Source organism: Leptodactylus fuscus, unplaced genomic scaffold (genome assembly GCF_031893055.1).
Source record: "Leptodactylus fuscus isolate aLepFus1 unplaced genomic scaffold, aLepFus1.hap2 HAP2_SCAFFOLD_291, whole genome shotgun sequence".
NCBI classification, from domain to species: Eukaryota; Metazoa; Chordata; class Amphibia; order Anura; family Leptodactylidae; genus Leptodactylus; species Leptodactylus fuscus.
Genome location: NW_027440314.1, coordinates 1 through 143,258, shown reverse-complemented (window position 1 = coordinate 143,258; position 143,258 = coordinate 1). Strand labels below are relative to the sequence as shown.

Below are 143,258 nucleotides of genomic sequence, written 5' to 3'. Positions count from 1 at the left end.
TGGCAGTGGAGGTCTGGTAACAGATGGTGTAACAAGTGGTAAGGGGCCCCCTGGAGATGGCTGGGGCCCTGCAGCATTGTGATAGTGTTCGGGGAAAGCTTGGTTCCCTGACCGCTATACGTATTATTAATGGAAAGTGCGTCAGCGTTATGTCGGTCCTTTTCCAAAACTGCCATTATTATACATTGGGGTAATCTCAGACCTCAGAGTATAATAATCAGAGGCCCAGGGAAGGTGAATAAATCCTTATACTCACCTCCCCTGGGACTCTGATGGCTTCCAGCAACTTCTTCGGGGCTCTTTTAGCCTGTGACTAAGGTCCCGCGCCCCCATCACTACTGAGGACTGTACTGTGATCCCTCTGTTCTATATCTTACACTAAACACTCAGGGGCCGGAAGAGTCAAGTCCTGGGTCAGGATCTGGGTCCGAGTCCTTATTGTGGAGGAGCTGGGACTCCTAGACTGGAAGAGGAGGAAGAATCTCCCCTGTGGTCGGCACAGCCAGGGGTGGAGGCTGACCTTTATTTCATCTAAGGGTGCATTCACACTACGGAACACCAGCGTGTATCACAGCCGGCATGCGAGCGCTCCCCATAGAAATGAATGGGCTGCTCCTTTCACCACGAGCGCTCCCCATAGAAATGAATGGGCTGCTCCTTTCACCACGAGCGCTCCCCATAGAAATGAATGGGAAGTGTCCGGCAGCCCTGCTGTAACGCCGGCGTATACGACTGTGATACACGCTGGCGTTCCGTAGTGTGAATGCACCCTAAGATGAGTTTTCCAGATAATTCCATTCTTCTTCTCGGGACATTTTGCCCAAAGTCTTGACTGTTCTGGAATTGGATTGTATTATAAATAATATAACTGGTTACATAATACACCACTGACAACTGGTGAGACGTCTAATAGGTGACGTGATGGAACTGTCTGATCTGGGGGGGATGTGACCTGTCGGGGTGGGGGCTCTTCCCAGTACAGAGTCTTCCCATAGCCTGTCATTCACTCTCCCTTCTCGTCATATATACACTTTTCTCTTCCAGGTGTCGGCGTTCCTGCACGTCGTCCTCTTCTCCACTCTGATATCATCCCGTTTATTAATCTGCCTGTGAAGAAGGTGACCCTCAGCCCATTCATTGGCAGCGGAGACGTCCCAAGCAGGCCACATCGCACCGGCTCCCTCAGACAAGACCTGCACCATTATTATATTGTACAGCAGTCCTACATGGAGAGAGATTAGTGGGGCTGAGTCCGCATGGGCCCTGGGCACCCGCCACCTATGTGCAGGACACCTACAGACCACCATTAATGGGCCAGATACACAAATAAAGGAGAAATTGGAAATAATTTGGGAAAAAATTTCCCTCAAGGGATGTATTGTATTTGCGCTATTCCATTAGCACCCGAGTGTGCACCGCCTAGTATACTGTACTTGTGCTATATACAGCTTCCGTGGCCTGCCCCTACCAGTGTATACTATGTAGAGTATACAGCGGACGTGGCCTGCCCCCCCCCCAGTGTATACTGTGTAGAGTATACAGCAGACGTGGCCTGTCCCTACCAGTGTATACTATGCAGAGTATACAGCAGACGTGACCTGCCCCTACCAATATATACTGTGCAGAGTATACAGCGGAAGTGGCCTGCACCTACCAGTATATAGTGTGTAGAGTATATAGTGGACGTGGCCTGTCCCTACCAGTATATAGTGTGTAGAGTATACAGCAAACGTGGCCTGTCCCCCCCCAGTGTATACTGTGTAGAGTATACAGCGGACGTGACCTGCCCCCCCCCCAGTGTATACTGTGTAGAGTATACAGCAGATGTGGCCTGTCCCTACCAGTATATAGTGTGCAGAGTATACAGCGGAAGTGGCCTGCACCTACCAGTATATAGTGTGTAGAGTATATAGTGGACGTGGCCTGTCCCTACCAGTATATAGTGTGCAGAGTATACAGCGGAAGTGGCCTGCACCTACCAGTATATAGTGTGTAGAGTATATAGTGGACGTGGCCTGTCCCCCCCCAGTGTATACTGTGTAGAGTATACAGCAGACGTGGCCTGTCCCTACCAGTATATTAGTGTGTAGAGTATACAGCAGACATGGCCTGTCCCTACCAGTGTATACTATGCAGAGTATACAGCGGAAGTGGCCTGCACCTACCAGTATATACAGTAGTGTGTAGAGTATATAGTGGACGTGGCCTGTCCCTACCAGTATATAGTGTGTAGAGTATATAGTGGACGTGGCCTGTCCCTACCAGTATATACAGTAGTGTGTAGAGTATATAGTGGACGTGGCCTGTCCCTACCAGTATATAGTGTGTAGAGTATACAGCTAGACATGGCCTGTCCCTACCAGTATATAGTGTGTAGAGTATATAGTGGACGTGGCCTGTCCCTACCAGTATATAGTGTGTAGAGTATACAGCAGACATGGCCTGTCCCTACCAGTATATAGTGTGTAGAGTATACAGCAGACATGGCCTGTCCCTACCGAGTATATAGTGTGTAGAGTATATAGCGGACGTGGCCTGTCCCTACCAGTATATAGTGTGTAGAGTATATAGTGGACGTGGCCTGTCCCTACCAGTATATACAGTAGTGTGTAGAGTATATAGTGGACGTGGCCTGTCCCTACCAGTATATAGTGTGTAGAGTATATAGTGGACGTGGCCTGTCCCTACCAGTATATAGTGTGTAGAGTATATAGTGGACGTGGCCTGTCCCTACCAGTATATAGTGTGTAGAGTATATAGTGACATGGCCTGTCCTACCAGTGTATACTATGCAGAGTATACAGCGGATGTGACCTGCCCCTACCAGTATATACTGTGCAGAGTATACAGCAGAAGTGGCCTGCCCCTACCAGTATATACAGTAGTGTGTAGAGTATATAGTGGACGTGGCCTGTCCCTACCAGTATATAGTGTGTAGAGTATATAGTGGACGTGGCCTGTCCCTACCAGTATATACAGTAGTGTGTAGAGTATATAGTGGACGTGGCCTGTCCCTACCAGTATATAGTGTGTAGAGTATACAGCAGACATGGCCTGTCCCTACCAGTATATAGTGTGTAGAGTATATAGTGGACGTGGCCTGTCCCTACCAGTATATAGTGTGTAGAGTATATAGTGGACGTGGCCTGTCCCTACCAGTATATAGTGTGTAGAGTATATAGTGGACATGGCCTGTCCCTACCAGTGTATACTATGCAGAGTATACAGCGGATGTGACCTGCCCCTACCAGTATATACTGTGCAGAGTATACAGCAGAAGTGGCCTGCCCCTACCAGTATATACAGTAGTGTGTAGAGTATATAGTGGACGTGGCCTGTCCCTACCAGTATATAGTGTGTAAGAGTATACAGCGGATGTGGCCTGCACCTACCAGTATATACAGTAGTGTGTAGAGTATATAGTGGACGTGGCCTGTCCCTACCAGTGTATACAGCGGATGTGGCCTGCACCTACCAGTGTAACACTCAGGAGGGCCAGGACTGATGGCACGGGTAGTATGTCCGATGTGGCCGGCTTGTACTGAGGCTCCTGATCCCAAATGTGCACAAAGCCTCTTTTTGATGTCCCCGACTACAGATGGAGTAATTCTGCACATCCAAGTCAGGTGATGGAGCTTGGAGCAAAAATACTTTGGGTAGTTTAACTAGTAATTACTTGAGTAGTCTAACTTGTATATACTTGTAAAGATGGCCTGTATCCAGGGGGTGAGTCCTCAACAAACTGGGAACACGTATGAAGAAGAGGAAATAGGGGTATTGACAGCGGGAGACCCTCAAATTCTGTCAGACTAGCTATGGGCTCCTTAAATATAGATTTGTCCCAAAGACTTACTTGCAGAGAGATACATGCGGAGTTCCCAGATGTCTGGATAACAGGTCAGTATATTTCTGATGGCGCTCCAATGTTTGAGAGATGGTGGGTTGTTGTAAAGAAGCGCCTGATGGTGCCTTTGATGGTGCAGGAGAAGGAGGTAAGACAGGAACAGGGGAGGATGAGGAAGAAGTCAACAAAGTGGCGGAGGCAGATGAAGTGGTGTCCTGGCTCGTCCTCTGGAGTGCATCGCCAGCACAGTCAGCAGTGGCAGAGGCAGTGGCAGTGCATGAACGGCGGGCGACGTTTGTCCTGCCGTTGCTGCCTGCCACTGATTCCAGTGCTTGGATTCCAAATGACGGCGCATTGAAGTGGTGGACAGGTTGCTCTTCTCAGGGCCCCTACTCAATTTCAAGAGGCAAATTGTGTAGACGACACTATATCTGTCTTCGGCGCATTCCTTGAAAAAACTCCACACCTTCGAGAAACGTGCCCTCGAGGTGGGGAGTTTTTCGGGGCTGGGTACGAACTGGAACATCTTGGGAGATTCCGGGTGTGGCCTGGCTTCGGCGAAGCTGCTGACCTCTGCCTCTAGCTACCCTTTTTGGTGCTGCACCTGCCTCAACATCCACACTACTTTCCCAGCTTGACATCTGCCTTGTCCAGGTGGGGTCAGTGTCCTCATCATCCACCACCTCCTCTTCCAATTCCTGTCTCGCCTCCTCCTCCCGCACAATGCGCATGTCAACTGGCTGCTCTGACAGCAACTGCGTCACATCATCGTCGATGAGGGTGGGTTGCTGGTCATCCACCACAAATCGAACGGAGATGGAGGAGACTCTAGTGTTTGAGCATCTGGACACAGATGCTCCTCTGTTAGCTCCCTGGAATTGTGAAATGGAGGGGCAAGTTGAGGGACAATGAAAGGAGCGGAGAACAGCTCTGGGGAGCAGGGACAGTTGGGGTTATTGTTCTGGGAAGATTGGGAGGAAGGAGGACAAGACTGTTGGGTATAGGAGGAGAGGAGGCAGAGTCTGACTGGCTGCTGGACAATGTGCTGTAAGCGTTCTCTGACAGCCATTGCAAGACCTGTTCCTGGTTCTCGGGCCTACTAAGGTTTGTACCCTGCAGTTTAGTTAATGTGGCAAGCAACCCTGGCACTGTGGAGTGGCGCAATGCTTGCTGCCCCACAGGAGTAGGCACGGGACGCCCTGTGGCTCTAACTTGCTCCCCAGAACCATTCCCCCGACCTCGCCCACGGCCTCGTCCACGTCCCTTTCCGGGAGCCTTGCGCATTTTAATATGCTCTCCTTGCTTAAACACACTCAGAACCTGGGTGTATATGCCAATACCAATAAATTGAGGGTGTATGTAGGTCCCAATTTATTTGGTGGGATTAACACTCAGAACCTAGGTGTTTATGCCAATATCAACAAATTAAGGGGTGGATGCAGGCCCCAATGTATTTGGGGAATTAACACTCACAAAAATGGCACTATATGCCAATAGCAAGAATTGAGGGTGTATGTAACCCCAATATATTCTTTGAATTCCCAGTCAGACCCTGGCACTATATGGCAGTAGCAAGAAATGAGGGTGTATGTAGCCCCAATTCTATTGTTAGGGGAATTACAGTGTATTCAAGTTAGTTTCAGGGGTGGAGGTGGGGGTGCACACTGTTGGAACGTGGATCGGGGGTATATATCGGGTATATGGGAATACACTTTAAGTGTATTCCATTCAGGATCCTCAACACTGTGGAAATCTGGGTTGCGCAGATTGAGCCTGTGATAGACACTGACAAGCTTCTCCCTGGAATTTAGCTCTTACAAGAGCTGTTGGTTGTCTTCTCCTTCCTATCCTAGCCTGTCCCTGCCTACCCAGAATCTAATTCCTAACTCTATGGCCGCAAACCTCCGTCTGTGACCAAGTGTAAGCTCAGAATGACGCGAACCTCGGCGTCGCTGTTCTTTTAAATTAGAGGTCACATGTTTTCGGCAGCCAATGGGTTTTGCCTACTTTTCTCAACGTCACCGGTGTCGTAGTTCCTGTCCCACCTCCCCTGCGCTGTTATTGGAGCAAAAAAGGCGCCAGGGAAGGTGGGAGGGGAATCGAGTAATGGCGCACTTTACCACGCGGTGTTCGATTCGAACATGCCGAACAGCCTAATATCCGATCGAACATGAGTTCCATAGATCACTGTTGGCTCATCTCTAAACATCTTGGCTAGAAATCCTCTGTTACTACCTGTAGTAATCTCTAGAGCAATATCTCCTTGTTGTGGAATAGGGAGGGGGGGCAAGTAAATACCTAAGACCACCACTAGGGCCAGGGCAATGTTACACACATATATACCCACTGCCTTATACATGGGGGCCGCATTCTGGGTTTCTGCACCTATTTTTAATGAACTACCAATAAAGGTTAAGTTTTCATATTTTCTAATGTGGGGGGGGGGGGCTTTTCGTTATTTACAGTATATAATAGGTAACCCTTGATCCAAAGTGCGCTTTTTTATATTTCCTACCCACTGGCTGAGAGATACTTGTATATAAAGACATGTGCAGATAAGAATCAGCGAATACACAGGTCACATATAGATCGTGCGGGGAAACCATTCTATAAGGTCACCGTCTGTACAATCAAAGAATCTCAAATCAATTCCCCCCTAGATGGAAAGACACTGCGAAGGGTGGAAAACAGGGCGTAATAGGACCGACAATCCCCAGCGATGTCTGCGCACGGCGTCTGATAGACGTCATACAAACAAACCCGGCAACCTGTTTTCCATAGACACGTGACAAATCACATGACAAGAAGAATCACATGACTAAAAAAGGAATCACATGATTAAAAGGCAAAACATCCAACGTCCAGCCAGGAATAAACCACACGACTAACATAGCGCGATGTATAAAAGCAGCGCACACCCCCGGGTGTCACAGTCGTGTCAATGCCTGACAACCATGGTACTGAATGGTGTTAGCACTACCGCAAAACACACAACAGGAACTGAGGAGAGGAAGAGTGAGGAAATGGGGGACGGGGGCAAAACAAGCCTGGAACCCAAAACTCACTAATACCAAACAGTGGCAGCCAGGAATACAGGGGGTGAGTATGTCTGGTTTATTCCTGGGTGTACGGACGGACGGACAAGAAGAAACCACACAACTAACATAGCGCCGATGTATACACCCCGGGGTGACAACGGGCTGCAACATGAAAAGAGGGAAAGAGTCTTATTACATCATGTGCAATGGATATGATGAAAGCAAACTCAGGTTGCCCAAATTAAAAAAATCACATGGTGTCATATGACTAGAAAATTGCATAATCAAAAAAGTGTTAAAAAAAAACAACCCCCCCCCCCCCCCCCCCCCCCCCAGAAAATATGAAAACAAAAAAACAAAAAAGTGATTGAATTAATAAAAATATGTGAGACCTGTCCTGTATTTTCAGCCGTCCGGATAGCGGGCAGATAATTCCAGAAAGCCTCTCGCTTGAGTAGTTTCCTCCCCCACACGGGTCGGGCGACCCCTTCGATACCACAGAATTGCAGTGTGGTGCTGTTCCCCTGATGACATGATGTGACGTGTTCGGACACACCAGAGACGTTGCTTAGTGTGGTCTTATTGCCATCAGCTGTATGTTGTGAGTCTTCATGGAGCGTACGGTAATATACATTACATGAGCTGCGCCGTACCACAGACCACTGACTTGGATTTACAACTGAGAAAAATCCTGATTTTATATTTTTTATGGGTAAGTATATTTTCTAACTTAGAGGTTTTATTAGTGTAACGGCAAACCTGACGCCTTAAGGCCCCGCACTTAGAAAGACCTTGAGTGTCCAGCCAAGTATTTCCTCCGAACCTTCTCGTTTCTGTACACGGATGGGGCGACAGAATGTTTCTTAGAGATTTGTCTTCTATACGCGAGACAAACCTACAACCCCCTCTCATGGTCTGAGCCACAATGTAATGGGATAAGACTGGGAAATATTTCCGTATTATTTGGGTGATTTCCTTGTAGTTATTACTAAAATGATTTGTGGTATCTGAACCTTCTAGAAGAATCCTGTAAGGGGGGATCTAGATCTCTTCCAACAATCTTCTCAGTTCTGCTTAGGAAATCCTCTGGCCTCAACCTATTGTAAATATCACGTTTCTGGGCGACAGTCAGCTCCACCTCAACAGGCGCTTTTCATCCTGATCTTCTCCCCCACCGGGATGGATTTGTTTGTGTGCTCAGGATGGTGACTGGTAGGGTGTAAAATCGTGTTTCCAGAATGCTACCTTGTGATTTATCACATCTCCAGTGAGGGACACGGCCAGAAAATTAACAGTGGAAGATTCAATAACATAAGGAAATTTAAGGGTCAAATCATTGACATTCAAATAAATGCCGGGACGGCCTCCACCTCGCCTGACCAAACTAAGAGTAGTCGATGTAGCGGTCGTACCAGCACAGACAATCAGCAAATGGACTGGCATATGTGTATAGGTATACTCCTTCACACCAGGACATGTAAATGTTGGCTAGCGACGGTGAGAAACGAGACCCCATAGGGGCCCCGCATGTTTGAAGATAAAAATATTGTTGAACATGAAAAAATTGTGTTTTAATAAATAATCTGTCACTGTAATAATGAAGTCGCAAAGTTCTTCAGAATAATTAGCTCTAGATCGGGAATGTAAGAGTAAAGGCTCCTCGGGGGCGTGGTCTAGCCACAATCGTGTGTAGTCGCCTATTTCAATAGCTCCTGGAGCCCTAGTAGTTTTCATCCTCTTAGAAGTGGTCTAGATCACCTTTGGACCCATTACCTGCTATGGTCCACCGCCTGGGATGCAAGGACATCTCCTCGAAAATGGAGCCGCAGATCGCCTGTTTTCTGATGTCTTCTGCCTCTTCCCCGTCTCCTGCCAGTAAGGCCAAGATGGCACCGGCGCGCGACGACACTGTGATGAGACCTGCCTCTCCCGCATCCAGCAGCATCTCCGCTCTCCTGTCCAGCCCCTGCACGGGCCTCAGCACTTCATCTGCCTCCACTGTTCTTGCCTGAGGGAGGACTGGCATCTCAGCCACAGGTACCGGTCCCCCTCCCTGCCGATAGCCAAGATGGCCGCTCCAGCTCTCCTCCCTCCCTGTGCTACAGCTACCAGCTGTGCCTCTCACTCTCTCTGCCCCTCCACTGCACCTTCCTCAGAAAGCTGCTGCTGGTCCCCTGTTGCCAGCTTTTGGGACCCTCTTCTCCTCACCTGCTTTGCTGTGTCCTCCAGGTGCTGTAGATGCCTCCTTCCCCCGGCCCCTGCTGCAGGACTCTACCCACAACATAGGGGCTCCATCTGCCACACCTGGCATGTCCCCTCAAGCCACCTGGCTCTCCTCTGCCCTCTCTTGGGTCGCCCATCCACACCGCTTGGCCAGATGCTCCTAGACAGATGACTGTCCTTGCCAGCCTTGATCAGGACTTTACCTGGGCAACATTGGATGTGGCTGCCTTGTACACCAATATTCCACATGAAAGGGGCTTATTGGCAATCCGTCGAGCTTTGGCCACTGACTCCACTTTACCATCACACCAACAGGATTTTATTTCAGAAGCAATAAGATTTATATTGCAGCATAACACTTTTGAGTTTGAGGGACGGCTGTTCATACAGGAACGTGGTACAGCCATGGGTGCCAAGTTTGCACCGAGTTACGCTAACATCTATATGGGTGAGTTTGAGAAGGAGTTTATTTATGGTTCAGAAGTTGGGTCATCAAGAGTGGTTTATTACAAACGCTACATTGATGACCTTCTCTTCATTTGGAACGGCACTAGTGAAGAGTTTGATTTATTCACCTCCGATTTAAATAAGAATGACTGGGGACTCAATTTCTCCGGAAAAAGTAGCCCCTTGGAGATCGAATACCTAGACCTTGTATTGATGAGTAAAGATCGTGAGGTCATGACACGGACCTATTTTAAGGAGGTTGACTGCAACGGTTTCCTTGATTATAAGAGCTGCCACCTGAGGAAGTGGAAGCAAAATGTCCCATACGGCCAGTTTAAACGCATTAGGCGTAATTGTACGCAAGCTTCTACGTACCGTGAGCAGAGCCAAACGCTCTCTGAAAGGTTTTGGGAAAAGGGTTACCCGAGGGCTGTTATAGCAGCAGCCCAGAAGAGAGCAGCTACTCTGACACAACAAGACTGCCTTGTTTCGCGTCCCAAAGAATCACAAGGGGACTTTAGTTGCAACTTCCTAACTACTTATAATGGTGCCCATATGAATATCAGATCTATAATAAAGAAATATTGGCCCATTCTCCTCAATGACCCACATTTGCAGGGTTCCATTCCACCAACTCCAAGGTTCACCTTTCGGAGAGCGAGGACTCTAAAGAGCCTAATAGCCCCTAGCAGACTTAGGAATCATAAGAAACCATCTTCCGTCCCTTTGGTTGGCCAATGTGGTAGTTATCGCTGCAATAAGAAACGGTGTAAATGTTGCCAAACCATTGGTAATGGTATCAGGGAGGTCACAAGTAGGGTTACGAATGAAACCTTTTCCATCATGTCTCATTTGACCTGTGCCTCCTCGTACATTGTTTACCTCCTGGAATGCCCTTGCGGGCTCCAATATATTGGCCGTACCATCATGCCCTTAAGGAACAGAGTAAATAAACATAGGTCCAATGTGATTAATGGATACTTAAAACACAGCGTCTCTAGGCATGCGGCCAGATACCATAGTAGTAACTTCTCCGGTTTCACGATCATTCCTATTGATTGTATTCCTTCATATCACAATGATAGGTTTGAAGCCCTTTAAAAAAAAGGGAAATCTTTTGGATCTATAAGTTCGATTGTCTAGTACCGAAAGGGTTAAATGGGGTCCTGGAGGATATCACTCATTAACTCACCCCAAACTTATAGTTTGTTAGTCCCCTAGGGGCCCTTTTATTAAAGTCCAGTTTTTTTGGTTGACTTTTTGGTTCCGCCTTACTTCTTTAATTTTCACTGGGAACTTAAATGTGTGATATATATCAGCCCAACATATTGCATATTCTTTATAGTGTCCCGTTTGTACGGTCTTTATGTATTTATTTTATTGCTGTTCATTATTAGACTGCCCTTAATCATGTATTTGGACAGGTTTAATATTCTTAGGAGGTATATATATATATATTTTCTTGTTTTTATTCTTTCATTATCACTAGAGATGAGCGAACACTAAAATGTTCAAGGTTCGAAATTCGATTCGAACAGCCGCTCACTGTTCGTGTGTTCGAATGGGTTTCAAACCCCATTATAGTCTATGGGGAACATAAACTCGTTAAGGGGGAAACCCAAATCCGTGTCTGGAGGGTCACCAAGTCCACTATGACACCCCAGGAAATGATACCAACACCCTGGAATGACACTGGGACAGCAGGGGAAGCATGTCTGGGGGCATAAAAGTCACTTTATTTCATGGAAATCCCTGTCAGTTTGCGATTTTCGCAAGCTAACGTTTCCCCATAGAAATGCATTGGCCAGTGCTGATTGGCCAGAGTACGGAACTCGACCAATCAGCGCTGGCTCTGCTGGAGGAGGCGGAGTCTAAGATCGCTCCACACCAGTCTCCATTCAGGTCCGACCTTAGACTCCGCCTCCTCCGGCAGAGCCAGCGCTGATTGGCCGAAGGCTGGCCAATGCATTCCTATGCGAATGCAGAGACTTAGCAGTGCTGAGTCAGTTCTGCTCAACTACACATCTGATGCACACTCGGCACTGCTACATCAGATGTAGCAATCTGATGTAGCAGAGCCGAGGGTGCACTAGAACCCCTGTGCAAACTCAGTTCACGCTAATAGAATGCATTGGCCAGCGCTGATTGGCCAATGCATTCTATTAGCCCGATGAAGTAGAGCTGAATGTGTGTGCTAAGCACACACATTCAGCACTGCTTCATCACGCCAATACAATGCATTAGCCAGTGCTGATTGGCCAGAGTACGGAACTCGACCAATCAGCGCTGGCTCTGCTGGAGGAGGCGGAGTCTAAGATCGCTCCACACCAGTCTCCATTCAGGTCCGACCTTAGACTCCGCCTCCTCCAGCAGAGCCAGCGCTGATTGGCCGAATTCCGTACTCTGGCCAATCAGCACTGGCTAATGCATTGTATTGGCGTGATGAAGCAGTGCTGAATGTGTGTGCTTAGCACACACATTCAGCTCTACTTCATCGGGCTAATAGAATGCATTGGCCAATCAGCGCTGGCCAATGCATTCTATTAGCTTGATGAAGCAGAGTGTGCACAAGGGTTCAAGCGCACCCTCGGCTCTGATGTAGCAGAGCCGAGGCTGCACAAGGGTTCAAGTGCACCCTCGGCTCTGATGTAGCAGAGCTGAGGGTGCACTTGAACCCTTGTGCACCCTCGGCTCTGCTACATCAGAGCCGAGGGTGCGCTTGAACCCTTGTGCACCCTCGGCTCTGCTACATCCTCCTCCAGCAGAGCCAGCGCTGATTGGTCGAGTTCCGTACTCTGGCCAATCAGCGCTGGCCAATGCATCCCTATGGGAAAAAGTTTATCTCACAAAAATCACAATTACACACCCGATAGAGCCCCAAAAAGTTATTTTTAATAACATTCCCCCCTAAATAAAGGTTCTCCCTAGCTATCCCTGCCTGTACAGCTATCCCTGTCTCATAGTCACAAAGTTCACATTCTCATATGACCCGGATTTGAAATCCACTATTCGTCTAAAATGGAGGTCACCTGATTTCGGCAGCCAATGACTTTTTCCTACTTTTCTCAACGTCACCGGTGTTGTAGTTCCTGTCCCACCTACCCTGCGCTGTTATTGGTGCAAAAAAGGCGCCAGGGAAGGTGGGAGGGGAATCAAATTTTGGCGCACTTTACCACGCGGTGTTCGATTCGATTCGAACATGGCGAACACCCTGATATCCGATCGAACATGAGTTCCATAGAACACTGTTCGCTCATCTCTAGAATTTATCACGTTTTAGTATAATAGTCACTTATGAACATAGGATCATATTTCCTTTTATCCACTCTTTTAAATAGTAATGACTTATTTATCCTCTAATCTGTTTGTTTTGGAGTCCACAAATTTACCCATCCATTTTTGGATTTGAACCTGGGAGCTGTTTGTATTTGATTGTTTACGGGACTCACATGCCGGCACTTTGCCTGTCTCGCTACATAGTATACTTAGTCCTCGGCTGCCTACTAGACGTACACTTATTGGCCCTGTAATAGACATTGGCCGAGTGCCCAGACTCGCGACGCACGCGCATGCGCGTGGCTTAGTTCCGGACGCCGACTCATTCAGCGTGCTTGCAGGCTTTTGCCGCGTGACGCTGTATCCTGCGCATATAGATATAAATAAAGTGAGAGTCGTGCCTACCTTTAAGCAGGAACCTTCAACTGAAAAGGTAATTATTTATTGAAAACTTCATGACTCCTTGGTGCTTCTATATTAGATTTGGTATATTTATACTGGTACCTTTATTTTATGCCGGCTGAAGCATGTTTGGGTTTATAAGCCTACCTATGCATATAAATTGGGGCTGTTAAAACTATGGCTATGTGTACATGTGTATTTATTTTATTTTTTAAGTTGGTATTGCTTTGCTTTGACCTATCAATTTTATATATGTGTGATGTTTTTTTGTGGACACAAAGATCAATCTTGACAGGGTCCACTGTGTGCTGGGTCCTTTTTGTGCCACTGATATAGAATCACGGGATGTTCTCTGCCAAGTGCATTTCTTTACAGAGAAGGACATTCTACAGGCTGCTTGGCGACATGGTTCTGTCTCTTTCATGGACAACCCCGTGCAACTGTTACCAGATGTCTCCTGTCGCACTCTGGCCAAATGGAGACTCTTGAAACCAGTCTTGCAAGCTGTTCTGGACTCTGGAGCTACTTACTGCTGGGGCCACCCTTTTCACCTTCAGATATGTCGCAACAGTGCTCTGTTTACTCTGCATTCCCCAGATTAAGCGACCTCCCTGGAGCTTTTTTTGGATTCTCCTGATTTGACCTTGCTGGACTGGCTGGACTACCCTCTTCCCTCTGCTCCAGCGGTAGGGTGCCCATCCTCCTCCCCGCTGGCCCGCCAACCACTACTCGCCGGGAAGTCGCCCTCGCCATCTTCCCGAGGGAGATATCCTTTTCTTTTGAGGTTTCCTGGCTGGGACTTTGATACACTGTTGGACTCTATTGTGCCTTATTTTTGTGTTCTCTTTCTTTGATACATTTTATCTTTCTTTTCTCGGTTTGTGAAAGTTCTTTTGCCCCGATGACGGCTGCACTGGGCTACTGCTCCTGGCGGTCCTGCCAGTGAATTCCTGCCTGAGCCCCGTGCGGTGGGACATGCCTCGGCTGGTTGATCTTTCCTCTTCTAGGACCTGCTGTCCGGTGCGCAGTCCACTGTTGGCTCTCCTGGGCTGGACTTACACCTTTGGCCCTAGACCTCTTTCCCACTCTCTGCCCTTGGGCACTCAGTTCTACTGCTAGGGGAATGAGTGGCACTCCATTGCAGTTCCACCTTGACCCCGTTGGCTAGTTTTGCGGCTCTTTGGGAGCGTACTGCGGTGTGCACCCAAGACCTGCTTTAATGGGTTTTCCCACTGTTATTTGTGACCCGTTCTCGGACTAGCTGTGACTGGGATTGTTTGTTTGTTATTGTGTAGCTGCCTCCTCTTGTTTGGGTTTGTCTTTTCTCATTTTCCAGTTCTCTCTCCCCTCTTTTTTTTTTCTATCTCTCCCCTCTCTTCCAAGAGACCAACTCCTGGCCATGGACTCCCCTGCTTTGGCCTCCATTACTGCTGATGGTCTCAATACTACGGAGAAGCGATTTTCTCTGCTCCGTCTGCTTTGGGGTAGGAGAATCCTAGTGGCCTTTGTTCAGGAGACACTTTTTCAAGAAGGGGTGGCCCCTATTTTCCCTAGGTAAATTGTTGCGTCCCATAGCTGCTAATCCTAGTCCAAGTCTATGGGGGTTAGTTTCCTCATTAGTTACTTTATCCTTTGGAAGTTTCAGGCGGATTCCATAGACGGTGCTTCAGTTATCTAATTTCCTCTCTTCTCTGCCTAGGTTCTCGGAATTTAATAGCTTACTCACGAGGTTTGACGAAGCTTGCCCTGGATCTGGCCTCTCCTGCAGATCTTTAATTTCTATTGGTTTCCTCTCCTCCGGATCATTGCCCCTCCCTCTTGGCTAAGTGTCCTTCACTGACTCGCAAAGGTGCTGGCTTCTCGGGTTCACTCATAAAAGTTTGATTTCCAGTTAGTACCAATCTACAAATCTTGATGCGGTGGTATCATGTACCGGCGAAATTGCACAAGGTTTTCCCGTCCTCCTCTTCTCTTTGTTGGTGCTGTGGTCCGCAAAAGAATAGCCTCTTGCATATTTTCTGGAAGCGCAATGGGCTTTGTGGCTTTTGGGGGATGTTCATAGCATAGAGGATATCTGGGTCACGGGAGACAAATCTATTCACCAAAAGCCTACTAAGCAAAGAGCGGACAAATCTACTCGCCAAAGAGCGGACAAATCTACTCGCCAAAGAGCGGACAAATCTACTCGCCAAAGAGCGGACAAATCTACTCGCCAAAGAGCGGACAAATCTACTCGCCAAAGAGCGGACAAATCTACTCGCCAAAGAGCGGACAAATCTACTCGCCAAAGAGCGGACAAATCTACTCACCAAAGAGCGGACAAATCTATTTACCAAAGAGCGGACGAATCTACTCACCAAAGAGCGGACAAATCTACTCACCAAAGAGCGGACAAATCTACTCACCAAAGAGCGGACAAATCTACTCACCAAAGTGCGGACAAATCTACTCACCAAAGAGCGGACAAATCTACTCACCAAAGTGCGGACAAATCTATTTACCAAAGAGCGGACAAATCTACTCACCAAAGAGCGGACAAATCTACTCACCAAAGAGCGGACAAATCTACTCACCAAAGAGCGGACAAATCTATTTACCAAAGAGCGGACAAATCTACTCACCAAAGAGCGGACAAATCTACTCACCAAAGAGCGGACAAATCTACTCACCAAAGAGCGGACAAATCTATTTACCAAAGAGCGGACGAATCTACTCGCCAAAGAGCGGACAAATCTACTCGCCAAAGAGCGGACAAATCTACTCGCCAAAGAGCGGACAAATCTACTCGCCAAAGAGCGGACAAATCTACTCACCAAAGAGCGGACAAATCTATTTACCAAAGAGCGGACGAATCTACTCACCAAAGAGCGGACGAATCTACTCACCAAAGAGCGGACAAATCTATTTACCAAAGAGCGGACGAATCTACTCACCAAAGAGCGGACAAATCTATTCCTGTCTGCCAATGTTTCAGATATTAAATCTTTGTGATGGTACAAAGTTCATTCCTTTGCAGAGTAGAGAAAGCAGATCTTCTGATAAAGGACGAGAGGACAATTTAGTAGGCTATATCTAGTGCCGAGATCTTCAGTGACATCCTCCTCATATGTGGTGACTAGTGATGAGCGAATAGTATTTGAAACGGCGAAACACCAAGGGGTTAAGCGCTGTGAAGATTTGCAGGCCGCTGACACACATTCTTATGGGAGCGAGATATTCGTATCTACTATTTGCTTAACACTGGTGGTGACTACTATTGGAAACCTCTCATCCTGCGGGGAACATATCAAGGGCTTTTTGTGGTGCTTGTGCCCCGCTCTGTGTCGGCGTTTTTTGAAGTCTCTCTTGTAGATGAACTAGACGAATTTCTACTTGTAGTAAACGCACTTTCATCCTCAGACATCGCAGACTCTGAGGAAGTAAAGGAAATTGGGCGTGGAGTGGATGTTCTATGGAAAGTTTTATTTTTCTGTAGAATAGATATTGGGTTTGTTTTTTTACACTTTTTGATTATGTGATTTTTTTTAGTCAAGTGACACACCATGTCATTCTTCTAATCGGGCGACCTGAGTTTGCTTGCGTCATATCCACTGCACATTATGTAATAAGTAGAGATGAGCGAACAGCGTTTGATCGAATATCAGGCCTGTCAATATATACGATTAGAATCGAATACCAGGCGGCAAATGCAGTAAAAAATCGTATCCCCCCCACCTTCCCTGGAGCTTTTTTTTGCATCAATAACTGTGCAGGGGAGGTGGGACAGGAACTACGACAACGGAGGCATTGGAAAAAAATTGGAAAACGCCATTGGCTGCCGCAATCAGGTGACCTCCCATTTATAAGAATAGTGGCCGCCATCTTCAGCCTGACCTCACGCCAATGGTTTATCTTACGGCATCAATTCAATTCTATTCCGTGGGAATGAGTCCTTGGTGACATCACTTCTAATCAGAATTGCCATAGCAACTGAATCTTATGTATACATTAAGAATGGCGCGCTGTCCTGGTCAGACAAAGAACTTCTGGATGAGATGATGTACAGTGGAGGAAAACGCTCTGACTGCTACGGAATGGACGCCAAAGTATCAAAGTGGATACCATACTCGTAAGGAAGGAGACATTTATTGAGGAAAACTGTACAATGGAGGAATCCAGATTTTGTACGGGGGAGGGGGGGGGGGGCATTTTCTACAGACGATGCCGCTGGGCCTGGAGATCCTGAATAATTGGTGACAAATAATGAAGATACAATTCCAGTGACAGTGTCTGAGAGGAAACATAATGCGCTGACACGACGTTCCCCGATGTAATGAAGATGGTGGAAACTGTGAGAGCAGCTCCTGCTTGTTGGTAAGTCCACAGGTCCCCTCTGTTGGTGGTCTGTCTGGTCTCATGGTGGTTGGGAGGGCATAATAAAGACATCCTGCAACGGGCGCTATCTGACCAAAGGCCAGCCCTGCCACCCACAACGTCCGAGAAGTGACAGCCGCGGTTTTCTTACTCCTGATTGAGCAGGAATCTGCGCTGATAGGTTTATAGTGGAAAATGTTCTCAACAAGGACGAGCTAAAGGATGACATTGATACTTGTACCATAGAGGCCTACGGGGTAGCAGGAGGTGAGAAGGAACGGAGGCAAGACCATTTATAGGTTATTCAGCCACACAGCTCACAGTAAAGATACTGTATAAAGTATGTGAACCCCTTGTCCACTGTACTTATGTATGAATAGTGGGGTACAATATAACTGCAGCCTACGCATGGCACCCCCATGTAGCTCTCAGGTTCATGTGCTCACATACTCTGCCACGGAGTCCCAAACTATGAAGCCCCCAACAAACATCGCTGTTGGTATTTGGCTCTGTTCACATCACAATTACCAGATGTATTTGGAAGTTTCAGCGACATAAACCTCTGACATCTAATCGCTGATGTATTTCTCAGACTCTTCGGAGATGACTGAGAAGCAGAATGTCGTGTGCACAAGAGAGCGGATACGGGCAGGCTGTCTTCTACCATTTCTATGGAGCCTTAGTAATGTCCAATCACTAATATCAGAGATTATTATCCCAGCAATCCTCAGTGATATCCGCTCTTAACCCTTGATAGGATGCCGCTCAAGAAGCGAAGCTTATAGAAACAAGAAATATTAATATGTTACAAAATATCTACAAGTCATTACTTTATGGCCTGATCTATCAAGTCGGCTTCACAAGAAGCAAGGCTCTTGTCTTCTCCGCTAGGTTCATGGAATATCCACAAGACTTTCCCTCCATGGATTCCCAGACACACTTTGGGGTTTGTCAGAAACCAGCAGATGCCGCATAAAAAATAATCCCTATTATTGGATGAATAATATCTGTGAAGACCTTCAGGCAATTATGGAGAGAAGAATATGTCTTCTCTGTGTAAATTCTCTGATGAATTTCAAGATGATACTGCTCCCCCGTGTGGCCGCTCCCCTGTGTGACTTCTCTGATGATCCTGGAGTTTGGCATGAGTAATAAAGCCTTCTCCACATTCTGAACATGAATATGGCTTCTCTCCTGTGTGGCTTTTCTCATGTGTAACAAGTTTGGATTTTTCTGTAAAACTTTTCCCACATTGTAAACATGAATATGGTTTCTCTCCAGTGTGAGTTCTCTCGTGTGTAACTAGTTTGGATTTTTCTGTAAAGCATTTCCCACATTCTGTACACGAATATGGCTTCTCTCCAGTGTGAATTCTCTCATGTATAACCAGACTTGATTTTAGCCTAAAGCATTTTCCACATTCAGAACATGGGAACAACTTCTCTCCTGTGTGAATGCTCTCATGTGTCTCAAGATATGATTTTAATGTAAAACATTTCCCACATTCTGAGCATGAATATGGCTTCTCCCCCGTGTGACTTCGCTCATGTTTAACAAGACTTGACTTATTTTTAAAACCTTTCCCACACTCTAAACATGAATACGGCTTCTCTCCCGTATGCATTCTTTCATGTTTTACGAGACTTGATTTATTTGTAAAACATTTCCCACATTCTGAACATGAATAAGGCTTCTCTCCTGTGTGAATTCTCTCATGTGTAACAAGACTTGAATTATTTGTAAAGCACTTCCCACATAGTGCACACGAATACGGCTTCTCTCCAGTGTGAATTCTCTCGTGTGTGACAAGACTTGTTTTATTTGTAAAGCACTTCCCACACTCTGAACATGAAAAGGGCTTCTCTCCTGTGTGAATTCTCTTGTGTGTAACAAGATTAGATTTCAGCAAAAAACATTTCCCACATTCTGAACATGAATAAGACTTCTCTCCTGTGTGAATTCTCTTGTGTGTAACCAGATTTGATTTTGAAGTAAAACATTTCCCACATTCTGAACATGAGAAAGGCTTCTCCCCTGTGTGAGTCTTCTCATGCAGAACAAGATCTAATTTATCGGTAGAGCATTTCTCACTTTCTGGCTCCTCTCCTGAGTGAATTCTCTTGTGTGCCACAAGATTTGCGATCAGCATAAAGCATTGTCCACATTCTGTACATGTATATGGTCTCTCTCTTGTGTGAATTCTTTCATGTGTAACCAGACTTGACTTTGACATAAAACATTTTCCACATTCTGAACATGAAAATTGCTTATTTTCTGTGTGAATTTTCTCATGTTTAACAAGACTTGCCTTCCTCGTAAAACATTTCTCACATTCAGAACATTTGAATGGCTTCTCTCCGGTGTGAATTCTCTCGTGTTTAACAAGTTTGGATCTTTCTGGAAAGCACTTTCCACATACTGAACATGAAAATGGCTTCACCCCTGTGTGGATTCTCTTATGTATAAAAAGATTTGATTTATGAGTAAAGCATTTCCCACACTCAGAGCATGTGAATGGCTTCTCTCCGGTGTGAATTCTTCCATGGCTAACAAGTTGGGATTTATTTGTGAAGCATTTCCCACACTCTGAACATGAATGCGGCCTCTCTCTGGTGTAAATGATTTTCTGTGTATACAGGTCTGAGACTTCCATATACTGTTTTCCAAATTCCCCATACTGAAGCAGTGGTTGCTCAGAGGGTTCCTCATGATTGGGGGGATTATATGATGGATCTGTACTGTCACCTCCTACATGTACATTACTGAAGTCTTCTCCTGACCAGCTCGCCATGATATCTTCTTCTTCTTCTTCTTCTTCTTCTTTACAATTTATCGATGTCATGAAGTTTTCTTCTGTTAGGAATAAAAAAGGATTTCATAAATCTTTTTCTTAAAACCACAAATAAAATAAAACATATAAGAATTGTATTAGTCGGGAATCGCACCTGCAGGTCTTGATGCAGTTTCAGCAAAGTATTTTGTGCTTTTCCCTTTTTATTCCAAATCCACTTCTGGCTTTGCCTTAAAAATTCCACAAAACATTTATAAACTGCTCCTTGAAGAGTTGGGGAGTCAGAGGCTGCCGTACAGGCATTTACCCCAAGGGCTGGATACAGGGAGACAATTTACCAATTAGTCTATTTTTGGGTATGTGGATGGAGACCGGAGTACGTAGAGGTAATCCCACTAAGACAGGCAGGACATACAAACATCATGCAAATGGTGCCCTTGGTCAAATTGGAACTCAGGACCCAGTGGTGCAAGACAACAGTACTAACCACTAAGCCACCAAAAGCTGCCTGTGGGAGTCCAGTCTTATACAGTAAAGCATGTGATGTAGGGGGAGGGGCTGCTCCTTCAATCTTAACCCCTTCAGGACCAGCCTAAAAGTGCCTTAAGGACCAGGCCTCATTTTTCAAAGCTGCCTTGTGTCACATTATATGGCAATAACTTCGAGATGCTAGAACTTACACAAGTGATTTTGAGATTTTTTTTCCTGACACATTGTACTTCATGTTAGTGGAAAACACTAAGTAATATTTTTGTGTTTATTTATTAAAAAAAAAAGGCAATTTGATGAAAATTTGGAAAAAAAAATAAAAATCGGTATTTTCAAAATGTGAAATGCTCTGGCTCATATTAACCAAAACCACGGATAACTATGATCTCCTGGATCTCGGCTTTATATCGGATCATCTTTAAGTCGTTCTTTATTTTATTTAAGACGTTACAAGGCTTACAAGTGCGATTTTCTAGACTTACAAGAAAATTCTCCAAAATCATTTTTAGGGGCCCCTTCAGTTCTGACAGAGACTATAAAGGCCTATATATTAGAAACCCCCATAAATTGTCCCATTTTCGCTCCTGTAGTGTCTCAGCCTCTCTGTACCTGTGTCTGCCTGTTACGTCCCTCGCACTGTGTCCCTGTCTCTCTGTACCTGTGTCTTCCTGTTACGTCCCTCGCACTGTGTCCCTGTCTCTCTGTACCTGTGTCTTCCTGTTACGTCCCTCGCACTGTGTCCCTGTCTCTCTGTACCTGTGTCTTCCTGTTACATCCCTCGCACTGTGTTCCTGTGGTTGTCTCTGCCTCTCTGTACCTGTGTCTGCCTGTTACGTCCCTCGCACTGTGTTTCTGTGGCTGTCTCTGCCCCTCTGTACCTGTGTCTGACTGTTACGTCCCTCGCACTGTGTTCCTGTAGTGTCTCTGCCTCTCTGTACCTGTGTCTGCCTGTTACGTCCCTCGCACTGTGTTTCTGTGGCTGTCTCTGCCCCTCTGTACCTGTGTCTGCCTGTTACGTCCCTCGCACTGTGTTCCTGTGGTTGTCTCTGCCTCTCTGTACCTGTGTCTGCCTGTTACGTCCCTCACACTGTCCCTGTAGTGTCCCTGTCTCTCTGTACCTGTGTCTGCCTGTTACGTCCCTCGCACTGTGTTCCTGTGGTTGTCTCTGCCTCTCTGTACCTGTGTCTGCCTGTTACGTCCCTCGCACTGTGTTTCTGTGGTTGTCTCTGCCCCTCTGTACCTGTGTATGCCTGTTACGTCCCTCGCACTGTGTTCCTGTGGTTGTCTCTGCCTCTCTGTACCTGTGTCTGCTTGTTATGTCCCTCGCACTGTGTTCCTGTGGTTATCTCTGCCTCTCTGTACCTGTGTCTGCCTGTTACGTCCCTCGCACTGTGTTCCTGTGGTTGTTTCTGCCTCTCTGTACCTGTGTCTTCCTGTTACGTCCCTCGCACTGTGTTCCTGTGGTTGTCTCTGCCTCTCTGTACCTGTGTCTTCCTGTTACGTCCCTCGCACTGTGTTCCTGTGGTTGTCTCTGCCTCTCTGTACCTGTGTCTGCCTGTTACGTCCCTCGCACTGTGTTCCTGTGGTTGTCTCTGCCTCTCTGTACCTGTGTCTGCCTGTTACGTCCCTCGCACTGTGTTCCTGTAGTGTCTCTGCCTCTCTGTACCTGTGTCTGCCTGTTACGTCCCTCGCACTGTGTTCCTGTGGTTGTCTCTGCCTCTCTGTACCTGTGTCTGCCTGTTACGTCCCTCGCACTGTGTTTCTGTGGTTGTCTCTGCCCCTCTGTACCTGTGTATGCCTGTTACGTCCCTCGCACTGTGTTCCTGTGGTTGTCTCTGCCTCTCTGTACCTGTGTCTGCTTGTTATGTCCCTCGCACTGTGTTCCTGTGGTTATCTCTGCCTCTCTGTACCTGTGTCTGCCTGTTACGTCCCTCGCACTGTGTTCCTGTGGTTGTCTCTGCCTCTCTGTACCTGTGTCTGCCTGTTACGTCCCTCGCACTGTGTTCCTGTGGTTGTTTCTGCCTCTCTGTACCTGTGTCTTCCTGTTACGTCCCTCGCACTGTGTTCCTGTGGTTGTCTCTGCCTCTCTGTACCTGTGTCTGCCTGTTACGTCCCTCGCACTGTGTTCCTGTGGTTGTCTCTGCCTCTCTGTACCTGTGTCTGCCTGTTACGTCCCTCGCACTGTGTTCCTGTGGTTGTCTCAGCCTCTCTGTACCTGTGTATGCCTGTTACGTCCTTCGCACTGTGTTCCTGTGGTTGTCTCTGCCTCTCTGTACCTATGTCTGCCTGTTACGTCCCTCGCACTGTTTCTGTGGTTGTCTCTGCCTCTCTGTACCTGTGTCTGCCTGTTACTTCCCTCGCACTGTGTTCCTGTGGTTGTCTCTGCCTCTCTGTACCTATGTCTGCCTGTTACGTCCCTCGCACTGTGTTCCTGTGGTTGTCTCAGCCTCTCTGTACCTGTGTCTGCCTGTTACGTCCCTCACACTGTCCCTGTAGTGTCCCTGTCTCTCTGTACCTGTGTCTGCCTGTTACGTCCCTCGCACTGTGTTCCTGTGGTTGTCTCTGCCTCTCTGTACCTGTGTCTGCCTGTTACGTCCCTCGCACTGTGTTTCTGTGGTTGTCTCTGCCCCTCTGTACCTGTGTCTGCCTGTTACGTCCCTCGCACTGTGTTCCTGTGGTTGTCTCTGCCCCTCTGTACCTGTGTCTGCCTGTTACGTCCCTCGCACTGTGTTCCTGTGGTTGTCTCTGCCTCTCTGTACCTGTGTCTGCCTGTTACGTCCCTCGCACTGTGTTCCTGTGGTTGTCTCTGCCTCTCTGTACCTGTGTCTTCCTGTTACGTCCCTCGCACTGTGTTCCTGTGATTGTCTCTGCCCCTCTGTACCTGTGTCTGCCTGTTACTTCCCTCGCACTGTGTTCCTGTAGTGTCTCTGCCTCTCTGTACCTGTGTCTGCCTGTTACGTCCCTCGCACTGTGTTCCTGTGGTTGTCTCTGCCTCTCTGTACCTGTGTCTGCCTGTTACTTCCCTCGCACTGTGTTCCTGTAGTGTCTCTGCCTCTCTGTACCTGTGTCTGCCTGTTACGTCCCTCGCACTGTGTTCCTGTGGCTGTCTCTGCCTCTCTGTACCTGTGTCTGCCTGTTACGTCCCTCGCACTGTGTTCCTGTGGCTGTCTCTGCCTCTCTGTACCTGTGTCTGCCTGTTACGTCCCTCGCACTGTGTTCCTGTGGTTGTCTCTGCCTCTCTGTACCTGTGTCTGCCTGTTACGTCCCTCGCACTGTGTTCCTGTGGTTGTCTCTGCCTCTCTGTACCTGTGTCTGCCTGTTACGTCCCTCGCACTGTGTTTCTGTGGTTGTCTCTGCCCCTCTGTACCTGTGTATGCCTGTTACGTCCCTCGCACTGTGTTCCTGTGGTTGTTTCTGCCTCTCTGTACCTGTGTCTTCCTGTTACGTCCCTCGCACTGTGTTCCTGTGGTTGTCTCTGCCTCTCTGTACCTGTGTCTGCCTGTTACGTCCCTCGCACTGTGTTCCTGTGGTTGTCTCTGCCTCTCTGTACCTGTGTCTGCCTGTTACGTCCCTCGCACTGTGTTCCTGTGGTTGTCTCAGCCTCTCTGTACCTGTGTATGCCTGTTACGTCCTTCGCACTGTGTTCCTGTGGTTGTCTCTGCCTCTCTGTACCTATGTCTGCCTGTTACGTCCCTCGCACTGTTTCTGTGGTTGTCTCTGCCTCTCTGTACCTGTGTCTGCCTGTTACTTCCCTCGCACTGTGTTCCTGTGGTTGTCTCTGCCTCTCTGTACCTATGTCTGCCTGTTACGTCCCTCGCACTGTGTTCCTGTGGTTGTCTCAGCCTCTCTGTACCTGTGTCTGCCTGTTACGTCCCTCACACTGTCCCTGTAGTGTCCCTGTCTCTCTGTACCTGTGTCTGCCTGTTACGTCCCTCGCACTGTGTTCCTGTGGTTGTCTCTGCCTCTCTGTACCTGTGTCTGCCTGTTACGTCCCTCGCACTGTGTTCCTGTGGTTGTCTCTGCCTCTCTGTACCTGTGTCTGCCTGTTACGTCCCTCGCACTGTGTTTCTGTGGTTGTCTCTGCCCCTCTGTACCTGTGTCTGCCTGTTACGTCCCTCGCACTGTGTTCCTGTGGTTGTCTCTGCCCCTCTGTACCTGTGTCTGCCTGTTACGTCCCTCGCACTGTGTTCCTGTGGTTGTCTCTGCCTCTCTGTACCTGTGTCTGCCTGTTACGTCCCTCGCACTGTGTTCCTGTGGTTGTCTCTGCCTCTCTGTACCTGTGTCTTCCTGTTATAGTCACTAGTCTACAGTCCTATACTGCCCCTATGGTAGTCACTAGGCTACAGTCTTATACTGCCCCTATGGTAGTCACTAGGTTACAGTCCTATACTGCCCCTATGGTAGTCACTAGGTTACAGTCCTATACTGCCCCTATGGTAGTCACTAGTCTACAGTCCTATACTGCCCCTATGGTAGTCACTAGTCTACAGTCCTATACTGCCCCTATGGTAGTCACTAGTCTACAGTCCTATACTGCCCCTATGGTAGTCACTAGTCTACAGTCCTATACTGCCCCTATGGTAGTCACTAGGCTACAGTCCTATATTGCCCCTATGGTAGTCACTAGGCTACAGTCTTATACTGCCCCTATGGTAGTCACTAGGCTACAGTCCTATACTGCCCCTATGGTAGTCACTAGGCTACAGTCTTATACTGCCCCTATGGTAGTCACTAGTCTACAGTCCTATACTGCCCCTATGGTAGTCACTAGGCTACAGTCTTATACTGCCCCTATGGTAGTCACTAGTCTACAGTCCTATACTGCCCCTATGGTAGTCACTAGGCTACAGTCTTATACTGCCCCTATGGTAGTCACTAGTCTACAGTCCTATACTGCCCCTATGGTAGTCACTAGTCTACAGTCCTATACTGCCCCTATGGTAGTCACTAGTCTACAGTCCTATACTGCCCCTATGGTAGTCACTAGTCTACAGTCCTATACTGCCCCTATGGTAGTTACTAGTCTACAGTCCTATACTGCCCCTATGGTAGTTACTAGTCTACAGTCCTATACTGCCCCTATGGTAGTCACTAGTCTACAGTCCTATACTGCCCCTATGGTAGTCACTAGTCTACAGTCCTATACTGCCCCTATGGTAGTCACTAGTCTACAGTCCTATACTGCCCCTATGGTAGTCACTAGGCTACAGTCTTATACTGCCCCTATGGTAGTCACTAGGTTACAGTCCTATACTGCCCCTATGGTAGTCACTAGGTTACAGTCCTATACTGCCCCTATGGTAGTCACTAGTCTACAGTCCTATACTGCCCCTATGGTAGTCACTAGTCTACAGTCCTATACTGCCCCTATGGTAGTCACTAGTCTACAGTCCTATACTGCCCCTATGGTAGTCACTAGTCTACAGTCCTATACTGCCCCTATGGTAGTCACTAGTCTACAGTCCTATACTGCCCCTATGGTAGTCACTAGGCTACAGTCCTATATTGCCCCTATGGTAGTCACTAGGCTACAGTCCTATACTGCCCCTATGGTAGTCACTAGTCTACAGTCCTATACTGCCCCTATGGTAGTCACTAGGTTACAGTCCTATACTGCCCCTATGGTAGTCACTAGTCTACAGTCCTATACTGCCCCTATGGTAGTCACTAGTCTACAGTCCTATACTGCCCCTATGGTAGTCACTAGTCTACAGTCCTATACTGCCCCTATGGTAGTCACTAGTCTACAGTCCTATACTGCCCCTATGGTAGTCACTAGTCTACAGTCCTATACTGCCCCTATGGTAGTCACTAGTCTACAGTCCTATACTGCCCCTATGGTAGTCACTAGTCTACAGTCCTATACTGCCCGTATGGTAGTCACTAGTCTACAGTCCTATACTGCCCCTATGGTAGTCACTAGGTTACAGTCCTATACTGCCCCTATGGTAGTCACTAGGTTACAGTCCTATACTGCCCCTATGGTAGTCACTAGGTTACAGTCCTATACTGCCCCTATGGTAGTCACTAGTCTACAGTCCTATACTGCCCCTATGGTAGTCACTAGTCTACAGTCCTATACTGCCCCTATGGTAGTTACTAGTCTACAGTCCTATACTGCCCGTATGGTAGTCACTAGTCTACAGTCCTATACTGCCCCTATGGTAGTCACTAGTCTACAGTCCTATACTGCCCCTATGGTAGTTACTAGTCTACAGTCCTATACTGCCCCTATGGTAGTCACTAGTCTACAGTCCTATACTGCCCCTATGGTAGTCACTAGTCTACAGTCCTATACTGCCCGTATGGTAGTCACTAGTCTACAGTCCTATACTGCCCCTATGGTAGTCACTAGTCTACAGTCCTATACTGCCCCTATGGTAGTCACTAGGCTACAGTCCTATATTGCCCCTATGGTAGTCACTAGGCTACAGTCCTATACTGCCCCTATGGTAGTCACTAGTCTACAGTCCTATACTGCCCCTATGGTAGTCACTAGTCTACAGTCCTATACTGGCCCTATGGTAGTCACTAGTCTACAGTCCTATACTGCCCCTATGGTAGTCACTAGTCTACAGTCCTATACTGTCCCTATGGTAGTCACTAGTCTACAGTCCTATACTGTGCTCCAGCTGAGTTTAGTGATCATCTCTGGATTTCTCTCACTCACACGTGTAAAGGTGGATTCTGTGTTTTGCAGACGGCGAGCTTTACTGAGACTGGGAGAGACTGGAATGCGAGGAAGACAAAGAGACCGAGCAGGTGAGATCTCTGGAGTGTAAGATGCATCATATGGGCTGTAGAGTGAGTGCAGCTTGGATACACCCATTTTGCACAATTACACATCACATCGTCTTCTGTGTGACTGTAGCAAGTGTGGATGCTCCAGCTGTGACCGTGGCGAGTGTGGACGCTCCAGCTGTGACCGTGGCGAGTGTGGACGCTCCAGCTGTGGCTGTGGCGAGTGTGGACGCTCCAGCTGTGGCGAGTGTGGACGCTCCAGCTGTGACCATGGTGAGTGTGGACGCTCCAGCTGTGACCGTGGTGAGTGTGGACGCTCCAGCTGTGGCTTTTGCGAGTGTGGACGCTCCAGCTGTGGCGAGTGTGGACGCTCCAGCTGTGGCCGTAGGGAGTGTGGACACTCCAGCTGTGACCGTGGCGAGTGTGGACGCTCCAGCTGTGGCTTTTGCGAGTGTGGATGCTCCAGCTGTGGCCGTAGGGAGTGTGGATGCTCCAGCTGTGGCCATAGGGAGTGTGGATGCTCCAGCTGTGGCCGTAGCGAGTGTGGACACTCCAGTTGTGGCCGTAGCGAGTGTGGACGCTCCAGCTGTGACCGTGGCGAGTGTGGATGCTCCAGCTGTGGCTTTTGCGAGTGTGGATGCTCCAGCTGTGGCTGTGGCGAGTGTGGACGCTCCAGCAGTGGCCGTAGGGAGTGTGGACTCTCCAGCTGTGACCGTGGCGAGTGAGGACGCTCCAGCTGTGGCGAGTGAGGACGCTCCAGCTGTGGCGAGTGTGGACGCTCCAGCTGTGGCGAGTGTGGACGCTCCAGCTGTGGCGAGTGTGGACGCTCCAGCTGTGGCGAGTGTGGACGCTCCAGCTGTGGCGAGTGTGGACGCTCCAGCTGTGGCGAGTGTGGACGCTCCAGCTGTGGCGAGTGTGGACGCTCCAGCTGTGGCGAGTGTGGACGCTCCAGCTGTGGCGAGTGTGGACGCTCCAGCTGTGGCGAGTGTGGACGCTCCAGCTGTGGCGAGTGTGGACGCTCCAGCTGTGGCGAGTGTGGACGCTCCAGCTGTAGCGAGTGTGGACGCTCCAGCTGTGGCCGTGGCGAGTGTGGACGCTCCAGCTGTAGAGATATTTATTAAGAAGAATGGGCCCAAATTTGTAGCAATAAACTATTTTGCCTTACACCAGATGTACCAAGTGTTTTAGAGACTTTTTAGCCACTTTTGTGTCTGTGCAGAAAGGGGAGTGGCCTGGCGTAAAATGGCCATAGCTTGAGGGGCATGTTATGGACCAGCACAAGCGGCCCCAGGTTTGTTTCCACCAGTTTGTCCTCTTGCTGTGATTCAGGCATTGAGAGAATTTACTCCTAGAATAGAATTACGCTGATGTAGAACGCGCTGCGGAATATGTTGGTGTCATATAAATAATATCAGTATCAGTTACCAGAAGACCAATGTGGAGGCAAACCGGATGGGAGGCTCAAAGCCATCATCATCTGAGGAGGCTTCGGACTGTTATTGGCCAGGGATGATGGAGAATAAGTCTCTTCTAGATGTGGAGGAGTCTTTGGTTACAGTGATCCTCAGACACCTAGGTGCTTATGGAGGTGGCCATGAACCTTCTCAATTTCTAGTACTAGCCATCAGGCATGGCTCAAGGATCAAGTTTTGGGTTGTTCGGGTAGAACTTCTAGAGAGATTGGACAGACAGGACCAAACCAGATCTTCAGGTATCCCATGGACTCTCTTTCCTGAATCTTACAGACGTTGGCCTTGTCCTAAGTTGGTCGTTCTGACTACCGATGTTACCATCTATGCATGCTATAACTACGACCAGGAGAAAATGCTCAAGATCTCTGGATTCTCAAGGAGATGGCTCTGTCCCCAACACCAGGATGACACAGACAATGTCCAAAGCATTCTACCATTTTCATCAGCTACTGTTGACCTGAGGTGCAAAAGTCTAGTCTGAGAGTGGACTATGCAAATTAGATGAGCAAGGCCCCTGACCAAGTATTTGACTAGGGCCAAGCTGTACATAGAAGAGATCTCGGTGGTTCACATAGAACTCAGTGTGTGGGCAATAGGTCTCTTGTCAACTATGACCAATCGATCCCTTTATGCTGTCGGTGTTCACCCATCTTGTAGAACTTTGTGGCCTACCTACTTGGATTGGTTGGAGATGAGAACCAACAGCGTTGTCATTAGAGAAGCTTACTGTCTATCTATATACCGTCTATCTTGTAGCAGGTCATAGGACTAGAGAAGGCAAATGGCAGAAGAACCAGTCTTCAGTTTATACAAGATGCAATTGAGAAATAACTAAGCCCTGATCCAGCGTCGTGGTGCCCACACTTTTGGCCTTCCTGCTGAGGTCCACTCAAGGAAACCTTTGAGAAGGTGGAAACTAGTGACAATTCAGAAACTTTCACCCGCTAGAACCCATTCATTCTGAAATGAGATTTCCCTCTTATCTAAGAAGGTTCCATGAGCGAGTCTTTGAAGCTATAGCTGGTCTTCTGGAAAGCCAACACATGACTCGTGAGATACAATGCTTGGCCACCAAAGAATCTTATTTGTTCTTCCATAGAGAGAAGATGGGTCAGAAGACTCTGCTTTATATTTAGGCCCAAATGTTCTCCATTATTAAAGGGTAATAAAGTTTCTCTGCAGGGTCTTGCTTGGCAGTCTGTTCTCTAGCGGTAGGTCTTCATACATGGTGGCACAATGATGGCTGCAGCACATGTTACACATCAGAGGCTATGGATGTGTACAATATGGAGCCATCGCCCCCCCATTCCCCATCCATTACTACTGTTACTGGTTACTTCACATGTCTAGAACAGCAATGACACAGATGGCTGCTCTGAAGTAGATCGAAGTAAATCAGATGTAGCTGTGAGATCTGCCCCTCCGCCCTCCACTCACTGTGAGCACGTCTTGATTTTGAAGTTAACTAAAGGACTGACCTTCCATCATGATACTGAGTGAAGAGCAAGTTCACTAGAAGGAGTAGCAGAAATTGTAAAGAGATTTTCAGGCAGAAAACTGTGACATTTGTATTTAAAGTGCATTGCATTATGGTCCATCATCTATTACATTGAGACTCGGGCGCCTGCAAACACTGGACGTGGGACGGAGTCTCAAGATCTATCCATCTGATGTTTCTAGAAGACAACACATTTTGAAGGCTCTTGAGACCCAAAGAAAGGGAGGGGGAGACTTCAAGCCCAGCATACCTTGTGTAAGCCGATGGCCGGTCAGGTAATGGAGGGGGTGTAAGCCGATGGCTGGTCAGGTAATCGAGGGGGTGTAAGCGGATGGCCGGTCAGGTAATCGAGGGGGTGTAAGCGGATGGCCGGTCAGGTAATGGAGGGGGTGTAAGCGGATGGCCGGTCAGGTAATGGAGGGGGTGTAAGCCGATGGCCGCTCAGGTAATGGAGGGGGTGTAAGCCGATGGCCGCTCAGGTAATGGAGGGGGTGTAAGCCGATGGCCGCTCAGGTAATGGAGGGGGTGTAAGCCGATGGCCGCTCAGGTACTGGAGGGGGTGTAAGCCGATGGCCGCTCAGGTAATGGAGGGGGTGTAAGCCGATGGCCGGTCAGGTAATGGAGGGGGTGTAAGGGGATGGCCGGTCAGGTAATGGAGGGGGTGTAAGCGGATGGCCGGTCAGGTAATGGAGGGGGTGTAAGCGGATGGCCGGTCAGGTAATGGAGGGGGTGTAAGCCGATGGCCGGTCAGGTGATGGAGGGGGTGTGAGCCGATGGCCGCTCAGGTGATGGAGGGGGTGTAAGCGGATGGCCGGTCAGGTAATGGAGGGGGTGTAAGCGGATGGCCGGTCAGGTAATGGAGGGGTGTAAGCGGATGGCCGGTCAGGTAATGGAGGGGGTGTAAGCCGATGGCCGCTCAGGTAATGGAGGGGGTGTAAGCCGATGGCCGCTCAGGTAATGGAGGGGGTGTAAGCGGGTGGCCGGTCAGGTAACGGAGGGGGTGTAAGCCGATGGCCGGTCAGGTAACGGAGGGGGTGTAAGCGGGTGGCCGGTCAGGTAGTGGAGAGGGTGTAAGCCGATGGCCGGTCAGGTAATGGAGGGGGTGTAAGCCGATGGTTGGTCAGGTAATGGAGGGGGTGTAAGCCGATGGCCGGTCAGGTAATGGAGGGGGTGTACATCTCGCCCAGACTACTCAGGTGGGTGAGATGAGAAAACTCCAGGAATGTTTGTTCTCAGCAGATAACTTTCGTCTGCTGAGCATTTTGGTAAATGCTCAGTACTTCGCTGGATTTTTAGGAATGGCAGGTAGGTTGGTAGTGGGACCTGTCATTCCACCCCCCCTCCAGTCCACACTTTGGGGATGTTCCGGCAGTGACTCAGCTGCAGAGAGTCTCCTCGTCAGGGAGGCTTAAGAAGCTCCAGCAGCAGCACTTTGGCAGAGTTTGGATGGAGAGCTGACAGAGAGGTCATATATGTGGAGCTGTGTCCTGAATGATTCTCTGGCTTTTGGATTTCTGTTCTTCTAGGTGAGGTCGCCTATTCTATGATTAGTTAGTGCCCGGCAGGGAGGGATTTCTGTAGTGTTTCTTTCTGTTGCTGCACTGCCTTTGTGAGGGAAGATAAACTCTACCTTTGTTTTTGGACTAAAGAAACTGGACTTGTGTGTCTCACCCCCCCCCCCCATCTAGCAACCCCAGACCCCAACTATATACATATATACCCCATCTCCAGGAGATAACACCACCATATATACATATATACCCCACCTAGCAACCCCAGACCCTGGCACTTGGTACCTAAGAAACAGTCCTGGCACCTCCTATAAGAGAAGGCAAGCAGAGATTAAAGCTCACGTAACTACAGTTGCTTAAGGCGGGCCTCTGGACGGACACCCAGCATGTGCATTGGTCACTGCAGATTGGGAGCGTTGGGCTGGAGAATAACATTGAACATCCACAGACCATGTCTTTTAAGAAATCTGATTCTGTTCTCCCCCCTTTAGAGATCCGCCTCCATCCACCGTTCTTCAGGAATCTGGATCCTGCCTTTCAAGGATTCGCCTCCATCCCCCTATCTCTTATATTTCCCTATATATATATATATATATATATACAGTATATATATATCTTATACCCCTGTAGCCAGACTGTAAATATAGGGTGAGGGACTGCGGCTTTTCATTTTACCTGTCCAAAAGGATGTGATAGGGGAATAAATCCCTGTATGTACAGTGAAAGAGATAAGTATGTGACCCCTCGCTGATTCTGTAAGTTTCCCACATGACATGAATAGTCTATAACATTAAAGGGGTATTCCCACGTCGCATACTCGCCAGTCTTCACTGCTGTAAAATCTTCTTTCTTTCTGGTTTCTTGTGTCATTTGGTGGGCGGGGTTTCACATGCAACCTGCTGTTTAGCTCCACCCCTAAATTAGTGTGTAGCTCCGCCCACCGCATAGCGTGATCCTATGGGGCAGCTGAAGGGCCTGTGATGTCATCAAAGGTCCTCAAACCACTATAAGCACAATATTGTACTATGAAGTACAGGCAGGAGCAACTCCATTCTGTGTTACATACAGAGACTCTGCCACAATGAACACAATTAGCTAGCCTGATAACGGGGAGAACAGAAGACGAGTTCAGAAATGAAAGCAGCTCCTCTAATCTATCTGAGAGCAGGGAGCTAGGTCACGTGGTGCAGACACAGGAATAGCTAGATACACAGGCTAGCTCCCGTGCACTTAGCCCCTCCTCCCTCCCCCCTGAGAGCAGGCAGCTACATCTCTTGACTTTTGAGCAGATAAGTCAAGGGCGGTGTCAACAATGAATTGAATAAAGTAAGATAGTGGAGAAACAAAGCAGTTTTGTATTTAGGAAAAGTCTTACATCCACATTAACAAGCAGTATAGATAGGATCCTTGTGATGGGACAACCCCTTTAAGGGTCGGTTCATTGGAACAGTGAGAGAGAATATCACAAATACAATCCAGAAATCCCCTTGTATAAATGTTAGAAATGTATTTGCATTCTGCAGAGATAAATAAGTATGTGCCCCCTCTGGCACACAAGACGTAATACTTGGTGGTAAATCCCTTGTTGGCTGCAGCAGTCAGAGGTTTGGAGGTGATGATGAGGTTTGTGCACGTCAGACATTTCAGGAGTATTGTGGTCGGCTCCTCTCTGCAGATCATCTCTATATCAGTAAGATTCTGGGGCTGTCGCTCGGCCACTCGGGGCTTCAGCTCCTCCATATGGTATTGAGGTCTGGACATCGGCTGGGCCCCTCCATATGTTCTATATGGTATTGAGGTCTGGACATCGGCTGGGCCCCTCCATATGTTCTCTATGGGGCTATGGTCTGGACTCCGGCTGGGCCCCTCCATATGTTCTCTATGGGATTGAGGTCTGGACACTGGCTGGGCCCCTCCATATCTTCTTAATGGGATTGAGGTCTGGACACTGGCTGGGCCCCTCCATATGTTCTCTATGGGATTGAGGACTGGACACTGGCTGGGCCCCTCCATATGTTCTCTATGGGGCTATGGTCTGGACACTGGCTGGGCCCCTCCATATGTTCTCTATGGGATTGAGGTCTGGACACTGGCTGGGCCCCTCCATATGTTCTTTATGGGATTGAGGTCTGGACACTGACTGGGCCCCTCCATATGTTCTCTATGGGGCTATGGTCTGGACACTGGCTGGGCCCCTCCATATGTTCTCTATGGGATTGAGGTCTGGACACTGGCTGGGCCCCTCCATATGTTCTTTATGGGATTGAGGTCTGGACACTGACTGGGCCCCTCCATATGTTCTCTATGGGGCTATGGTCTGGACACTGGCTGGGCCCCTCCATGACCTTATTGGGCTTCTCTTTGGGCCCCTCCATATGTTCTCTAGGGGATTGAGGTCTGGACACTGGCTGGGCCCCTCCATATGTTCTCTATGGGATTGAGGTCTGGACACTGGCTGGGCCCCTCCATATGTTCTCTATGGGATTGAGGTCTGGACACTGGCTGGGCTCCTCCATATGTTCTCTATGGGGCTATGGTCTGGACACTGGCTGGGCCCCTCCATATGTTCTCTAGGGGATTGAGGTCTGGACACTGGCTGGGCCCCTCCATATGTTCTCTATGGGATTGAGGACTGGACACTGGCTGGGCCCCTCCATATGTTCTCTATGGGGCTATGGTCTGGACACTGGCTGGGCCCCTCCATATGTTCTATATGGGATTGAGGTCTGGACACTGGCTGGGCCCCTCCATATGTTCTTAATGGGATTGAGGTCTGGACACTGGCTGGGCCCCTCCATATGTTCTTTATGGGATTGAGGTCTGGACTCCGGCTGGGCCCCTCCATATGTTCTCTATGGGATTGAGGTCTGGACACTGGCTGGGCCCCTCCATATGTTCTTAATGGGATTGAGGTCTGGACACTGGCTGGGCCCCTCCATATGTTCTCTATGGGATTAAGGTCTGGACACTGGCTGGGCCCCTCCATATGTTCTTAATGGGATTGAGGTCTGGACACTGGCTGGGCCCCTCCATATGTTCTCTATGGGATTGAGGTCTGGACACTGACTGGGCCCCTCCATATGTTCTCTATGGGGCTATGGTCTGGACACTGGCTGGGCCCCTCCATATGTTCTCTATGGGGCTATGGTCTGGACACTGGCTGGGCCCCTCCATATGTTCTCTAGGGGGCTATGGTCTGGACACTGGCTGGGCCCCTCCATATGTTCTCTATGGGATTGAGGTCTGGACACTGGCTGGGCCCCTCCATATGTTCTCTAGGGGGCTATGGTCTGGACACTGGCTGGGCCCCTCCATATGTTCTCTAGGGGGCTATGGTCTGGACACTGGCTGGGCCCCTCCATATGTTCTCTAGGGGGCTATGGTCTGGACACTGGCTGGGCCCCTCCATATGTTCTCTAGGGGGCTATGGTCTGGACACTGGCTGGGCCCCTCCATATGTTCTCTAGGGGGCTATGGTCTGGACACTGGCTGGGCCCCTCCATATGTTCTCTATGGGGCTATGGTCTGGACACTGGCTGGGCTCCTCCATATGTTCTCTATGGGGCTATGGTCTGGACACTGGCTGGGCCCCTCCATATGTTCTCTAGGGGGTTATGGTCTGGACACTGGCTGGGCCCCTCCATATGTTCTCTATGGAATTATGGTCTGGACACTGGCTGGGCCCCTTTATATGTTCTCTATGGGATTGAGGTCTGGACACTGGCTGGGCCCCTCCATATGTTCTCTATGGGGCTATGGTCTGGACACTGGCTGGGCCCCTCCATATGTTCTCTATGGGGCTATGGTCTGGACACTGGCTGGGCCCCTCCATATGTTCTCTATGGGGCTATGGTCTGGACACTGGCTGGGCCCCTCCATATGTTCTCTATGGGATTGAGGTCTGGACACTGGCTGGGCCCCTCCATATGTTCTCTATGGGATTATGGTCTGGACACTGGCTGGGCTCCTCCATATGTTCTCTATGGGGCTATGGTCTGGACACTGGCTGGGCCCCGCCATATGTTCTCTAGGGGGCTATGGTCTGGACACTGGCTGGGCCCCTCCATATGTTCTCTATGGGATTGAGGTCTGGACACTGGCTGGGCCCCTCCATATGTTCTCTATGGGGCTATGGTCTGGACACTGGCTGGGCCCCTCCATATGTTCTCTATGGGGCTATGGTCTGGACACTGGCTGGGCCCCTCCATATGTTCTCTATGGGGCTATGGTCTGGGCACTGGCTGGGCCCCTCCATATGTTCTCTAGGGGGCTATGGTCTGGACACTGGCTGGGCCCCTCCATATGTTCTCTAGGGGGCTATGGTCTGGGCACTGGCTGGGCCCCTCCATATGTTCTCTAGGGGGCTATGGTCTGGACACTGGCTGGGCCCCTCCATATGTTCCCTATGGGATTGAGGTCTGGACACTGGCTGGGCCCCTCCATATGTTCTCTATGGGGCTATGGTCTGGGCACTGGCTGGGCCCCTCCATATGTTCTCTAGGGGGCTATGGTCTGGACATCGGCTGGGCCCCTCCATATGTTCTCTATGGGATTGAGGTCTGGACACTGGCTGGGCCTCTCCATATGTTCTCTATGGAATTATGGTCTGGACACTGGCTGGGCCCCTCCATATGTTCTCTATGGGATTGAGGTCTGGACACTGGCTGGGCCCCTCCATATGTTCTCTATGGGGCTATGGTCTGGACACTGGCTGGGCCCCTCCATATGTTCTCTATGGGGCTATGGTCTGGACACCGGCTGGGCCCCTCCATATGTTCTCTATGGGGCTATGGTCTGGGCACCGGCTGGGCCCCTCCATATGTTCTCTATGGGGCTATGGTCTGGGCACCGGCTGGGCCCCTCCATATGTTCTCTAGGGGGCTATGGTCTGGACACTGGCTGGGCCCCTCCATATGTTCTCTAGGGGGCTATGGTCTGGACACTGGCTGGGCCCCTCCATATGTTCTCTAGGGGGCTATGGTCTGGACACTGGCTGGGCCCCTCCATATGTTCTCTATGGGGCTATGGTCTGGACACCGGCTGGGCCCCTCCATATGTTCTCTATGGGGCTATGGTCTGGGCACTGGCTGGGCCCCTCCATATGTTCTCTATGGGGCTATGGTCTGGACACTGGCTGGGCCCCTCCATATGTTCTCTATGGGGCTATGGTCTGGGCACTGGCTGGGCCCCTCCATATGTTCTCTAGGGGGCTATGGTCTGGACATCGGCTGGGCCCCTCCATATGTTCTCTATGGGATTGAGGTCTGGACACTGGCTGGGCCTCTCCATATGTTCTCTATGGAATTATGGTCTGGACACCGGCTGGGCCCCTCCATATGTTCTCTATGGGATTGAGGTCTGGACACTGGCTGGGCCTCTCCATATGTTCTCTATGGAATTATGGTCTGGACACCGGCTGGGCCCCTCCATATGTTCTCTATGGGATTGAGGTCTGGACACTGGCTGGGCCCCTCCATATGTTCTCTATGGGGCTATGGTCTGGACACTGGCTGGGCCCCTCCATATGTTCTCTATGGGGCTATGGTCTGGGCACCGGCTGGGCCCCTCCATATGTTCTCTATGGGGCTATGGTCTGGGCACCGGCTGGGCCCCTCCATATGTTCTCTAGGGGGCTATGGTCTGGACACTGGCTGGGCCCCTCCATATGTTCTCTATGGGGCTATGGTCTGGACACCGGCTGGGCCCCTCCATATGTTCTCTATGGGGCTATGGTCTGGACACCGGCTGGGCCCCTCCATATGTTCTCTATGGGGCTATGGTCTGGGCACCGGCTGGGCCCCTCCATATGTTCTCTATGGGGCTATGGTCTGGGCACTGGCTGGGCCCCTCCATATGTTCTCTATGGGGCTATGGTCTGGGCACCGGCTGGGCCCCTCCATATGTTCTCTAGGGGATTGAGGTCTGGACACTGGCTGGGCCCCTCCATATGTTCTCTATGGGGCTATGGTCTGGACACTGGCTGGGCCCCTCCATATGTTCTCTATAGGGCTATGGTCTGGACACTGGCTGGGCCCCTCCATATGTTCTCTATGGGGCTATGGTCTGGACACTGGCTGGGCCCCTCCATATGTTCTCTATGGGGCTATGGTCTGGACACCGGCTGGGCCCCTCCATATGTTCTCTATGGGGCTATGGTCTGGACACTGGCTGGGCCCCTCCATGTGTTCTCTATGGGATTGAGGACTGGACACTGGCTGGGCCCCTCCATATGTTCTCTATGGGGCTATGGTCTGGACACTGGCTGGGCCCCTCCATATGTTCTCTATGGGGCTATGGTCTGGGCACTGGCTGGGCCCCTCCATATGTTCTCTATGGGGCTATGGTCTGGACACTGGCTGGGCCCCTCCATATGTTCTCTATGGGGCTATGGTCTGGACACTGGCTGGGCCCCTCCATATGTTCTCTAGGGGGCTATGGTCTGGACATCGGCTGGGCCCCTCCATATGTTCTCTATGGGATTGAGGTCTGGACACTGGCTGGGCCCCTCCATGTGTTCTCTATGGGATTGAGGACTGGACACTGGCTGGGCCCCTCCATATGTTCTCTATAGGGCTATGGTCTGGACACTGGCTGGGCCCCTCCATATGTTCTCTATGGGGCTATGGTCTGGACACTGGCTGGGCCCCTCCATATGTTCTCTATGGAATTATGGACTGGACACTGGCTGGGCCCCTCCATATGTTCTCTATGGGGCTATGGTCTGGACACTGGCTGGGCCCCTCCATATGTTCTCTATGGGATTGAGGTCTGGACACTGGCTGGGCCCCTCCATATGTTCTCTATGGGGCTATGGTCTGGACACTGGCTGGGCCCCTCCATATGTTCTCTATGGGGCTATGGTCTGGACACTGGCTGGACCCCTCCATGTGTTCTCTATGGGATTGAGGACTGGACACTGGCTGGGCCCCTCCATATGTTCTCTATGGGGCTATGGTCTGGACACTGGCTGGGCCCCTCCATATGTTCTCTATAGGGCTATGGTCTGGACACTGGCTGGGCCCCTCCATATGTTCTCTATGGGGCTATGGTCTGGACACTGGCTGGGCCCCTCCATGTGTTCTCTATGGGATTGAGGACTGGACACTGGCTGGGCCCCTCCATATGTTCTCTATGGGGCTATGGTCTGGACACTGGCTGGGCCCCTCCATATGTTCTCTATGGGATTGAGGTCTGGACACTGGCTGGGCCCCTCCATATGTTCTCTATGGGGCTATGGTCTGGACACTGGCTGGGCCCCTCCATGTGTTCTCTATGGGATTGAGGACTGGACACTGGCTGGGCCCCTCCATATGTTCTCTATGGGGCTATGGTCTGGACACTGGCTGGGCCCCTCCATATGTTCTCTATGGGATTGAGGTCTGGACACTGGCTGGGCCCCTCCATATGTTCTCTATGGGGCTATGGTCTGGACACTGGCTGGGCCCCTCCATATGTTCTCTATGGGGCTATGGTCTGGGCACTGGCTGGGCCCCTCCATATGTTCTCTATGGGGCTATGGTCTGGGCACCGGCTGGGCCCCTCCATATGTTCTCTATAGGGCTATGGTCTGGACACTGGCTGGGCCCCTCCATATGTTCTCTATGGGGCTATGGTCTGGACACTGGCTGGGCCCCTCCATATGTTCTCTATGGAATTATGGTCTGGACACTGGCTGGGCCCCTCCATATGTTCTCTATGGGATTGAGGTCTGGACACTGGCTGGGCCCCTCCATATGTTCTCTATGGGGCTATGGTCTGGACACTGGCTGGGCCCCTCCATATGTTCTCTAGGGGGCTATGGTCTGGACACTGGCTGGGCCCCTCCATATGTTCTCTATGGGGCTATGGTCTGGACACCGGCTGGGCCCCTCCATATGTTCTCTATGGGGCTATGGTCTGGACACTGGTTGGGCCCCTCCATATGTTCTCTATGGGGCTATGGTCTGGACACCGGCTGGGCCCCTCCATATGTTCTCTATGGGGCTATGGTCTGGACACTGGCTGGGCCCCTCCATATGTTCTCTATGGGGCTATGGTCTGGACACTGGCTGGGCCCCTCCATATGTTCTCTATGGGGCTATGGTCTGGACACTGGCTGGGCCCCTCCATATGTTCTCTATGGGGCTATGGTCTGGACACCGGCTGGGCCCCTCCATATGTTCTCTATGGGGCTATGGTCTGGACACTGGTTGGGCCCCTCCATATGTTCTCTATGGGGCTATGGTCTGGACACTGGCTGGGCCCCTCCATGACCTTATTGGGCTTCTCTTTGGGCCGCTCCTTTGTTGCCTTGGCTGTAGGTTTTGGCTCATTGTCCTGCTGGGAGATATTTCAATCTTTATTACAAGGTGTCGGCTTATAAACCTGAATTATGGCTGTATGCTAATTTGATACATCACATAGAAATATGAATTCTCATTGGTCAGCGCATATAATGGGCGGTTACAAATTCTGAATACCTGCATAAGCCATTCATGAGTTAACACCTGATTGTCTGTGTCCACCATTTTACTGTCATTCATTTATTTGCCCAGACCACTAAGATGGCCGCTCTGTCCTTGATCTATTAGAACTGGTTTAGACTAAGAGAGTGTTCACACTACCGTCGGTGTCCGCTGCTAATGTCTGTTCAGAATCTTGCGCAGCATTAGCACTCGCTGTGTCCGGGACAGTCTGCACTGATATAAATGGCCATCGGGGGGCGTCTCTTACAGTCCGTGTCCGTCCTGAACTGGCCGTTCCCAAAGATGTCTGACTTTTCAAGTGGACAGAAAAACCTACAAGTCAGACATCTTTGGGAACGGCCAGTTCAGGACAGACACGGACTGTAAGAGACGCCCCCCGATGGCCATTTATATCAGTGCAGACTGTCCCGGACACAGCGAGTGCTAATGCTGCGCAAGATTCTGAACAGACATTAGCAGCGGACACTGACGGTAGTGTGAACACTCTCTAATCTCAGGGCTCGTGGACATTCTGTATTTGTTATAGGACCTCATATTCTTCTGAACCTTCTAATCACAGAACAGCAATAGGTTAGTAATAGACACAGCACGGGCCAAACATCTTCTAATACAATGGAGGAGATACAGATATATGGTTAGCTCCGCCCCTCATAACCCATTATTAATGTCCTGGCGGGGGGAAGGAGGTTGTCACTCAGGATGGTACGGTCCATGGCTCCATCCATTCCCCCCATTGATGCGGTGACGTAGTCCTGTGGCCTTAGCAGTGAAACCCCCAATATTATAATGTCTCCCCCTCCATGCTGGGCAGTGGGGTTGGGGTTCTTTGGGTCATAGGCAGCCTTTCTCCTCTGACCACAGACCTTCTCCTGATCACTCTCACAATCATCCAGGTCTTCATTGGTAACCTCCAGACGGGCCGGCACATGGGGCTTCTTGACCAGGGGGGCCCTGCAGGATATTAATGTGTTCCCAGTGGTTTTCTTGGTGACTGGTCCCAGCTGCCCCCCCCCCCCCCCCCCCCCCCGTGTAGTTTTTGGCTGATCTCTCACCTTCCTCAGGATCACGGAGACCCCACCAGGTGAGATGTTACAGGAGCCCCAGATGGGTGTGGATTGTCAGGTTGTATTTCTTCCTTGTTCTTCTCCTAGCCAGCATAGTCTGACTTCTAGGCCTTGTGCAGGTCGTTGATCTTATCCCTGACATCCTTAGAAAGCTCTTTGGTCTTGGCCATGTTGTAGAGGTTTGGAGGTCTGACTGATTCATGGAGTCTGGGGACAATCTAAGAGCGGAGCGTCTGACTGGTCTGTAGGAGCCACAACTCTTATTGGTTGGTAGGGGGGCACATACTTATCTCTCTATGCAAAGTGCAAATACATTTATAACATTTTTACATTTTTTACTTCTTATTCTTCTTCTTATGGTAGAGTTGGAAGGGACCTCAAGGGCCATCGGGTCCAACCCCCCTTCGAGTGCAGGTTTTCCTAAATCATCCCAGCTATATGTTTCTCCAGATTCCGCTTGCAGATTTCCATTGATGGAGCGCCCACCACCTCCCCGTGGCAGCCTATTCCACTCTCTCACTCCCCTCACTGTCAGAAAGTTTTTCCTAATGTCTAATCTGTATCTCTTTCCCTTTCGTTTCATCCCATTGCTTCTTGTACTTCCTTGTGCTAATGAGAATAGGGGAGATCCCTCTGCACTGTGACTACCTTTCAGATATTTGTAGACTGCTATTAAATCTCCCCTCAGCCTTCTCTTCTGCAAACTAAACAATCCCAGTTCTTTTAGCCGCTCCTCATAGGACATGGTTTGCAGACCTTCCACCATTTTGGTTGCTCTTCTCTGGACTTGCTCCAATATATCGATGTCTTTCTTGAATTGAGGCGCCCAGAACTGTACACAGTATTCCAGGTGTGGTCTGACCAGGGAAGAGTACAGCGGAATAATGACTTCTCTTCATCTAGATTCAATGCTTGTCTTAATACATCCCAGAATTTTATTCGCCTTTTTTGCAGCAGCACCGCACTGTTGGCTCATGTTGAATTTGTGATCTACTATTATGGATTCTGGATTTTATTTTTGCAATTCTCTCTGTGATAAAATGAACCGACCCTTAAAGTTATAGATTGTTCATGTCTGTGTCAGAGGACGAACTTACAGAATCAGCGAGGGGTCACATACTTATCTCCTTCACTGTAGATCACATATCAGAAGGTGAAAGTTTCACGTGGCGCAGGAGGCGTGTTCAGTTATGATTTCTCGCTTTAGGCACTTGGGCTCCCTGTCCTATTCCCTCACCTCTGTAACTGATTTTCCACCCCCCCCCCCTCCCCTCTCCTTGGTTTCTCTCCTCTGATACTTAATCTTACCTGTGTGATTGAGAGCCAATCTACCAAGTCTGGGGCAGATTCTGGACTTCTATAAGCAGGTCATCGGTCCACACATGTTTGCTGGCTATGGTGACCTTGCTAAGCTTTCTACTCCCTCGTACTGCATTGTACTTACTGACTGCTGACCTTTGGCTTTTCTTCTGACTACTCTCTTGGATTGCGATTTGGTACGGTTTTGTCTCTCGGTTTTGACCCTTGGCTTGCTGACTCCTCTTCTGTCTTGTCTTGTCCACACTTCGTGTTAATTCCCTCACTAGAAAGTAACATAATAGAACACAGAAGAGGAAACTTACACAATAGAACATACAGATGTGCTCAAAAGTTTTCATCCCCCGGCAGATTTTTTGGCCTTTTTTTCAGAGAATATGAAGATAACAGAAAGCCTTTCTCTCCCCTCATGGTCAGTGGTCGGGTGACGCCATTTATTGTCAGACTTCTGGCTTTTCTTTTTGTAAATCCTAATGACAACCCAAACCATCCCACTACCCCCGTACATAAGTTCTCCTCCCCTGGTGATTTTGGCCCAGAAGGTGACACAGTTGTCCTCAGATCTGCGGGAAAAGGAGCTGAACTGTATAAAACAGGAAAGGGATCCAAAGACATCTCCAAGGAATCGCTAATGCCGCTCAGCCGTGTTCACACTGTGAGTAACAAATGGAAACTCAGGGGCTCTGGAACAACCAAACTGCTCAGGAAGACCAACCAAAATGTCCCCCCACAACTGCCCCGAAAATTGTTTACATAACCCCCGACATAAGATCAGCCGAAATCCAGGGATCTCTGAGAACTATCAGTACGGCTGTTATAAGATGCACAATAAGGAGGCACCTGAAGATAAATGGGCTGGACTGTGGAGTTGTCAGAAGATAAATGGGCTGGACTGTGGAGTTGTCAGAAGATAAATGGGCTGGACTGTGGAGTTGTCAGAAGAAACATGGGCTGGACTGTGGAGTTGTCAGAAGATAAATGGGCTGGACTGTGGAGTTGTCAGAAGATAAATGGGCTGTATGGAGGAGTTGTCAGAAGAAAGCCATTACTGCGCCAATGTCACAAAGAATCTCGCCTTCAATACTCCAAACAGCACAGAGACAAACCTCCAAACTTCTGGAACAAGGTGATGTGGAGCGATGAGACAACCAGAAATGTTCCATTGGGAGAGGAGACAACAAGGCCTATGATGGAAGGAACGTCCGGAGGTGACCACTGATGATGTGGAGATCTGGGAGCTTCAAAGGCTCAGGGAAACTTGGTCAAAGTAGAAGGAAAGATGAACGCACCGCCGTGATCAGCAAATACTGGAGACTCCTCAGCCAGGAAGCTGCACATGGGACGGACTGGGACGTTCCAACATGACAACCAGCCAAAACACAAGGCCACGTCGCCCTGTCATTGGCTTTAGTTTTTTTCATGAAATACCAAGTGTTGTTTTCACCTCTGATTCCGCTTGTGCTAATCTGCAAAAACTCTGCGTTCCTTCAGCTTGTTTTCTTGTGATGGCCCAGTCTGCAGTCACAGTCTCTACTCTTCTGAAGACTCTTCTTCTTGTCTCAGGTTTTTCTGCAGCTCTTCTCACTAATTGTAGAGTGATGAAGTCTTAATCAGAAGAAAATGTGAAGCCTTTTTTTTCCCTGTATATTTGCAGCCTCCGCTATAGACAAATCTGTTATTCCAGTGCGGTCTTTATTGTTGTTCACCTAATCTACAGTATAACAGCCTATGCTTGTTATTTACGCTGGGCCCAACGTTGCCGAAACAAAGCTTTTTTTTTTTTTTTTTTTTTTTAAATGTAGATTGGGAGCCCCATATAGGGATATATATATATATATATATATATATATATATAGAGAGAGAGAGAGAGAGAGAGAGAGAGAGAGAGAGAGAGAGAGAGAGAGAGAGAGAGAGAGAGAGAGAGAGAGAGAGAGAGAGAGAGAGAGAGAGAGAGAGAGAGAGAGAGAGAGAGAGAGAGAGAGAGAGAATATAATGTGCATTTTTTTTTTCCTATCAGTATGTCTTTGTAGAATGGGAGGAAATCCAGGCAAACACGGGGAGAACATACAAACGCCTTGCAGATGTTGTTCCTGGCGAGATTAGAACCCAGGACTCCAGCGCTGCAGTGCTAACCACTGAGCCACCATATTGCCCCCACAAAGCTTTTTTTTTTTTTTTTTATGCAAATGTTGTTATGGTTTTTTGAGCCAAAGCCAGGACTAGATTGATCAGAAGTTAGAAGTATAAGAACTCTCTCTATATTTCTGATTTTATTTGTAGCCATTCTTAGCTTTCACTGAAAAAAAAAAAAAAACGCAACAAAATCTGCATCAAAAAAGCTGTGTTTCCGCAATGTGGGGCCTTGACCTTAAGAAGCATCTTTATGCTCTGCTTACCCCATACACAATGTTAGGGAGTGTCAGTCTAAAAAAAAAATACATTTCTTCACCTTTTTTTTTTTTTTTTGCTGCACATATATACTGCTTTGCAGTTAATGAAAAAAGAAAACCTGTTATTTATAGCTGACTTTTCTTGAAATAATTGTTTCTAAAAAAACAAAAGCGAAAAGACACGAGCACAATGTTAGAATTGTTGCCATTTAATTAGTGTACAGTGAAAAAAAAATGACTGGCCAAGCACAGGGCAGGGGACAAGGAAAAGAAGGTCAAGAATTAACGTGTTCAAGTACTAACAATAAGAATGTGGGTGGCAGCAGCAACACTACTTCTGGTTTTCGGCACCACCAGTAGTAGCAGTATTGTTGTACTCCCCAAGAATAAAGATGAAGTTTTTTATTCACAGGAGGATACTGCATCTGAACATGGTTGGAAGGTTGCGGGATTGGGGTGGTTGCACTTGTGGTGGTAGTGGCAGACATGTTTCCACTTCTGCTAGTGTTGGCAGCTGCAAATACATGCGACCATCTGCCATGTAGGAATTATTACTATATTGACAAGGCAAAGTACAAGATCTCCAAGCACAACCTTAGCTGAGGCTGTGCAGGAATCAATGTAGGAATGATGCCAATCACTCTCTTATTTGGCAAAATAGACTTGGAACTGGCAGAGGTAGTGAGCGAGACCGTTCTCCTCCTCCTGATCTTCCTGGTAGATAGGCCACATGGTCTTCATCACCAACTGTTTCTACTCCTTCTCTTCCACATCAATGTCAGTCCATATGGGAATGTGTGTCTAGGAAGCAGCAATATGTGCCCAGTCATCTGGCCGTTGTGTAACTTACCCGCACCTGGCTACGCTGCTGTTGGCATGTACTCGACTTCATACAGGATACCTAGCCTCCATCATTTCTATAGGAAAAGCGGTCTGAGCATTATATTACTGTATATCGGAGAACGTGGGCTTTTCTGTGGATATGTCAGCCTGGGAAAAGGTGCACGCCACTGTCTACACATGGAGCAGCAGTTTTGGACAAGGACAATATATGGTTTTCAGGGCCCACTGAGTCATGGTTTTGAGTGGCAGTGAAGACAGTTGAGAAACCCCATAAGGCCTGGGACTAGGTCCTCCCTGATTTCTCAGCCCAGTTCCAACCCCTTGCAGGGCCCATCCACCTCCTCCAGATGCTTCTCTCTCTTTCATTCCCTGCCACCATCTTCACCAGGCTAATCCGTCTTTTGCACTCATCTTCCTCCTCTTCCCTTGTTTTGTGAGTGTCGGGTGAAGCGCTACCTTACTGATTGTGGATCCGGTGAGCCGCACAGTGGAGGAGGGGCTGCTTCACTGTATCCTGCAGCAAGTATCGCCAACTACAACTGGACAGTGTGGCCAGCGACAACACCACCAATATTGTTCCTGTGCTGCAGTTAAGATGAATAACACCTTGTCCCTGTATGGAGCATGTCCTTAATCTGGCACTTTATTAACCTATATAGTGGCGTAAGAGGCGTCCTCATGGCCAGAAACCTCTGCGTGCATGTCAGTCATTCTCACACACTGCTCGATCTGCAGCGAAAAACAGTTTGTCCTCCCCTAACCCTGCTGGAGCACCTGTGTGGGCCCCAGAAGCCAATGAACGATGCATGCATACAGCAGACCACAGGGACAATGTGTGACTTCAAGACAGACTGGCCCACCTGGGACTGGTAAATCTCCTGGTGGGCCTCTTGCATTTAGTGGGGCGCTACCGAACCCCCACTATTGTTTTCTAATAGGCAGTGGAGGTCTGGTAACAGATGGTGTAACAAGTGGTAAGGGGCCCCCTGGAGATGGCTGGGGCCCTGCAGCATTGTGATAGTGTTCGGGGAAAGCTTGGTTCCCTGACCGCTATACGTATTATTAATGGAAAGTGCGTCAGCGTTATGTCGGTCCTTTTCCAAAACTGCCATTATTATACATTGGGGTAATCTCAGACCTCAGAGTATAATAATCAGAGGCCCAGGGAAGGTGAATAAATCCTTATACTCACCTCCCCTGGGACTCTGATGGCTTCCAGCAACTTCTTCGGGGCTCTTTTAGCCTGTGACTAAGGTCCCGCGCCCCCATCACTACTGAGGACTGTACTGTGATCCCTCTGTTCTATATCTTACACTAAACACTCAGGGGCCGGAAGAGTCAAGTCCTGGGTCAGGATCTGGGTCCGAGTCCTTATTGTGGAGAGCTGGGACTCCTAGACTGGAAGAGGAGGAAGAATCTCCCCTGTGGTCGGCACAGCCAGGGGTGGAGGCTGACCTTTATTTCATCTAAGGGTGCATTCACACTACGGAACACCAGCGTGTATCACAGCCGGCATGCGAGCGCTCCCCATAGAAATGAATGGGCTGCTCCTTTCACCACGAGCGCTCCCCATAGAAATGAATGGGCTGCTCCTTTCACCACGAGCGCTCCCCATAGAAATGAATGGGAAGTGTCCGGCAGCCCTGCTGTAACGCCGGCGTATACGACTGTGATACACGCTGGCGTTCCGTAGTGTGAATGCACCCTAAGATGAGTTTTCCAGATAATTCCATTCTTCTTCTCGGGACATTTTGCCCAAAGTCTTGACTGTTCTGGAATTGGATTGTATTATAAATAATATAACTGGTTACATAATACCACTGACAACTGGTGAGACGTCTAATAGGTGACGTGATGGAACTGTCTGATCTGGGGGGGATGTGACCTGTCGGGGTGGGGGCTCTTCCCAGTACAGAGTCTTCCCATAGCCTGTCATTCACTCTCCCTTCTCGTCATATATACACTTTTCTCTTCCAGGTGTCGGCGTTCCTGCACGTCGTCCTCTTCTCCACTCTGATATCATCCCGTTTATTAATCTGCCTGTGAAGAAGGTGACCCTCAGCCCATTCATTGGCAGCGGAGACGTCCCAAGCAGGCCACATCGCACCGGCTCCCTCAGACAAGACCTGCACCATTATTATATTGTACAGCAGTCCTACATGGAGAGAGATTAGTGGGGCTGAGTCCGCATGGGCCCTGGGCACCCGCCACCTATGTGCAGGACACCTACAGACCACCATTAATGGGCCAGATACACAAATAAAGGAGAAATTGGAAATAATTTGGGAAAAAATTTCCCTCAAGGGATGTATTGTATTTGCGCTATTCCATTAGCACCCGAGTGTGCACCGCCTAGTATACTGTACTTGTGCTATATACAGCTTCCGTGGCCTGCCCCTACCAGTGTATACTATGTAGAGTATACAGCGGACGTGGCCTGCCCCCCCCCCAGTGTATACTGTGTAGAGTATACAGCAGACGTGGCCTGTCCCTACCAGTGTATACTATGCAGAGTATACAGCAGACGTGACCTGCCCCTACCAATATATACTGTGCAGAGTATACAGCGGAAGTGGCCTGCACCTACCAGTATATAGTGTGTAGAGTATATAGTGGACGTGGCCTGTCCCTACCAGTATATAGTGTGTAGAGTATACAGCAAACGTGGCCTGTCCCCCCCCAGTGTATACTGTGTAGAGTATACAGCGGACGTGACCTGCCCCCCCCCAGTGTATACTGTGTAGAGTATACAGCAGATGTGGCCTGTCCCTACCAGTATATAGTGTGCAGAGTATACAGCGGAAGTGGCCTGCACCTACCAGTATATAGTGTGTAGAGTATATAGTGGACGTGGCCTGTCCCTACCAGTATATAGTGTGCAGAGTATACAGCGGAAGTGGCCTGCACCTACCAGTATATAGTGTGTAGAGTATATAGTGGACGTGGCCTGTCCCCCCCAGTGTATACTGTGTAGAGTATACAGCAGACGTGGCCTGTCCCTACCAGTATATAGTGTGTAGAGTATACAGCAGACATGGCCTGTCCCTACCAGTGTATACTATGCAGAGTATACAGCGGAAGTGGCCTGCACCTACCAGTATATACAGTAGTGTGTAGAGTATATAGTGGACGTGGCCTGTCCCTACCAGTATATAGTGTGTAGAGTATATAGTGGACGTGGCCTGTCCCTACCAGTATATACAGTAGTGTGTAGAGTATATAGTGGACGTGGCCTGTCCCTACCAGTATATAGTGTGTAGAGTATACAGCAGACATGGCCTGTCCCTACCAGTATATAGTGTGTAGAGTATATAGTGGACGTGGCCTGTCCCTACCAGTATATAGTGTGTAGAGTATACAGCAGACATGGCCTGTCCCTACCAGTATATAGTGTGTAGAGTATACAGCAGACATGGCCTGTCCCTACCAGTATATAGTGTGTAGAGTATATAGCGGACGTGGCCTGTCCCTACCAGTATATAGTGTGTAGAGTATATAGTGGACGTGGCCTGTCCCTACCAGTATATACAGTAGTGTGTAGAGTATATAGTGGACGTGGCCTGTCCCTACCAGTATATAGTGTGTAGAGTATATAGTGGACGTGGCCTGTCCCTACCAGTATATAGTGTGTAGAGTATATAGTGGACGTGGCCTGTCCCTACCAGTATATAGTGTGTAGAGTATATAGTGGACATGGCCTGTCCCTACCAGTGTATACTATGCAGAGTATACAGCGGATGTGACCTGCCCCTACCAGTATATACTGTGCAGAGTATACAGCAGAAGTGGCCTGCCCCTACCAGTATATACAGTAGTGTGTAGAGTATATAGTGGACGTGGCCTGTCCCTACCAGTATATAGTGTGTAGAGTATATAGTGGACGTGGCCTGTCCCTACCAGTATATACAGTAGTGTGTAGAGTATATAGTGGACGTGGCCTGTCCCTACCAGTATATAGTGTGTAGAGTATACAGCAGACATGGCCTGTCCCTACCAGTATATAGTGTGTAGAGTATATAGTGGACGTGGCCTGTCCCTACCAGTATATAGTGTGTAGAGTATATAGTGGACGTGGCCTGTCCCTACCAGTATATAGTGTGTAGAGTATATAGTGGACATGGCCTGTCCCTACCAGTGTATACTATGCAGAGTATACAGCGGATGTGACCTGCCCCTACCAGTATATACTGTGCAGAGTATACAGCAGAAGTGGCCTGCCCCTACCAGTATATACAGTAGTGTGTAGAGTATATAGTGGACGTGGCCTGTCCCTACCAGTATATAGTGTGTAGAGTATACAGCGGATGTGGCCTGCACCTACCAGTATATACAGTAGTGTGTAGAGTATATAGTGGACGTGGCCTGTCCCTACCAGTATATAGTGTGTAGAGTATACAGCGGATGTGGCCTGCACCTACCAGTATATACAGTAGTGTGTAGAGTATATAGTGGACGTGGCCTGTCCCTACCAGTATATAGTGTGTAGAGTATACAGCGGATGTGGCCTGCACCTACCAGTATATACAGTAGTGTGTAGAGTATATAGTGGACGTGGCCTGTCCCTACCAGTGTATACAGCGGATGTGGCCTGCACCTACCAGTGTAACACTCAGGAGGGCCAGGACTGATGGCACGGGTAGTATGTCCGATGTGGCCGGCTTGTACTGAGGCTCCTGATCCCAAATGTGCACAAAGCCTCTTTTTGATGTCCCCGACTACAGATGGAGTAATTCTGCACATCCAAGTCAGGTGATGGAGCTTGGAGCAAAAATACTTTGGGTAGTTTAACTAGTAATTACTTGAGTAGTCTAACTTGTATATACTTGTAAAGATGGCCTGTATCCAGGGGGTGAGTCCTCAACAAACTGGGAACACGTATGAAGAAGAGGAAATAGGGGTATTGACAGCGGGAGACCCTCAAATTCTGTCAGACTAGCTATGGGCTCCTTAAATATAGATTTGTCCCAAAGACTTACTTGCAGAGAGATACATGCGGAGTTCCCAGATGTCTGGATAACAGGTCAGTATATTTCTGATGGCGCTCCAATGTTTGAGAGATGGTGGGTTGTTGTAAAGAAGCGCCTGATGGTGCCTTTGATGGTGCAGGAGAAGGAGGTAAGACAGGAACAGGGGAGGATGAGGAAGAAGTCAACAAAGTGGCGGAGGCAGATGAAGTGGTGTCCTGGCTCGTCCTCTGGAGTGCATCGCCAGCACAGTCAGCAGTGGCAGAGGCAGTGGCAGTGGCATGAACGGCGGGCGACGTTTGTCCTGCCGTTGCTGCCTGCCACTGATTCCAGTGCTTGGATTCCAAATGACGGCGCATTGAAGTGGTGGACAGGTTGCTCTTCTCAGGGCCCCTACTCAATTTCAAGAGGCAAATTGTGTAGACGACACTATATCTGTCTTCGGCGCATTCCTTGAAAAAACTCCACACCTTCGAGAAACGTGCCCTCGAGGTGGGAGTTTTTCGGGGCTGGGTACGAACTGGAACATCTTGGGAGATTCCGGGTGTGGCCTGGCTTCGGCGAAGCTGCTGACCTCTGCCTCTAGCTACCCTTTTTGGTGCTGCACCTGCCTCAACATCCACACTACTTTCCCAGCTTGACATCTGCCTTGTCCAGGTGGGGTCAGTGTCCTCATCATCCACCACCTCCTCTTCCAATTCCTGTCTCGCCTCCTCCTCCCGCACAATGCGCATGTCAACTGGCTGCTCTGACAGCAACTGCGTCACATCATCGTCGATGAGGGTGGGTTGCTGGTCATCCACCACCAAATCGAACGGAGATGGAGGAGACTCTAGTGTTTGAGCATCTGGACACAGATGCTCCTCTGTTAGCTCCCTGGAATTGTGAAATGGAGGGGCAAGTTGAGGGACAATGAAAGGAGCGGAGAACAGCTCTGGGGAGCAGGGACAGTTGGGGTTATTGTTCTGGGAAGATTGGGAGGAAGGAGGACAAGACTGTTGGGTAATAGGAGGAGAGGAGGCAGAGTCTGACTGGCTGCTGGACAATGTGCTGTAAGCGTTCTCTGACAGCCATTGCAAGACCTGTTCCTGGTTCTCGGGCCTACTAAGGTTTGTACCCTGCAGTTTAGTTAATGTGGCAAGCAACCCTGGCACTGTGGAGTGGCGCAATGCTTGCTGCCCCACAGGAGTAGGCACGGGACGCCCTGTGGCTTCACCGCTAACTTGCTCCCCAGAACCATTCCCCCGACCTCGCCCACGGCCTCGTCCACGTCCCTTTCCGGGAGCCTTGCGCATTTTAATATGCTCTCCTTGCTTAAACACACTCAGAACCTGGGTGTATATGCCAATACCAATAAATTGAGGGTGTATGTAGGTCCCAATTTATTTGGTGGGATTAACACTCAGAACCTAGGTGTTTATGCCAATATCAACAAATTAAGGGGTGGATGCAGGCCCCAATGTATTTGGGGAATTAACACTCACAAAAATGGCACTATATGCCAATAGCAAGAATTGAGGGTGTATGTAACCCCAATATATTCTTTGAATTCCCAGTCAGACCCTGGCACTATATGGCAGTAGCAAGAAATGAGGGTGTATGTAGCCCCAATTCTATTGTTAGGGGAATTACAGTGTATTCAAGTTAGTTTCAGGGGTGGAGGTGGGGGTGCACACTGTTGGAACGTGGATCGGGGGTATATATCGGGTATATGGGAATACACTTTAAGTGTATTCCATTCAGGATCCTCAACACTGTGGAAATCTGGGTTGCGCAGATTGAGCCTGTGATAGACACTGACAAGCTTCTCCCTGGAATTTAGCTCTTACAAGAGCTGTTGGTTGTCTTCTCCTTCCTATCCTAGCCTGTCCCTGCCTACCCAGAATCTAATTCCTAACTCTATGGCCGCAAACCTCCGTCTGTGACCAAGTGTAAGCTCAGAATGACGCGAACCTCGGCGTCGCTGTTCTTTTAAATTAGAGGTCACATGTTTTCGGCAGCCAATGGGTTTTGCCTACTTTTCTCAACGTCACCGGTGTCGTAGTTCCTGTCCCACCTCCCCTGCGCTGTTATTGGAGCAAAAAAGGCGCCAGGGAAGGTGGGAGGGGAATCGAGTAATGGCGCACTTTACCACGCGGTGTTCGATTCGAACATGCCGAACAGCCTAATATCCGATCGAACATGAGTTCCATAGATCACTGTTGGCTCATCTCTAAACATCTTGGCTAGAAATCCTCTGTTACTACCTGTAGTAATCTCTAGAGCAATATCTCCTTGTTGTGGAATAGGGAGGGGGGGCAAGTAAATACCTAAGACCACCACTAGGGCCAGGGCAATGTTACACACATATATACCCGCTGCCTTATACATGGGGGCCGCATTCTGGGTTTCTGCACCTATTTTTAATGAACTACCAATAAAGGTTAAGTTTTCATATTTTCTAATGTGGGGGGGGGGGGCTTTTCGTTATTTACAGTATATAATAGGTAACCCTTGATCCAAAGTGCGCTTTTTTATATTTCCTACCCACTGGCTGAGAGATACTTGTATATAAAGACATGTGCAGATAAGAATCAGCGAATACACAGGTCACATATAGATCGTGCGGGGAAACCATTCTATAAGGTCACCGTCTGTACAATCAAAGAATCTCAAATCAATTCCCCCCTAGATGGAAAGACACTGCGAAGGGTGGAAAACAGGGCGTAATAGGACCGACAATCCCCAGCGATGTCTGCGCACGGCGTCTGATAGACGTCATACAAACAAACCCGGCAACCTGTTTTCCATAGACACGTGACAAATCACATGACAAGAAGAATCACATGACTAAAAAAGGAATCACATGATTAAAAGGCAAAACATCCAACGTCCAGCCAGGAATAAACCACACGACTAACATAGCGCGATGTATAAAAGCAGCGCACACACCCCGGGTGTCACAGTCGTGTCAATGCCTGACAACCATGGTACTGAATGGTGTTAGCACTACCGCAAAACACACAACAGGAACTGAGGAGAGGAAGAGTGAGGAAATGGGGGACGGGGGCAAAACAAGCCTGGAACCCAAAACTCACTAATACCAAACAGTGGCAGCCAGGAATACAGGGGGTGAGTATGTCTGGTTTATTCCTGGGTGTACGGACGGACGGACAAGAAGAAACCACACAACTAACATAGCGCCGATGTATACACCCCGGGGTGACAACGGGCTGCAACATGAAAAGAGGGAAAGAGTCTTATTACATCATGTGCAATGGATATGATGAAAGCAAACTCAGGTTGCCCAAATTAAAAAAATCACATGGTGTCATATGACTAGAAAATTGCATAATCAAAAAAGTGTTAAAAAAAAACAACCCCCCCCCCCCCCCCCCCCCAGAAAATATGAAAACAAAAAAACAAAAAAGTGATTGAATTAATAAAAATATGTGAGACCTGTCCTGTATTTTCAGCCGTCCGGATAGCGGGCAGATAATTCCAGAAAGCCTCTCGCTTGAGTAGTTTCCTCCCCCACACGGGTCGGGCGACCCCTTCGATACCACAGAATTGCAGTGTGGTGCTGTTCCCCTGATGACATGATGTGACGTGTTCGGACACACCAGAGACGTTGCTTAGTGTGGTCTTATTGCCATCAGCTGTATGTTGTGAGTCTTCATGGAGCGTACGGTAATATACATTACATGAGCTGCGCCGTACCACAGACCACTGACTTGGATTTACAACTGAGAAAAATCCTGATTTTATATTTTTTATGGGTAAGTATATTTTCTAACTTAGAGGTTTTATTAGTGTAACGGCAAACCTGACGCCTTAAGGCCCCGCACTTAGAAAGACCTTGAGTGTCCAGCCAAGTATTTCCTCCGAACCTTCTCGTTTCTGTACACGGATGGGGCGACAGAATGTTTCTTAGAGATTTGTCTTCTATACGCGAGACAAACCTACAACCCCCTCTCATGGTCTGAGCCACAATGTAATGGGATAAGACTGGGAAATATTTCCGTATTATTTGGGTGATTTCCTTGTAGTTATTACTAAAATGATTTGTGGTATCTGAACCTTCTAGAAGAATCCTGTAAGGGGGGATCTAGATCTCTTCCAACAATCTTCTCAGTTCTGCTTAGGAAATCCTCTGGCCTCAACCTATTGTAAATATCACGTTTCTGGGCGACAGTCAGCTCCACCTCAACAGGCGCTTTTCATCCTGATCTTCTCCCCCACCGGGATGGATTTGTTTGTGTGCTCAGGATGGTGACTGGTAGGGTGTAAAATCGTGTTTCCAGAATGCTACCTTGTGATTTATCACATCTCCAGTGAGGGACACGGCCAGAAAATTAACAGTGGAAGATTCAATAACATAAGGAAATTTAAGGGTCAAATCATTGACATTCAAATAAATGCCGGGACGGCCTCCACCTCGCCTGACCAAACTAAGAGTAGTCGATGTAGCGGTCGTACCAGCACAGACAATCAGCAAATGGACTGGCATATGTGTATAGGTATACTCCTTCACACCAGGACATGTAAATGTTGGCTAGCGACGGTGAGAAACGAGACCCCATAGGGGCCCCGCATGTTTGAAGATAAAAATATTGTTGAACATGAAAAAATTGTGTTTTAATAAATAATCTGTCACTGTAATAATGAAGTCGCAAAGTTCTTCAGAATAATTAGCTCTAGATCGGGAATGTAAGAGTAAAGGCTCCTCGGGGGCGTGGTCTAGCCACAATCGTGTGTAGTCGCCTATTTCAATAGCTCCTGGAGCCCTAGTAGTTTTCATCCTCTTAGAAGTGGTCTAGATCACCTTTGGACCCATTACCTGCTATGGTCCACCGCCTGGGATGCAAGGACATCTCCTCGAAAATGGAGCCGCAGATCGCCTGTTTTCTGATGTCTTCTGCCTCTTCCCCGTCTCCTGCCAGTAAGGCCAAGATGGCACCGGCGCGCGACGACACTGTGATGAGACCTGCCTCTCCCGCATCCAGCAGCATCTCCGCTCTCCTGTCCAGCCCCTGCACGGGCCTCAGCACTTCATCTGCCTCCACTGTTCTTGCCTGAGGGAGGACTGGCATCTCAGCCACAGGTACCGGTCCCCCTCCCTGCCGATAGCCAAGATGGCCGCTCCAGCTCTCCTCCCTCCCTGTGCTACAGCTACCAGCTGTGCCTCTCACTCTCTCTGCCCCTCCACTGCACCTTCCTCAGAAAGCTGCTGCTGGTCCCCTGTTGCCAGCTTTTGGGACCCTCTTCTCCTCACCTGCTTTGCTGTGTCCTCCAGGTGCTGTAGATGCCTCCTTCCCCCGGCCCCTGCTGCAGGACTCTACCCACAACATAGGGGCTCCATCTGCCACACCTGGCATGTCCCCTCAAGCCACCTGGCTCTCCTCTGCCCTCTCTTGGGTCGCCCATCCACACCGCTTGGCCAGATGCTCCTAGACAGATGACTGTCCTTGCCAGCCTTGATCAGGACTTTACCTGGGCAACATTGGATGTGGCTGCCTTGTACACCAATATTCCACATGAAAGGGGCTTATTGGCAATCCGTCGAGCTTTGGCCACTGACTCCACTTTACCATCACACCAACAGGATTTTATTTCAGAAGCAATAAGATTTATATTGCAGCATAACACTTTTGAGTTTGAGGGACGGCTGTTCATACAGGAACGTGGTACAGCCATGGGTGCCAAGTTTGCACCGAGTTACGCTAACATCTATATGGGTGAGTTTGAGAAGGAGTTTATTTATGGTTCAGAAGTTGGGTCATCAAGAGTGGTTTATTACAAACGCTACATTGATGACCTTCTCTTCATTTGGAACGGCACTAGTGAAGAGTTTGATTTATTCACCTCCGATTTAAATAAGAATGACTGGGGACTCAATTTCTCCGGAAAAAGTAGCCCCTTGGAGATCGAATACCTAGACCTTGTATTGATGAGTAAAGATCGTGAGGTCATGACACGGACCTATTTTAAGGAGGTTGACTGCAACGGTTTCCTTGATTATAAGAGCTGCCACCTGAGGAAGTGGAAGCAAAATGTCCCATACGGCCAGTTTAAACGCATTAGGCGTAATTGTACGCAAGCTTCTACGTACCGTGAGCAGAGCCAAACGCTCTCTGAAAGGTTTTGGGAAAAGGGTTACCCGAGGGCTGTTATAGCAGCAGCCCAGAAGAGAGCAGCTACTCTGACACAACAAGACTGCCTTGTTTCGCGTCCCAAAGAATCACAAGGGGACTTTAGTTGCAACTTCCTAACTACTTATAATGGTGCCCATATGAATATCAGATCTATAATAAAGAAATATTGGCCCATTCTCCTCAATGACCCACATTTGCAGGGTTCCATTCCACCAACTCCAAGGTTCACCTTTCGGAGAGCGAGGACTCTAAAGAGCCTAATAGCCCCTAGCAGACTTAGGAATCATAAGAAACCATCTTCCGTCCCTTTGGTTGGCCAATGTGGTAGTTATCGCTGCAATAAGAAACGGTGTAAATGTTGCCAAACCATTGGTAATGGTATCAGGGAGGTCACAAGTAGGGTTACGAATGAAACCTTTTCCATCATGTCTCATTTGACCTGTGCCTCCTCGTACATTGTTTACCTCCTGGAATGCCCTTGCGGGCTCCAATATATTGGCCGTACCATCATGCCCTTAAGGAACAGAGTAAATAAACATAGGTCCAATGTGATTAATGGATACTTAAAACACAGCGTCTCTAGGCATGCGGCCAGATACCATAGTAGTAACTTCTCCGGTTTCACGATCATTCCTATTGATTGTATTCCTTCATATCACAATGATAGGTTTGAAGCCCTTTAAAAAAAAGGGAAATCTTTTGGATCTATAAGTTCGATTGTCTAGTACCGAAAGGGTTAAATGGGGTCCTGGAGGATATCACTCATTAACTCACCCCAAACTTATAGTTTGTTAGTCCCCTAGGGGCCCTTTTATTAAAGTCCAGTTTTTTTGGTTGACTTTTTGGTTCCGCCTTACTTCTTTAATTTTCACTGGGAACTTAAATGTGTGATATATATCAGCCCAACATATTGCATATTCTTTATAGTGTCCCGTTTGTACGGTCTTTATGTATTTATTTTATTGCTGTTCATTATTAGACTGCCCTTAATCATGTATTTGGACAGGTTTAATATTCTTAGGAGGTATATATATATATATTTTCTTGTTTTTATTCTTTCATTATCACTAGAGATGAGCGAACACTAAAATGTTCAAGGTTCGAAATTCGATTCGAACAGCCGCTCACTGTTCGTGTGTTCGAATGGGTTTCAAACCCCATTATAGTCTATGGGGAACATAAACTCGTTAAGGGGGAAACCCAAATCCGTGTCTGGAGGGTCACCAAGTCCACTATGACACCCCAGGAAATGATACCAACACCCTGGAATGACACTGGGACAGCAGGGGAAGCATGTCTGGGGGCATAAAAGTCACTTTATTTCATGGAAATCCCTGTCAGTTTGCGATTTTCGCAAGCTAACGTTTCCCCATAGAAATGCATTGGCCAGTGCTGATTGGCCAGAGTACGGAACTCGACCAATCAGCGCTGGCTCTGCTGGAGGAGGCGGAGTCTAAGATCGCTCCACACCAGTCTCCATTCAGGTCCGACCTTAGACTCCGCCTCCTCCGGCAGAGCCAGCGCTGATTGGCCGAAGGCTGGCCAATGCATTCCTATGCGAATGCAGAGACTTAGCAGTGCTGAGTCAGTTCTGCTCAACTACACATCTGATGCACACTCGGCACTGCTACATCAGATGTAGCAATCTGATGTAGCAGAGCCGAGGGTGCACTAGAACCCCTGTGCAAACTCAGTTCACGCTAATAGAATGCATTGGCCAGCGCTGATTGGCCAATGCATTCTATTAGCCCGATGAAGTAGAGCTGAATGTGTGTGCTAAGCACACACATTCAGCACTGCTTCATCACGCCAATACAATGCATTAGCCAGTGCTGATTGGCCAGAGTACGGAACTCGACCAATCAGCGCTGGCTCTGCTGGAGGAGGCGGAGTCTAAGATCGCTCCACACCAGTCTCCATTCAGGTCCGACCTTAGACTCCGCCTCCTCCAGCAGAGCCAGCGCTGATTGGCCGAATTCCGTACTCTGGCCAATCAGCACTGGCTAATGCATTGTATTGGCGTGATGAAGCAGTGCTGAATGTGTGTGCTTAGCACACACATTCAGCTCTACTTCATCGGGCTAATAGAATGCATTGGCCAATCAGCGCTGGCCAATGCATTCTATTAGCTTGATGAAGCAGAGTGTGCACAAGGGTTCAAGCGCACCCTCGGCTCTGATGTAGCAGAGCCGAGGCTGCACAAGGGTTCAAGTGCACCCTCGGCTCTGATGTAGCAGAGCTGAGGGTGCACTTGAACCCTTGTGCACCCTCGGCTCTGCTACATCAGAGCCGAGGGTGCGCTTGAACCCTTGTGCACCCTCGGCTCTGCTACATCCTCCTCCAGCAGAGCCAGCGCTGATTGGTCGAGTTCCGTACTCTGGCCAATCAGCGCTGGCCAATGCATCCCTATGGGAAAAAGTTTATCTCACAAAAATCACAATTACACACCCGATAGAGCCCCAAAAAGTTATTTTTAATAACATTCCCCCCTAAATAAAGGTTCTCCCTAGCTATCCCTGCCTGTACAGCTATCCCTGTCTCATAGTCACAAAGTTCACATTCTCATATGACCCGGATTTGAAATCCACTATTCGTCTAAAATGGAGGTCACCTGATTTCGGCAGCCAATGACTTTTTCCTACTTTTCTCAACGTCACCGGTGTTGTAGTTCCTGTCCCACCTACCCTGCGCTGTTATTGGTGCAAAAAAGGCGCCAGGGAAGGTGGGAGGGGAATCAAATTTTGGCGCACTTTACCACGCGGTGTTCGATTCGATTCGAACATGGCGAACACCCTGATATCCGATCGAACATGAGTTCCATAGAACACTGTTCGCTCATCTCTAGAATTTATCACGTTTTAGTATAATAGTCACTTATGAACATAGGATCATATTTCCTTTTATCCACTCTTTTAAATAGTAATGACTTATTTATCCTCTAATCTGTTTGTTTTGGAGTCCACAAATTTACCCATCCATTTTTGGATTTGAACCTGGGAGCTGTTTGTATTTGATTGTTTACGGGACTCACATGCCGGCACTTTGCCTGTCTCGCTACATAGTATACTTAGTCCTCGGCTGCCTACTAGACGTACACTTATTGGCCCTGTAATAGACATTGGCCGAGTGCCCAGACTCGCGACGCACGCGCATGCGCGTGGCTTAGTTCCGGACGCCGACTCATTCAGCGTGCTTGCAGGCTTTTGCCGCGTGACGCTGTATCCTGCGCATATAGATATAAATAAAGTGAGAGTCGTGCCTACCTTTAAGCAGGAACCTTCAACTGAAAAGGTAATTATTTATTGAAAACTTCATGACTCCTTGGTGCTTCTATATTAGATTTGGTATATTTATACTGGTACCTTTATTTTATGCCGGCTGAAGCATGTTTGGGTTTATAAGCCTACCTATGCATATAAATTGGGGCTGTTAAAACTATGGCTATGTGTACATGTGTATTTATTTTATTTTTTAAGTTGGTATTGCTTTGCTTTGACCTATCAATTTTATATATGTGTGATGTTTTTTTGTGGACACAAAGATCAATCTTGACAGGGTCCACTGTGTGCTGGGTCCTTTTTGTGCCACTGATATAGAATCACGGGATGTTCTCTGCCAAGTGCATTTCTTTACAGAGAAGGACATTCTACAGGCTGCTTGGCGACATGGTTCTGTCTCTTTCATGGACAACCCCGTGCAACTGTTACCAGATGTCTCCTGTCGCACTCTGGCCAAATGGAGACTCTTGAAACCAGTCTTGCAAGCTGTTCTGGACTCTGGAGCTACTTACTGCTGGGGCCACCCTTTTCACCTTCAGATATGTCGCAACAGTGCTCTGTTTACTCTGCATTCCCCAGATTAAGCGACCTCCCTGGAGCTTTTTTTGGATTCTCCTGATTTGACCTTGCTGGACTGGCTGGACTACCCTCTTCCCTCTGCTCCAGCGGTAGGGTGCCCATCCTCCTCCCCGCTGGCCCGCCAACCACTACTCGCCGGGAAGTCGCCCTCGCCATCTTCCCGAGGGAGATATCCTTTTCTTTTGAGGTTTCCTGGCTGGGACTTTGATACACTGTTGGACTCTATTGTGCCTTATTTTTGTGTTCTCTTTCTTTGATACATTTTATCTTTCTTTTCTCGGTTTGTGAAAGTTCTTTTGCCCCGATGACGGCTGCACTGGGCTACTGCTCCTGGCGGTCCTGCCAGTGAATTCCTGCCTGAGCCCCGTGCGGTGGGACATGCCTCGGCTGGTTGATCTTCCCTCTTCTAGGACCTGCTGTCCGGTGCGCAGTCCACTGTTGGCTCTCCTGGGCTGGACTTACACCTTTGGCCCTAGACCTCTTTCCCACTCTCTGCCCTTGGGCACTCAGTTCTACTGCTAGGGGAATGAGTGGCACTCCATTGCAGTTCCACCTTGACCCCGTTGGCTAGTTTTGCGGCTCTTTGGGAGCGTACTGCGGTGTGCACCCAAGACCTGCTTTAATGGGTTTTCCCACTGTTATTTGTGACCCGTTCTCGGACTAGCTGTGACTGGGATTGTTTGTTTGTTATTGTGTAGCTGCCTCCTCTTGTTTGGGTTTGTCTTTTCTCATTTTCCAGTTCTCTCTCCCCTCTTTTTTTTTTCTATCTCTCCCCTCTCTTCCAAGAGACCAACTCCTGGCCATGGACTCCCCTGCTTTGGCCTCCATTACTGCTGATGGTCTCAATACTACGGAGAAGCGATTTTCTCTGCTCCGTCTGCTTTGGGGTAGGAGAATCCTAGTGGCCTTTGTTCAGGAGACACTTTTTCAAGAAGGGGTGGCCCCTATTTTCCCTAGGTAAATTGTTGCGTCCCATAGCTGCTAATCCTAGTCCAAGTCTATGGGGGTTAGTTTCCTCATTAGTTACTTTATCCTTTGGAAGTTTCAGGCGGATTCCATAGACGGTGCTTCAGTTATCTAATTTCCTCTCTTCTCTGCCTAGGTTCTCGGAATTTAATAGCTTACTCACGAGGTTTGACGAAGCTTGCCCTGGATCTGGCCTCTCCTGCAGATCTTTAATTTCTATTGGTTTCCTCTCCTCCGGATCATTGCCCCTCCCTCTTGGCTAAGTGTCCTTCACTGACTCGCAAAGGTGCTGGCTTCTCGGGTTCACTCATAAAAGTTTGATTTCCAGTTAGTACCAATCTACAAATCTTGATGCGGTGGTATCATGTACCGGCGAAATTGCACAAGGTTTTCCCGTCCTCCTCTTCTCTTTGTTGGTGCTGTGGTCCGCAAAAGAATAGCCTCTTGCATATTTTCTGGAAGCGCAATGGGCTTTGTGGCTTTTGGGGGATGTTCATAGCATAGAGGATATCTGGGTCACGGGAGACAAATCTATTCACCAAAAGCCTACTAAGCAAAGAGCGGACAAATCTACTCGCCAAAGAGCGGACAAATCTACTCGCCAAAGAGCGGACAAATCTACTCGCCAAAGAGCGGACAAATCTACTCGCCAAAGAGCGGACAAATCTACTCGCCAAAGAGCGGACAAATCTACTCGCCAAAGAGCGGACAAATCTACTCGCCAAAGAGCGGACAAATCTACTCACCAAAGAGCGGACAAATCTATTTACCAAAGAGCGGACGAATCTACTCACCAAAGAGCGGACAAATCTACTCACCAAAGAGCGGACAAATCTACTCACCAAAGAGCGGACAAATCTACTCACCAAAGTGCGGACAAATCTACTCACCAAAGAGCGGACAAATCTACTCACCAAAGTGCGGACAAATCTATTTACCAAAGAGCGGACAAATCTACTCACCAAAGAGCGGACAAATCTACTCACCAAAGAGCGGACAAATCTACTCACCAAAGAGCGGACAAATCTATTTACCAAAGAGCGGACAAATCTACTCACCAAAGAGCGGACAAATCTACTCACCAAAGAGCGGACAAATCTACTCACCAAAGAGCGGACAAATCTATTTACCAAAGAGCGGACGAATCTACTCGCCAAAGAGCGGACAAATCTACTCGCCAAAGAGCGGACAAATCTACTCGCCAAAGAGCGGACAAATCTACTCGCCAAAGAGCGGACAAATCTACTCACCAAAGAGCGGACAAATCTATTTACCAAAGAGCGGACGAATCTACTCACCAAAGAGCGGACGAATCTACTCACCAAAGAGCGGACAAATCTATTTACCAAAGAGCGGACGAATCTACTCACCAAAGAGCGGACAAATCTATTCCTGTCTGCCAATGTTTCAGATATTAAATCTTTGTGATGGTACAAAGTTCATTCCTTTGCAGAGTAGAGAAAGCAGATCTTCTGATAAAGGACGAGAGGACAATTTAGTAGGCTATATCTAGTGCCGAGATCTTCAGTGACATCCTCCTCATATGTGGTGACTAGTGATGAGCGAATAGTATTTGAAACGGCGAAACACCAAGGGGTTAAGCGCTGTGAAGATTTGCAGGCCGCTGACACACATTCTTATGGGAGCGAGATATTCGTATCTACTATTTGCTTAACACTGGTGGTGACTACTATTGGAAACCTCTCATCCTGCGGGGAACATATCAAGGGCTTTTTGTGGTGCTTGTGCCCCGCTCTGTGTCGGCGTTTTTTGAAGTCTCTCTTGTAGATGAACTAGACGAATTTCTACTTGTAGTAAACGCACTTTCATCCTCAGACATCGCAGACTCTGAGGAAGTAAAGGAAATTGGGCGTGGAGTGGATGTTCTATGGAAAGTTTTATTTTTCTGTAGAATAGATATTGGGTTTGTTTTTTTACACTTTTTGATTATGTGATTTTTTTTAGTCAAGTGACACACCATGTCATTCTTCTAATCGGGCGACCTGAGTTTGCTTGCGTCATATCCACTGCACATTATGTAATAAGTAGAGATGAGCGAACAGCGTTTGATCGAATATCAGGCCTGTCAATATATACGATTAGAATCGAATACCAGGCGGCAAATGCAGTAAAAAATCGTATCCCCCCCACCTTCCCTGGAGCTTTTTTTTGCATCAATAACTGTGCAGGGGAGGTGGGACAGGAACTACGACAACGGAGGCATTGGAAAAAAATTGGAAAACGCCATTGGCTGCCGCAATCAGGTGACCTCCCATTTATAAGAATAGTGGCCGCCATCTTCAGCCTGACCTCACGCCAATGGTTTATCTTACGCCATCAATTCAATTCTATTCCGTGGGAATGAGTCCTTGGTGACATCACTTCTAATCAGAATTGCCATAGCAACTGAATCTTATGTATACATTAAGAATGGCGCGCTGTCCTGGTCAGACAAAGAACTTCTGGATGAGATGATGTACAGTGGAGGAAAACGCTCTGACTGCTACGGAATGGACGCCAAAGTATCAAAGTGGATACCATACTCGTAAGGAAGGAGACATTTATTGAGGAAAACTGTACAATGGAGGAATCCAGATTTTGTACGGGGGAGGGGGGGGGGGGGCATTTTCTACAGACGATGCCGCTGGGCCTGGAGATCCTGAATAATTGGTGACAAATAATGAAGATACAATTCCAGTGACAGTGTCTGAGAGGAAACATAATGCGCTGACACGACGTTCCCCGATGTAATGAAGATGGTGGAAACTGTGAGAGCAGCTCCTGCTTGTTGGTAAGTCCACAGGTCCCCTCTGTTGGTGGTCTGTCTGGTCTCATGGTGGTTGGGAGGGCATAATAAAGACATCCTGCAACGGGCGCTATCTGACCAAAGGCCAGCCCTGCCACCCACAACGTCCGAGAAGTGACAGCCGCGGTTTTCTTACTCCTGATTGAGCAGGAATCTGCGCTGATAGGTTTATAGTGGAAAATGTTCTCAACAAGGACGAGCTAAAGGATGACATTGATACTTGTACCATAGAGGCCTACGGGGTAGCAGGAGGTGAGAAGGAACGGAGGCAAGACCATTTATAGGTTATTCAGCCACACAGCTCACAGTAAAGATACTGTATAAAGTATGTGAACCCCTTGTCCACTGTACTTATGTATGAATAGTGGGGTACAATATAACTGCAGCCTACGCATGGCACCCCCATGTAGCTCTCAGGTTCGTGTGCTCTCATACTCTGCCACGGAGTCCCAAACTATGAAGCCCCCAACAAACATCGCTGTTGGTATTTGGCTCTGTTCACATCACAATTACCAGATGTATTTGGAAGTTTCAGCGACATAAACCTCTGACATCTAATCGCTGATGTATTTCTCAGACTCTTCGGAGATGACTGAGAAGCAGAATGTCGTGTGCACAAGAGAGCGGATACGGGCAGGCTGTCTTCTACCATTTCTATGGAGCCTTAGTAATGTCCAATCACTAATATCAGAGATTATTATCCCAGCAATCCTCAGTGATATCCGCTCTTAACCCTTGATAGGATGCCGCTCAAGAAGCGAAGCTTATAGAAACAAGAAATATTAATATGTTACAAAATATCTACAAGTCATTACTTTATGGCCTGATCTATCAAGTCGGCTTCACAAGAAGCAAGGCTCTTGTCTTCTCCGCTAGGTTCATGGAATATCCACAAGACTTTCCCTCCATGGATTCCCAGACACACTTTGGGGTTTGTCAGAAACCAGCAGATGCCGCATAAAAAATAATCCCTATTATTGGATGAATAATATCTGTGAAGACCTTCAGGCAATTATGGAGAGAAGAATATGTCTTCTCTGTGTAAATTCTCTGATGAATTTCAAGATGATACTGCTCCCCCGTGTGGCCGCTCCCCTGTGTGACTTCTCTGATGATCCTGGAGTTTGGCATGAGTAATAAAGCCTTCTCCACATTCTGAACATGAATATGGCTTCTCTCCTGTGTGGCTTTTCTCATGTGTAACAAGTTTGGATTTTTCTGTAAAACTTTTCCCACATTGTAAACATGAATATGGTTTCTCTCCAGTGTGAGTTCTCTCGTGTGTAACTAGTTTGGATTTTTCTGTAAAGCATTTCCCACATTCTGTACACGAATATGGCTTCTCTCCAGTGTGAATTCTCTCATGTATAACCAGACTTGATTTTAGCCTAAAGCATTTTCCACATTCAGAACATGGGAACAACTTCTCTCCTGTGTGAATGCTCTCATGTGTCTCAAGATATGATTTTAATGTAAAACATTTCCCACATTCTGAGCATGAATATGGCTTCTCCCCCGTGTGACTTCGCTCATGTTTAACAAGACTTGACTTATTTTTAAAACCTTTCCCACACTCTAAACATGAATACGGCTTCTCTCCCGTATGCATTCTTTCATGTTTTACGAGACTTGATTTATTTGTAAAACATTTCCCACATTCTGAACATGAATAAGGCTTCTCTCCTGTGTGAATTCTCTCATGTGTAACAAGACTTGAATTATTTGTAAAGCACTTCCCACATAGTGCACACGAATACGGCTTCTCTCCAGTGTGAATTCTCTCGTGTGTGACAAGACTTGTTTTATTTGTAAAGCACTTCCCACACTCTGAACATGAAAAGGGCTTCTCTCCTGTGTGAATTCTCTTGTGTGTAACAAGATTAGATTTCAGCAAAAAACATTTCCCACATTCTGAACATGAATAAGACTTCTCTCCTGTGTGAATTCTCTTGTGTGTAACCAGATTTGATTTTGAAGTAAAACATTTCCCACATTCTGAACATGAGAAAGGCTTCTCCCCTGTGTGAGTCTTCTCATGCAGAACAAGATCTAATTTATCGGTAGAGCATTTCTCACTTTCTGGCTCCTCTCCTGAGTGAATTCTCTTGTGTGCCACAAGATTTGCGATCAGCATAAAGCATTGTCCACATTCTGTACATGTATATGGTCTCTCTCTTGTGTGAATTCTTTCATGTGTAACCAGACTTGACTTTGACATAAAACATTTTCCACATTCTGAACATGAAAATTGCTTATTTTCTGTGTGAATTTTCTCATGTTTAACAAGACTTGCCTTCCTCGTAAAACATTTCTCACATTCAGAACATTTGAATGGCTTCTCTCCGGTGTGAATTCTCTCGTGTTTAACAAGTTTGGATCTTTCTGGAAAGCACTTTCCACATACTGAACATGAAAATGGCTTCACCCCTGTGTGGATTCTCTTATGTATAAAAAGATTTGATTTATGAGTAAAGCATTTCCCACACTCAGAGCATGTGAATGGCTTCTCTCCGGTGTGAATTCTTCCATGGCTAACAAGTTGGGATTTATTTGTGAAGCATTTCCCACACTCTGAACATGAATGCGGCCTCTCTCTGGTGTAAATGATTTTCTGTGTATACAGGTCTGAGACTTCCATATACTGTTTTCCAAATTCCCCATACTGAAGCAGTGGTTGCTCAGAGGGTTCCTCATGATTGGGGGGATTATATGATGGATCTGTACTGTCACCTCCTACATGTACATTACTGAAGTCTTCTCCTGACCAGCTCGCCATGATATCTTCTTCTTCTTCTTCTTCTTCTTCTTTACAATTTATCGATGTCATGAAGTTTTCTTCTGTTAGGAATAAAAAAGGATTTCATAAATCTTTTTCTTAAAACCACAAATAAAATAAAACATATAAGAATTGTATTAGTCGGGAATCGCACCTGCAGGTCTTGATGCAGTTTCAGCAAAGTATTTTGTGCTTTTCCCTTTTTATTCCAAATCCACTTCTGGCTTTGCCTTAAAAATTCCACAAAACATTTATAAACTGCTCCTTGAAGAGTTGGGGAGTCAGAGGCTGCCGTACAGGCATTTACCCCAAGGGCTGGATACAGGGAGACAATTTACCAATTAGTCTATTTTTGGGTATGTGGATGGAGACCGGAGTACGTAGAGGTAATCCCACTAAGACAGGCAGGACATACAAACATCATGCAAATGGTGCCCTTGGTCAAATTGGAACTCAGGACCCAGTGGTGCAAGACAACAGTACTAACCACTAAGCCACCAAAAGCTGCCTGTGGGAGTCCAGTCTTATACAGTAAAGCATGTGATGTAGGGGGAGGGGCTGCTCCTTCAATCTTAACCCCTTCAGGACCAGCCTAAAAGTGCCTTAAGGACCAGGCCTCATTTTTCAAAGCTGCCTTGTGTCACATTATATGGCAATAACTTCGAGATGCTAGAACTTACACAAGTGATTTTGAGATTTTTTTTCCTGACACATTGTACTTCATGTTAGTGGAAAACACTAAGTAATATTTTTGTGTTTATTTATTAAAAAAAAAAGGCAATTTGATGAAAATTTGGAAAAAAAAATAAAAATCGGTATTTTCAAAATGTGAAATGCTCTGGCTCATATTAACCAAAACCACGGATAACTATGATCTCCTGGATCTCGGCTTTATATCGGATCATCTTTAAGTCGTTCTTTATTTTATTTAAGACGTTACAAGGCTTACAAGTGCGATTTTCTAGACTTACAAGAAAATTCTCCAAAATCATTTTTAGGGGCCCCTTCAGTTCTGACAGAGACTATAAAGGCCTATATATTAGAAACCCCCATAAATTGTCCCATTTTCGCTCCTGTAGTGTCTCAGCCTCTCTGTACCTGTGTCTGCCTGTTACGTCCCTCGCACTGTGTCCCTGTCTCTCTGTACCTGTGTCTTCCTGTTACGTCCCTCGCACTGTGTCCCTGTCTCTCTGTACCTGTGTCTTCCTGTTACGTCCCTCGCACTGTGTCCCTGTCTCTCTGTACCTGTGTCTTCCTGTTACGTCCCTCGCACTGTGTCCCTGTCTCTCTGTACCTGTGTCTGCCTGTTACTTCCCTCGCACTGTGTTCCTGTGGTTGTCTCTGCCTCTCTGTACCTGTGTCTGCCTGTTACGTCCCTCGCACTGTGTTTCTGTGGCTGTCTCTGCCCCTCTGTACCTGTGTCTGACTGTTACGTCCCTCGCACTGTGTTCCTGTAGTGTCTCTGCCCCTCTGTACCTGTGTCTGCCTGTTACGTCCCTCGCACTGTGTTCCTGTGGTTGTCTCTGCCTCTCTGTACCTGTGTCTGCCTGTTACGTCCCTCACACTGTCCCTGTAGTGTCCCTGTCTCTCTGTACCTGTGTCTGCCTGTTACGTCCCTCGCACTGTGTTCCTGTGGTTGTCTCTGCCTCTCTGTACCTGTGTCTGCCTGTTACGTCCCTCGCACTGTGTTTCTGTGGTTGTCTCTGCCCCTCTGTACCTGTGTATGCCTGTTACGTCCCTCGCACTGTGTTCCTGTGGTTGTCTCTGCCTCTCTGTACCTGTGTCTGCTTGTTATGTCCCTCGCACTGTGTTCCTGTGGTTATCTCTGCCTCTCTGTACCTGTGTCTGCCTGTTACGTCCCTCGCACTGTGTTCCTGTGGTTGTTTCTGCCTCTCTGTACCTGTGTCTTCCTGTTACGTCCCTCGCACTGTGTTCCTGTGGTTGTCTCTGCCTCTCTGTACCTGTGTCTTCCTGTTACGTCCCTCGCACTGTGTTCCTGTGGTTGTCTCTGCCTCTCTGTACCTGTGTCTGCCTGTTACGTCCCTCGCACTGTGTTCCTGTGGTTGTCTCTGCCTCTCTGTACCTGTGTCTGCCTGTTACGTCCCTCGCACTGTGTTCCTGTAGTGTCTCTGCCTCTCTGTACCTGTGTCTGCCTGTTACGTCCCTCGCACTGTGTTCCTGTGGTTGTCTCTGCCTCTCTGTACCTGTGTCTGCCTGTTACGTCCCTCGCACTGTGTTTCTGTGGTTGTCTCTGCCCCTCTGTACCTGTGTATGCCTGTTACGTCCCTCGCACTGTGTTCCTGTGGTTGTCTCTGCCTCTCTGTACCTGTGTCTGCTTGTTATGTCCCTCGCACTGTGTTCCTGTGGTTATCTCTGCCTCTCTGTACCTGTGTCTGCCTGTTACGTCCCTCGCACTGTGTTCCTGTGGTTGTCTCTGCCTCTCTGTACCTGTGTCTGCCTGTTACGTCCCTCGCACTGTGTTCCTGTGGTTGTTTCTGCCTCTCTGTACCTGTGTCTTCCTGTTACGTCCCTCGCACTGTGTTCCTGTGGTTGTCTCTGCCTCTCTGTACCTGTGTCTGCCTGTTACGTCCCTCGCACTGTGTTCCTGTGGTTGTCTCTGCCTCTCTGTACCTGTGTCTGCCTGTTACGTCCCTCGCACTGTGTTCCTGTGGTTGTCTCAGCCTCTCTGTACCTGTGTATGCCTGTTACGTCCTTCGCACTGTGTTCCTGTGGTTGTCTCTGCCTCTCTGTACCTATGTCTGCCTGTTACGTCCCTCGCACTGTTTCTGTGGTTGTCTCTGCCTCTCTGTACCTGTGTCTGCCTGTTACTTCCCTCGCACTGTGTTCCTGTGGTTGTCTCTGCCTCTCTGTACCTATGTCTGCCTGTTACGTCCCTCGCACTGTGTTCCTGTGGTTGTCTCAGCCTCTCTGTACCTGTGTCTGCCTGTTACGTCCCTCACACTGTCCCTGTAGTGTCCCTGTCTCTCTGTACCTGTGTCTGCCTGTTACGTCCCTCGCACTGTGTTCCTGTGGTTGTCTCTGCCTCTCTGTACCTGTGTCTGCCTGTTACGTCCCTCGCACTGTGTTTCTGTGGTTGTCTCTGCCCCTCTGTACCTGTGTCTGCCTGTTACGTCCCTCGCACTGTGTTCCTGTGGTTGTCTCTGCCCCTCTGTACCTGTGTCTGCCTGTTACGTCCCTCGCACTGTGTTCCTGTGGTTGTCTCTGCCTCTCTGTACCTGTGTCTGCCTGTTACGTCCCTCGCACTGTGTTCCTGTGGTTGTCTCTGCCTCTCTGTACCTGTGTCTTCCTGTTACGTCCCTCGCACTGTGTTCCTGTGATTGTCTCTGCCCCTCTGTACCTGTGTCTGCCTGTTACTTCCCTCGCACTGTGTTCCTGTAGTGTCTCTGCCTCTCTGTACCTGTGTCTGCCTGTTACGTCCCTCGCACTGTGTTCCTGTGGTTGTCTCTGCCTCTCTGTACCTGTGTCTGCCTGTTACTTCCCTCGCACTGTGTTCCTGTAGTGTCTCTGCCTCTCTGTACCTGTGTCTGCCTGTTACGTCCCTCGCACTGTGTTCCTGTGGCTGTCTCTGCCTCTCTGTACCTGTGTCTGCCTGTTACGTCCCTCGCACTGTGTTCCTGTGGCTGTCTCTGCCTCTCTGTACCTGTGTCTGCCTGTTACGTCCCTCGCACTGTGTTCCTGTGGTTGTCTCTGCCTCTCTGTACCTGTGTCTGCCTGTTACGTCCCTCGCACTGTGTTCCTGTGGTTGTCTCTGCCTCTCTGTACCTGTGTCTGCCTGTTACGTCCCTCGCACTGTGTTTCTGTGGTTGTCTCTGCCCCTCTGTACCTGTGTATGCCTGTTACGTCCCTCGCACTGTGTTCCTGTGGTTGTCTCTGCCTCTCTGTACCTGTGTCTGCTTGTTATGTCCCTCGCACTGTGTTCCTGTGGTTATCTCTGCCTCTCTGTACCTGTGTCTGCCTGTTACGTCCCTCGCACTGTGTTCCTGTGGTTGTTTCTGCCTCTCTGTACCTGTGTCTTCCTGTTACGTCCCTCGCACTGTGTTCCTGTGGTTGTCTCTGCCTCTCTGTACCTGTGTCTGCCTGTTACGTCCCTCGCACTGTGTTCCTGTGGTTGTCTCTGCCTCTCTGTACCTGTGTCTGCCTGTTACGTCCCTCGCACTGTGTTCCTGTGGTTGTCTCAGCCTCTCTGTACCTGTGTATGCCTGTTACGTCCTTCGCACTGTGTTCCTGTGGTTGTCTCTGCCTCTCTGTACCTATGTCTGCCTGTTACGTCCCTCGCACTGTTTCTGTGGTTGTCTCTGCCTCTCTGTACCTGTGTCTGCCTGTTACTTCCCTCGCACTGTGTTCCTGTGGTTGTCTCTGCCTCTCTGTACCTATGTCTGCCTGTTACGTCCCTCGCACTGTGTTCCTGTGGTTGTCTCAGCCTCTCTGTACCTGTGTCTGCCTGTTACGTCCCTCACACTGTCCCTGTAGTGTCCCTGTCTCTCTGTACCTGTGTCTGCCTGTTACGTCCCTCGCACTGTGTTCCTGTGGTTGTCTCTGCCTCTCTGTACCTGTGTCTGCCTGTTACGTCCCTCGCACTGTGTTCCTGTGGTTGTCTCTGCCTCTCTGTACCTGTGTCTGCCTGTTACGTCCCTCGCACTGTGTTTCTGTGGTTGTCTCTGCCCCTCTGTACCTGTGTCTGCCTGTTACGTCCCTCGCACTGTGTTCCTGTGGTTGTCTCTGCCCCTCTGTACCTGTGTCTGCCTGTTACGTCCCTCGCACTGTGTTCCTGTGGTTGTCTCTGCCTCTCTGTACCTGTGTCTGCCTGTTACGTCCCTCGCACTGTGTTCCTGTGGTTGTCTCTGCCTCTCTGTACCTGTGTCTTCCTGTTACGTCCCTCGCACTGTGTTCCTGTGATTGTCTCTGCCCCTCTGTACCTGTGTCTGCCTGTTACTTCCCTCGCACTGTGTTCCTGTAGTGTCTCTGCCTCTCTGTACCTGTGTCTGCCTGTTACGTCCCTCGCACTGTGTTCCTGTGGTTGTCTCTGCCTCTCTGTACCTGTGTCTGCCTGTTACTTCCCTCGCACTGTGTTCCTGTAGTGTCTCTGCCTCTCTGTACCTGTGTCTGCCTGTTACGTCCCTCGCACTGTGTTCCTGTGGCTGTCTCTGCCTCTCTGTACCTGTGTCTGCCTGTTACGTCCCTCGCACTGTGTTCCTGTGGTTGTCTCTGCCTCTCTGTACCTGTGTCTGCCTGTTACGTCCCTCGCACTGTGTTCCTGTGGTTGTCTCTGCCTCTCTGTACCTGTGTCTTCCTGTTACGTCCCTCGCACTGTGTTCCTGTGATTGTCTCTGCCCCTCTGTACCTGTGTCTGCCTGTTACTTCCCTCGCACTGTGTTCCTGTAGTGTCTCTGCCTCTCTGTACCTGTGTCTGCCTGTTACGTCCCTCGCACTGTGTTCCTGTGGTTGTCTCTGCCTCTCTGTACCTGTGTCTGCCTGTTACGTCCCTCGCACTGTGTTCCTGTGGTTGTCTCTGCCCCTCTGTACCTGTGTCTGCCTGTTACGTCCCTCACACTGTGTCCCTGTCTCTCTGTACCTGTGTCTTCCTGTTACGTCCCTCGCACTGTGTCCCTGTCTCTCTGTACCTGTGTCTGCCTGTTACGTCCCTCGCACTGTGTTCCTGTGGTTGTCTCTGCCCCTCTGTACCTGTGTCTGCCTGTTACGTCCCTCGCACTGTGTTCCTGTGGTTGTCTCTGCCTCTCTGTACCTGTGTCTGCCTGTTACGTCCCTCGCACTGTGTTCCTGTGGTTGTCTCTGCCCCTCTGTACCTGTGTCTGCTTGTTACGTCCCTCGCACTGTGTTCTTGTGGTTGTCTCTGCCTCTCTGTACCTGTGACTGCCTGTTACGTCCCTCGCACTGTGTTCCTGTGGTTGTCTCTGCCTCTCTGTACCTGTGTCTGCCTGTTACGTCCCTCACACTGTGTCCCTGTCTCTCTGTACCTGTGTCTTCCTGTTACGTCCCTCGCACTGTGTCCCTGTCTCTCTGTACCTGTGTCTTCCTGTTACGTCCCTCGCACTGTGTTCCTGTGGTTGTCTCTGCCTCTCTGTACCTGTGTCTGCCTGTTACGTCCCTCGCACTGTGTTCCTGTAGTGTCTCTGCCCCTCTGTACCTGTGTCTTCCTGTTACGTCCCTCGCACTGTGTTCCTGTGGTTGTCTCTGCCTCTCTGTACCTGTGTCTGCCTGTTACGTCCCTCGCACTGTGTTCCTGTGGTTGTCTCTGCCTCTCTGTACCTGTGTCTGCCTGTTACGTCCCTCGCACTGTGTTCCTGTGGTTGTCTCTGCCTCTCTGTACCTGTGTCTTCCTGTTACGTCCCTCGCACTGTGTTCCTGTGGTTGTCTCAGCCTCTCTGTACCTGTGTATGCCTGTTACGTCCTTCGCACTGTGTTCCTGTGGTTGTCTCTGCCTCTCTGTACCTATGTCTGCCTGTTACGTCCCTCGCACTGTGTTTCTGTGGTTGTCTCTGCCTCTCTGTACCTGTGTCTGCCTGTTACTTCCCTCGCACTGTGTTCCTGTGGTTGTCTCTGCCTCTCTGTACCTATGTCTGCCTGTTACGTCCCTCGCACTGTGTTCCTGTGGTTGTCTCAGCCTCTCTGTACCTGTGTCTGCCTGTTACGTCCCTCGCACTGTGTTCCTGTGGTTGTCTCTGCCTCTCTGTACCTGTGTCTGCCTGTTACGTCCCTCGCACTGTGTTCCTGTGGTTGTCTCTGCCTCTCTGTACCTGTGTCTGCCTGTTACGTCCCTCACACTGTCCCTGTAGTGTCCCTGTCTCTCTGTACCTGTGTCTGCCTGTTACGTCCCTCGCACTGTGTTCCTGTGGTTGTCTCTGCCTCTCTGTACCTGTGTCTGCCTGTTACGTCCCTCGCACTGTGTTTCTGTGGTTGTCTCTGCCCCTCTGTACCTGTGTATGCCTGTTACGTCCCTCGCACTGTGTTCCTGTGGTTGTCTCTGCCTCTCTGTACCTGTGTCTGCTTGTTATGTCCCTCGCACTGTGTTCCTGTGGTTATCTCTGCCTCTCTGTACCTGTGTCTGCCTGTTACGTCCCTCGCACTGTGTTCCTGTGGTTGTCTCTGCCTCTCTGTACCTGTGTCTGCCTGTTACATCCCTCGCACTGTGTTCCTGTGGTTGTCTCTGCCTCTCTGTACCTGTGTCTGCCTGTTACGTCCCTCGCACTGTGTTCCTGTGGTTGTCTCTGCCTCTCTGTACCTGTGTCTGCCTGTTACGTCCCTCGCACTGTGTTCCTGTGGTTGTCTCTGCCACTCTGTACCTGTGTCTGCCTGTTACGTCCCTCGCACTGTGTTCCTGTGGTTGTCTCTGCCTCTCTGTACCTGTGTCTGCCTGTTACGTCCCTCGCACTGTGTTCCTGTGGTTGTCTCTGCCTTTCTGTACCTGTGTCTGCCTGTTACGTCCCTCGCACTGTGTTCCTGTGGTTGTCTCTGCCTCTCTGTACCTGTGTCTGCCTGTTACGTCCCTCGCACTGTGTTCCTGTGGTTGTCTCTGCCTCTCTGTACCTGTGTCTGCCTGTTACGTCCCTCGCACTGTGTTCCTGTGGTTGTCTCTGCCCCTCTGTACCTGTGTCTGCCTGTTACGTCCCTCACACTGTGTCCCTGTCTCTCTGTACCTGTGTCTGCCTGTTACGTCCCTCGCACTGTGTTCTTGTGGTTGTCTCTGCCTCTCTGTACCTGTGACTGCCTGTTACGTCCCTTGCACTGTGTTCCTGTGGTTGTCTCTGCCTCTCTGTACCTGTGTCTGCCTGTTACGTCCCTCGCACTGTGTTCCTGTGGTTGTCTCTGCCTCTCTGTACCTGTGTCTGCCTGTTACGTCCCTCGCACTGTGTTCCTGTGGTTGTCTCTGCCTCTCTGTACCTGTGTCTGCCTGTTACGTCCCTCGCACTGTGTTCCTGTGGCTGTCTCTGCCCCTCTGTACCTGTGTCTACCTGTTACGTCCCTCGCACTGTGTTCCTGTGGTTATCTCTGCCTCTCTGTACCTGTGTCTGCCTGTTACGTCCCTCGCACTGTGTTCCTGTGGTTGTCTCTGCCTCTCTGTACCTGTGTCTGCCTGTTACGTCCCTCGCACTGTGTTCCTGTGGTTGTCTCTGCCTCTCTGTACCTGTGTCTGCCTGTTACGTCCCTCGCACTGTGTTCCTGTGATTGTCTCTGCCCCTCTGTACCTGTGTCTGCCTGTTACGTCCCTCGCACTGTGTTCCTGTGATTGTCTCTGCCTCTCTGTACCTGTGTCTGCCTGTTACGTCCCTCGCACTGTGTTTCTGTGGTTGTCTCTGCCCCTCTGTACCTGTGTATGCCTGTTACGTCCTTCGCACTGTGTTCCTGTGATTGTCTCTGCCCCTCTGTACCTGTGTCTGCCTGTTACGTCCCTCGCACTGTGTTCCTGTGGTTGTCTCTGCCTCTCTGTACCTGTGTCTTCCTGTTACGTCCCTCGCACTGTGTTCCTGTGGTTGTCTCTGCCCCTCTGTACCTGTGTATGCCTGTTACGTCCCTCGCACTGTGTTCCTGTGGTTGTCTCAGCCTCTCTGTACCTGTGTCTGCCTGATACGTCCCTCGCACTGTGTTCCTGTGGTTGTCTCTGCCTCTCTGTACCTGTGTCTGCCTGTTACATCCCTCGCACTGTGTTCCTGTGGTTGTCTCTGCCTCTCTGTACCTGTGTCTGCCTGTTACGTCCCTCGCACTGTGTTCCTGTGGTTATCTCTGCCTCTCTGTACCTGTGTCTGCCTGTTACGTCCCTCACACTGTCCCTGTAGTGTCCCTGTCTCTCTGTACCTGTGACTGCCTGTTACGTCCCTCACACTGTCCCTGTAGTGTCCCTGTCTCTCTGTACCTGTGACTGCCTGTTACGTCCCTCGCACTGTGTTCCTGTGGTTGTCTCTGCCTCTCTGTACCTGTGTCTGCCTGTTACGTCCCTCACACTGTCCCTGTAGTGTCCCTGTCTCTCTGTACCTGTGACTGCCTGTTACGTCCCTCGCACTGTGCTCCTGTGGTTGTCTCTGCCTCTCTGTACCTGTGTCTGCTTGTTACGTCCCTCGCACTGTGTTCCTGTGGTTGTCTCTGCCTCTCTGTACCTGTGTCTGCCTGTTACGTCCCTCGCACTGTGTCCCTGTGGTTGTCTCTGCCTCTCTGTACCTGTGTCTGCCTGTTACGTCCCTCACACTGTGTTCCTGTGGTTGTCTCTGCCTCTCTGTACCTGTGTCTGCCTGTTACGTCCCTCGCACTGTGTCCCTGTGGTTGTCTCTGCCTCTCTGTACCTGTGTCTGCCTGTTACGTCCCTCGCACTGTGTTCCTGTGGTTATCTCTGCCTCTCTGTACCTGTGTCTGCCTGTTACGTCCCTCGCACTGTGTTCCTGTGATTGTCTCAGCCTCTCTGTACCTGTGTCTGCCTGTTACGTCCCTCGCACTGTGTTCCTGTAGTGTCTCTGCCTCTCTGTACCTGTGTCTTCCTGTTACGTCCCTCGCACTGTGTTCCTGTGGTTGTCTCTGCCTCTCTGTACCTGTGTCTTCCTGTTACGTCCCTCGCACTGTGTTCCTGTGGTTGTCTCTGCCCCTCTGTACCTGTGTCTGCTTGTTATGTCCCTCGCACTGTGTTCCTGTGGTTGTCTCTGTCTCTCTGTACCTGTGACTGCCTGTTACGTCCCTCGCACTGTGTTCCTGTGGTTGTCTCTGCCTCTCTGTACCTGTGTCTGCCTGTTACGTCCCTCGCACTGTGTTCCTGTGGTTGTCTCTGCCTCTCTGTACCTGTGTCTGCCTGTTACGTCCCTCGCACTGTGTTCCTGTGGTTGTCTCTGCCTCTCTGTACCTGTGTCTGCTTGTTATGTCCCTCGCACTGTGTTCCTGTGATTGTCTCTGCCCCTCTGTACCTGTGTCTGCCTGTTACGTCCCTCGCACTGTGTTCCTGTGGTTATCTCTGCCTCTCTGTACCTGTGTCTGCCTGTTACGTCCCTCGCACTGTGTTCCTGTGGTTGTCTCTGCCTCTCTGTACCTGTGTCTTCCTGTTACGTCCCTCGCACTGTGTTCCTGTGGTTGTCTCTGCCTCTCTGTACCTGTGTCTGCTTGTTATGTCCCTCGCACTGTGTTCCTGTGGTTGTCTCTGCCTCTCTGTACCTGTGTCTGCTTGTTACGTCCCTCGCACTGTGTTCCTGTGGTTGTCTCTGCCCCTCTGTACCTGTGTCTGCCTGTTACGTCCCTCGCACTGTGTTCCTGTAGTGTCTCTGCCTCTCTGTACCTGTGTCTTCCTGTTACGTCCCTCGCACTGTGTTCCTGTGGTTGTCTCAGCCTCTCTGTACCTGTGTCTGCCTGTTACGTCCCTCGCACTGTGTTCCTGTGGTTGTCTCTGCCTCTCTGTACCTGTGTCTGCTTGTTACGTCCCTCGCACTGTGTTCCTGTGGTTGTCTCTGCCCCTCTGTACCTGTGTCTGCCTGTTACGTCCCTCGCACTGTGTTCCTGTGGTTGTCTCTGCCTCTCTGTACCTGTGTCTTCCTGTTACGTCCTTCGCACTGTGTCCCTGTGGTTGTCTCTGCCTTTCTGTACCTGTGTCTGCCTGTTACGTCCCTCGCACTGTGTTCCTGTGGTTGTCTCTGCCTCTCTGTACCTGTGTCTGCTTGCTATGTCCCTCGCACTGTGTTCCTGTGATTGTCTCTGCCCCTCTGTACCTGTGTCTTCCTGTTACGTCCCTCGCACTGTGTTCCTGTGGTTGTCTCAGCCTCTCTGTACCTGTGTATGCCTGTTACGTCCTTCGCACTGTGTTCCTGTGATTGTTTCTGCCCCTCTGTACCTGTGTCTGCCTGTTACGTCCCTCGCACTGTGTTCCTGTGGTTGTCTCTGCCTCTCTGTACCTGTGTCTGCCTGTTACGTCCCTCGCACTGTGTTCCTGTGGTTGTCTCAGCCTCTCTGTACCTGTGTCTGCCTGTTACATCCTTCGCACTGTGTTCCTGTGATTGTCTCTGCCTCTCTGTACCTGTGTCTGCCTGTTACGTCCCTCACACTGTGTTCCTGTGGTTGTCTCTGCCCCTCTGTACCTGTGTCTGCTTGTTACGTCCCTCGCACTGTGTTCCTGTGGTTGTCTCTGCCTCTCTGTACCTGTGACTGCCTGTTACGTCCCTCGCACTGTGTTCCTGTGGTTGTCTCTGCCTCTCTGTACCTGTGTCTGCCTGTTACGTCCCTCGCACTGTGTTCCTGTGGTTGTCTCTGCCCCTCTGTACCTGTGTATGCCTGTTACGTCCCTCGCACTGTGTTCCTGTGGTTGTCTCTGCCTCTCTGTACCTGTGTCTGCCTGTTACGTCCCTCGCACTGTGTTCCTGTAGTGTCTCTGCCTCTCTGTACCTGTGTCTGCCTGTTACGTCCCTCGCACTGTGTTCCTGTGGTTGTCTCTGCCTCTCTGTACCTGTGTCTGCCTGTTACGTCCCTCGCACTGTGTTCCTGTGGTTGTCTCTGCCTTTCTGTACCTGTGTCTGCCTGTTACGTCCCTCACACTGTGTTCCTGTGGTTGTCTCTGCCTTTCTGTACCTGTGTCTGCCTGTTACATCCCTCGCACTGTGTTCCTGTGGTTGTCTCTGCCTCTCTGTACCTGTGTCTGCCTGTTACATCCCTCGCACTGTGTTCCTGTGGTTGTCTCTGCCTCTCTGTACCTGTGTCTGCCTGTTACATCCCTCGCACTGTGTTCCTGTGGTTGTCTCTGCCCCTCTGTACCTGTGTCTGCTTGTTACGTCCCTCGCACTGTGTTCCTGTGGTTGTCTCTGCCTCTCTGTACCTGTGTCTGCCTGTTACATCCCTCGCACTGTGTTCCTGTGATTGTCTCTGCCCCTCTGTACCTGTGTCTGCTTGTTACGTCCCTCGCACTGTGTTCCTGTGGTTGTCTCTGCCTCTCTGTACCTGTGTCTGCCTGTTACGTCCCTCGCACTGTGTCCCTGTCTCTCTGTACCTGTGTCTGCTTGTTACGTCCCTCGCACTGTGTTCCTGTGGTTGTCTCTGCCCCTCTGTACCTGTGTCTCCCTGTTACGTCCCTCGCACTGTGTTCCTGTGGTTGTCTCTGCCTCTCTGTACCTGTGTCTGCCTGTTACGTCCCTCGCACTGTGTTCCTGTGATTGTCTCTGCCCCTCTGTACCTGTGTCTTCCTGTTACGTCCCTCGCACTGTGTTCCTGTGGTTGTCTCAGCCTCTCTGTACCTGTGTATGCCTGTTACGTCCTTCGCACTGTGTTCCTGTGATTGTTTCTGCCCCTCTGTACCTGTGTCTGCCTGTTACGTCCCTCGCACTGTGTTCCTGTGGTTGTCTCTGCCTCTCTGTACCTGTGTCTGCCTGTTACGTCCCTCGCACTGTGTTCCTGTGGTTGTCTCTGCCCCTCTGTACCTGTGTCTGCCTGTTACGTCCCTCGAACTGTGTTCCTGTGGTTGTCTCTGCCTCTCTGTACCTGTGTCTGCCTGTTACGTCCCTCGCACTGTGTTCCTGTGGTTGTCTCTGCCCCTCTGTACCTGTGTCTGCCTGTTACGTCCCTCGCACTGTGTTCCTGTGGTTGTCTCTGCCTCTCTGTACCTGTGTCTGCCTGTTACGTCCCTCGCACTGTGTTCCTGTGGTTGTCTCTGCCCCTCTGTACCTGTGTCTGCCTGTTACGTCCCTCGCACTGTGTTCCTGTGGTTGTCTCTGCCTCTCTGTACCTGTGTCTGCCTGTTACGTCCCTCACACTGTGTTCCTGTGGTTGTCTCTGCCTCTCTGTACCTGTGACTGCCTGTTACGTCCCTCGCACTGTGTTCCTGTGGCTGTCTCTGCCTCTCTGTACCTGTGACTGCCTGTTACGTCCCTCGCACTGTGTTCCTGTGGTTGTCTCTGCCTCTCTGTACCTGTGTCTGCCTGTTACGTCCCTCACACTGTGTCCCTGTCTCTCTGTACCTGTGTCTGCCTGTTACGTCCCTCGCACTGTGTTCCTGTGGTTGTCTCTGCCTCTCTGTACCTGTGACTGCCTGTTACGTCCCTCGCACTGTGTTCCTGTGGCTGTCTCTGCCTCTCTGTACCTGTGTCTGCCTGTTACGTCCCTCGCACTGTGTTCCTGTGGTTATCTCTGCCTCTCTGTACCTGTGTCTGCCTGTTACGTCCCTCGCACTGTGTTCCTGTGATTGTCTCAGCCTCTCTGTACCTGTGTCTGCCTGTTACGTCCCTCGCACTGTGTTCCTGTGGTTATCTCTGCCCCTCTGTACCTGTGTATGCCTGTTACGTCCCTCGCACTGTGTTCCTGTGGTTGTCTCTGCCTCTCTGTACCTGTGTCTGCCTGTTACGTCCCTCGCACTGTGTTCCTGTGGTTGTCTCTGCCTCTCTGTACCTGTGTCTGCCTGTTACGTCCCTCGCACTGTGTTCCTGTGGTTATCTCTGCCTCTCTGTACCTGTGTCTGCCTGTTACGTCCCTCGCACTGTGTTCCTGTGGTTATCTCTGCCTCTCTGTACCTGTGTCTGCCTGTTACGTCCCTCGCACTGTGTTCCTGTGGTTGTCTCTGCCCCTCTGTACCTGTGTCTGCCTGTTACGTCCCTCGCACTGTGTTCCTGTGATTGTCTCTGCCCCTCTGTACCTGTGTCTGCCTGTTACGTCCCTCGCACTGTGTTCCTGTAGTGTCTCTGCCTCTCTGTACCTGTGTCTGCCTGTTACATCCCTCGCACTGTGTTCCTGTGGTTGTTTCTGCCCCTCTGTACCTGTGTCTGCCTGTTACGTCCCTCGCACTGTGTTCCTGTGGTTGTCTCTGCCCCTCTGTACCTGTGTCTGCCTGTTACGTCCCTCGCACTGTGTTCCTGTGATTGTCTCTGCCCCTCTGTACCTGTGTCTGCCTGTTACGTCCCTCGCACTGTGTTCCTGTAGTGTCTCTGCCTCTCTGTACCTGTGTCTGCCTGTTACATCCCTCGCACTGTGTTCCTGTGGTTGTTTCTGCCCCTCTGTACCTGTGTCTGCCTGTTACGTCCCTCGCACTGTGTTCCTGTGGTTGTCTCTGCCTCTCTGTACCTGTGACTGCCTGTTACGTCCCTCGCACTGTGTTCCTGTGGTTGTCTCTGCCTCTCTGTACCTGTGTCTGCCTGTTACGTCCCTCGCACTGTGTTCCTGTGGTTGTCTCTGCCTCTCTGTACCTGTGACTGCCTGTTACGTCCCTCGCACTGTGTTCCTGTGGTTGTCTCTGCCTCTCTGTACCTGTGTCTGCCTGTTACGTCCTTCGCACTGTGTTCCTGTGATTGTCTCTGCCTCTCTGTACCTGTGTCTGCCTGTTACGTCCCTCACACTGTGTTCCTGTGGTTGTCTCTGCCTCTCTGTACCTGTGTCTGCCTGTTACGTCCCTCGCACTGTGTTCCTGTGGTTGTCTCTGCCTCTCTGTACCTGTGTCTGCCTGTTACGTCCTTCGCACTGTGTTCCTGTGATTGTCTCTGCCTCTCTGTACCTGTGTCTGCCTGTTACGTCCCTCACACTGTGTTCCTGTGGTTGTCTCTGCCTCTCTGTACCTGTGTCTGCCTGTTACGTCCCTCGCACTGTGTTCCTGTGGTTGTCTCTGCCTCTCTGTACCTATGTCTGCCTGTTACGTCCCTCACACTGTGTCCCTGTGGTTGTCTCTGCCTCACTGTACCTGTGTCTGCTTGTTATGTCCCTCGCACTGTGTTCCTGTGATTGTCTCTGCCCCTCTGTACCTGTGTCTTCCTGTTACGTCCCTCGCACTGTGTTCCTGTGGTTGTCTCAGCCTCTCTGTACCTGTGTATGCCTGTTACGTCCTTCGCACTGTGTTCCTGTGATTGTTTCTGCCCCTCTGTACCTGTGTCTGCCTGTTACGTCCCTCGCACTGTGTTCCTGTGGTTGTCTCTGCCTCTCTGTACCTGTGTCTGCCTGTTACGTCCCTCGCACTGTGTTCCTGTGGTTGTCTCAGCCTCTCTGTACCTGTGTCTGCCTGTTACATCCTTCGCACTGTGTTCCTGTGATTGTCTCTGCCTCTCTGTACCTGTGTCTGCCTGTTACGTCCCTCACACTGTGTTCCTGTGGTTGTCTCTGCCCCTCTGTACCTGTGTCTGCTTGTTACGTCCCTCGCACTGTGTTCCTGTGGTTGTCTCAGCCTCTCTGTACCTGTGTCTGCCTGTTACGTCCCTCACACTGTGTTCCTGTGGTTGTCTCTGCCCCTCTGTACCTGTGTCTGCCTGTTACGTCCCTCGCACTGTGTTCCTGTGGTTGTCTCTGCCTCTCTGTACCTGTGTCTGCCTGTTACGTCCCTCGAACTGTGTTCCTGTGGTTTTCTCTGCCTCTCTGTACCTGTGACTGCCTGTTACGTCCCTCGCACTGTGTTCCTGTGGCTGTCTCTGCCTCTCTGTACCTGTGACTGCCTGTTACGTCCCTCGCACTGTGTTCCTGTGGTTGTCTCTGCCTCTCTGTACCTGTGTCTGCCTGTTACGTCCCTCACACTGTGTCCCTGTCTCTCTGTACCTGTGTCTGCCTGTTACGTCCCTCGCACTGTGTTCCTGTGGTTGTCTCTGCCTCTCTGTACCTGTGTCTCCCTGTTACGTCCCTCGCACTGTGTTCCTGTGGTTATCTCTGCCTCTCTGTACCTGTGTCTGCCTGTTACGTCCCTCGCACTGTGTTCCTGTGATTGTCTCAGCCTCTCTGTACCTGTGTCTGCCTGTTACGTCCCTCGCACTGTGTTCCTGTGGTTGTCTCTGCCTCTCTGTACCTGTGTCTGCCTGTTACGTCCCTCGCACTGTGTTCCTGTGGTTATCTCTGCCCCTCTGTACCTGTGTATGCCTGTTACGTCCCTCGCACTGTGTTCCTGTGGTTGTCTCTGCCTCTCTGTACCTGTGTCTGCCTGTTACGTCCCTCGCACTGTGTTCCTGTGGTTGTCTCTGCCTCTCTGTACCTGTGTCTGCCTGTTACGTCCCTCGCACTGTGTTCCTGTGGTTATCTCTGCCTCTCTGTACCTGTGTCTGCCTGTTACGTCCCTCGCACTGTGTTCCTGTGGTTATCTCTGCCTCTCTGTACCTGTGTCTGCCTGTTACGTCCCTCGCACTGTGTTCCTGTGGTTGTCTCTGCCCCTCTGTACCTGTGTCTGCCTGTTACGTCCCTCGCACTGTGTTCCTGTGATTGTCTCTGCCCCTCTGTACCTGTGTCTGCCTGTTACGTCCCTCGCACTGTGTTCCTGTAGTGTCTCTGCCTCTCTGTACCTGTGTCTGCCTGTTACATCCCTCGCACTGTGTTCCTGTGGTTGTTTCTGCCCCTCTGTACCTGTGTCTGCCTGTTACGTCCCTCGCACTGTGTTCCTGTGGTTGTCTCTGCCTCTCTGTACCTGTGACTGCCTGTTACGTCCCTCGCACTGTGTTCCTGTGGTTGTCTCTGCCTCTCTGTACCTGTGTCTGCCTGTTACGTCCTTCGCACTGTGTTCCTGTGATTGTCTCTGCCTCTCTGTACCTGTGTCTGCCTGTTACGTCCCTCACACTGTGTTCCTGTGGTTGTCTCTGCCTCTCTGTACCTGTGTCTGCCTGTTACGTCCCTCGCACTGTGTTCCTGTGGTTGTCTCAGCCTCTCTGTACCTGTGTCTGCCTGTTACATCCCTCGCACTGTGTTCCTGTGGTTGTCTCTGCCTCTCTGTACCTGTGTCTGCCTGTTACGTCCCTCACACTGTGTCCCTGTGGTTGTCTCTGCCTCTCTGTACCTGTGTCTGCCTGTTACTTCCCTCGCACTGTGTTCCTGTGGTTGTCTCTGCCTCTCTGTACCTGTGTCTGCCTGTTACGTCCCTCGCACTGTGTTCCTGTGGTTGTCTCTGCCTCTCTGTACCTGTGTCTTCCTGTTACGTCCCTCGCACTGTGTTCCTGTGGTTGTCTCAGCCTCTCTGTACCTGTGTCTGCCTGTTACGTCCCTCGCACTGTGTTCCTGTGGTTGTCTCTGCCTCTCTGTACCTGTGTCTGCCCGTTACGTCCCTCGCACTGTGTTCCTGTGGTTGTCTCTGCCTCTCTGTACCTGTGTCTGCCTGTTACTTCCCTCGCACTGTGTTCCTGTAGTGTCTCTGCCTCTCTGTACCTGTGTCTGCCTGTTACGTCCCTTGCACTGTGTTCCTGTGGTTGTCTCTGCCTCTCTGTACCTGTGTCTGCCTGTTACGTCCCTTGCACTGTGTTCCTGTGGTTGTCCCTGTCTCTCTGTACCTGTGTCTGCCTGTTACGTCCCTCGCACTGTGTTCCTGTGGTTGTCTCTGCCTCTCTGTACCTGTGTCTTCCTGTTACGTCCCTCGCACTGTGTTCCTGTGGTTGTCTCAGCCTCTCTGTACCTGTGTCTGCCTGTTATGTCCCTTGCACTGTGTTCCTGTGGTTGTCCCTGTCTCTCTGTACCTGTGTCTGCCTGTTACGTCCCTCGCACTGTGTTCCTGTGGTTGTCTCTGCCTCTCTGTACCTGTGTCTGCCTGTTACGTCCCTTGCACTGTGTTCCTGTGGTTGTCCCTGTCTCTCTGTACCTGTGTCTGCCTGTTACGTCCCTCGCACTGTGTTCCTGTGGTTGTCTCTGCCTCTCTGTACCTGTGTCTTCCTGTTACGTCCCTCGCACTGTGTTCCTGTGGTTGTCTCAGCCTCTCTGTACCTGTGTCTGCCTGTTATGTCCCTTGCACTGTGTTCCTGTGGTTGTCCCTGTCTCTCTGTACCTGTGTCTGCCTGTTACGTCCCTCGCACTGTGTTCCTGTGGTTGTCTCTGCCTCTCTGTACCTGTGTCTTCCTGTTACGTCCCTCGCACTGTGTTCCTGTGGTTGTCTCAGCCTCTCTGTACCTGTGTCTGCCTGTTACGTCCCTCGCACTGTGTTCCTGTGGTTGTCTCTGCCTCTCTGTACCTGTGTCTGCCTGTTACGTCCCTCGCACTGTGTTCCTGTGGTTGTCTCTGCCTCTCTGTACCTGTGTCTGCCTGTTACTTCCCTCGCACTGTGTTCCTGTAGTGTCTCTGCCTCTCTGTACCTGTGTCTGCCTGTTACGTCCCTTGCACTGTGTTCCTGTGGTTGTCTCTGCCTCTCTGTACCTGTGTCTGCCTGTTACGTCCCTCGCACTGTGTTCCTGTGGTTGTCTCTGCCTCTCTGTACCTGTGTCTGCCTGTTACGTCCCTCACACTGTGTCCCTGTGGTTGTCTCTGCCTCTCTGTACCCGTGACTGCCTGTTACGTCCCTCGCACTGTGTTCCTGTGGTTGTCTCTGCCTCTCTGTACCCGTGACTGCCTGTTACGTCCCTCGCACTGTGTTCCTGTGGTTATCTCTGCCTCTCTGTACCTGTATCTGCCTGTTACGTCCCTCGCACTGTGTCCCTGTCTCTCTGTACCTGTGTCTGCCTGTTACGTCCCTCGCACTGTGTTCCTGTGGTTGTCTCTGCCCCTCTGTACCTGTGTCTTCCTGTTACGTCCCTCGCACTGTGTCCCTGCCTCTCTGTACCCGTGACTGCCTGTTACGTCCCTCGCACTGTGTTCCTGTGGTTGTCTCTGCCTCTTTGTACCTGTGACTGCCTGTTACTTCCCTCGCACTGTGTTCCTGTGGTTGTCTCTGCCTCTCTGTACCTGTGTCTGCCTGTTACGTCCCTCGCACTGTGTTCCTGTGGTTGTCTCTGCCTCTCTGTACCTGTGTCTGCCTGTTACGTCCCTCGCACTGTGTTCCTGTGGTTGTCTCTGCCTCTCTGTACCCGTGACTGCCTGTTACGTCCCTCGCACTGTGTTCCTGTGGTTGTCTCTGCCTCTCTGTACCCGTGACTGCCTGTTACGTCCCTCGCACTGTGTTCCTGTGGTTGTCTCTGCCTCTCTGTACCTGTGTCTGCCTGTTACGTCCCTCGCACTGTGTCCCTGTGGTTGTCTCAGCCTCTCTGTACCTGTGTCTGCCTGTTACATCCTTCGCACTGTGTTCCTGTGATTGTCTCTGCCTCTCTGTACCTGTGTCTGCCTGTTACGTCCCTCACACTGTGTTCCTGTGGTTGTCTCTGCCCCTCTGTACCTGTGTCTGCTTGTTACGTCCCTCGCACTGTGTTCCTGTGGTTGTCTCAGCCTCTCTGTACCTGTGTCTGCCTGTTACGTCCCTCGCACTGTGTTCCTGTGGTTGTCTCTGCCTCTCTGTACCTGTGTCTGCCTGTTACGTCCCTCGCACTGTGTTCCTGTGGTTGTCTCTGCCTCTCTGTACCTGTGTCTGCCTGTTACGTCCCTCGCACTGTGTTCCTGTAGTGTCTCTGACTCTCTGTACCTGTGTCTTCCTGTTACGTCCCTCGCACTGTGTTCCTGTGGTTTTCTCTGCCTCTCTGTACCTGTGACTGCCTGTTACGTCCCTCGCACTGTGTTCCTGTGGCTGTCTCTGCCTCTCTGTACCTGTGACTGCCTGTTACGTCCCTCGCACTGTGTTCCTGTGGTTGTCTCTGCCTCTCTGTACCTGTGTCTGCCTGTTACGTCCCTCGCACTGTGTTCCTGTGGTTGTCTCTGTCTCTCTGTACCTGTGTCTGCCTGTTACGTCCCTCGCACTGTGTTCCTGTGGTTGTCTCTGCCTCTCTGTACCTGTGTCTCCCTGTTACGTCCCTCGCACTGTGTTCCTGTGGTTATCTCTGCCTCTCTGTACCTGTGTCTGCCTGTTACGTCCCTCGCACTGTGTTCCTGTGATTGTCTCAGCCTCTCTGTACCTGTGTCTGCCTGTTACGTCCCTCGCACTGTGTTCCTGTGGTTATCTCTGCCCCTCTGTACCTGTGTCTTCCTGTTACGTCCCTCGCACTGTGTTCCTGTGGTTGTCTCTGCCCCTCTGTACCTGTGTCTTCCTGTTACGTCCCTCGCACTGTGTTCCTGTGGTTGTCTCTGCCCCTCTGTACCTGTGTATGCCTGTTACGTCCCTCGCACTGTGTTCCTGTGGTTGTCTCTGCCTCTCTGTACCTGTGTCTGCCTGTTACGTCCCTCGCACTGTGTTCCTGTGGTTGTCTCTGCCTCTCTGTACCTGTGTCTGCCTGTTACGTCCCTCGCACTGTGTTCCTGTGATTGTCTCTGCCTCTCTGTACCTGTGTCTGCCTGTTACGTCCCTCGCACTGTGTTCCTGTGGTTGTCTCAGCCTCTCTGTACCTGTGTCTGCCTGTTACATCCCTCGCACTGTGTTCCTGTGGTTGTCTCTGCCTCTCTGTACCTGTGTCTGCCTGTTACGTCCCTCACACTGTGTCCCTGTGGTTGTCTCTGCCTCTCTGTACCTGTGTCTGCCTGTTACTTCCCTCGCACTGTGTTCCTGTGGTTGTCTCTGCCTCTCTGTACCTGTGTCTGCCTGTTACGTCCCTCGCACTGTGTTCCTGTGGTTGTCTCTGCCTCTCTGTACCTGTGTCTTCCTGTTACGTCCCTCGCACTGTGTTCCTGTGGTTGTCTCAGCCTCTCTGTACCTGTGTCTGCCTGTTACGTCCCTCGCACTGTGTTCCTGTGGTTGTCTCTGCCTCTCTGTACCTGTGTCTGCCTGTTACGTCCCTCGCACTGTGTTCCTGTGGTTGTCTCTGCCTCTCTGTACCTGTGTCTGCCTGTTACTTCCCTCGCACTGTGTTCCTGTAGTGTCTCTGCCTCTCTGTACCTGTGTCTGCCTGTTACGTCCCTTGCACTGTGTTCCTGTGGTTGTCTCTGCCTCTCTGTACCTGTGTCTGCCTGTTACGTCCCTTGCACTGTGTTCCTGTGGTTGTCCCTGTCTCTCTGTACCTGTGTCTGCCTGTTACGTCCCTCGCACTGTGTTCCTGTGGTTGTCTCTGCCTCTCTGTACCTGTGTCTTCCTGTTACGTCCCTCGCACTGTGTTCCTGTGGTTGTCTCAGCCTCTCTGTACCTGTGTCTGCCTGTTACGTCCCTTGCACTGTGTTCCTGTGGTTGTCCCTGTCTCTCTGTACCTGTGTCTGCCTGTTACGTCCCTCGCACTGTGTTCCTGTGGTTGTCTCTGCCTCTCTGTACCTGTGTCTTCCTGTTACGTCCCTCGCACTGTGTTCCTGTGGTTGTCTCAGCCTCTCTGTACCTGTGTCTGCCTGTTACGTCCCTCGCACTGTGTTCCTGTGGTTGTCTCTGCCTCTCTGTACCTGTGTCTGCCTGTTACGTCCCTCGCACTGTGTTCCTGTGGTTGTCTCTGCCTCTCTGTACCTGTGTCTGCCTGTTACTTCCCTCGCACTGTGTTCCTGTAGTGTCTCTGCCTCTCTGTACCTGTGTCTGCCTGTTACGTCCCTTGCACTGTGTTCCTGTGGTTGTCTCTGCCTCTCTGTACCTGTGTCTGCCTGTTACGTCCCTCGCACTGTGTTCCTGTGGTTGTCTCTGCCTCTCTGTACCTGTGTCTGCCTGTTACGTCCCTCACACTGTGTCCCTGTGGTTGTCTCTGCCTCTCTGTACCCGTGACTGCCTGTTACGTCCCTCGCACTGTGTTCCTGTGGTTGTCTCTGCCTCTCTGTACCCGTGACTGCCTGTTACGTCCCTCGCACTGTGTTCCTGTGGTTATCTCTGCCTCTCTGTACCTGTATCTGCCTGTTACGTCCCTCGCACTGTGTCCCTGTCTCTCTGTACCTGTGTCTGCCTGTTACGTCCCTCGCACTGTGTTCCTGTGGTTGTCTCTGCCCCTCTGTACCTGTGTCTTCCTGTTACGTCCCTCGCACTGTGTCCCTGCCTCTCTGTACCCGTGACTGCCTGTTACGTCCCTCGCACTGTGTTCCTGTGGTTGTCTCTGCCTCTTTGTACCTGTGACTGCCTGTTACTTCCCTCGCACTGTGTTCCTGTGGTTGTCTCTGCCTCTCTGTACCTGTGTCTGCCTGTTACGTCCCTCGCACTGTGTTCCTGTGGTTGTCTCTGCCTCTCTGTACCTGTGTCTGCCTGTTACGTCCCTCGCACTGTGTTCCTGTGGTTGTCTCTGCCTCTCTGTACCCGTGACTGCCTGTTACGTCCCTCGCACTGTGTTCCTGTGGTTGTCTCTGCCTCTCTGTACCTGTGTCTGCCTGTTACGTCCCTCGCACTGTGTCCCTGTCTCTCTGTACCTGTGTCTGCCTGTTACGTCCCTCACACTGTCCCAAGCCTGGCAGAAAGCTATATGTGACTGCTACATACAGTATATGACTGAAGATACCGACAACAGCAAAACAATCAAAATAAAAAATACAGAAGAGTTGGGTGAAGTGTCACTTACGGTAACGCTTTATGATATCGGGACAGTTATGATACAAAGGAAGCAAACCAAGCTCCAGAGATTTATAGCCATTTTCTCTAAGATTGAAAAACTAGCTCAGAAAGAAAAGAGAGACAGATACAGAACCATCCTCCAACCCTGGAGAATCTCCTACAAACCCCCCCCCCCCCCCCCCCCAGCCAAACAGCCACAGAACTGCCCAGCATAAATGGAGACACAATAGAAGAAGCCATTCACAGACATATCCAGGAAAATGCAAATCTGAATGAAAAGATAACAGCCTGCCACCAGGAGAACACAAAACTGTGGGAACATATGACACAGTGCCACCAGGAGAACACAAAACTGTGGGAACATATGACACAGTGTCACCAGGAGAACACAAAACTGTGGGAACATATGACACAGTGCCACCAGGAGAACACAAAACTGTGGGAACATATGACACAGTGCCACCAGGAGAACACAAAACTGTGGGAACATATGACACAGTGTCACCAGGAGAACACAAAACTGTGGGAACATATGACACAGTGCCACCAGGAGAACACAAAACTGTGGGAACATATGACACAGTGCCACCAGGTAATCGCAGATCTGAAGAAAGAGTTAACAGGTCTGAAACTACAGACAGGACACTGCACACAAGAAATAAGATCTAAGGGAGAGGAGTAAGAAAACAACATAACAGGCTTTTTTGGTTGATTGGTATCTTGATCAGAGTCTAACACAACAAAAGAAAGTCCAGAACTGCCCATCACCCCAGAAATAGAGCCACGGCAACCCCAAACAACGAGAACCTCAAACCCAGATATAGTCCTGATCATAGACTCCAATGGCAAGTACATTAATACAAGAAAGCTATTCTCACGGCAAAGAGTCAAGAAAATCCACAGCCCAACCATTGAGAAAGCAACTGCTATCATCAACAAACCTTTCTTTACCACCCCCAAGTACATTATCATACACACAGGCACAGAAGATCTCCCTGACCAGCCCCAACAGACAGCGGGCCAACTGGTCCAACTAGCAGAGAAAGCAAAGCAACAGTTCCCAGACAGTAGTATCATCCTGTCATCTCTGCTCCCACCAGAAGACATCTCTGAAGCTACCATCATGGGGATCAACAAAGAGCTGGCGACCAGAATCAGACAAACATCAGGCATCACCCTGGCACAACACCCCTCCATAGATAAGCGTCACCTATATGATGACAAACACCTCAATAAACATGGCGTCAGCCTCCTAGCGAAGGAATTCAAAGACTTAGTGCTCAACAGAGACCCCGGGCCTAGACAACAAACAAAACAAAGAGTCATGGAAATAATACCCGACAACCGCCAATATCCAAGACAGAACCCCCCAAAGATGCCACCTATCAAGAAAAAGCCAACCAGAGCAACCCAGAGCACCGACATAGAGACAATAAAGAGAATAGAGCATGCGGTCACTACAATGGCCACAACAGCAATGCACATAAACCAATACCTGGCCACACTGCAACCAACCAAGAACCCAGCCCGTCCTCTGCAGGACAGCTCATTACAAGGTTTACACACTGAAGATGAAATCACTAACTATCAGTAGTTGGAACATACAAGGGCTGAACGCCTCAGCCTATAGATCTAACCCAAAAGATCCAGACTTCATAGACAGACTAAAAAACATAGACATCCAAATCCTCCTAGAGACATGGACCCGGGCAGATGACGAGTCCCTAACACCCATGGGCTACAAGGAATTCTCAGTGCCCGCCCAGAAAAACAAAACCACCAAACATGGCCGCCACTCAGGAGGCATACTAATATGGTACAAGGAGGAACTCAAAGAACACGTAAAAGCTACCAAACGTGGAACTAATCACATATGGATAAAAATAAGCAGCTCCATCCTCAGCGGCCAGCAGGACATCTATCTCTGTGCAGTATATATGCCCCCACCAGGGTCCCCCTACCACCACCCCGACACTTACGAGGTCCTACAAAGGGAAGCTGTCCACTTCCAACCCAAAGGCAGAGTACTAATATGCGGAGACCTGAATGCAAGGACAGGCACAGAGATAGACTACCTGCCCCCGGACGACAACCCACATACGCACGGTAGTGAGATCCACCACCCAGAACCCACACAGACAAGAAGAAACAGCCAAGACAGAATTGTCAACAAGAGTGGGAGACAACTGCTGAACATGTGCCGAAGCCTAGGACTGTACATAATAAACGGACGTACCACAGGCGATCCCAGAGGACGCTTCACACTAAACTCTCAAGTGGGCAACAGCGTGGTGGACTATGCCATTACAGACGCAGACCTGTCAGACATTGAAGACTTCACAATCGCACCTGACTCCCATCTATCAGACCACAACCAGATCCTACTATACATGAGAACCAGGAACAAAACACCCATACATGAGCCCCAACAGTCCGGCCTCTACAACCTACCAAGACATTTCACATGGACCAACCACCAGGCCATAGAATATACCAACGCAACCAACCGACCCGAAATCAAGACACTGCTCACAAACTTCCATACAAACAACTATCAGCCAGACCAACAGGGAGTCACCAGAGCTGTGAAGGATCTCAAGTACATCCTACAGACCACAGCAGAACTAGCAGGCCTGAAACCAACCAAACCAATAAGACAAACCAACAAACAGTCCCACAAATGGTTCGACAGCGACTGCAAAGCACTACGCCATACCCTAAGAACAGCCTCCAACCAAAAACACAGGGACCCCAACAACAAGGAGGTGAGGGAAGCCTACAGCAATCTATGCAAGCAATACAAGGGCACCCTCAGAGAGAAGAAACAGAGGGACCTCTCCCACAAAATACAGCAACTAGAGGACTCCCTCCAGGACAGCTCATTCTGGGAGACCTGGCACCACATGGGCACAAAGCCCAAGAAAAACTCTCTCCACATCCAAAATGGCAATATCTGGCTCAACTACTTCAGAGGTCTCTACAAAAACATCCCAGAAGAAGAACTAACTCCAGAACAGCAACAGATAATCACCAAACTGAGGGACATGGAGAAAGTCATCAAAGACTTCCAGAACCCTCTGGACTCGCCAATCACCATAAAAGATATACAGGAAAGAATTGTCCTGCTGAAAGGCAAAAAGGCCAGTGGCCCTGACGGCATCCTACCAGAGATGATGAAATACAGCCCTCCAGCAATACACGCGGCACTGGCAAAGCTATTCACCCTCGTGCTCAATGCTGGACACTTCCCCGAAGACTGGAACAAAGGGCTCATAACCCCCATCTACAAGAATGGGGACCAATATGACCCCAACAACTACAGAGGGATCTGCGTCAGCAGCACATAGCTGGGGAAACTGTTCAACAGCATCATCAATAACAGAATCCTCACCTTCCTCACACAACACGGGGTCCTCAGCAAGAGCCAAGCAGGGTTCATGCCAAACCACCGCACCACAGACCATATCTACACCCTGCACAGCCTCATCAAGACGCACGTCCACAACACCAGAAGAGGCAAGATATTCGCCTGCTTCGTGGACTTTAAGAAGGCGTTCGACTCAGTATGGCACCCAGGCCTACTCCTAAAACTCCTAGAGAGTGGAATAGGAGGAAGAACGTACAACGTCATCAAGAGCTCCTACACCGGAAACCAGTGCAGTGTGAAGGTGAATGGGAAAAGGACAGCATACTTCCAACAGGCCCGAGGGGTCAGACAAGGCTGTAGCCTGAGCCCAACGCTCTTCAACATCTACATCAATGAACTGGCTACAGCCCTGGAGGCCTCACCAACCCCAGGCCTCACCCTGAACGACCGGGAGGTGAAGTTCCTGCTATACGCCGATGACCTCCTACTCCTGGCCCCCACCGAGAAAGACCTCCAAGAATGCCTGTCAGTGCTGGAAAAATTCAGCACCACATGGGCCCTACCCATCAACCAGAAGAAGACCAAAGTCATGGTATTCCAGAAGAAGGGCCACAATAAAGCCTCCACCACCCCACAATTCACACTGAACGGCTCCACACTGGAGAAAACCAACAGCTACACCTACCTGGGGCTGGAGCTCAGCCAATCAGGAAGCTTCAAAGCAGCAATAGAAACCCTGAAAGCAAAAGCCTGCAGAACCTTCTACGCCATCAGAAGACAACTGTACCACCTCAAACCACCGGTGAGGGTCTGGCTGAAGATATTTGACGCAGTCATCTCCCCGATCCTTCTCTATGGCAGTGAGGTTTGGGGCCCAGCCACCTACCCAGACCAGTCAAGGTGGGATTCCAGCCCAACAGAGAACTTCCACCTGGAGTTCTGCAAATACCTGCTCCATGTCCATCGCAACAGCTCCAACATGGCCTGCAGGGCAGAGCTAGGCAGACCCCCCCTATGGCTCACCATACAGAAGAGGGCGCTAGCTTTCCAGGCACACATCCAGGGGAGCAAGCCTGACTCCTACTACCACCAAGCATGGCTAAGCCACCTGAGCAAACCAGACACCCCCCAACCAAACAGCAGCCAACCACCAAACCAAAAACACCAACAGATGATAACCAAGGCCGAAATAAAGGCGACCACAGAGGCAAACAGAGAGCGGTACATTGAAGAATGGAGAAACGAAATAAATAACTCCAAGAAACTCACCAATGTGTACCAATCCCTACAAAGGGACTACACCATGGCCACCTACCTGGAGAGAATACGCCACCCCAAGCACAGACAGACCCTGAGCCGGTACAGACTGAGCGCCCACAACCTGGAGATGGAGACGGGGCGATACAGGCAGACGTACAAGCCACGGGAGAAGAGACTGTGCCAGCACTGTGACCAGGGGGCCCTAGAAGACCAGACCCACTTCCTGCTACACTGCACCAAATACTCAGCTGTGAGGGCCGTCTACTACCAAAGACTCTCTGCCCACATCCCAGACTGGGAGAAGAGGAAACTCTACATCCTACTGGGAGAAGAAGAGGCCACTGTGGAGATCGCTGCCCAATACGTGTCCAGCTGCCACCAAACAAGAGGAAGATGAGACACATGGACTATCAAACCCCCCAACCCCCATGGACTATTAAACCCATCCCACCCCAGATCTTCCCTGTCCTGCTAAGAACCAAACGGAAAAAGCCAAATAAGAAGCTAGACACGGTTGCCAGATATAGAGCAGTTTACATGATGGACCCCAACACCTCTGCTGAGTGTCAGGATCCTCCTAAGGTGGGCTTCGCTATGTCCAGATGCTCCATGAGATTTAATTTCCCATCTCACCATTCTTATCTACTTAAAGAGCAAATGAAGTGTAAATGGACTCCCTTGTACTTACTATCCACCTCTGTCCTGTGTAAGGCATCTATGGCGGCTGGGCCAGTGTCTAAAGCCTTCCCCTAGCACCCAAGGATACCTACCTGGTCCAAGCCTCTTTCTGCTCTTTTACACATATGGCGGTATTGTTCGAGGTGGCAATCTAATATCTATTGGACCATGGAGTGGAGTGCACACTGGGGGGACAAGCATGAGACATAATGTCCTAGTGTGTGGCCCAGTGGCCTAATCAGAGGACAGTAACTGCCTGTGAAAAGTAGAAGAGGGAAGCGACACTTGTCTTCATTCATTTCAATAAGGCTGGAAAGCCTTATTTGGATTTCTTGAACAAAAAAGCTGGATTGTGAGAGGGGCATCCTCTGCCCCCCACAATGACGCCTTACTGCAGAAAGTAACCTCAAGCTCAGACGAAATTCATATCCACCATTTTGAAAAAAAAAAAAGATCCCACAGAGTTGTAAGTTTAACTGACCAAGAGGTTTCATTCTGTAACTTTCATATAGGCCGACGTTCTTACAAGTATTGCTGGCACCCCAGACAAAAAAAAAAAGGTTGACCCCTGCTTTAGGAATTCTTATCAGTCAGGTGGACAAAGATATCCAAGACAGTATCCCAAGATAAAGGATTCTCCATTCCCCATCTTACGGATAAGGGCGGATTTCAGGGGCGACTTTCTTCTAGATACATTCAAGGTCTCCTCCAAATCTCTTGGCTCTTAATACAATCAGGTGGCCTTTGTGGCTACAACAGTAAGGGTATGTTCACATGGCGGAAAAGGTAACAAACCTTGATGTGGTTAGCCGCAATAGGATGCCGATGCAGCATCAGAATTCCGTCGCGGCATCGGCTCCAGTTTAGGCCCAAATGAATGGACCTAAATAGGAGCGAGTCTCGAGCCACGGATGCCACGGAATCCACAGCAAGATCGGTCATGTCACTTCTTTTCTCTGCTACTAGCTAGCGGAAAAACAAAGCGAGCGGCTCCCATTGAAGTCAATGGATTTTGATTCCGCATTAAAATCTGCCTGCAAAAAACTCAGTGAGAAGAGACCCTGAGATGTGATCTCCTCTCAAAACCATTTTTGCTTGTTGTCTTTCCAAGCAGAACATTTGTTTGGCCTTCAGTTAGGTCAGATTCCAGAGGTGAAAACCAATCACAAGGGAGTTTTCGTTTCCGTAGCCCAAGAAAAGCAGACAGGGGATTTTTGTCTCTCTATGAGGACATCCCCTAAATTTCAAGGGTAATCTCAGAAGCGTCAGCTGGTATGAGAGGTCAACAGTGGACAGTCCAACAAGGACTACCAGAAATTAAAAATGGACTCTCTAAAAGCTGTCCGGAACAATCTTCTACATCCAAAATCTCATGGCTTCTCCAAGTTGACATTCTCCTTTTCCACAGAAGGCATCAGAGGACAAGTCAGCCGAGCGATCACTAGCCAGCACCTCCAGGGCCTTCCCTTTGGGAGTCTTCATGAAGATTTTTGTTGTTCTAGCTCTCACTCACAAACTCAAGGGGACTTATCTTATACAATTCAGGAATAACTGGTTTTTCAGGGCCCATTTGTACAAGCAACACAACTAGCTAAACATCTGGAGGAAGTCTCATCTCTCTGCAGTGCAAAGTCTTCGGCCTCGGCCCCTGCACAATATTCTTCCCATGTACATATTCATCTTGGATTTGCTGGAACTTTTCTCCTATGTACTGCTCTGTATGATGTCCCATCTGCTCCAACAAGAACAGAATCCAATGGGGACGGAGTGGGAGAAATACATCGCGCCCGCTAGGAATGCCGATGTCCATCTAGTCTGAAGGGTCTGGATACAAAGCCGGGGGATAAAGTCTGCCGGCCCTCGTGTCTACTCACAGGAAAGCTCTTCTCAAGCCACACATTCAGGCCACACGTCTTCAGCACAAGGAAATGGTGCGGGGTTGGATCCTGGTCAATAACTTACCTGCCTCAGTATATTCCATCAGTTCTGGAAAGCTGAGCTTGTCTGTGCAGGCTGAGACGTCACTACACCCAACAGCCACAGTACGGGTGGCAGGACGGCCAGGGCAACACCCCAAAGTCCCAACACCTGCTGTAGCATTGGGGTGGAGGTTGGGAAGGGGTTAATACTGCTGACCTGTATTCATGTCAATAAACCCATCACAGCCCAAACCTTAGGACCCCCTCCGTCCTTTCCATACACGTCATGTAATACATGCGATCCGCCGTCTGTGGCATAAAAGATATGGCAGAGATTTCAGAGTGAAAGTCAGCAAAAGGAATAATGGAGGGAGCAAAAGGGCCGATCAGTGGAGAACAAGGCAATTCTCTGATCAGACATATGGAAGGGTTATAGGCATGACTGCGCACAGGTAAAGGGTTAATCTGCGTATTCTCCGACCCCGGTCACAAGTGCAGCGGTTTATTACAGATATAGAAAACTGCTGCGGAACCTTGTGGACATGACAGAATCCAGAGGAGAGCGCGGCGAGAAATTCTCTGTCCATTCACAGCTCCCTCAGCTCTTACACACAGCGGACGACTATACCGTACACTATACCGTACACTATACCGTACCTGTGCTAACACCTCCCGCAATCTCCTCTACTCACTATACCATACACTATACCGTACCTGTGGTAACACCTCCCGCAATCTCCCCTACTCACTATACCGTACACTATACCGTACCTGTGCTAACACCTCCCGCAATCTCCTCTACTCACTATACCGTACACTATACCGTACCTGTGCTAACACCTCCCGCAATCTCCCCTACTCACTATACCGTACACTATACCGTACCTGTGCTAACACCTCCCGCAATCTCCTCTACTCACTATACTGTACACTATACCGTACCTGTGCTAACACCTCCCGCAATCTCCCCTACTCACTATACCGTACACTATACCGTACCTGTGGTAACACCTCCCGCAATCTCCCCTACTCACTATACCGTACACTATACCGTACCTGTGCTAACACCTCCCGCAATCTCCTCTACTCACTATACCATACACTATACCGTACCTGTGCTAACACCTCCCGCAATCTCCCCTACTCACTATACCGTACACTATACCGTACCTGTGCTAACACCTCCCGCAATCTCCCCTACTCACTATACCGTACACTATACTGTACCTGTGCTAACACCTCCCGCAATCTCCCCTACTCACTATACTGTACACTATACCGTAACTATAGTAACACCTCCCGCAATCTCCTCTACTCACTATACCATACACTATACCGTACCTGTGCTAACACCTCCCGCAATCTCCACTACTCACTATACCGTACACTATACTGTACCTGTGCTAACACCTCCCGCAATCTCCTCTACTCACTATACCGTACACTATACCGTACCTGTGCTAACACCTCCCGCAATCTCCTCTACTCACTATACCGTACACTATACCGTACCTGTGCTAACACCTCCCGCAATCTCCCCTACTCACTATACCGTACACTATACCGTACCTGTGGTGACACCTCCCGCAATCTCCCCTACTCACTATACCGTACACTATACCGTACCTGTGCTAACACCTCCCGCAATCTCCTCTACTCACTATACCGTACACTATACCGTACCTGTGCTAACACCTCCCGCAATCTCCTCTACTCACTATACTGTACACTATACCGTACCTATAGTAACAACTCCCGCAATCTCCCCTACTCACTATACCACACACTATACCGTACCTGTGGTGACACCTCCCGCAATCTCCTCTACTCACTATACCGTACACTATACCGTACCTATAGTAACACCTCCCGCAATCTCCCCTACTCACTATACCGTACACTATACCGTACCTGTGGTAACACCTCCCGCAATCTCCTCTACTCACTATACCGTACACTATACCGTACCTGTGCTAACACCTCCCGCAATCTCCTCTACTCACTATACCGTACACTATACCGTACCTGTGCTAACACCTCCCGCAATCTCCTCTACTCACTATACTGTACACTATACCGTACCTATAGTAACAACTCCCGCAATCTCCCCTACTCACTATACCGCACACTATACCGTACCTGTGGTGACACCTCCCGCAATCTCCTCTACTCACTATACCGTACACTATACCGTACCTATAGTAACACCTCCCGCAATCTCCCCTACTCACTATACCGTACACTATACCGTACCTGTGGTAACACCTCCCGCAATCTCCCCTACTCACTATACCATACACTATACCGTACCTGTGCTAACACCTCCCGCAATCTCCTCTACTCACTATACCGTACACTATACCGTGCCTGTGCTAACACCTCCCGCAATCTCCCCTACTCACTATACTGTACACTATACCGTACCTGTGCTAACACCTCCCGCAATCTCCCCTACTCACTATACTGTACACTATACCGTACCTATAGTAACAACTCCCGCAATCTCCCCTACTCACTATACCGTACACTATACCGTACCTGTGCTAACACCTCCCGCAATCTCCTCTACTCACTATACCGTACAGTATACCGTACCTATAGTAACAACTCCCGCAATCTCCCCTACTCACTATACCGTACACTATACCGTACCTGTGCTAACACCTCCCGCAATCTCCCCTACTCACTATACCGCACACTATACCGTACCTGTGGTGACACCTCCCGCAATCTCCTCTACTCACTATACCGTACACTATACCGTACCTGTGGTGACACCTCCCGCAATCTCCTCTACTCACTATACCGTACACTATACCGTACCTATAGTAACACCTCCCGCAATCTCCTCTACACACTATACTGTACACTATACCGTACCTGTGCTAACACCTCCCGCAATCTCCTCTACTCACTATACCGTACACTATACCGTACCTGTGCTAACACCTCCCGCAATCTCCTCTACTCACTATACCGTACACTATACCGTACCTGTGGTAACACCTCCCGCAATCTCCTCTACTCACTATACTGTACACTATACCGTACCTGTGGTAACACATCACTGAGTCTCCTCTACTCACTATACCGTACACTATACCGTACCTGTGCTAACACCTCCCGCAATCTCCCCTACTCACTATACCGTACACTATACCGTACCTGTGGTAACACCTCCCGCAATCTCCCCTACTCACTATACCGTACCTGTGGTGACACCTCCCGCAATCTCCTCTACTCACTATACCGTACACTATACCGTACCTGTGGTGACACCTCCCACAATCTCCTCTACTCACTATACCGTACACTATACCGTACCTGTGCTAACACCTCCCGCAGTCTCCTCTACTCACTATACCGTACACTATACCGTACCTGTGGTGACACCTCCCACAATCTCCTCTACTCACTATACCGTACACTATACCGTACCTGTGCTAACACCTCCCGCAATCTCCCCTACTCACTATACCGTACACTATACCGTACCTGTGCTAACACCTCCCGCAATCTCCTCTACTCACTATACCGTACACTATACCGTACCTGTGCTAACACCTCCCGCAATCTCCTCTACTCACTATACCGTACACTATACCGTACCTGTGGTAACACCTCCCGCAATCTCCTCTACTCATTATACCGTACCTGTGGTAACACCTCCCGTAATCTCCTCTACTCACTATACCGTACACTATACCGTACCTGTGCTAACACCTCCCGCAATCTCCTCTACTCACTATACCGTACACTATACCGTACCTGTGCTAACACCTCCCGCAATCTCCTCTACTCACTATACCGTACAGTATACCGTACCTATAGTAACAACTCCCGCAATCTCCTCTACTCACTATACCGTACACTATACCGTACCTGTGGTGACACCTCCCACAATCTCCCCTAATCACTATACCGTACACTATACCGTACCTGTGGTAACACCTCCCGCAATCTCCTCTACTCATTATACCGTACCTGTGGTAACACCTCCCGCAATCTCCTCTACTCACTATACCGTACACTATACCGTACCTGTGGTAACACCTCCCGCAATCTCCTCTACTCACTATACCGTACACTATACCGTACCTATAGTAACAACTCCCGCAATCTCCCCTACTCACTATACCGTACACTATACCGTACCTGTGGTAACACCTCCCGCAATCTCCCCTACTCACTATACCGTACACTATACCGTACCTGTGGTAACACCTCCCGCAATCTCCTCTACTCACTATACCGTACACTATACCGTACCTGTGCTAACACCTCCCGCAATCTCCCCTACTCACTATACTGTACACTATACCGTACCTGTGGTAACACCTCCCGCAATCTCCTCTACTCACTATACTGTACACTATACCGTACCTGTGCTAACACCTCCCGCAATCTCCCCTACTCACTATACTGTACACTATACCGTACCTGTGGTAACACCTCCCGCAATCTCCTCTACTCACTATACCGTACACTATACCGTACCTGTGCTAACACCTCCCGCAATCTCCTCTACTCACTATACCGTACACTATACCGTACCTGTGCTAACACCTCCCGCAATCTCCTCTACTCACTATACCGTACACTATACCGTACCTGTGCTAACACCTCCCGCAATCTCCTCTACTCACTATACCGTACACTATACCGTACCTATAGTAACAACTCCCGCAATCTCCCCTACTCACTATACCGTACACTATACCGTACCTGTGCTAACACCTCCCGCAATCTCCCCTACTCACTATACCGTACACTATACCGTACCTGTGGTAACACCTCCCGCAATCTCCTCTACTCACTATACCGTACACTATACCGTACCTGTGCTAACACCTCCCGCAATCTCCCCTACTCACTATACTGTACACTATACCGTACCTGTGGTAACACCTCCCGCAATCTCCTCTACTCACTATACCGTACACTATACCGTACCTGTGCTAACACCTCCCGCAATCTCCCCTACTCACTATACCGTACACTATACCGTACCTGTGGTAACACCTCCCGCAATCTCCTCTACTCACTATACCGTACACTATACCGTACCTGTGGTAACACCTCCCGCAATCTCCTCTACTCACTATACCGTACACTATACCGTACCTGTGGTAACACCTCCCGCAATCTCCTCTACTCACTATACCGTACACTATACCGTACCTATAGTAACAACTCCCGCAATCTCCTCTACTCACTATACCGTACACTATACCGTACCTATAGTAACAACTCCCGCAATCTCCCCTACTCACTATACCGTACACTATACCGTACCTGTGCTAACACCTCCCGATATCTCCTCTACTCACTATACCGTACACTATACCGTACCTGTGGTAACACCTCCCGCAATCTCCCCTACTCACTATACCGTACACTATACCGTACCTGTGGTAACACCTCCCGCAATCTCCCCTACTCACTATACCGTACACTATACCGTACCTATAGTAACACCTCCCGCAATCTCCTCTACTCACTATACCGTACACTATACCGTACCTGTGGTGACACCTCCCGCAATCTCCTCTACTCACTATACCGTACACTATACCGTACCTGTGGTGACACCTCCCGCAATCTCCTCTACTCACTATACCGTACACTATACCGTACCTGTGGTAACACCTCCCGCAATCTCCTCTACTCATTATACCGTACCTGTGGTAACACCTCCCGTAATCTCCTCTACTCACTATACCGTACACTATACCGTACCTGTGGTAACACCTCCCGCAGTCTCCTCTACTCACTATACCATACACTATACCGTACCTGTGCTAACACCTCCCGCAGTCTCCTCTACTCACTATACCGTACACTATACCGTACCTGTGGTAACACCTCCCGCAATCTCCTCTACTCATTATACCGAACCTGTGCTAACACCTCCCGCAATCTCCTCTACTCACTATACTGTACACTATACCGTACCTGTGGTAACACCTCCCGCAGTCTCCTCTACTCACTATACCGTACACTATACCGTACCTGTGCTAACACCTCCCGCAATCTCCTCTACTCACTATACCGTACACTATACCGTACCTGTGCTAACACCTCACTGAGTCTCTTCTACTCACTATACCGTACCTGTGGTGACACCTCCCACAATCTCCCCTAATCACTATACCGTACACTATACCGTACCTGTGGTAACACCTCCCGCAATCTCCTCTACTCATTATACCGTACCTGTGGTAACACCTCCCGTAATCTCCTCTACTCACTATACCGTACACTATACCGTACCTATAGTAACAACTCCCGCAATCTCCCCTACTCACTATACCGTACACTATACCGTACCTATAGTAACAACTCCCGCAATCTCCCCTACTCACTATACTGTACACTATACCGTACCTATAGTAACACCTCCCGCAATCTCCTCTACTCACTATACCGTACACTATACCGTACCTGTGCTAACACCTCCCGCAATCTCCTATACTCACTATACCGTACCTGTGCTAACACCTCCCGCAATCTCCCCTACTCACTATACCGTACACTATACCGTACCTGTGCTAACACCTCCCGCAATCTCCCCTACTCACTATACCGTACACTATACCGTACCTGTGGTGACACCTCCCGGAGTCTCCTCCTCCACTTCCCTCTTACACAGGTGATGGCCCCTCAGCCTCTCTTCTTCAGCCTCCGCTTTAATATCAGTCACATCTTCTCCCTGATTGGTCAGAGGTCACAATTCAGTCCAATACATCAGAAATACAGGAGGAAGATCTAACAGATCAACATAAGGAGCGGCGAGCTCCACCCCCTATATAGATGTACCCCAGGACTCAGCAGCGCCATCTACCTGATGACTGTCTGGGACATGTATGAGTACAGGAGCTCCACCCCCTATATAGATGTACCCCAGGACTCAGCAGCGCCATCTACCTGCTGACTGTCTGGTACATGTATGAGTGCAGGAGCTCCACCCCCTATATAGATGTACCCCAGGACTCAGCAGCGCCATCTACCTGATGACTGTCTGGGACATGTATGAGTACAGGAGCTCCACCCCCTATATAGATGTACCCCAGGACTCAGCAGCGCCATCTACCTGCTGACTGTCTGGTACATGTATGAGTGCAGGAGCTCCACCCCCTATATAGATGTACCCCAGGACTCAGCAGCGCCATCTACCTGCTGTCTGGTACATGTATGAGTACAGGAGCGGCGAGCTCCATCCCCTATATAGATGTACCCCAGGACTCAGCAGCGCCCCCTACCTGCTGACTGTCTGGTACATGTATGAGTACAGGAGCGGCGAGCTCCACCCCCTATATAGATGTACCCCAGGACTCAGCAGCGCCATCTACCTGATGACTGTCTGGGACATGTATGAGTACAGGAGCTCCACCCCCTATATAGATGTACCCCAGGACTCAGCAGCGCCCCCTACCTGCTGACTGTCTGGTACATGTATGAGTACAGGAGCGGCGAGCTCCACCCCCTATATAGATGTACCCCAGGACTCAGCAGCGCCATCTACCTGCTGTCTGGTACATGTATGAGTGCAGGAGCTCCACCCCCTATATAGATGTACCCCAGGGCTCAGCAGCGCCCCCTACCTGCTGACTGTCTGGTACATGTATGAGTACAGGAGCTCCACCCCCTATATAGATGTACCCCAGGACTCAGCAGCGCCCCCTACCTGCTGACTGTCTGGTACATGTATGAGTACAGGAGCGGCGAGCTCCACCCCCTATATAGATGTACCCCAGGACTCAGCAGCGCCATCTACCTGATGACTGTCTGGGACATGTATGAGTACAGGAGCTCCACCCCCTATATAGATGTACCCCAGGACTCAGCAGCGCCATCTACCTGCTGACTGTCTGGTACATGTATGAGTGCAGGAGCTCCACCCCCTATATAGATGTACCCCAGGACTCAGCAGCGCCATCTACCTGATGACTGTCTGGGACATGTATGAGTACAGGAGCTCCACCCCCTATATAGATGTACCCCAGGACTCAGCAGCGCCATCTACCTGCTGACTGTCTGGTACATGTATGAGTGCAGGAGCTCCACCCCCTATATAGATGTACCCCAGGACTCAGCAGCGCCATCTACCTGCTGACTGTCTGGTACATGTATGAGTACAGGAGCGGCGAGCTCCATCCCCTATATAGATGTACCCCAGGACTCAGCAGCGCCCCCTACCTGCTGACTGTCTGGTACATGTATGAGTACAGGAGCGGCGAGCTCCACCCCCTATATAGATGTACCCCAGGACTCAGCAGCGCCATCTACCTGATGACTGTCTGGGACATGTATGAGTACAGGAGCTCCACCCCCTATATAGATGTACCCCAGGACTCAGCAGCGCCCCCTACCTGCTGACTGTCTGGTACATGTATGAGTACAGGAGCGGCGAGCTCCACCCCCTATATAGATGTACCCCAGGACTCAGCAGCGCCATCTACCTGCTGTCTGGTACATGTATGAGTGCAGGAGCTCCACCCCCTATATAGATGTACCCCAGGGCTCAGCAGCGCCCCCTACCTGCTGACTGTCTGGTACATGTATGAGTACAGGAGCTCCACCCCCTATATAGATGTACGCCAGGACTCAGCAGCGCCCCCTACCTGCTGACTGTCTGGTACATGTATGAGTACAGGAGCGGCGAGCTCCACCCCCTATATAGATGTACCCCAGGACTCAGCAGCGCCATCTACCTGCTGTCTGGTACATGTATGAGTGCAGGAGCTCCACCCCCTATATAGATGTGCCCCAGGACTCAGCAGCGCCATCTACCTGCTGACTGTCTGGTACATGTATGAGTGCAGGAGCTCCACCCCCTATATAGATGTGCCCCAGGACTCAGCAGCGCCATCTACCTGCTGAATGTCTGGTACATGTATGAGTGCAGGAGCTCCACCCCCTATATAGATGTGCCCCAGGACTCAGCAGCGCCATCTACCTGCTGACTGTCTGGTACATGTATGAGTACAGGAGCTCCACCCCCTATATAGATGTACCCCAGGACTCAGCAGCGCCATCTACCTGCTGACTGTCTGGTACATGTATGAGTACAGGAGCTCCACCCCCTATATAGATGTACCCCAGGACTCAGCAGCGCCATCTACCTGATGACTGTCTGGGACATGTATGAGTACAGGAGCTCCACCCCCTATATAGATGTACCCCAGGACTCAGCAGCGCCCCCTACCTGCTGACTGTCTGGTACATGTATGAGTACAGGAGCTCCACCCCCTATATAGATGTACCCCAGGACTCAGCAGCGCCATCTACCTGCTGCCTGTCTGGTACATGTATGAGTGCAGGAGCGGCGAGCTCCACCCCCTATATAGATGTACCCCAGGACTCAGCAGCGCCATCTACCTGCTGACTGTCTGGTACATGTATGAGTACAGGAGCTCCACCCCCTATATAGATGTACCCCCGGACTCAGCAGCGCCATCTACCTGCTGACTGTCTGGTACATGTATGAGTACAGGAGCGGCGAGCTCCACCCCCTATATAGATGTACCCCAGGACTCAGCAGCGCCATCTACCTGCTGACTGTCTGGTACATGTATGAGTGCAGGAGCTCCACCCCCTATATAGATGTACCCCAAGACTCAGCAGCGCCATCTACCTGCTGACTGTCTGGTACATGTATGAGTGCAGGAGCAGTGAGCTCCACCCCCTATATAGATGTACCCCAGGACTCAGCAGCGCCATCTACCTGCTCACTGTCTGGTACATGTATGAGTGCAGGAGCGGCGAGCTCCACCCCCTATATAGATGTACCCCAGGACTCAGCAGCGCCATCTACCTGCTGACTGTCTGGTACATGTATGAGTACAGGAGCTCCACCCCCTATATAGATGTACCCCAGGACTCAGCAGCGCCATCTACCTGCTGACTGTCTGGTACATGTATAAGTGCAGGAGCGGCGAGCTCCACCCCCTATATAGATGTACCCCAGGACTCAGCAGCGCCATCTACCTGCTGACTGTCTGGTACATGTATGAGTGCAGGAGCTCCACCCCCTATATAGATGTACCCCAGGACTCAGCAGCGCCATCTACCTGCTGACTGTTTGGTACAGGTATGAGTGCAGGAGCTCCACCCCCTATATAGATGTGCCCCAGGACTCAGCAGCGCCATCTACCTACTGACTGTCTGGTACATGTATGAGAGCAGGAGCGGCGAGCTCCACCCCCTATATAGATGTACCCCAGGACTCAGCAGCGCCATCTACCTGCTGACTGTCTGGTACATGTATGAGTACAGGAGCTCCACCCCCTATATAGATGTACCCCAGGACTCAGCAGCGCCATCTACCTACTGACTGTCTGGTACATGTATGAGAGCAGGAGCGGCGAGCTCCACCCCCTATATAGATGTACCCCAGGACTCAGCAGCGCCATCTACCTGCTGACTGTCTGGTACATGTATGAGTGCAGGAGCTCCACCCCCTATATAGATGTACCCCAGGACTCAGCAGCGCCATCTACCTGATGACTGTCTGGTACATGTATGAGTGCAGGAGCTCCACCCCCTATATAGATGTACCCCAGGACTCAGCAGCGCCCCCTACCTGCTGACTGTCTGGGACATGTATGAGTACAGGAGCTCCACCCCCTATATAGATGTACCCCAGGACTCAGCAGCGCCATCTACCTGCTGACTGTCTGGTACATGTATGAGTGCAGGAGCTCCACCCCCTATATAGATGTACCCCAGGACTCAGCAGCGCCATCTACCTGCTGACTGTCTGGTACATGTATGAGTACAGGAGCTCCACCCCCTATATAGATGTACCCCAGGACTCAGCAGCGCCATCTACCTGCTGACTGTCTGGTACATGTATGAGTGCAGGAGCTCCACCCCCTATATAGATGTGCCCCAGGACTCAGCAGCGCTATCTACCTGCTGACTGTCTGGTACATGTATGAGTGCAGGAGCTCCACCCCCTATATAGATGTACCCCAGGACTCAGCAGCGCCATCTACCTGCTGACTGTCTAGTACATGTATGAGTACAGGAGCTCCACCCCCTATATAGATGTACCCCAGGACTCAGCAGCGCCCCCTACCTGCTGACTGTCTGGTACATGTATGAGTACAGGAGCGACGAGCTCCACCCCCTATATAGATGTACCCCAGGACTCAGCAGCGCCCCCTACCTGCTGACTGTCTGGTACATGTATGAGTGCAGGAGCTCCACCCCCTATATAGATGTACCCCAGGACTCAGCAGCGCCCCCTACCTGCTGACTGTCTGGTACATGTATGAGTGCAGGAGCTCCACCCCCTATATAGATGTGCCCCAGGACTCAGCAGCGCCCCCTACCTGCTGACTGTCTGGTACATGTATGAGTACAGGAGCTCCACCCCCTATATAGATGTACCCCAGGACTCAGCAGCGCCCCCTACCTGCTGACTGTCTGGTACATGTATGAGTACAGGAGCGGCGAGCTCCACCCCCTATATAGATGTACCCCAGGACTCAGCAGCGCCATCTACCTGCTGACTGTCTGCTACATGTATGAGTGCAGGAGCGGCGAGCTCCACCCTCTATATAGATGTACCCCAGGACTCAGCAGCGCCATCTACCTGCTGACTGTCTGGTACATGTACGAGTGCAGGAGCTCCACCCCCTATATAGATGTACCCCAGGACTCAGCAGCGCCCCCTACCTGCTGACTGTCTGGTACATGTATGAGTGCAGGAGCGGCGAGCTCCACCCCCTATATAGATGTACCCCAGGACTCAGCAGCGCCATCTACCTGCTGACTGTCTGGGACATGTATGAGTACAGGAGCGGCGAGCTCCACCCCCTATATAGATGTACCCCAGGACTCAGCAGCGCCATCTACCTGCTGACTGTCTGGTACATGTATGAGTGCAGGAGCGGAGAGCTCCACCCCCTATATAGATGTACCCCAGGACTCAGCAGCGCCATCTACCTGCTGACTGTCTGGTACATGTATGAGTACAGGAGCTTCACCCCCTATATAGATGTGCCCCAGGACTCAGCAGCGCCATCTAACTGCTGACTTTCTGGTACATGTATGAGTACAGGAGCTCCACCCCCTATATAGATGTGCCCCAGGACTCAGCAGCGCCATCTACCTGCTGACTGTCTGGTACATGTATGAGTACAGGAGCTCCACCCCCTATATAGATGTGCCCCAGGACTCAGCAGCGCCATCTACCTGCTGACTGTCTGGTACATGTATAAGTACAGGAGCGGCGAGCTCCACCCCCTATATAGATGTACCCCAGGACTCAGCAGCGCCATCTACCTGCTGACTGTCTGGTACATGTATGAGTGCAGGAGCTCCACCCCCTATATAGATGTACCCCAGGACTCAGCAGCGCCATCTACCTGCTGTCTGGTACATGTATGAGTACAGGAGCTCCACCCCCTATATAGATGTACCCCAGGGCTCAGCAGCGCCCCCTACCTGCTGACTGTCTGGTACATGTATGAGTGCAGGAGCTCCACCCCCTATATAGATGTACCCCAGGACTCAGCAGCGCCATCTACCTGCTGACTGTCTGGGACATGTATGAGTACAGGAGCTCCACCCCCTATATAGATGTACCCCAGGACTCAGCAGCGCCATCTACCTGCTCACTGTCTGGTACATGTATGAGTGCAGGAGCGGCGAGCTCCACCCCCTATATAGATGTACCCCAGGACTCAGCAGCGCCATCTACCTGCTGACTGTCTGGTACATGTATGAGTACAGGAGCGGCGAGCTCCACCCCCTATATAGATGTACCCCAGGACTCAGCAGCGCCCCCTACCTGCTGACTGTCTGGTACATGTATGAGTGCAGGAGCTCCACCCCCTATATAGATGTACCCCAGGACTCAGCAGCGCCATCTACCTGCTGACTGTCTGGGACATGTATGAGTGCAGGAGCGGGAGCTCCACCCCCTATATAGATGTACCCCAGGACTCAGCAGCGCCATCTACCTGCTGACTGTCTGGTACATGTATGAGTACAGGAGCTCCACCCCCTATATAGATGTACCCCAGGGCTCAGCAGCGCCATCTACCTGCTGACTGTCTGGTACATGTATGAGTACAGGAGCTCCACCCTCTATATAGATGTGCCCCAGGACTCAGCAGCGCCATCTACCTGCTGACTGTCTGGTACATGTATGAGTACAGGAGCTCCACCCCCTATATAGATGTACCCCAGGACTCAGCAGCGCCCCCTACCTGCTGACTGTCTGGTACATGTATGAGTGCAGGAGGGGCGAGCTCCACCCCCTATATAGATGTACCGCAGGACTCAGCAGCGCCATCTACCTGCTGACTGTCTGGTACATGTATGAGTGCAGGAGCTCCACCCCCTATATAGATGTACCCCAGGACTCAGCAGCGCCATCTACCTGCTGACTGTCTGGTACATGTATGAGTGCAGGAGCTCCACCCCCTATATAGATGTGCCCCAGGACTCAGCAGCGCCATCTACCTGCTCACTGTCTGGTACATGTATGAGTGCAGGAGCGGCGAGCTCCACCCCCTATATAGATGTACCCCAGGACTCAGCAGCGCCATCTACCTGATGACTGTCTGGTACATGTATGAGTGCAGGAGCTCCACCCCCTATATAGATGTGCCCCAGGACTCAGCAGCGCCATCTACCTACTGACTGTCTGGTACATGTATGAGTGCAGGAGCTCCACCCCCTATATAGATGTACCCCAGGACTCAGCAGCGCCATCTACCTGATGACTGTCTGGGACATGTATGAGTACAGGAGCTCCACCCCCTATATAGATGTACCCCAGGACTCAGCAGCGCCCCCTACCTGCTGACTGTCTGGTACATGTATGAGTACAGGAGCGGCGAGCTCCACCCCCTATATAGATGTACCCCAGGACTCAGCAGCGCCATCTACCTGCTGTCTGGTACATGTATGAGTGCAGGAGCTCCACCCCCTATATAGATGTACCCCAGGGCTCAGCAGCGCCCCCTACCTGCTGACTGTCTGGTACATGTATGAGTACAGGAGCTCCACCCCCTATATAGATGTACCCCAGGACTCAGCAGCGCCCCCTACCTGCTGACTGTCTGGTACATGTATGAGTACAGGAGCGGCGAGCTCCACCCCCTATATAGATGTACCCCAGGACTCAGCAGCGCCATCTACCTGCTGTCTGGTACATGTATGAGTGCAGGAGCTCCACCCCCTATATAGATGTACCCCAGGACTCAGCAGCGCCATCTACCTGCTGACTGTCTGCTACATGTATGAGTGCAGGAGCGGCGAGCTCCACCCTCTATATAGATGTACCCCAGGACTCAGCAGCGCCCCCTACCTGCTGACTGTCTGGTACATGTATGAGTGCAGGAGCGGCGAGCTCCACCCCCTATATAGATGTACCCCAGGAGTCAGCAGCGCCATCTACCTGCTGACTGTCTGGGACATGTATGAGTACAGGAGCGGCGAGCTCCACCCCCTATATAGATGTACCCCAGGACTCAGCAGCGCCATCTACCTGCTGACTGTCTGGTACATGTATGAGTACAGGAGCTCCACCCCCTATATAGATGTACCCCAGGACTCAGCAGCGCCATCTACCTGCTGACTGTCTGGTACATGTATGAGTGCAGGAGCTCCACCCCCTATATAGATGTACCCCAGGACTCAGCAGCGCCATCTACCTGCTGAATGTCTGGTACATGTATGAGTGCAGGAGCTCCACCCCCTATATAGATGTGCCCCAGGACTCAGCAGCGCCATCTTCCTGCTGACTGTCTGGTACATGTATGAGTGCAGGAGCTCCACCCCCTATATAGATGTGCCCCAGGACTCAGCAGCGCCATCTTCCTGCTGACTGTCTGGTACATGTATGAGTGCAGGAGCTCCACCCCCTATATAGATGTACCCCAGGACTCAGCAGCGCCCCCTACCTGCTGACTGTCTAGTACATGTATGAGTACAGGAGCTCCACCCCCTATATAGATGTACCCCAGGACTCAGCAGCGCCATCTACCTGCTGCCTGTCTGGTACATGTATGAGTGCAGGAGCGGCGAGCTCCACCCCCTATATAGATGTACCCCAGGACTCAGCAGCGCCATCTACCTGCTGACTGTCTGGTACATGTATGAGTGCAGGAGCTCCACCCCCTATATAGATGTACCCCAGGACTCAGCAGCGCCATCTACCTGCTGACTGTCTGGTACATGTATAAGTACAGGAGCGGCGAGCTCCACCCCCTATATAGATGTACCCCAGGACTCAGCAGCGCCATCTACCTGCTGACTGTCTGGTACATGTATGAGTGCAGGAGCTCCACCCCCTATATAGATGTACCCCAGGACTCAGCAGCGCCATCTACCTGCTGACTGTCTGGTACATGTATGAGTGCAGGAGCGGCGAGCTCCACCCCCTATATAGATGTGCCCCAGGACTCAGCAGCGCCATCTACCTGCTGACTGTCTGGTACATGTATGAGTGCAGGAGCTCCACCCCCTATATAGATGTACCCCAGGACTCAGCAGCGCCATCTACCTGCTGACTGTCTGGTACATGTATGAGTGCAGGAGCGCCGAGCTCCACCCCCTATATAGATGTGCCCCAGGACTCAGCAGCGCCATCTACCTGCTGACTGTCTGGTACATGTATGAGTACAGGAGCGGCGAGCTCCACCCCCTATATAGATGTGCCCCAGGACTCAGCAGCGCCATCTACCTGCTGACTGTCTGGTACATGTATGAGTGCAGGAGCGGCGAGCTCCACCCCCTATATAGATGTACCCCAGGACTCAGCAGCGCCCCCTACCTGCTGACTGTCTGGTACATGTATGAGTGCAGAAGCTCCACCCCCTATATAGATGTACCCCAGGACTCAGCAGCGCCATCTACCTGCTGACTTTTTGGTACATGTATGAGTGCAGGAGCTCCACCCCCTATATAGATGTACCCCAGGACTCAGCAGCGCCATCTACCTGCTGACTGTCTGGTACATGTATGAGTGCAGGAGCTCCACCCCCTATATAGATGTACCCCGGGACTCAGCAGCGCCCCCTACCTGCTGACTGTCTGGTACATGTATGAGTACAGGAGCTCCACCCCCTAGATAGATGTACCCCAGGACTCAGCAGCGCCATCTACCTGCTGACTGTCTGGTACATGTATGAGTACAGGAGCTCCACCCCCTAGATAGATGTACCCCAGGACTCAGCAGCGCCATCTACCTGCTGACTGTCTGGTACATGTATGAGTGCAGGAGCGGCGAGCTCCACCCCCTATATAGATGTACCCCAGGACTCAGCAGCGCCATCTACCTGCTGACTGTCTGGTACATGTATGAGTACAGGAGCTCCACCCCCTATATAGATGTACCCCAGGACTCAGCAGCGCCATCTACCTACTGACTGTCTGGTACATGTATGAGAGCAGGAGCGGCGAGCTCCACCCCCTATATAGATGTACCCCAGGACTCAGCAGCGCCATCTACCTGCTGACTGTCTGGTACATGTATGAGTACAGGAGCTCCACCCCCTATATAGATGTACCCCAGGACTCAGCAGCGCCATCTACCTGCTGACTGTCTGGTACATGTATGAGTGCAGGAGCTCCACCCCCTATATAGATGTACCCCAGGACTCAGCAGCGCCATCTACCTGATGACTGTCTGGTACATGTATGAGTGCAGGAGCTCCACCCCCTATATAGATGTACCCCAGGACTCAGCAGCGCCCCCTACCTGCTGACTGTCTGGGACATGTATGAGTACAGGAGCGGCGAGCTCCACCCCCTATATAGATGTACCCCAGGACTCAGCAGCGCCATCTACCTGCTGACTGTCTGGTACATGTATGAGTGCAGGAGCTCCACCCCCTATATAGATGTACCCCGGGACTCAGCAGCGCCCCCTACCTGCTGACTGTCTGGTACATGTATGAGTACAGGAGCTCCACCCCCTAGATAGATGTACCCCAGGACTCAGCAGCGCCATCTACCTGCTGACTGTCTGGTACATGTATGAGTACAGGAGCTCCACCCCCTAGATAGATGTACCCCAGGACTCAGCAGCGCCATCTACCTGCTGACTGTCTGGTACATGTATGAGTGCAGGAGCGGCGAGCTCCACCCCCTATATAGATGTACCCCAGGACTCAGCAGCGCCATCTACCTGCTGACTGTCTGGTACATGTATGAGTACAGGAGCTCCACCCCCTATATAGATGTACCCCAGGACTCAGCAGCGCCATCTACCTACTGACTGTCTGGTACATGTATGAGAGCAGGAGCGGCGAGCTCCACCCCCTATATAGATGTACCCCAGGACTCAGCAGCGCCATCTACCTGCTGACTGTCTGGTACATGTATGAGTGCAGGAGCTCCACCCCCTATATAGATGTACCCCAGGACTCAGCAGCGCCATCTACCTGCTGACTGTCTGGTACATGTATGAGTACAGGAGCTCCACCCCCTATATAGATGTACCCCAGGACTCAGCAGCGCCATCTACCTGCTGCCTGTCTGGTACATGTATGAGTACAGGAGCTCCACCCCCTATATAGATGTGCCCCAGGACTCAGCAGCGCCATCTACCTGATGACTGTCTGGTACATGTATGAGTGCAGGAGCTCCACCCCCTATATAGATGTACCCCAGGACTCAGCAGCGCCCCCTACCTGCTGACTGTCTGGGACATGTATGAGTACAGGAGCGGCGAGCTCCACCCCCTATATAGATGTACCCCAGGACTCAGCAGCGCCATCTACCTGCTGACTGTCTGGTACATGTATGAGTACAGGAGCTCCACCCCCTATATAGATGTACCCCAGGACTCAGCAGCGCCCCCTACCTGCTGACTGTCTGGTACATGTATGAGTGCAGGAGCTCCACCCCCTATATAGATGTACCCCAGGACTCAGCAGCGCCATCTACCTGCTGACTGTCTGGTACATGTATGAGTACAGGAGCTCCACCCCCTATATAGATGTACCCCAGGACTCAGCAGCGCCCCCTACCTGCTGACTGTCTGGTACATGTATGAGTACAGGAGCTCCACCCCCTATATAGATGTACCCCAGGACTCAGCAGCGCCATCTACCTGCTGACTGTCTGGTACATGTATGAGTGCAGGAGCTCCACCCCCTATATAGATGTACCCCAGGACTCAGCAGCGCCATCTACCTGCTGACTGTCTGGTACATGTATGAGTGCAGGAGCGCCGAGCTCCACCCCCTATATAGATGTGCCCCAGGACTCAGCAGCGCCATCTACCTGCTGACTGTCTGGTACATGTATGAGTACAGGAGCGGCGAGCTCCACCCCCTATATAGATGTGCCCCAGGACTCAGCAGCGCCATCTACCTGCTGACTGTCTGGTACATGTATGAGTGCAGGAGCGGCGAGCTCCACCCCCTATATAGATGTACCCCAGGACTCAGCAGCGCCATCTACCTGCTGCCTGTCTGGTACATGTATGAGTGCAGAAGCTCCACCCCCTATATAGATGTACCCCAGGACTCAGCAGCGCCCCCTACCTGCTGACTGTCTGGTACATGTATGAGTGCAGAAGCTCCACCCCCTATATAGATGTACCCCAGGACTCAGCAGCGCCATCTACCTGCTGACTTTTTGGTACATGTATGAGTGCAGGAGCTCCACCCCCTATATAGATGTACCCCAGGACTCAGCAGCGCCATCTACCTGCTGACTGTCTGGTACATGTATGAGTGCAGGAGCTCCACCCCCTATATAGATGTACCCCGGGACTCAGCAGCGCCCCCTACCTGCTGACTGTCTGGTACATGTATGAGTACAGGAGCTCCACCCCCTAGATAGATGTACCCCAGGACTCAGCAGCGCCATCTACCTGCTGACTGTCTGGTACATGTATGAGTACAGGAGCTCCACCCCCTAGATAGATGTACCCCAGGACTCAGCAGCGCCATCTACCTGCTGACTGTCTGGTACATGTATGAGTGCAGGAGCGGCGAGCTCCACCCCCTATATAGATGTACCCCAGGACTCAGCAGCGCCATCTACCTGCTGACTGTCTGGTACATGTATGAGTACAGGAGCTCCACCCCCCTATATAGATGTACCCCAGGACTCAGCAGCGCCATCTACCTACTGACTGTCTGGTACATGTATGAGAGCAGGAGCGGCGAGCTCCACCCCCCTATATAGATGTACCCCAGGACTCAGCAGCGCCATCTACCTGCTGACTGTCTGGTACATGTATGAGTACAGGAGCTCCACCCCCTATATAGATGTACCCCAGGACTCAGCAGCGCCATCTACCTGCTGACTGTCTGGTACATGTATGAGTGCAGGAGCTCCACCCCCTATATAGATGTACCCCAGGACTCAGCAGCGCCATCTACCTGATGACTGTCTGGTACATGTATGAGTGCAGGAGCTCCACCCCCTATATAGATGTACCCCAGGACTCAGCAGCGCCCCCTACCTGCTGACTGTCTGGGACATGTATGAGTACAGGAGCGGCGAGCTCCACCCCCTATATAGATGTACCCCAGGACTCAGCAGCGCCATCTACCTGCTGACTGTCTGGTACATGTATGAGTGCAGGAGCTCCACCCCCTATATAGATGTACCCCGGGACTCAGCAGCGCCCCCTACCTGCTGACTGTCTGGTACATGTATGAGTACAGGAGCTCCACCCCCTAGATAGATGTACCCCAGGACTCAGCAGCGCCATCTACCTGCTGACTGTCTGGTACATGTATGAGTACAGGAGCTCCACCCCCTAGATAGATGTACCCCAGGACTCAGCAGCGCCATCTACCTGCTGACTGTCTGGTACATGTATGAGTGCAGGAGCGGCGAGCTCCACCCCCTATATAGATGTACCCCAGGACTCAGCAGCGCCATCTACCTGCTGACTGTCTGGTACATGTATGAGTACAGGAGCTCCACCCCCTATATAGATGTACCCCAGGACTCAGCAGCGCCATCTACCTACTGACTGTCTGGTACATGTATGAGAGCAGGAGCGGCGAGCTCCACCCCCTATATAGATGTACCCCAGGACTCAGCAGCGCCATCTACCTGCTGACTGTCTGGTACATGTATGAGTGCAGGAGCTCCACCCTCCCCTATATAGATGTACCCCAGGACTCAGCAGCGCCATCTACCTGCTGACTGTCTGGTACATGTATGAGTACAGGAGCTCCACCCCCTATATAGATGTACCCCAGGACTCAGCAGCGCCATCTACCTGCTGCCTGTCTGGTACATGTATGAGTACAGGAGCTCCACCCCCTATATAGATGTGCCCCAGGACTCAGCAGCGCCATCTACCTGATGACTGTCTGGTACATGTATGAGTGCAGGAGCTCCACCCCCTATATAGATGTACCCCAGGACTCAGCAGCGCCCCTACCTGCTGACTGTCTGGGACATGTATGAGTACAGGAGCGGCGAGCTCCACCCCCTATATAGATGTACCCCAGGACTCAGCAGCGCCATCTACCTGCTGACTGTCTGGTACATGTATGAGTACAGGAGCTCCACCCCCTATATAGATGTACCCCAGGACTCAGCAGCGCCCCCTACCTGCTGACTGTCTGGTACATGTATGAGTGCAGGAGCTCCACCCCCTATATAGATGTACCCCAGGACTCAGCAGCGCCATCTACCTGCTGACTGTCTGGTACATGTATGAGTACAGGAGCTCCACCCCCTATATAGATGTACCCCAGGACTCAGCAGCGCCCCCTACCTGCTGACTGTCTGGTACATGTATGAGTACAGGAGCTCCACCCCCTATATAGATGTACCCCAGGACTCAGCAGCGCCATCTACCTGCTGACTGTCTGGTACATGTATGAGTGCAGGAGCTCCACCCCCTATATAGATGTACCCCAGGACTCAGCAGCGCCATCTACCTGCTGCCTGTCTGGTACATGTATGAGTGCAGGAGCGGCGAGCTCCACCCCCTATATAGATGTACCCCAGGACTCAGCAGCGCCATCTACCTGATGACTGTCTGGTACATGTATGAGTGCAGGAGCTCCACCCCCTATATAGATGTGCCCCAGGACTCAGCAGCGCCATCTACCTGCTGTCTGTCTGGGACATGTATGAGTGCAGGAGCGGCGAGCTCCACCCCCTATATAGATGTACCCCAGGACTCAGCAGCGCCATCTACCTGCTGACTGTCTGGTACATGTATGAGTGCAGGAGCTCCACCCCCTATATAGATGTGCCCCAGGACTCAGCAGCGCCATCTACCTGCTGACTGTCTGGTACATGTATGAGTGCAGGAGCTCCACCCCCTATATAGATGTACCCCAGGACTCAGCAGCGCCATCTACCTGCTGACTGTCTGGTACATGTATGAGTACAGGAGCTCCACCCCCTATATAGATGTGCCCCAGGACTCAGCAGCGCCATCTACCTGCTGACTGTCTGGTACATGTATGAGTACAGGAGCTCCACCCCCTATATAGATGTACCCCAGGACTCAGCAGTGCCATCTACCTGCTGACTGTCTGGTACATGTATGAGTACAGGAGCTCCACCCCCTAGATAGATGTACCCCAGGACTCAGCAGCGCCATCTACCTGCTGACTTTTTGGTACATGTATGAGTGCAGGAGCTCCACCCCCTATATAGATGTACCCCAGGACTCAGCAGCGCCATCTACCTGCTGACTGTCTGGTACATGTATGAGTGCAGGAGCTCCACCCCCTATATAGATGTACCCCGGGACTCAGCAGCGCCCCCTACCTGCTGACTGTCTGGTACATGTATGAGTACAGGAGCTCCACCCCCTAGATAGATGTACCCCAGGACTCAGCAGCGCCATCTACCTGCTGACTGTCTGGTACATGTATGAGTACAGGAGCTCCACCCCCTAGATAGATGTACCCCAGGACTCAGCAGCGCCATCTACCTGCTGACTGTCTGGTACATGTATGAGTGCAGGAGCGGCGAGCTCCACCCCCTATATAGATGTACCCCAGGACTCAGCAGCGCCATCTACCTGCTGACTGTCTGGTACATGTATGAGTACAGGAGCTCCACCCCCTATATAGATGTACCCCAGGACTCAGCAGCGCCATCTACCTACTGACTGTCTGGTACATGTATGAGAGCAGGAGCGGCGAGCTCCACCCCCTATATAGATGTACCCCAGGACTCAGCAGCGCCATCTACCTGCTGACTGTCTGGTACATGTATGAGTACAGGAGCTCCACCCCCTATATAGATGTACCCCAGGACTCAGCAGCGCCATCTACCTGCTGACTGTCTGGTACATGTATGAGTGCAGGAGCTCCACCCCCTATATAGATGTACCCCAGGACTCAGCAGCGCCATCTACCTGATGACTGTCTGGTACATGTATGAGTGCAGGAGCTCCACCCCCTATATAGATGTACCCCAGGACTCAGCAGCGCCCCCTACCTGCTGACTGTCTGGGACATGTATGAGTACAGGAGCGGCGAGCTCCACCCCCTATATAGATGTACCCCAGGACTCAGCAGCGCCATCTACCTGCTGACTGTCTGGTACATGTATGAGTGCAGGAGCTCCACCCCCTATATAGATGTACCCCGGGACTCAGCAGCGCCCCCTACCTGCTGACTGTCTGGTACATGTATGAGTACAGGAGCTCCACCCCCTAGATAGATGTACCCCAGGACTCAGCAGCGCCATCTACCTGCTGACTGTCTGGTACATGTATGAGTACAGGAGCTCCACCCCCTAGATAGATGTACCCCAGGACTCAGCAGCGCCATCTACCTGCTGACTGTCTGGTACATGTATGAGTACAGGAGCTCCACCCCCTATATAGATGTACCCCAGGACTCAGCAGCGCCATCTACCTGCTGACTGTCTGGTACATGTATGAGTGCAGGAGCGGCGAGCTCCACCCCCTATATAGATGTACCCCAGGACTCAGCAGCGCCATCTACCTGCTGACTGTCTGGTACATGTATGAGTACAGGAGCTCCACCCCCTATATAGATGTACCCCAGGACTCAGCAGCGCCATCTACCTACTGACTGTCTGGTACATGTATGAGAGCAGAGCGGCGAGCTCCACCCCCTATATAGATGTACCCCAGGACTCAGCAGCGCCATCTACCTGCTGACTGTCTGGTACATGTATGAGTACAGGAGCTCCACCCCCTATATAGATGTACCCCAGGACTCAGCAGCGCCATCTACCTGCTGACTGTCTGGTACATGTATGAGTGCAGGAGCTCCACCCCCTATATAGATGTACCCCAGGACTCAGCAGCGCCATCTACCTGATGACTGTCTGGTACATGTATGAGTGCAGGAGCTCCACCCCCTATATAGATGTACCCCAGGACTCAGCAGCGCCCCCTACCTGCTGACTGTCTGGGACATGTATGAGTACAGGAGCGGCGAGCTCCACCCCCTATATAGATGTACCCCAGGACTCAGCAGCGCCATCTACCTGCTGACTGTCTGGTACATGTATGAGTACAGGAGCTCCACCCCCTATATAGATGTACCCCAGGACTCAGCAGCGCCCCCTACCTGCTGACTGTCTGGTACATGTATGAGTGCAGGAGCTCCACCCCCTATATAGATGTACCCCAGGACTCAGCAGCGCCATCTACCTGCTGACTGTCTGGTACATGTATGAGTACAGGAGCTCCACCCCCTATATAGATGTACCCCAGGACTCAGCAGCACCCCCTACCTGCTGACTGTCTGGTACATGTATGAGTACAGGAGCTCCACCCCCTATATAGATGTACCCCAGGACTCAGCAGCGCCATCTACCTGCTGACTGTCTGGTACATGTATGAGTGCAGGAGCTCCACCCCCTATATAGATGTACCCCAGGACTCAGCAGCGCCCCCTACCTGCTGACTGTCTGGTACATGTATGAGTGCAGGAGCTCCACCCCCTATATAGATGTGCCCCAGGACTCAGCAGCGCCCCCTACCTGCTGACTGTCTGGTACATGTATGAGTACAGGAGCTCCACCCCCTATATAGATGTACCCCAGGACTCAGCAGCGCCCCCTACCTGCTGACTGTCTGGTACATGTATGAGTACAGGAGCGGCGAGCTCCACCCCCTATATAGATGTACCCCAGGACTCAGCAGCGCCATCTACCTGCTGACTGTCTGCTACATGTATGAGTGCAGGAGCGGCGAGCTCCACCCTCTATATAGATGTACCCCAGGACTCAGCAGCGCCATCTACCTGCTGACTGTCTGGTACATGTATGAGTGCAGGAGCTCCACCCCCTATATAGATGTACCCCAGGACTCAGCAGCGCCCCCTACCTGCTGACTGTCTGGTACATGTATGAGTGCAGGAGCGGCGAGCTCCACCCCCTATATAGATGTACCCCAGGACTCAGCAGCGCCATCTACCTGCTGACTGTCTGGGACATGTATGAGTACAGGAGCGGCGAGCTCCACCCCCTATATAGATGTACCCCAGGACGCAGCAGCGCCATCTACCTGCTGACTGTCTGGTACATGTATGAGTGCAGGAGCTCCACCCCCTATATAGATGTACCCCAGGACTCAGCAGCGCCATCTACCTGCTGACTGTCTGGTACATGTATGAGTGCAGGAGCTCCACCCCCTATATAGATGTACCCCAGGTCTCAGCAGCGCCCCCTACCTGCTGACTGTCTGGTACATGTATGAGTGCAGGAGCGGAGAGCTCCACCCCCTATATAGATGTACCCCAGGACTCAGCAGCGCCATCTACCTGCTGACTGTCTGGTACATGTATGAGTACAGGAGCTCCACCCCCTATATAGATGTACCCCAGGACTCAGCAGCGCCCCCTACCTGCTGCCTGTCTGGTACATGTATGAGTACAGGAGCTCCACCCCCTATATAGATGTGCCCCAGGACTCAGCAGCGCCATCTACCTGCTGACTGTCTGGTACATGTATGAGTACAGGAGCTCCACCCCCTATATAGATGTGCCCCAGGACTCAGCAGCGCCATCTACCTGCTGAATGTCTGGTACATGTATGAGTGCAGGAGCTCCACCCCCTATATAGATGTACCCCAGGACTCAGCAGCGCCATCTACCTGCTGACTGTCTGGTACATGTATGAGTGCAGGAGCGGCGAGCTCCACCCCCTATATAGATGTACCCCAGGACTCAGCAGCGCCATCTACCTGCTGACTGTCTGGTACATGTATGAGTGCAGGAGCTCCACCCCCTATATAGATGTGCCCCAGGACTCAGCAGCGCCATCTACCTGCTGACTGTCTGGTACATGTATGAGTGCAGGAGCTCCACCCCCTATATAGATGTACCCCAGGACTCAGCAGCGCCATCTACCTGCTGACTGTCTGGTACATGTATGAGTACAGGAGCTCCACCCCCTATATAGATGTGCCCCAGGACTCAGCAGCGCCATCTACCTGCTGACTGTCTGGTACATGTATGAGTACAGGAGCTCCACCCCCTATATAGATGTACCCCAGGACTCAGCAGTGCCATCTACCTGCTGACTGTCTGGTACATGTATGAGTACAGGAGCTCCACCCCCTATATAGATGTGCCCCAGGACTCAGCAGCGCCATCTACCTGCTGACTGTCTGGTACATGTATGAGTACAGGAGCTCCACCCCCTATATAGATGTACCCCAGGACTCAGCAGCGCCCCCTACCTGCTGCCTGTCTGGTACATGTATGAGTGCAGGAGCTCCACCCCCTATATAGATGTACCCCAGGACTCAGCAGCGCCATCTACCTGCTCACTGTCTGGTACATGTATGAGTGCAGGAGCGGCGAGCTCCACCCCCTATATAGATGTACCCCAGGACTCAGCAGCGCCATCTACCTGCTGACTGTCTGGTACATGTATGAGTACAGGAGCGGCGAGCTCCACCCCCTATATAGATGTACCCCAGGACTCAGCAGCGCCATCTACCTGCTGACTGTCTGGTACATGTATGAGTACAGGAGCGGCGAGCTCCACCCCCTATATAGATGTACCCCAGGACTCAGCAGCGCCATCTACCTGCTGACTGTCTGGTACATGTATGAGTACAGGAGCTCCACCCCCTATATAGATGTACCCCAGGACTCAGCAGCGCCATCTACCTGCTGACTGTCTGGTACATGTATAAGTACAGGAGCGGCGAGCTCCACCCCCTATATAGATGTGCCCCAGGACTCAGCAGCGCCATCTACCTACTGACTGTCTGGTACATGTATGAGTGCAGGAGCTCCACCCCCTATATACATGTACCCCAGGACTCAGCAGCGCCATCTACCTGCTGACTGTCTGGTACATGTATGAGTGCAGGAGCGGCGAGCTCCACCCCCTATATAGATGTACCCCAGGACTCAGCAGCGCCATCTACCTGCTGACTGTCTGGTACATGTATGAGTACAGGAGCTCCACCCCCTATATAGATGTACCCCAGGACTCAGCAGCGCCATCTACCTGCTGACTGTCTGGTACATGTATGAGTACAGGAGCTCCACCCCCTATATAGATGTACCCCAGGACTCAGCAGCGCCATCTACCTGCTGCCTGTCTGGTACATGTATGAGTACAGGAGCTCCACCCCCTATATAGATGTGCCCCAGGACTCAGCAGCGCTATCTACCTGCTGACTGTCTGGTACATATATGAGTACAGGAGCGGCGAGCTCCACCCCCTATATAGATGTACCCCAGGACTCAGCAGCGCCATCTACCTGCTGACTGTCTGGGACATGTATGAGTACAGGAGCGGCGAGCTCCACCCCCTATATAGATGTACCCCAGGACTCAGCAGCGCCATCTACCTGCTGACTGTCTGGTACATGTATGAGTACAGGAGCTCCACCCCCTATATAGATGTACCCCAGGACTCAGCAGCGCCATCTACCTGCTGACTGTCTGGTACATGTATGAGTGCAGGAGCGGCGAGCTCCACCCCCTATATAGATGTACCCCAGGACTCAGCAGCGCCATCTACCTGCTGACTGTCTGGTACATGTATGAGTACAAGAGCGGCGAGCTCCACCCCCTATATAGATGTACCCCAGGACTCAGCAGCGCCATCTACCTGCTGACTGTCTGGTACATGTATGAGTACAGGAGCGGCGAGCTCCACCCCCCTATATAGATGTGCCCCAGGACTCAGCAGCGCCCCCTACCTGCTGACTGTCTGGTACATGTATGAGTGCCGGAGCTCCACCCCCTATATAGATGTACCCCAGGACTCAGCAGCGCCATCTACCTGCTGACTGTCTGGTACATGTATGAGTACAGGAGCTCCACCCCCTATATAGATGTGCCCCAGGACTCAGCAGCGCCATCTACCTGCTGACTGTCTGGGACATGTATGAGTACAGGAGCTCCACCCCCTATATAGATGTGCCCCAGGACTCAGCAGCGCCATCTACCTGCTGACTGTCTGGTACATGTATGAGTGCAGGAGCTCCACCCCCTATATAGATGTACCCCAGGACTCAGCAGCGCCATCTACCTGCTGACTGTCTGGTACATGTATGAGTGCAGGAGCGGGAGCTCCACCCCCTATATAGATGTACCCCAGGACTCAGCAGTGCCATCTACCTGCTGACTGTCTGGTACATGTATGAGTACAGGAGCTCCACCCCCTATATAGATGTACCCCAGGTCTCAGCAGCGCCCCCTACCTGCTGCCTGTCTGGTACATGTATGAGTACAGGAGCGGCGAGCTCCACCCCCTATATAGATGTACCCCAGGACTCAGCAGCGCCATCTACCTGCTGACTGTCTGGTACATGTATGAGTACAGGAGCTCCACCCCCTATATAGATGTACCCCAGGACTCAGCAGCGCCATCTACCTGCTAACTGTCTGGTACATGTATGAGTGCAGGAGCTCCACCCCCTATATAGATGTACCCCAGGACTCAGCAGCGCCATCTACCTACTGACTGTCTGGTACATGTATAAGTGCAGGAGCGGCGAGCTCCACCCCCTATATAGATGTACCCCAGGACTCAGCAGCGCCATCTACCTGCTGACTGTCTGGTACATGTATGAGTGCAGGAGCTCCACCCCCTATATAGATGTACCCCAGGACTCAGCAGCGCCATCTACCTGATGACTGTCTGGTACATGTATGAGTACAGGAGCGGCGAGCTCCACCCCCTATATAGATGTACCCCAGGACGCAGCAGCGCCATCTACCTGCTGACTGTCTGGTACATGTATGAGTACAGGAGCTCCACCCCCTATATAGATGTACCCCAGGACTCAGCAGCGCCCCCTACCTGCTGACTGTCTGATACATGTATGAGTACAGGAGCGGCGAGCTCCACCCCCTATATAGATGTGCCCCAGGACTCAGCAGCGCCCCCTACCTGCTGACTGTCTTGTACACGTATGAGTACAGGAGTGGCGAGCTCCACCCCCTATATAGATGTACCCCAGGACTCAGCAGCGCCCCCTACCTGCTGACTGTCTGGTACATGTATGAGTGCAGGAGCTCCACCCCCTATATAGATGTACCCCAGGACTCAGCAGCGCCCCCTACCTGCTGACTGTCTGGTACATGTATGAGTGCAGGAGCTCCACCCCCTATATAGATGTTCCCCAGGACTCAGCAGCGCCATCTACCTGCTGACTGTCTGGTACATGTATGAGTACAGGAGCTCCACCCCCTATATAGATGTACCCCAGGACTCAGCAGCGCCATCTACCTGCTGACTGTCTGGTACATGTATGAGTACAGGAGCTCCACCCCCTATATAGATGTGCCCCAGGACTCAGCAGCGCCATCTACCTGCTGACTGTCTGGTACATGTATGAGTACAGGAGCTCCACCCCCTATATAGATGTACCCCAGGACTCAGCAGCGCCATCTACCTGCTGACTGTCTGGTACATGTATGAGTGCAGGAGCGGCGAGCTCCACCCCCTATATAGATGTACCCCAGCACTCAGCAGCGCCATCTACCTGCTGACTGTCTGGTACATGTATGAGTACAGGAGCTCCACCCCCTATATAGATGTGCCCCAGGACTCAGCAGCGCCATCTACCTGCTGACTGTCTGGTACATGTATGAGTACAGGAGCTCCACCCCCTATATAGATGTACCCCAGGACTCAGCAGCGCCATCTACCTGCTGACTGTCTGGTACATGTATGAGTGTAGGAGCGGCGAGCTCCACCCCCTATATAGATGTACCCCAGGACTCAGCAGCGCCATCTACCTGCTGACTGTCTGGTACATGTATGAGTACAGGAGCTCCACCCCTATATAGATGTGCCCCAGGACTCAGCAGCGCCATCTACCTGCTGACTGTCTGGTACATGTATGAGTACAGGAGCTCCACCCCCTATATAGATGTACCCCAGGACTCAGCAGCGCCATCTACCTGCTGACTGTCTGGTACATGTATGAGTACAGGAGCTCCACCCCCTATATAGATGTACCCCAGGACTCAGCAGCGCCATCTACCTGCTGACTGTCTGGTACATGTATGAGTACAGGAGCTCCACCCCCTATATAGATGTACCCCAGGACTCAGCAGCGCCATCTACCTGCTGACTGTCTGGTACATGTATGAGTGCAGGAGCGGCGAGCTCCACCCCCTATATAGATGTACCCCAGCACTCAGCAGCGCCATCTACCTGCTGACTGTCTGGTACATGTATGAGTGCAGGAGCTCCACCCCCTATATAGATGTACCCCAGGACTCAGCAGCGCCATCTACCTGCTGACTGTCTGGTACATGTATGAGTACAGGAGCTCCACCCCCTATATAGATGTGCCCCAGGACTCAGCAGCGCCATCTACCTGCTGACTGTCTGGTACATGTATGAGTACAGGAGCTCCACCCCCTATATAGATGTACCCCAGGACTCAGCAGCGCCATCTACCTGCTGACTGTCTGGTACATGTATGAGTGCAGGAGCTCCACCCCCTATATAGTTGTACCCCAGGACTCAGCAGCGCCCCCTACCTGCTGACTGTCTGGTACATGTATGAGTACAGGAGCGGCGAGCTCCACCCCCTATATAGATGTACCCCAGGACTCAGCAGCGCCATCTACCTGCTGACTGTCTGGTACATGTATGAGTACAGGAGCGGCGAGCTCCACCCCCTATATAGATGTACCCCAGGACTCAGCAGCGCCCCCTACCTGCTGACTGTCTGGTACATGTATGAGTACAGGAGCTCCACCCCCTATATAGATGTACCCCAGGACTCAGCAGCGCCATCTACCTGCTGACTGTCTGGTACATGTATGAGTGCAGGAGCGGCGAGCTCCACCCCCTATATAGATGTACCCCAGGACTCAGCAGCGCCATCTACCTGCTGACTGTCTGGGACATGTATGAGTACAGGAGCGGCGAGCTCCACCCCCTATATAGATGTGCCCCAGGACTCAGCAGCGCCATCTACCTGCTGACTGTCTGGTACATGTATGAGTACAGGAGCTCCACCCCCTATATAGATGTACCCCAGGACTCAGCAGCGCCATCTACCTGCTGACTGTCTGGTACATGTATGAGTGCAGGAGCTCCACCCCCTATATAGATGTACCCCAGGACTCAGCAGCGCCATCTACCTGCTGACTGTCTGGGACATGTATGAGTACAGGAGCTCCACCCCCTATATAGATGTACCCCAGGACTCAGCAGCGCCATCTACCTGCTGACTGTCTGGTACATGTATGAGTACAGGAGCTCCACCCCCTATATAGATGTACCCCAGGACTCAGCAGCGCCATCTACCTGCTGACTGTCTGGTACATGTATGAGTGCAGGAGCTCCACCCCCTATATAGATGTGCCCCAGGACTCAGCAGCGCCATCTACCTGCTCACTGTCTGGTACATGTATGAGTACAGGAGCTCCACCCCCTATATAGATGTACCCCAGGACTCAGCAGCGCCATCTACCTGCTGACTGTCTGGTACATGTATGAGTGCAGGAGCGGCGAGCTCCACCCCCTATATAGATGTACCCCAGGACTCAGCAGCGCCATCTACCTGCTGACTGTCTGGTACATGTATGAGTGCAGGAGCGGCGAGCTCCACCCCCTATATAGATGTGCCCCAGGACTCAGCAGCGCCATCTACCTGCTGACTGTCTGGTACATGTATGAGTGCAGGAGCGGCGAGCTCCACCCCCTATATAGATGTGCCCCAGGACTCAGCAGCGCCCCCTACCTGCTGACTGTCTGGTACATGTATGAGTGCAGGAGCTCCACCCCCTATATAGATGTACCCCAGGACTCAGCAGCGCCATCTACCTGCTGACTGTCTGGTACATGTATGAGTGCAGGAGCTCCACCCCCTATATAGATGTACCCCAGGACTCAGCAGCGCCATCTACCTGCTGACTGTCTGGTACATGTATGAGTACAGGAGCGGCGAGCTCCACCCCCTATATAGATGTACCCCAGGACTCAGCAGCGCCATCTACCTGCTGACTGTCTGGGACATTCTCATCCTGGCAGTCCTGGGAATACCGAGGACTCAGAGGACATCTGTCAGGGGGATTTCTCCAACTGGATCCATCTGTGGAGGCACAAAGTGATACATTGATTGTATGGCATGAGGAGATGATGGGAGTTGTAGTATCTGGAGGACCCTCAGACCCTCCTTACACTGCTGATCAGCCCAGACGTCCGTCTCCTCTTCTGCTTCATCTATAACCTCAATCTTAATGTCCATCAGATCTTCATTCTAAATAGAGGAGAAATAATGTGAAATGGTCTTTGTTTCGGTGACTTTATGGTCAGAGTTTGGTGAGACTTTAGCGCCCCCTACCTGCTGACTGTCTGGGACATTCTCCTCCGGGCAGTCCTGGGAATACAGAAGACTCAGGGGACATCTCTCGCGGGGATTTCTCCTACTGGATCCATCTGTGGAGACACAAACACACAGTGACGGAATACATGAGCTGCTCTAGATCTACTACCTGCACAGCTGTGCCGCATTGTCCTCCAGTGGCCTGGAAAGAAAGTTCTAGAATAGAAGGTATAGCAGGACCATTTGGGATGTGGAGGCGGCTCTACCTGTACCTGTAATGTGACACTTGTTCACACCTAATACTAATAAAGCGAGGTCCATCAGAGATCAAAATGTGCCAGAGCTCCGATCGTGCTGACCGCTGACTACCTCACATTACAATGTTGAACCTAGAGAGAGTCAAGCAGCAGAGGTGCCGATGTAGATGAAGGTGGTAGTTGTCTCCCTGGGGCACACCCTGGTGTAGGTCTTCTGGTAGATGGAGATTGAAGTGCCCTTAATGTTCGATATGGGAAGAATATGCAAATCTGTCTTCCATGATGTAATTAGGAAACCAATAGAGGGCGCTCACTGGAATGTGCAAGCCTGTCTTCCCTGATGTAGTTGGGAAGACAGAATTCCAGTGAAATAACCCAATAGCGGCTGCTCCCTTTTGCGTCATGCCCAACCTTCCAAGAGGCCTTTGTTTTGCAATGACGCTGGGATTATTACCAGGTATAGGCTCTCAATCGAGGACAGCTGTTTCGATGTACTTGCATCTCTTCAGCTCAATGTAGAGAGGACTATAACCTGGTAGAGGTGAGAGGCTTAGACAGGGTTCGGGGGATATTGTCACTCCTTAGGGAGAGACCACCATATAGGTGTGTGGAGACTCATTAAGCCTTTAGCACTCCACTTCGCAAAGGACCATGGGAAGAATATGCAAATCTGTCTTCCACGATGTAATTGGGAAGTCAGATGCTGCCTCTGTTAATGTTCGATACAAAGAGTCCCCTGACCCTCAGCCCCTCCTCTAGTCCCCTGACCCTCGGCCCCTCCTCTAGTCCCCTGACCCTCGGCCCCTCCTCTAGTCCCCTGACCCTCGGCCCCTCCTCTAGTCTCCTGACCCTCGGCCCCTCCTCTAGTCTTCTGACCCTCGGCCCCTCCTCTAGTCTCCTGACCCTCGGCCCCTCCTCTAGTCTCCTGACCCTCGGCCCCTCCTCTAGTCTCCTTACCCTCGGCCCCTCCTCTAGTCTCCTTACCCTCGGCCCCTCCTCTAGTCCCCTGACCCTCGTCCCCTCCTCTAGTCCCCTGACCCTCGGCCCCTCCTCTAGTCCCCTGACCCTCGGCCCCTCCTCTAGTCCCCTGACCCTCGGCCCCTCCTCTAGTCCCTTGACCCTCGGCCCCTCCTCTAGTCTCCTTACCCTCGGCCCCTCCTCTAGTCTCCTTACCCTCGGCCCCTCCTCTAGTCTCCTTACCCTCGGCCCCTCCTCTAGTCTCCTTACCCTCGGCCCCTCCTCTAGTCTCCTGACCCTCGGCCCCTCCTCTAGTCTCCTTACCCTCGGCCCCTCCTCTAGTCTCCTGACCCTCGGCCCCTCCTCTAGTCTCCTGACCCTCGGCCCCTCCTCTAGTCTCCTGACCCTCGGCCCCTCCTCTAGTCTCCTTACCCTCGGCCCCTCCTCTAGTCTCCTTACCCTCGGCCCCTCCTCTAGTCCCCTGACCCTCGGCCCCTCCTCTAGTCCCCTGACCCTCGGCCCCTCCTCTAGTCCCCTGACCCTCGGCCCCTCCTCTAGTCCCCTGACCCTCGGCCCCTCCTCTAGTCCCCTGACCCTCGGCCCCTCCTCTAGTCCCCTGACTCTCGGCCCCTCCTCTAGTCCCCTGACCCTCGGCCCCTCCTCTAGTCCCCTGACCCTCGGCCCCTCCTCTAGTCCCCTGACTCTCAGTGTCTCCTCTAGTCCCCTGACTCTCAGTGTCTCCTCTAGTCCCCTGACCCTAGGCCCCTCCTCTAGTCCCCTGACCCTCGGCCCCTCCTCTAGTCCCCTGACCCTCGGCCCCTCCTCTAGTCCCCTGACCCTCGGCCCCTCCTCTAGTCCCCTGACTCTCAGTGTCTCCTCTAGTCCCCTGACCCTCGGCCCCTCCTCTAGTCCCCTGACTCTCAGTGTCTCCTCTAGTCCCCTGACCCTAGGCCCCTCCTCTAGTCTCCTTACCCTCGGCCCCTCCTCTAGTCTCCTTACCCTCGGCCCCTCCTCTAGTCCCCTGACCTTCAGCCCCTCTTCTAGTCTCCTTACCCTCGGCCCCTCCTCTAGTCTCCTTACCCTCGGCCCCTCCTCTAGTCTCCTGACCCTCGGCCCCTCCTCTAGTCTCCTTACCCTCGGCCCCTCCTCTAGTCCCCTGACCCTCGGCCCCTCCTCTAGTCCCCTGACCTTCAGTGTCTCCTCTAGTCTCCAGACCCTCAGTGTCTCCTCTAGTCTCCTGACCCTCAGCCCCTCCTCTAGTCTTCTGACCCTTAGCCCCTCCTCTAGACTCTTGACCCTCAGCCCCTCCTCTAGTCCCCTGACCCTCAGCCCCTCCTCTAGTCTCCTGACCCTCGGCCCCTCCTCTACTCTCATGACCCTCAGTCCCTCCTCTAGTCCCCTGACCCTCAGTCCCTCCTCTAGTTTCCTGACCCTCGGCCCCTCCTCTAGTCCCCTGACCCTCAGCCCCTCTTCTAGTCTCATAACCCTCAGTCCCTCCTCTAGTCCCCTGACCCTCGGCCCCTCCTCTAGTCTCCTGACCCTTGGCCCCTCCTCTAGTCCCCTGACCCTCAGCCCCTCCTCTAGTCTCCTGACCCTCAGCCCCTCCTCTAGTCTCCTTACCCTCTGCCCCTCCTCTAGTCCCCTGACCCTCGGCCCCTGACCCTCGGCCCCTCCTCTAGTCTCCTTACCCTCAGCCCCTCCTCTAGTCCCCTGACCCTCAGGCCCTCCTCTAGTCTCTTGACCCTCAGTGTCTCCTCTAGTCTCCTGACCCTCAGCCCCTCCTCTAGTCTTCTGACCCTCAGCCCCTCCTCTAGTCCCCTGACCCTCAGCCCCTCCTCTAGTCTCTTGACCCTCAGTGTCTCCTCTAGTCCCCTGACCCTCGGCCCCTCCTCTAGTCCCCTGACCCTCGGCCCCTCCTCTAGTCTCATGACCCTCATCCTCTCCTCTAGTCCCCTGACCCTCGGCCCCTCCTAAAGTCCCCTGACCCTCAGCCCCTCCTCTAGTCCCCTGACCCTCAGCCCCTCCTCTAGTCCCCTGACCCTCAGCCCCTCCTCTAGTCCCCTGACCCTCAGCCCCTCCTCTAGTCCCCTGACCCTCAGCCTCTCCTCTAGTCTCCTGGCCCTCAGCCCCTCCTCTAGTCCCCTGACCCTCAGTCCCTCCTCTAGTCCCTTGACCCTCAGCCCCTCCTCTAGTCCCCTGACCCTCAGCCCCTCCTCTAGTCTCCTGGCCCTCAGCCCCTCCTCTAGTCCCCTGACCCTCGGCCCTCCTCTAGTCTCCTGGCCCTCGGCCCCTCCTCTAGTCCCCTGACCCTCGGCCCCTCCTCTAGTCCCCTGACCCTCGGCCCTCCTCTAGTCTCATGACCCTCGGCCCCTCCTCTAGTCCCCTGACCCTCGGCCCCTCCTCTAGTCCCCTGACCCTCGGCCCCTCCTCTAGTCCCCTGACCCTCGGCCCCTCCTCTAGTCCCCTGACCCTCAGTGTCTCCTCTAGTCTCCAGACCCTCAGTGTCTCCTCTAGTCTCCTGACCCTCAGCCCCTCCTCTAGTCTTCTGACCCTTAGCCCCTCCTCTAGACTCTTGACCCTCAGCCCCTCCTCTAGTCCCCTGACCCTCAGCCCCTCCTCTAGTCTCCTGACCCTCGGCCCCTCCTCTACTCTCATGACCCTCAGTCCCTCCTCTAGTCCCCTGACCCTCAGTCCCTCCTCTAGTTTCCTGACCCTCGGCCCCTCCTCTAGTCCCCTGACCCTCAGCCCCTCCTCTAGTCTCATAACCCTCAGTCCCTCCTCTAGTCCCCTGACCCTCGGCCCCTCCTCTAGTCTCCTGACCCTTGGCCCCTCCTCTAGTCCCCTGACCCTCAGCCCCTCCTCTAGTCTCCTGACCCTCAGCCCCTCCTCTAGTCTCCTTACCCTCTGCCCCTCCTCTAGTCCCCTGACCCTCGGCCCCTGACCCTCGGCCCCTCCTCTAGTCTCCTTACCCTCAGCCCCTCCTCTAGTCCCCTGACCCTCAGGCCCTCCTCTAGTCTCTTGACCCTCAGTGTCTCCTCTAGTCTCCTGACCCTCAGCCCCTCCTCTAGTCTTCTGACCCTCAGCCCCTCCTCTAGTCCCTTGACCCTCGGCCCCTCCTCTAGTCTCCTTACCCTCGGCCCCTCCTCTAGTCTCCTGACCCTCGGCCCCTCCTCTAGTCTCCTGACCCTCGGCCCCTCCTCTAGTCTCCTTACCCTCGGCCCCTCCTCTAGTCTCCTGACCCTCGGCCCCTCCTCTAGTCTCCTGACCCTCGGCCCCTCCTCTAGTCTCCTTACCCTCGGCCCCTCCTCTAGTCTCCTTACCCTCGGCCCCTCCTCTAGTCCCCTGACCCTCGGCCCCTCCTCTAGTCCCCTGACCCTCGGCCCCTCCTCTAGTCCCCTGACCCTCGGCCCCTCCTCTAGTCCCCTGACCCTAGGCCCCTCCTCTAGTCCCCTGACCCTCGGCCCCTCCTCTAGTCCCTTGACCCTCGGCCCCTGACCCTCGGCCCCTCCTCTAGTCTCCTTACCCTCAGCCCCTCCTCTAGTCCCCTGACCCTCAGGCCCTCCTCTAGTCTCTTGACCCTCAGTGTCTCCTCTAGTCTCCTGACCCTCAGCCCCTCCTCTAGTCTTCTGACCCTCAGCCCCTCCTCTAGTCCCCTGACCCTCAGCCCCTCCTCTAGTCCCCTGACCCTCAGCCCCTCCTCTAGTCTCTTGACCCTTAGTGTCTCCTCTAGTCCCCTGACCCTCAGCCCCTCCTCTAGTCTCTTGACCCTTAGTGTCTCCTCTAGTCCCCTGACCCTCGGCCCCTCCTCTAGTCCCCTGACCCTCGGCCCCTCCTCTAGTCTCATGACCCTCAGCCTCTCCTCTAGTCCCCTGACCCTCGGCCCCTCCTAAAGTCCCCTGACCCTCAGCCCCTCCTCTAGTCCCCTGACCCTCAGCCCCTCCTCTAGTCCCCTGACCCTCAGCCCCTCCTCTAGTCCCCTGACCCTCAGCCCCTCCTCTAGTCCCCTGACCCTCAGCCTCTCCTCTAGTCTCCTGGCCCTCAGCCCCTCCTCTAGTCCCCTGACCCTCAGTCCCTCCTCTAGTCCCCTGACCCTCGGCCCCTCCTCTAGTCCCCTGACCCTCGGCCCTCCTCTATTCTCATGACCCTCAGCCCCTCCTCTAGTCCCCTGACCCTCAGCCCCTCCTCTAGTCCCCTGACTCTCAGTGTCTCCTCTAGTCTCCTGATCCTCAGCCCCTCCTCTAGTCCCCTGACCCTCAGCCCCTCCTCTAGTCTCCTGATCCTCAGCCCCTCCTCTAGTCCCCTGACCCTCAGTCCCTCCTCTAGTCCCCTGACCCTCGGCCCCTCCTCTAGTCCCCTGACCCTCGGCCCCTCCTCTAGTCCCCTGACCCTCGGCCCCTCCTCTAGTCCCCTGACCCTCGGCCCCTCCTCTAGTCCCCTGACCCTCGGCCCTCCTCTAGTCTCATGACCCTCGGCCCCTCCTCTAGTCCCCTGACCCTCGGCCCCTCCTCTAGTCCCCTGACCCTCGGCCCCTCCTCTAGTCCCCTGACCCTCGGCCCTCCTCTAGTCCCCTGACCCTCGGCCCTCCTCTAGTCTCATGACCCTCAGCCCCTCCTCTAGTCTCATGACCCTCAGCCCCTCCTCTAGTCTCATGACCCTCAGCCCCTCCTCTAGTCCCCTGACCCTCAGCCCCTCCTCTAGTCCCCTGACCCTCAGCCCCTCCTCTAGTCCCCTGACCCTCGGCCCTCCTCTAGTCTCATGACCCTCAGCCCCTCCTCTAGTCTCATGACCCTCAGCCCCTCCTCTAGTCCCCTGACTCTCAGTGTCTCCTCTAGTCTCCTGACCCTCAGCCCCTCCTCTAGTCCCCTGACCCTCAGCCCCTCCTCTAGTCTCCTTACCCTCGGCCCCTCCTCTAGTCTCCTTACCCTCGGCCCCTCCTCTAGTCCCCTGACCCTCGGCCCTCCTCTAGTCTCATGACCCTCAGCCCCTCCTCTAGTCTCATGACCCTCAGCCCCTCCTCTAGTCCCCTGACCCTCAGCCCCTCCTCTAGTCCCCTGACCCTCGGCCCCTCCTCTAGACCCCTGACCCTCGGCCCTCCTCTAGTCTCATGACCCTCAGCCCCTCCTCTAGTCTCATGACCCTCAGCCCCTCCTCTAGTCCCCTGACTCTCAGTGTCTCCTCTAGTCTCCTGACCCTCAGTGTCTCCTCTAGTCTCCTGACCCTCAGCCCCTCCTCTAGTCCCCTGACCCTCAGTCCCTCCTCTAGTCCCCTGACCCTCGGCCCTCCTCTAGTCTCATGACCCTCAGCCCCTCCTCTAGTCTCATGACCCTCAGCCCCTCCTCTAGTCCCCTGACCCTCAGCCCCTCCTCTAGTCCCCTGACCCTCGGCCCTCCTCTAGTCTCATGACCCTCAGAGCCCCTCCTCTAGTCTCATGACCCTCAGCCCCTCCTCTAGTCTCATGACCCTCAGCCCCTCCTCTAGTCCCCTGACTCTCAGTGTCTCCTCTAGTCTCCTGACCCTCAGCCTCTCCTCTAGTCTCCTGACCCTCAGCCCCTCCTCTAGTCCCCTGACCCTCAGCCCCTCCTCTAGTCCCCTGACCCTCAGTCCCTCCTCTAGTCCCCTGACCCTCGGCCCCTCCTCTAGTCCTCCAGTGATATTGTGATATTGGATATGATGAGACCATGTACAGAAATAACCAGTAGAATGGCCGCTCTCCTTAGTGGGTTGTGAATCGGTCACAAAACGGCCGGATTTGTCTATGTCTCGTCGGTGTGTTATGTCCATGTAATATCAGAAATTATTTTTTCAATTTTGAATATGCTTGTGTCTTGTGTTGTCAAAGAACTTTTTATGGATACGATGGTTTATTATAAAAGGCTAAGTTTTATACAGAAAATAAAATACTTGTTGGATGAAAACTTTGTTCTTGTGCATAGTTACTTCGTCTTTACCCAGTGGCCCGTGCATGTGTATATATGGGAGTAGTGGCTGTGAACTGCATTCTGGGTGTTTGCCTATATGGTAATGCCCAGACGTCACGTGGTCCGGTATATTACCACATAGGCCTGAAGCCTGCTAGGATTAAAGAGGATCACTCATGGGTTTGGGCAAAGGCAGTGTTATATACCGCTGGAGAGCAGACAGGGCGCTGAATTCAGTATTGGCATTCCTGATCTGTTCCCCGAGTGAAGAGCTATAAGTGCCGGAACCGAAACTCTACACAGGAACGTCCTTCTGCCAAGCAGCGCCTATCGCACTATAACCTGTAGATAGGACACTATATACAATCTGCTGCTCTATAACCTGTAGATAGGACACTATATACAATCTGCTCCTCTATAACCTGTAGATAGGACACTATATACAATCTGCTCCTCTATAACCTGTAGAAAGGACACTATATACAATCTGCTCCTCTATAACCTGTAGATAGGACACTATATACAATCTGCTCCTCTATAACCTGTAGATAGGACACTATATACAATCTGCTCCTCTATAACCTGTAGAAAGGACACTATATACAATCTGCTCTATACCCTGTAGATAGGACACTATATACAATCTGCTCCTCTATAACCTGTAGATAGGACACTATATACAATCTGCTCTATACCCTGTAGATAGGACACTATATACAATCTGCTGCTCTAAAACCTGTAGATAGGACACTATATACAATCTGCTGCTCTATAACCTGTAGATAGGACACTATATACAATCTGCTCCTCTATAACCTGTAGATAGGACACTATATACAATCTGCCCCTCTATAACCTGTAGATAGGACACTATATACAATCTGCCCCTCTATACCCTGTAGATAGGACACTATATACAATCTGCTCCTCTATAATCTGTAGATAGAACACTATATACAATCTGCTCTATAACCTGTAGATAGGACACTATATACAATCTGCTCTATAATCTGTAGATAGAACACTATATACAATCTGCTCCTCTATAACCTGTAGATAGGACACTATATACAATCTGCTCTATACCCTGTAGATAGGACACTATATACAATCTGCTCTATACCCTGTAGATAGGACACTATATACAATCTGCTGCTCTATAACCTGTAGATAGGACACTATATACAATCTGCTCCTCTATAACCTGTAGATAGGACACTATATACAATCTGCTGCTCTATAACCTGTAGATAGGACACTATATACAATCTGCTCCTCTATATCCTGTAGATAGGACACTATATACAATCTGCTCTATACCCTGTAGATAGGACACTATATACAATCTGCTCTATAACCTGTAGATAGGACACTATATACAATCTGCTCCTCTATAACCTGTAGATAGGACACTATATACAATCTGCTCCTCTATAACCTGTAGATAGGACACTATATACAATCTGCTCTATACCCTGTAGATAGGACACTATATACAATCTGCTCCTCTATAACCTATAGATAGGACACTATATACAATCTGCTCCTCTATAACCTGTAGATAGGACACTATATACAATCTGCTCTATAACCTGTAGATAGGACACTATATACAATCTGCTCTATAACCTGTAGATAGGACACTATATACAATCTGCTCCTCTATAACCTGTAGATAGGACATTATATACAATCTGCTCCTCTATAACCTGTAGATAGGACACTATATACAATCTGCTGCTCTATAACCTGTAGATAGGACACTATATACAATCTGCTGCTCTATAACCTGTAGATAGGACACTATATACAATCTGCTCCTCTATAACCTGTAGATAGGACATTATATACAATCTGCCCCTCTATAACCTGTAGATAGGACACTATATACAATCTGCTGCTCTATAACCTGTAGATAGGACACTATATACAATCTGCTGCTCTATAACCTGTAGATAGGACACTATATACAATCTGCTCCTCTATAACCTGTAGATAGGACACTATATACAATCTGCCCCTCTATAACCTGTAGATAGGACACTATATACAATCTGCTCTATACCCTGTAGATAGGACACTATATACAATCTGCTCTATAACCTGTAGATGGGACACTATATACAATCTGCTCCTGTATAACCTGTAGATGGGACACTATATACAATCTGCTCTTCTATAACCTGTAGATAGGACACTATATACAATCTGCTCCTCTATAACCTGTAGATAGGACACTATATACAATCTGCTCTTCTATAACCTGTAGATAGGACACTATATACAATCTGCTCCTCTATAACCTGTAGATAGGACACTATATACAATCTGCTCCTCTATAACCTGTAGATAGGACACTATATACAATCTGCTCCTCTATAACCTGTAGATAGAACACTATATACAATCTGCTCTTCTATAACCTGTAGATAGGACACTATATACAATCTGCTCCTCTATAACCTGTAGATAGGACACTATATACAATCTGCTCCTCTATAACCTGTAGATAGGACACTATATACAATCTGCTCCTCTATAACCTGTAGATAGAACACTATATACAATCTGCTCTATAACCTGGAGATAGGACACTATATACAATCTCCTCTATAACCTGTAGATAGGACACTATATACAATCTGCTCCTCTATAACCTGTAGATAGGACACTATATACAATCTGCTCCTCTATAACCTATAGATAGGACACTATATACAATCTGCTCCTCTATAACCTGTAGATAGGACACTATATACAATCTGCTCTTCTATAACCTGTAGATAGGACACTATATACAATCTGCTCTTCTATAACCTGTAGATAGGACACTATATACAATCTGCTCTATAACCTGTAGATAGGACACTATATACAATCTGCTCCTCTATAACCTGTAGATAGGACACTATATACAATCTGCTTCTCTATAACCTGTAGATAGGACACTATATACAATCTGCTCTATAACCTGGAGATAGGACACTATATACAATCTCTTCTATAACCTGTAGATAGGACACTATACACAATCTGCTCCTCTATAACCTGTAGATAGGACACTATATACAATCTGCTCCTCTATAACCTGTAGATAGGACACTATATACAATCTGCTCCTCTATAACCTGTAGATAGGACACTATATACAATCTGCTCTATACCCTGTAGATAGGACACTATATACAATCTGCTCCTCTATACCCTGTAGATAGGACACTATATACAATCTGCTCTTCTATAACCTGTAGATAGGACACTATATACAATCTGCCCCTCTATAACCTGTAGATAGGACACTATATACAATCTGCTCTTCTATAACCTGTAGATAGGACACTATATACAATCTGCTCCTCTATAACCTGTAGATAGGACACTATATACAATCTGCTCCTCTATAACCTGTAGATAGGACACTATATACAATCTGCTCCTCTATAACCTGTAGATAGGACACTATATACAATCTGCTCTATAACCTGGAGATAGGACACTATATACAATCTCCTCTATAACCTGTAGATAGGACACTATATACAATCTGCTCCTCTATAACCTGTAGATAGGACACTATATACAATCTGCTCCTCTATAACCTGTAGATAGGACACTATATACAATCTGCTCTATAACCTATAGATAGGACACTATATACAATCTGCTCCTCTATACCCTGTAGATAGGACACTATATACAATCTGCTCTATACCCTGTAGATAGGACACTATATACAATCTGCTCTATAACCTCTAGATAGGACACTATATACAATCTGCTCTATACCCTGTAGATAGGACACTATATACAATCTGCTCCTCTATAACCTGTAGATAGGACACTATATACAATCTGCTCTATAACCTGTAGATAGGACACTATATACAATCTGCTCCTCTATAACCTGTAGAGAGGACACTATATACAATCTGCTCTATAACCTGTAGATAGGACACTATATACAATCTGCCCCTCTATAACCTGTAGATAGGACACTATATACAATCTGCTCCTCTATAACCTATAGATAGGACACTATATACAATCTGCTCCTCTATACCCTGTAGATAGGACACTATATACAATCTGCTCTATACCCTGTAGATAGGACACTATATACAATCTGCTCTATAACCTCTAGATAGGACACTATATACAATCTGCTCTATAACCTGTAGATAGGACACTATATACAATCTGCTCTATAACCTGGAGATAGGACACTATATACAATCTCTTCTATAACCTGTAGATAGGACACTATATACAATCTGCTCCTCTATAACCTGTAGATAGAACACTATACACAATCTGCTCCTCTATAACCTGTAGATAGAACACTATATACAATCTGCTCCTCTATAACCTGTAGATAGGACACTATATACAATCTGCTCCTCTATAACCTGTAGATAGGACACTATATACAATCTGCTCTATAACCTGTAGATAGGACACTATATACAATCTGCTCCTCTATAACCTGTAGATAGGACACTATATACAATCTGCTCTTCTATAACCTGTAGATAGGACACTATATACAATCTGCTCCTCTATAACCTGTAGATAGGACACTATATACAATCTGCTCTATAACCTGTAGATAGGACACTATATACAATCTGCTCTATAACCTGTAGATAGGACACTATATACAATCTGCTCCTCTATAACCTGTAGATAGGACACTATATACAATCTGCTCCTCTATAACCTGTAGATAGGACACTATATACAATCTGCTCCTCTATAACCTGTAGATAGGACACTATATTCAATCTGCTCCTCTATAACCTGTAGATAGGACACTATATACAATCTGCTCCTCTATAACCTGTAGATAGGACACTATATACAATCTGCTCTTCTATAATCTGTAGATAGGACACTATATACAATCTGCTCCTCTATAACCTGTAGATAGGACACTATATACAATCTGCTCTTCTATAACCTGTAGATAGGACACTATATACAATCTGCTCCTCTATAACCTGTAGATAGGACACTATATACAATCTGCTCCTCTATAACCTGTAGATAGGACACTATATACAATCTGCTCCTCTATAACCTGTAGATAGGACACTATATACAATCTGCTCCTCTATAACCTGTAGATAGGACACTATATACAATCTGCTCTTCTATAACCTGTAGATAGGACACTATATACAATCTGCTCCTCTATAACCTGTAGATAGGACACTATATACAATCTGCTCCTCTATAACCTGTAGATAGGACACTATATACAATCTGCTCCTCTATAACCTGTAGATAGGACACTATATACAATCTGCTCTATAACCTGTAGATAGGACACTATATACAATCTGCTCTATAACCTGGAGATAGGACACTATATACAATCTGCTCCTCTATAACCTGTAGATAGGACACTATATACAATTTGCTCTATAACCTGTAGATAGGACACTATATACAATCTGCTCCTCTATAACCTGTAGATAGGACAATATATACAATCTGCTCCTCTATAACCTATAGATAGAACACTATATACAATCTGCTCTATAACCTGGAGATAGGACACTATATACAATCTCCTCTATAACCTGTAGATAGGACACTATATACAATCTCCTCTATAACCTGTAGATAGGACACTATATACAATCTGCTCCTCTATAACCTGTAGATAGGACACTATATACAATCTGCTCTATAACCTGTAGATAGGACACTATATACAATCTGCTCCTCTATAACCTGTAGATAGGACACTATATACAATCTGCTCCTCTATAACCTATAGATAGAACACTATATACAATCTGCTCTATAACCTGGAGATAGGACACTATATACAATCTCCTCTATAACCTGTAGATAGGACACTATATACAATCTCCTCTATAACCTGTAGATAGGACACTATATACAATCTGCTCTTCTATAACCTGTAGATAGGACACTATATACAATCTGCTCTATAACCTGTAGATAGGACACTATATACAATCTGCTCCTCTATAACCTGTAGATAGGACACTATATACAATCTGCTCCTCTATAACCTGTAAATAGGACACTATATACAATCTGCTCTATACCCTGTAGATAGGACACTATATACAATTTGCTCTATAACCTGTAGATAGGACACTATATACAATCTGCTCTATAACCTGTAGATAGGACACTATATACAATCTGCTCCTCTATAACCTGTAGATAGGACACTATATACAATCTGCTCTTCTATAACCTGTAGATAGGACACTATATACAATCTGCTCCTCTATAACCTGTAGATAGGACACTATATACAATCTGCTCCTCTATAACCTGTAGATAGGACACTATATACAATCTGCTCCTCTATAACCTGTAGATAGGACACTATATACAATCTACTCCTCTATAACCTGTAGATAGGACGCTATATACAATCTGCTCTATAACCTGTAGATACGACACTATATACAATCTGCTCTATACCCTGTAGATAGGACAGTATATACAATCTGCTCCTCTATAACCTGTAGATAGGACACTATATACAATCTGCTCTTCTATAACCTGTAGATAGGACACTATATACAATCTGCTTCTGTATAACCTGTAGATAGGACACTATATACAATCTGCTCCTGTATAACCTGTAGATAGGACACTATATACAATCTGCTCTACAACCTGTAGATAGGACACTATATACAATCTGCTCTATAACCTGTAGATAGGACACTATATACAATCTGCTCCTCTATAACCTGTAGATAGGACACTATATTCAATCTGCTCTATAACCTGTAGATAGGACACTATATACAATCTGCTCTATAACCTGTAGATAGGACACTATATACAATCTGCCCCTTTATAACCTGTAGATAGGACACTATATACAATCTGCTCCTCTATAACCTGTAGATAGGACACTATATACAATCTGCTCTATACCCTGTAGATAGGACACTATATACAATCTGCTCCTCTATAACCTGTAGATAGGACACTATATACAATCTGCTCTTCTATAACCTGTAGATAGGACACTATATACAATCTGCCCCTCTATAACCTGTAGATAGGACACTATATACAATCTGCTCTTCTATAACCTGTAGATAGGACACTATATACAATCTGCTCCTCTATAACCTGTAGATAGGACACTATATACAAACTGCTCCTCTATAACCTGTAGATAGGACACTATATACAATCTGCTCTTCTATAACCTGTAGATAGGACACTATATACAATCTGCTCTATAACCTGTAGATAGGACACTATATACAATCTGCTCCTCTATAACCTGTAGATAGAACACTATATACAATCTGCTCTATAACCTGGAGATAGGACACTATATACAATCTCCTCTATAACCTA

The 143,258-nt window shown here is 50.5% G+C and overlaps 2 protein-coding genes across 3 annotated transcripts; both read right to left on the bottom strand.

The window, feature by feature from the left end:
• Positions 1 to 17,339: 17,339 nt before the first annotated feature.
• LOC142187887 (uncharacterized) lies at positions 17,340 to 20,402 on the bottom strand. Its single transcript, XM_075261697.1, has one exon. It carries the CDS (start codon positions 20,372 to 20,374, stop codon positions 18,659 to 18,661), a length of 1,716 nt encoding a protein of 571 aa, XP_075117798.1. The 5' UTR covers positions 20,375 to 20,402; the 3' UTR covers positions 17,340 to 18,658.
• A 44,969-nt stretch (positions 20,403 to 65,371) lies between these two features.
• LOC142187886 (uncharacterized) lies at positions 65,372 to 128,852 on the bottom strand. 2 transcript variants are annotated; one of them, XM_075261695.1, is made up of 5 exons: positions 128,777 to 128,852; positions 128,614 to 128,692; positions 128,430 to 128,524; positions 103,654 to 103,762; positions 65,372 to 67,729 (listed from the first exon to the last, which is right to left on the bottom strand). In XM_075261695.1, the coding sequence occupies exons 2-5, from the start codon at positions 128,678 to 128,680 to the stop codon at positions 65,952 to 65,954; spliced, it is 2,049 nt and encodes a 682-aa protein (XP_075117796.1). In that variant the 5' UTR covers positions 128,681 to 128,692; positions 128,777 to 128,852; the 3' UTR covers positions 65,372 to 65,951. The 2 variants fall into 2 exon arrangements, with proteins under 2 accessions (XP_075117796.1, XP_075117797.1); XM_075261696.1 differs by lacking the exons at positions 128,430 to 128,524; positions 128,614 to 128,692; positions 128,777 to 128,852 and adding an exon at positions 107,636 to 107,647.
• Positions 128,853 to 143,258: the final 14,406 nt, after the last annotated feature.

Bases quoted from the DNA above. Each gene is read 5' to 3' on its own strand.
- LOC142187887 (XM_075261697.1), bottom strand. From the start codon at position 20,374: ATGGCGAGCTGGTCAGGAGAAGACTTCAGTAATGTACATGTAGGAGGT.
- LOC142187886 (XM_075261695.1), bottom strand. From the start codon at position 128,680: ATGGACATTAAGATTGAGGTTATAGATGAAGCAGAAGAGGAGACGGAC. The intron at 128,525-128,613 runs GTAAGGAGGGTC...GTGCCTCCACAG, and splicing joins CGTCTGGGCTGATCAGCAGT to ATGGATCCAGTTGGAGAAAT. The intron at 103,763-128,429 runs GTAGATGGCGCT...CTGACCAATCAG, and splicing joins ATGTCCCAGACAGTCAGCAG to GGAGAAGATGTGACTGATAT.